Below are 144,179 nucleotides of genomic sequence, written 5' to 3'. Positions count from 1 at the left end.
ATTTTGTTTATTTGTATTAAATTAATGGAATATTAAGTAGAATGTGAAGTATAAAATTTATAAATATGACACGACATGAAAATAGAAGGAAATTAAGTATATCATTTATTTTTGTAGATAGGAAGTTTGATATTCTAGGAGATTCAGATCAATGTGAAAAAATATCACAATAGATTAAGATGTTATTTGATTAGACGTATCAAACTACTGAAACCTGAAGATTCCCCTAAGCTACTACTAGTAATTGGAAATATTGTACAATTGTATGTATATTGTAAAAATCCTTGCTGTTTTAACAATTTATATATATATTGTTTATAAGATTAGTAAATATCTAATATTTAATTTAATATTGAAATACTGAAATTTTAATACTGAATCTATAGAGAAGAGAATCCTTGGCCTCGATAGAGATAAATTTTAAAAAGAAGATTAAAATTTAAATATCAATTCAAAGAAACATTTGACATTTTTTTTTATAACCTTTAAAAGTTTTATAGAAGAAACTATAATGCAAGGATAATTTCTTCTATAAAGAAATTTAATTACAATAAATTTTTATTAAATTTATGAATATTAATCGAATTAATTTTAAAAGATAAAGAAATAGAAATGTAAAGAGATAAATAATTTTAGAGGAAATTCCACTTGTCTTCTAATCTCTGGATGAAAATACACCTCAAAGTGTAAACGAACAAGAAGAGGCTCTTTGCCGCTCTCGTTTACAAGCGTGACTGACGCCCATCGTGGATTTGCGTGTCGTCATTTAGATCAAGTGTTTCCATAAATTTCACGAATCTAAATGTTTCTGATAGAAGAAGCTAAACATGCAATGGTCTGAACAATGTAATAAATGATCCAGAAACACGTCACATAATTTCTGGTTAATAACAAATTTGAAATCAAATATATATTAATTATGAAATTCTGGACTGACAATTATTGAAAGATAATTTCTTAATTTAAAACACATAGATAACAAGATAAGAAATAAGAATTTACTTACATTCAATTCTTATTACTACAATTTTATTGATGAATAATTTAATTAATTATTAAATTTTAGAAACATTTTGATATACTCAAAACTATTACTTTTACAATTTTAATACATTCTTTTACCCATCAAAATTTCAATTGCAAACATTTGAATATTTTTCGAAGCGCGAATAATTTTTTCATAAAGAATAGATTTAACTTCCATCGAAAGAATGAACTACTTTTCCCAAGACTCACAATTATCTCTTAATTTCATCGATACAATATTAAAATTTATCATCCGTCTCAATTCGTAATTTTAACATAAACATTCTTTTATTTATGAAAATTTCGAAATATTTCCCCGAATCATCGTTATATTTACATATATCCAGCTTTCTCTCTACAGCTATCTCTCTCATACCAACCGCGATTCTCGGAATACGTAGAATTCCTCGCCCGATGTAACACGTGTCATCGATTGCTCGCATTATATTTACCCTTTTGATAAAACCGTCAAGCGAAACACTTCAGAAACGGTCGACATCGATTTAACGCGACCGGGAATCATTTTCAGGCCGGGCAGGGGGCGTGAATACAGTCCGATATAATACTTTGATTAATAATCTGTAAACAGAGTCCTTAATGCCTCTTGGTCCCGGCCAGAATGTGTTCCACGGCGAGGATGACAGAGCCATGGATCTGTCCAACTGAACATCGAAATCCGCGAACGCGACATAAAGATATTAGTAGGGGAAACGGGGGGACCACGAGCGGATTACACGCGTGATCTAGTGTTGAGTTTGGCAGCAATCGCAGTTTGCCCAGCTGCCCTCGAAAGACAAAAGGCAATCGGATAGAAGGTGGGTCGACACGATCGAATTGATCATCGATCCTTTATTATTCGACCGGATGATGTCGGATTTATGTACTGGAGTGGCGAATTATGGATGAGAAATGGCGTGGATCGGTTTCAATGCCTTACGTGGAGTTGATACGACTTAAGAGTCTTGCTCTAGTTACTTTTAATTATTTAGGTGAATGAAAATATCTTGTTATCATTCGTTAATAAAGATCATCATTTTACGCTTTTTACGAAGTTATATAGTTGTGTTTATTTTTATTATTTCAAGACGATTATGTTTGATTTAAAACACTGAAAAAAATCTGATAGTTTAAAAATTAAATATAAATAGTTTAAAAAATTTTAATACTGGAAAAATAATAAACAAAAATTTAATACTAATAAATTTTACATACTACCCAATACTATTTTGCTAATTAATTTAATCTTGGGATTTCCTTTTCTCTTCTCTTTTATAATTTTAATTGTTCCTTCTTGTTGTATATTACATAGAATTGTTACACTATATAACATACAATTATAAAAATAGAGCTACAAAATAAAGACTTCAGCAACAAAATCAGAATGAATATTTTCATTGAATATATTATAATCTAAGAATTTATATTCATTAGATCACTGTAAATAAGCCTTTTCATTCCACATATTTCTTTAACCATATGAACTTTTTTAATTAGGCAATACATACAATTGATCAATTCAATATTTCTCTGTCACTGTAAGACAGGTATCGATTCTTTATCGATCTGTACAAATCCTTCATACATTATTCACAAGCCACTCGACATACCATTTTCCGAAGTTCTATTTTAATACAGTCGTAACAAAACGTCTATGAAAAGTGACACACGTAGAAGCGTAAATAATGAAGTTCTCACAGCTGTCTTCGCTACATCGTGACCAATTCACGGGACGATTCTACACATTGGTGGAATGACTTTCGACGATGAACCAGACGTGACAAGAAGTTAACCACTCAAGTAAAATCCTCGACGTTTGATTGGCAAGACAAACACTCGACATCGCACATCGTCGATGGAAACGTTGAAATTCCTATTCTCTATACGGTGGAAATCACGTTCCAGACCATGATTGAACGAAATTTTTCAATATAATTTATTCACCAATTATTAACTGATGATCAATGAAAGCTTTCAATTCATTTTCTTCTCATTTTTATTTTTATTTTCATTTTATTTTCACCAGAAACAGTTCAATCAATGAAAAATATCATGCTCGAGATTCTAAAATTCAAACGATAAATTTTTCCTTTAATGTCTTTTAATCTGTGAATCAAGATTTCTAAGAAGATTGCAAATTTTCTATTTACAATCATTTACAGGGAAAATTTCAACCGTTTTCCAATATAATTAATAATAATTATTATAAATAAAAATGATTTATGGTCTATTGCAACACTAAAAAGATTAAAGATTCGTTTATATTATATTTGAATATTTGCCATGACAGATGTCTAATATATATCAAATTTTAATCCACACCTCTAAAAATAAATTATTACATTTTATTATTAAAAGTGGGGAAGTAGAACCCGAAAAAATAATAGGAAAACACAAATATATTATATATAAATTTGCAATAAAAGAAAAACATAAATGCTTTTCGCTAATACAATCGAACAATAAAATAGTTTTATTTTATTTTAACCAGAAGAAACAGAAAAAGAAACGAAAAACTTAAAATAGAATGTACTATCGAACCGTTAAAGTCTTACCGTTAATTAAGAAACCCTTCTGTTCCCCAAAAAGATGATAATTCTCCTTTATGCTTCCAGACCGTTAGTTATTGCGAGAATTGTCGATTTGGACGGTGGCTTGTCGCTCTCGTGGATATCTCTGAGGACAGATTTTGCTCGTTATCCGCGCGGGAAAGGGACGGGCAAGACACCCTCGTCTGACATAGACCGATGTCTATGCAAAGCATTTTGCTTCTCCCTGCGTTGCCCGTCACTCACTTTCACTCTTCCTATCCGTGTTTCTCCTAGTCGTAAATTATATACGCCATCTCTATACACAAAGGGAATAAGTCGTTAAGTCGTGGCCAGAATCGAGTCGCCCGAGAGAATAGAAAGAGAGAGAGAAAGAGAGAGAAAAAAAGGAGGATCGAAACCGGATGTCGTTAGACGTCTATATGAAATTTCGAAAAAGCACATCTAGGATCACGATGCGATTGTGCAAACACGATCGTTAAACGACCACGTGTTTGGCATGAGGGCCTCCTGGCATGGAATCGCGTGCCATGTGCAATTTGCAACCACTAAAATTAGACGTTTCACCCACCCCTGGTATGGGGAGGTCAAACTGATTTTCGATATTTGATTGGTCGCTGTTCATTAAAGAAGCCAAACGTTTATTAAATTTTGTGTAGGATATTTAGAAGCTTTGATCTTTAATTTTCTTTTTTTTTTATATATTTTTTGATAATATATAAAATTTTGATTTATTTCATTAATAACTGTTGTTTGGATATATTATTCTCAGAATTCTCTCATATTCAGAATTCTGAAGATTTATTAACGAATAAGAAAATGACGAATAAGAAAATTGAAAAGTTTTAATTCTAAAACATATTGTAAGATAATTGATTTCATCAATGATGTATGGAAAATTGAAAAATAAATGTATATAATTAATTTAAAAGTGAAAGGAAATTAGAGGCACAGAAACAATTTCTATAACAAGAAAATAACTTATTATTATAAATATTTCCAAACTTTCCACCCTAATATCTCTATTAAAAATTACAATACAATAATCTACATAAATTATCTCAAAAAAAAATTCCAAATAAAATATCACATTAACACAATATTATTCCCTAAACCAATCAAACAATATAAAATTACTTCATTATTTATTTATATAATCTCAAAAATCACATTATTCTCCAAAGATTTTTATTCAATAAGCTTAGAAACCTTAGAAATAATATGTCTAGACGCTGATTCACACATGATTTACTTTCTTTACTGCTTTTCTTGATACACGCCTCGATGTTGTTAATGGGGTATTCATTCCTTTCGGGACAATCTCATAGCCAAGAGACCGCATCGTTTTCAACCCTCTCAGCGTGAACGCATATCTAGTGTTTCACAGACTAGCTCTATAAAGCAGATCGTAAACTTGTCGAATATGGTATGCAGACGTTTATGTGCCATCATGAAAAGGACATTTGAAGAGAACCATTTCGAAAGTCAGAGAAATGAAACAAACGTTCGTCTGTTATCATTCACTATTGAAGTTGACTCATTATAATGCCTTGTAAGAACATAATTAATTTATTATTTGCTCGTTTTAAGAAGCAACTTTTATGTCACACTATAAATACATCAACGATTGTAACATGTCTTGTGATTATGCAAGCAGAAAACAAAGGATGCTTGGACTGATATTTGCAGTTTGCATGATAATTCATGCTCGTTTCCCCCTTTTTTTTATCACAATTATATCACGCTGACAAATAACAGCAGCTGCGAACATTTATCTTTTTCCGATAATACACCGGTATATGAAGAATATCATGCGTAATACCATTTAGAAACTGAATAACTCCCGCGAAATGTTAAAAAATTTCTCGAATTATCTCGAAAATAGATATAATAATAGAATAGAGGATAACATAAAATATTCGTTGAATACAATAAAATGAAAATCAAAGAGAAGAAATTTCGTAGGTTTATTTCCAAAAATGTTTATAAAATATGAGATGAAAGAAATGTTATTAATATAAATATTAATATTCTAACTAAAAACATTGATTTTTTAAATTATTAAAAAAGAAGAAATAAGATATATTAATAAATAAATATTAACTATTCCTAAAATCGATAACAAATTTACCTGAAAAATTTTAATTTTGAAATAATAATATTTTTTTCTAACACCAAATGATATATTCCTATACTAACAATATAAAATTCTTAAATATCATTAATTTTTCGACTTAACCGAAAGAAATTCCATATTACCAATTCTAAATCCTATTTTCTTCATCTCTAACAACAAGTCCCATAACAATAATACACATTACAATTTTTTTATTACTCAAATATAACTAATTAAAGAAGACTAATTTTTTTACTACTCAAATATAACTAATTAAGAACAAATATTGTATATTATCAGCCTCAGATTTAATTTCTTCCACCAGAAAGTTCCATTACGGTTTATTCAAAAACCGCAGAGCGATGCGGTACGAATTTTACGTCGCAGGATTCTCGAGTACGCGGATCAAACTAAAATACCGCTCTGGCTCGTGATGGTGGCCCCCCACTCCAGGGGCGCTCCGCAGTTGTGTCAGTGAAGGCCGCGGGACCGTCTTCGGCACGGGTGGGGGCCCGTGTCGGCACGAGTGGGGGGCCCGTGTCGGCACGAGTGGGGGGTCCGTGTCGGCATGGATGGGGGGCCCGTGTCGGCACGAAAGACGGTGGCGGCGCTGGTGTGGCCCTGGAAGGTCACCGTGGGGGTTTTAGTCGGTAAAAGTCCGACACTACCCCGGTCTCCCTCCCCCCAGGGGACCGGGGTGTCCTATGAGGATTTCCCCCACGTTAAAAAAAAAAAAAAAAAAAATGGTTCCATTACGGTACAATGTTTCACATCGATATTTATCATATGCCATTAATTAATCGAATCTTTACACCCACAATGTTCGCATTTATTAATTCGCGTTAACAATTATTTTGAGTAATTAAAGAAGTCTCTCTGTTTTATTCCTTTACATCTCCATAAATGAAATTCATTTTGTTGCACGATTGATGAAGGGATACAATCATTGCGAAACAATGAAAAATATGATCGTGTTTTTACCTGTTTGTTGTTCATCAAAATAACAAATTTGTTTTATTATCTTTTTTTCGATTAAAAAAGATCACTAGGAAGAGAACTTTTTAAATTTCTAAATGAATTATTGTTAATTCTTGTAACAACATCGTTCTCTTGACAATAATTTTACATATGTCTTTTATTCGTATTGATAAAAGTAGAAGGATATTATTTTTTATTTTGATTGAATAGTGTAAATAAATTGAATAATTTTCTTTTGAATAAAAATTCGTATTATAATTAATAGTAGAATATTGAAATCTAGAATAAATAATCTATTAAAACGAACCATAAATACAATTATATTTAAAAGAAATATAGAATTTCAATAAAAATATGAAATAAATTCCCCATACTATTATCCTTAAAATAGTCTTTAATTTAAAAGCAAGTTTACTATTCCAGAAATAATAAATCACAAAACCAGCTGCAACCGCAATGTAGCTAGACATTTCCTCGGTATAAATTTTTCTCCAATTTTTTCTGAGACCGATGAAGGGTCGGCTATGCTTTAAATTGCGCTTGCACTTCAACACATTCCGTAATGTCGTTTCGTCAATGGATGTTTTTAATTGCTGTCTAGTAACTCGTGAATTAAAGCTTCTTCAAACCACGGCATGTGTGATTTATGAGCCTTAAACGTCCTTTAGTCTGTTGGACAGACATTAGGCTATCATATGCGGTGACGGGACGAATTGACCATGCTTTGTTCCTTTCATTTTTTTCTCCCTTTTTCGTGTTACACGGATGATTTACACATCTCAAACTACCTTTATAAGCACGTCTGTCCTTCTCTCTTCTATTCTCGAGCTGCTTTCAATATTCCATTCTTCTCAATGGTCACAAATATCCCCAGAATTTTGTTTCTTGTTTGAAATATAATCATGATTTATTCATGTTTTGTCCAATATAATTGCAAATAATTTGTGATTTTATGATTGTCATGAAGTTTTTATTTTCTTTAGTCTTCTATTTGCAATTTTTTAATTCTCTGGATTTTCCTAATATTTCTGTATTTTATAAAATTTCTAGTTTTTAATTTTTAATGTAAATTTTATAGCTTCTAATTTTCAACCTAACAAATGAATAACTATTTATTCATTATATATCACATCTTACCACGTTTTAAATCAAATTCAAGCATACAATACATTTCGACAAAATGTTATCCTCTTGCAGATTGTTCAGCGCTCGTAAAATATTATTAACAATAAGTTAACCAGTCATTGTACCGCAATATAAATGTGAAAATGTAAACTGTATGACCATTATTAATTTAACTTGCAAACAACGCACGAATTTCTCAGTAGCGGTATGTTGGATACCGACCAACTACCTTGATCCGGCATTTCTTCCTCATCAGATACAATTATTGTTAAGCAACACCATGGTCTCGAATAACAGGAAGATATGCGAAAAGAATTCGAGAAAATGTCGGGTATCATTTTTTATTTTTACTCATCACCGACTTCGATGTAATCTTGTGGGCGTCCTGCTCGAATAAAAATCTGTGATTGGTGGTCATCAAATCTAATTTTACTTCGATCCTTGAGCTGTTACCATTCTTTTTCCTCTTCTCCAACGATACACTTGTAATCCTACGTTTTTTTACGTTAAATTTGTCACAATTTATTATATCTATTATATTTTTCTTCGATTCGATGAAAGTGTAGAAATATTTATAAGAAATTTTTGTAAGCCTTTGATCAGTAAGAAATATTTTTCCTTTCCATGTACGTTGTTTCATTTTTTTTTTTTTTTTTAATTTTCGATTCTAGGTAAAAGTTTAATTTATTCGTTGATCAGATTCTATTTTTCATCGGTCGATTGAAATCCAAACACGAAAGTTAGTTGGCTCCTACTATCTAAGCCTCACTTTGTTTCCAGACAAATGAATCGTTTGTTTGAGCAATTCCTCCAGACTATCTGTGCGTTAAGCATAGATTCTTGTTCCACAAAAATAGGTTCAGTTGTTTTGAGAAACGCTTGAAACATTGTATAGATTGGATATCTATATTCTTGTATTCTCTAATTTCCTTTTTTAGTGTGTATCCTTTCTATGCTTCATTTGAAATAGTTTGTTGTTTTTTATTTTCAACGTTTCAATTTTGTATTTTTAAATTGCTTTAACTGTTTTGAAAAATTCTTTAAATTGCATATAAGTATTTTTCAATTGTAATATGATTTTAAATGATATCTAAATGTTTGAAATTCTATTATACGATTAATTAATCCTACATATTTGTTTGTAAATTAAATAGAAATTGAACAAACATTTAATTTAAATGTAAGCATTAAAAATATATGCATATAACTAAAATTCATAATTTACATCAAATCTTGAAATTGTATTATAAAGAATCTTAGAATTTTTTAATAAGAACCAAAAAACTGTAAGATTAGTTCTTATGATCAACTTATGATCATTTTTCACAGGGAATTATTACTTCTTCTCTATTAAATCCTATACAAATTTAATTTACACAATAATTACATATTTTTAAAATCATTTAATTTTCAGATTCTTCAAAACCAGAATAACTGATCAAATACAAAATGTGCAAGCAAATCTCTTGTCATTTTACTTATAACACACGATTCATGTGCTTTAGAAATGTGTCTGCTTTCATACTATAAATCTAGGCAAAGCGTTACACAAAGATCCGATTGTCCTGGAAAGTGAAGTATCGCAAAAACAGCGGAAAGGAGGTGAAGCGAATAAATCACAGAAGAGATTTACGATGCAAAAAGCAAACACGCGAAGGGACGACGAAACCGATGTAACCGCGTTTCAAATTGACGCGCGCATTAATAGCTATTCTTCAACATGGCTGATACACATGATATCACTTGCGCCATCTGGAACAAACGTATATAAAAATGGTGGAGAGATAATAAGTCTTAAAGAGATAATAAATCTTATTTCTATTGCAATTATCATAAATTATATTATCAATTTAGATTGTTTATCATATATTAAGTATAATATACTTACGTGCATCTCCAATATTTATAAGTATTTTTATTTAGACACAAAATATCATAAAAATCAGAGAATCAACAAAAATGAATTTATCATGTTTTTCTTCTATAATGTTGGTACACCGACATGAATGGAATCGACGTTTCTGTCAACATGAATTCCAATACCCATAAAATATACCCGAAATCAAAAGAAGAGATGATTTACGAAGTCTAAAATTATAGAAAACACTGCACTCTCAGTTAGAGCCGTACATACATTTATGTACAACCATCTGTTCGAACTAAATACTGTAAAGAGTATCCTATATCGAAGGAACAATATTACCGGGTGAAATTGTCAACTATTTTTTTATATCTGAAGTATCTCGTATATCTTCAATTTCATTACGTTTTAATAGACAGCAGGTGTCGTTGATTGCCAGCCAAGAAATCGTACATAGTTGAATTATAAAATGTCATCAACTTGATATAACAATTTACTTTACTTTGAATTGTTCTTTTTTTTTTTCAGTGATTACTTGATTGTGAAACACTGAGATTTACAAAAAAAAAATGTATTGTGATATAATAATTCAAAAAGAAATGTGATAAAATATTAGAACAAAAAATATATTCTATTTTCTATTGATCTAATAGAACCATCTTTTATAAATTTAAAAACTCTCAAATTAATTGTCTTAATTAAATAATAATTTATAATGTCTTCAAAAAATTATTGTCATATTGTAATATAAAAATATAAATTACGATAAATATACCTATACATAGATGACAATAAAATTACTGATATTTTCCTAAATATATGTATTTACATGTAATATGTGTATTGTGTGTACATATTCTACGTACATAATTTGATATATTTAATATAATATGATATCCATAATCTAATGATTATTGTTTTATGATTATTTTTTATGTAATAATGGTAAATAGTTTTATTCTTTCCATATTAATTTTTTATTTTCTTTTTTCTTCATTATAATATAATGACCCTACTTCCAGACATGAAATAAATAAAGAAATATTTTTCTTCATCAAAGTAGAATTTATGAACGATCTCGTGTCACTCGTAGACACGGCAAAGTGACTGTAATTTATAATTTATTTTCGCGAATTGCAAATTTTAAGAGGTATTTTCGTGCCAAACACGTGGCGCTTGGACGAGATACGTTATCCGTATAAACGTTTATATTCGCAGTGTGCAACAACTGCTAATCTCGGTTCAAAAAATATACAACGAACGTGAAATATTTTTTGAATTTTCAATGTTGGACAGGAATCTGTACGAATGAATATAGATTTCATCTCTATTATAGCAAAATTAACTAAAGAATTTTCGTTTTTAATCAAGAAGAAAATTAATAAATATTGAATAAAAATTATGAAAAATATGGAAGTATAAAAGAATAAAATGTAAATGTAAATATATTGAAAATTTTCTGGTTTCTCTTATATAATTATTTAATAATTTTAAAATTACAAGATATAAATTATAAATTTTTACAATTATTCAAATAATATAATTTACTTATAAATCTTTATTTGTTTTATTATCAAATTTGTTATGCAAATTTATTAAAAACTATAACTTTATAAAATTTCACTACGAATGTTTATGTATTCATGAGAAATTTAAATATAGAAAAGTATCTATACAAATTGTACATAACATGTACATGTAAAAAGATATACATGTAGTGTACCATTCATAACATTGATAAAATAAATCTATATTTAAATTCCATTCGATTACTCACATTCATAAAAATATTAATCTATCATTTCTTTAGTCACGTTTATAAATATTAATCTTTTACTTCTTTAGTCACGTTCATCAAAATATTATTACGATTTCGTTTCATTAGTCACGTTCATTTACAAATATCTATTATATCTATTATATTAATAATATAAAATAATAAAAGTAATAATTCTATTTTATTAAATTCTTCTGTACTTCCATATTTTTCATAATTCTCATTCAATTTCTTAAGTTTCCTCTTAATTAAAAAAAATACATCAAAAAAATATATTTACATCAAAAAAAAATAAAAAAAAATATTAAAAAAACAAAATATATCCATCCAATCCAAGATTCAATACATATTTCTAAAATTTTCAGGAGTGTTATACAAACGAGAACGGTTTTAGAGGACTTCCAGCAAATTACGCGGAAGTGGCCAGGAGAATGTGTCGAAAGTGCGTGTCATTCCACCAAGAAATCCCTGCGCCCAGCTATTTCCGTCGTGGTCGTAGCGACATCCCCAACACACCCCCACTGAAGTTATCCGACATGCGTTCCAGCATAAGGACTCTCATAAATATCACTCGATGCCTTTGGCCGCGGTTCTCGACGTTGCGTGATGGCCAGGCCTCCTTCGTTTCCTAGGTGGAACCGCAACCGCGATGGAAACGCGCCATTAAGCCGATTGGAGTATCAGAAAGTGAGGAGGGGAGTTACTCGTGGATAAATCATCGAGATGCATAATATAACTCCTGCAGTTGGACCAATGAAAATTACCGGGGAATGATTGGATTTGCCAAAATGTTTTCGCGTTTTCATCGGTAGCTGATGTCAAGCCATTGAAGACCGATATTATTATATTATATATTTATTATATGTAATTTTATATGTAATTTTTTTTAATAAATATAATTTTATTGAATCTTATTTGTAATTTTATTTATTTCAATTATTCTTTTTAATAAATATATATAAATGTATTTAAGTATTATTATAATATCTTTTTTAATATTTAAATATCCCAAATTCTTGAAATTCTCTTCCACAAATACAATATTAAAAAAGATATTATAATAATATTTAAATATTCCAAATCCTTAAAATTCTCTTCCATAAATACAATATTATTATAAACATTTCTAATATTTTTTTTGTCATTGTTTCTTGTTCGAAATAAGTTTGGAATTTCATTAAATTTAAATTTAATAGTTAATAAATTAATAAATTCATTCAAAATAAAATGTAGCAAATATATAAACTTTAACAATAGATGCTACTTATTTTTTCATTTAACAACCAAATCAACTAAATCTCCTGAAAAAAATGTTTCCTAAAACTATATTTTTTCAAATATATGATACAATAATATCCTCCTACATCGAGACTCGAATTTTAAAACAAAAATATATGAAACTTTATTTCAAAAAAAAAATGGATTCAAAATGTGAGCTACAAAGTTACATTTTACGAGCTGTGTATATACACTGTCTGCTCTCAGTTTGACGGTTTACAGTGTTGTGAAGTAGCAGACAGAAATGATCTTTGCATTCCGTTTTAGATGCAACGACGGTGCCAGTTTTACCATAAAAAAACAGTAAGGTTTATCATCTAAGATTAGGTTTGTTAAATATGTATCCGAGATGCATAATTTTGTTGTATTCAAATGTATCAGAATCCTATTTTATTAAAATGATCTACTTTTATATACCGTAAAGAAGTGCATAGAATAAACATAATTTAATAAATAAAGTTAATTGATTAAATTTAACTTGAATTGAAGACATCAAATGTTTCGTATACATATTAACGATAGCTTAAAATACTTGCAGGATATTGTATGTGGGTCAAAAGAATATGTAATGAGAAAGAACTGACTCGGTTTAGAATCTTTATATTCGTCTTCCGCTACGGTAATCAATAGGCATTTAGATATTAATACTATGTAAACGGATCTTGAGATATCTTTTTCTTTGTTTCTCTTAGCTTAAAACTGGAGCAAACTATGACATATGATAAGTTTCAACTTTTTGAGATATATTGAGATATTCAATATTTAATTATAAATTTGAATCTTTATGAATTTATAGAATTATACAAATTTAGAAAATGGCTATCTCAAAAATGTTTTAAAAGATTATATCACAAAGTGAAGAATGATGTAAAAAAAATATACCTATCTAAATCTAAAAAAAATTTCTAATTTATTAGATACCTGAAAAAAATAATTAACACGAATCAAATATAACAAAGAGAATATATTACATTGACAAATTAAAAATAAAAATATCCTATGTACACATATACTCTCAAAGTTAAAATAGTATCATATAAGTTAATTATATTATAGATCTATAAGTTGAAATAAAAGAAAAATAATCTTTGTAATTTATAGTAATCTATAACTTAATTAATTCATAAATCATTATTTTTTTATTAGTTAATAAATTTTACAAAAGAACTAAATGAATACTAAAAGAAAAGAGGAAATATATGAATTCTTAAAAAGTCAAAAGAAAATGAACAAACTAGAATGAATAATATATTATGTATAAAAAAAAAATTTTTAGAACAACCTAATATTTTACTAAATAGATATACAAATATTCTGTAGATCTCCTCGCTTACACTTTAAAGAAAAATCCCTATCTATTATGCTCTATAAAACTGTTTTACATCAAATCATTTCAATTACTGAAACTACATACAAAACTCTGCACAATCATTAATAACACGTTTACCAAATTTTTGCTCAAATATATACATCAACACATTGAAAATCAAATTCCTTCTATCATGTTTATAAATATTCCAAAACAAGTGTCGACGGGTCGTGTACAATGTATCAACCCACTGTTAATTTAACTTTGATGATTTCTCTCGCGCCATTTTGTCGGTATTCGTCGCGTATCTTAAGAAGAGGATTTGTCGGTTATTGCCTTGAATCAGGGATAGTTATTGTCAAGGAAATGTCTTTTCTATCGTAAAAAGATCATTCTGCTCGACCGATCTTGAAATATAAATTCCAGCGTATCTCGCGTGCCATACCACGGCCTTTTCTAACCCGTGTGCAAATCCGCAGGAAGTGAACGCGGCCGAGGAACGTGGGTGTGACTTGTACGTGTGCCACGATCTTGGCAAAATTCCAACCCACGTTTCTACCCGCTTAAGCGAGAAAATGAGACAAACGGGATACGCCTTCGAATGATCTTATAGGGATCATCAATTTGTAGAATCGAAATTTTTTTGATATTTTTTGGTTTTTTGGAAATTGAAAATCTATCTTTATCAGAATTATTTTTTGATAAAAACAAAGTAATTTTTATTATGATTTATGATTTACATAGCTATCCGTTTATGTTACTAATAAAGTTTATTTATATTCATGTCAATACGATTCAAAATAATCTTTATTATAATTTATGTCAATAATAAAGTTTATTTAGATATATTCATCTCAATATACATTGAAATTTCAATTTTAAACATGTTAAAATATATTAAAACATGTTTGTATCAAATATACATATTTTATAGATCTCTTCATTTACAATAAAATATCCTAAATATAATAAATATCCTAAAAATATCTATTTTTATTCCATGTGTTTGTCTTATGATAAATCAATATAATTAAAAACACTAAGTGCAGATCTCTATAATTATTAATATTAGAAATGATTTATTTAATAGAAATAATAGTTACTAAAGTATTATTGTTACTGATGTAAAATTATTATTATTTTATAAAATAATAGAAAAAAAAATAAAAAAAATGTATAGTAATAAAATTTTCTCCATAAGAAAGGTGAAAGTTTTCTAAATTTTCATTTTTATTAAAAGAAATTCTGAAAGTTTATTTTAATGAATCATTGTATAATGTAATAAAAAGGTTGCTAAATATCTTAGAATTTTTTTAAATTTATCAAAAGCTAGAATTAGATATAAACAACCTATTTTATCTATTAATTATACTACATAATAAAGTATATTTTTGTAAATATAATATTTACATATTAAAGATTAAAAATTCTATTCCCTTATTATTTAATAATTTTCTTTTTTTTGAAATTATACAATCTATTTTCTTTTAAATATTAATAAGAAAAATATGCAAGAAATGATAAACTTATTTCTTTTTCAAATAATTTTCAATTTTTTACAGAAAAATAAGAATATCATTGAATATATTAACATAGTATATTATACTACTATCAAATAAACAAAGAATTAATCATAGTATTGATTAGAAATATTAATGATATATCTAGAATAATATTATTGTAGAAAGTGCAAAGGCTTTGAGTATAAGATTTAGAAAGTGACTATTTTGAAATATATGGAGTTATTCCTTTCCATGTGTATATATATGTATATATATATGGAATTCTATTTTTCTTGCCTAATTCTTTTTACTTTTTCAGTATTATGAAACACGAAGATTACTTAATCGAAAGGAGAAATATGGCATTCCAATTTCCAAGGATGGACAAGGAGATTAATGAAGTGAAGAAATATGAGAATATCTTTGAAAAGATTCACATTCGATGTACCAAGACTCTTGAGTGCTTTTCGGCACGAGGAATTCGTAAATATTTCGCTCATATGCTAAAATAAAGCGTTTCGTAGAGTGCGTCAGGTTTCCTGAGTCTCGTTGGCTGATTCATTATAGTTATATAGGAAATCGAACATTTTATGCGATAAAATAATTCTTACTGTATATATATATTCATAATTTTCTTTAAAATTGTCCAGATATTTTATGTAAATTCATAATATATACTATATATGTAACACATTGAGTCATGCTTAAAATTTGAATGCTTCAAAATTGAATAAAAAAAAAATAATGTTATATTTAAATTTCATGAATGTGTTTCATTTTATAATAAAATATTATAATCTAAAGATGATCATATTAATTTTTACTTAATTTATATAATTAATTTTTACTTATACTTAAATTTACTATAAATAAAATATTGATTTTCCATTTCTTCTAATCTTATCTATACATCGAATTCTCTATAAAATATAAAGATCCAACTTATTGATAAAATAGATTAGAATCGTATAAAATATATTAAAATTTTTGAAATACTTACAATTTTTATCATAATATAATAATAATTAAAACGCAATAAATATTAAAGATATCTATGTTCTATTTTTTATTTCTTATTCTTTAAAGAAATAAATTGAATTTTTTATATTTTATATCATACAATAAGTTTACTATATTATGTTGAAATAGTATTAAAAATAAAAATTGCTTTTTTTATACAACTATTCTTTCTTATTCTAATTATTATCTGTAAAAAAATTTTATTTATCCTATATTAAAAAGAAAAAAAATTTTTGTATCAAAAATAAGAATATTTATTTATAATTATCTACTTCAAAAATCTATTTTTTTTGATTTGGAAAATATCTTACTAATGCAGAAGTATTTCATCAGATATTCAAAATTCACATTAAAGAAAGAAAATAAAGCACTACACGGGATATGATAAGAATGATTTCCATAAATTATGACAATAAATTTTCTTTCGATTTTATCTCAAGATTTACACAACAAGTCACAATAAGTAAGTACACGCAAGCTATTCAACAGGGACTTCGAGATCGAAACAAGAAACAGATTAAACCTATTACATTTCACAATATTATGCTTCTAGTCGCAGCTTAGATCGATCCCATGAGGGTTTCTAACAAGCTTCCACGGAAATCACGACATCCTTAATGACGCAAAGATATGTTTGATCAATATTATAACCCGTATTTTCGTTCTACTTAAATCTTGATAGTTTATACAATGATCATAAATATAGTAATAGAAATCTATCAAAATAGAATGTCACGTGTGATTAAGTTATAATCGGTTCGTTGCTTTAGAATACATATATTTTTATTTAGAAATTTTAATTAGAATTTTGATTACGTTAAACTTATTTTATAATAATCTTATCTATACATCGAATTCTTTATAAAATATAAAGATCCAACCTATTGATAAAATAGATTAGAATCGTATAAAATATATTAAAATTTTTGAAATACTTACAATTTTTATCATAATATAATAATAAATGTTGTAAATAAAATGTTGTAATTATAAAATGAAGATTTCAATAAATCTAAAATTTTGATAAATATTATGTATGATAAAATGTGTATAAAAGTTACAATTGTCACAATTTATGAACGAAAATATTTACTTACTAACATGAAATATTATAGCTTATCTATAAAAAAGTATATATCATAAAGCAAATCATTCGAATAATTTCGTAACAACATTTTTATAAATTAATTCGAATTAATATTATATGAATCAAAAGAAATTACAATTGTTTAATTTTAAAAAAATTTAAGGTTATCTTCAATTTATCTTTAGTCACAAGATATTTTCATTATAAAAGTTATAAATAATATCAAAATAAATTGATATTAAATTGATATATAATTAATTAACATCATTAAAATGGATATTAAACGAATTTTAAGGAAATTTTATGAATAAATGTAAATTCATTTTAACTAATTTTATCTAATCTTATTATTCATAATGATGCTGCATTTATATGTCAAAAAATTAATAAGTTTTATCTATTATTTACCTGTTTGCTAATGATATATTGAATTCCGTAAAAGATAAAGATAAATGTAAATCCACATATATATATCTCTATGTAGATTCTTCATTTAAACATCGATAAAAGTTTCGAAAGTTTAAATGGCGTCGGGCGGGCAATGGATGCACTCGAAGCGCCATCTGCAGTTGTTACTTCCGGTATTGAGCAGCAATAGAATGGCAGTTGCGCGCAAAAGTCTGTTTATTTACGTGCTGTCGATGATTAATTGATCGCGAAGTCGCATCTATAGGCAATATCCTATGAGTGAATTCAGTAATAACGGAAACGAGATGTTGCACACGTGAAACGCATTAAATTTAATCGCGGAGTTAAAGAGAAACGCGGTGAATGTCGTTGTTGTGGAATTCAGACTATCGTCATCGTTCTAACCTATTTCCCGAAACATTGTATTCTTCATTCTGGAATTTTCCGACGCGCTGTCAACGTTTGTTTGCCAACAGTGATTCGGCATGATGCCATGTTCTCACAAACGTTGAGCACAGATCTGTGCAAAATTGTTAGCATGGCTGACGAAGTATTGCCGGCGAGTTTGGAGAAGCTCGAAATTGATCGTCTCTCCTCGAGCTGTCCACAGTAAGCATTTACCGCCGAAAGCTCATTTAAAGCGCCTGCTCCTCACAACTATCCCATTCCAGTACCTCGAACATTCTGAATCCGTGTATCTGTTCGATGTATCGGATCGTGGCGGTTTTGCGACTCAATCCATTTTCACACACGGTCAAGGTCTTTAGTTAACGTTACTTCATTTTGCAAATTACGTGACGATTTCTATTTACGCTATTGTGTTTTTGATTTATTAATGATGCAAGCGCTTGTGAATATGTATTTTAATGATCGTCATTTCTTGTTCTCGATGGTGCGAAATAACAACATTGACTGTGATTTGTAAGCAAATCGAAATGTTTACATATTTTGAGCAAGTTTAAAAGATCTCACACACAGAGTCATCTACATACGAAATGTTCTTGCATAATTTATTTATGAACGTAATTAAGAGAATTAAAATAGACTATAAATGAAATGGGGAATATTATTGTTATTAATTGAAATATGTTAATATAAATTATATATTTTCGAATGATTTAATCAGATGTTATACTTTTTACGGTTTTAATATGAATTCACGTAGTTTGACAGTATTGCATAAGCAACGAAAGAATACGTTTAGAATATTTAATTCAAGGTTATGTACTATGAATGATGAATTATCAAAGTGATTTTAAATAATTCTTAAAAATTTCAATATTATTTCTAAATCTTTTTTTCAATCAAATTTTATTCAATTTTGTTTATAAATTTATTTATTTTTAATGATTATTAATGATATTAATAATAATATAATTCATTAATAATATTTAATATTACTAACTTTAATAATATAATAACTAATATAATTCATTAATAATATTAAATTAATATTATTTTTTGTTGTTTCAGTATATCACCTACCGACAAAATAAAATCATCAAACCCGTTCAGAACAACAAATAAAACTGTCAGTTCTGATTGCAGTCATTTATTTCAAAAAAGATTGATGCCTATTAGGCCAACTTTAACTACAATCAGTCCTAGAGGAGTAAAAAGTACAACGAATTTTAAACCATCAAAAAATGAAAGAGTACTTGATAAAAATAAGAATTCGATCATTAAGGAGGCTGTTTTAAAATTAAATGATACTGGCACTAATTGTCTTAGTGATAATCTAACGAATACATTGCTTAAAGAAACATGTAAATTTAGTATGTGTGGAAAAAATTCAAAAATTTTTGGCCATGGTATGGTCGCAAAGGACTTTAAAGCATTAAATATTAACCAAGAATCTAGGCAAGTTAAGGATGATACCAGCATTCAAGATAACTATCAAGCTAGTAGTTTTCAACGAGCACGTAGTAATACAATGCCAAGTTTAAAAAGAGGACCTGGTCCAGGTGGAGGCAATAATGGTCAATCAGAAACTACTACTTCAACTGGTCAACCTTCAAGTTCAAATACATGTTCAGTGCAAGCAAGAATATCTTCGTGTGATGTTACTATTGATGAGCTTGCCAGTTACTTCGAGGAGTTTGTTCATATTCCAAAGAAGATGTCACATATGGCAGAAATGATGTATATTTAATTATAATATATTAAATTGTAATAGACAGATTTCTTATACAGTTTTTCAAAGACCAGCATGCAAGGTTGATGCATGATTGCAAGTCTAAATACTGTATGTTTGCTACGAATCCAATTTAATTTGGTACCTAAATTATATATAATATACAATAAAAACAAAAAAAAAAAACAAAAAATGAAAAAAAACCTGCGTTTTTGTAGAGAAAAAGAGTATTAAAGATGAAATTTAATTTTAGTAAAAATGATAAAACAAAAAGTAAAAATCTTGAAAATAATAAAACAAAGTATATATTTCTTTTTTAAAATCATTTGTGTCAAACTACTTCATTTAATTATTTATGGAAAAGATTTAATATCTTTGTTTATAAAATTTTTGTATTACGAAAAAAAACATTGATACTAGAATAAATTTCTTGCAATGAACATATTGTATTATTAAAATTCCCAATCTATGTGTTTGTTGACAAAAAATAATATTGAGTTACATGGATAAAATATATGAATATCATTTAACACTTTTCTGTTAATATGATACATAATATATTTATCTGCATAGGCTTATAGTACTTAATACAATGATATAAAGTAACTATTAAATTACTTAATGATAATAAGCTTTGGTACGTAAACAATGACGATATATTGATCCATTTTTACTTTAGGTACGAGTGAACCATGTTGACGCGCGGTGTATTGTGAAAATCTTGACAAAAGCCTAAATGCATTAAAAAATATCCATCTATTTGGTGTGCGCATCACGTGACTGTTTTCATTTTTAACATTTACAAAGATATTATTAAGTAATTTGACATGTTAATTTCGTTGGTAGCTCCGCGCAATAATCAAACTCTGTATCAAAACATGAGGTCTGTCACTATATCACAGATTTATTAAAATTTCATTTGAACGGAGCCACAACGAAACAAATTTTTAAAATAGAAAGCTTGAAAAAGATGCAAATTTCAAACATACTTTACAAATTAAGGAAGGAAACTTGTCTCCAAGTCGAGAGACGCAGTGTTAAAAAATATATATAAATTACAATATTATAATTCATATTTTAAAATTAAAAGTAATTTTATGATTTTATGATACTTAAGCAGTGATACTAAAAATAGCTATTAGATAAAAATAGTAAAAATAGAACTAGTGTTATGAAGTACTACTCGATTTATAATTATCGATAATTATCTCGATTGATTATGAGGACAAATATTTATATATATATATATATATATATATATATATATATGTTACAAAAATTTAGTGAAAAATTCTAAATCTACAATCTTAATATTCTATATTTATATGTAGTAACGAATACTCCAGAAATATTAAAAAATTAATAGCTCTAAATCAACTAGCATATCGACTACAATATACTTTGCTTTGATCAAAAGCATAATAATGATAACATTATTGCTTTTATGATAATTTCATTATGAACTGTAGTATTTATCATATGTTACAATTGATTGAAAACACGCAGCGTCTCCCGACCAGAATTCGATTTCGATATATTGTTACAATTGTTATTTTTGTTTTATTTAAAAATCTTGAAGTTTATTATCTCAAGAGATAATATTTTCTCTCTACAATATTTTCTTGAATTTCTAATTTGAACATGATAAAGAATTATCATAATCTTGCAGATATATAATTGATATAAAATCTGAATTATTACCAAAATTGAATTATTACTAATTATTAGTAATTAGTATTACTGAATTATTACTAATGCCATAAGAAAATTTGAAATTTCAAATTTATTTATAATTCGATATTCACGTGAAAAATTTCTTCGAGTGTAATCATCAAATATAGATTCAAATGTAATTAAACTGTTTTTTTTTTTTTGTCTAAATAATATCAGTCTCTAAATCCAATGGAAAGGCCACATGATGCCCTTACCAGTATTTAACATTTATATATATTATTCTCTTCGTCTTGCTTGGATAAAATGATATAAATGCGACAGTGAGACATGTTCAAGATAAAGAAATCAAACGTATATACTTTCTATACGAATGATGGATATATTCCATCGCTCGACGAATCGAATTCGTGCATGATTTGTATTTCATATGTCTACGATTTATGGCGACAACATGATCTTTAGCGAAAAATCTTAAATGACCATTCTCCATGAGAAACACAACAACATTTTGATCGGTATAAAACGCTCATAGAAAAAGTTTACTGGACGTAATACAACTACCTTTCTAACTCTACATAAACATGATGCTTTTTCACGTGCATTCATCGCATCATACTATATAGAATAAATTAGTCAACTCACACAACGAAGGTATGTGGTGTTTGCCTCGCTAATTATAGTAAAAAACATTATATTTATTGGTATACTATATAATATGTGGCAATATAATGTCGAGTTCGCGACGAATCCCAAAAAAAACATAAGTCACAAAAGTATTCGAATGTATCGGTATCCGTGTTAAACATGAAGTTTGTCACTAGACAACCAACAAACACTGATTTGTCAGACATTTGTTATTTTTCTTTTCACGAAAATGTTCATTTGCAAAAATGATAATTTTTTTCTATTGAGCAATAGTTACGGGCCATACAAGAAGCACGACATTTTATTGCTCGTTTCTTAATGTCACGGCAAGATGCGCGTGAAAAAAATACCACACATTCACGGGTGTAACAATTCACTACACTCACACATGTAATCCTATCGTCATTCGTACTTTCATATATTCATATACTCTATCATTTTTTTCCCGATATTTTTATCCACTCATTCGCTTCCATCTTTTTTTTTTTTGTTCTTATTTGTTTAAATGTTTTAATATCTAAAGTGTCATAATGGCTCATCTTGTTTATCGTGAAATAATTCAATGTACTCCTAGGGACTTATGTCTAACAATACGTTCCGCGAAGAACGATCATGACGAGACAACGATATCGAAACTTTCCTCGAGATCGAAACTTTTATCCGAGAAAGATCTTGTATAACGGAATTATGAAAAAAAAAAAAAAAAGGATATTTGGTGTTTCACATCTCGAGGAGATTTATAACTACCTCACGGTTCTATCGCCTAAATTCTACCCTAATCTGTCATTTGTATATTTAGTAGAAAATTTACAATTTTTTTTCAAACACTTTGTACGAGCAACATCGATGACTTAATTTTTACCTTCAAGTATCTCTAATTTTTTATTTTTTTATTTTGTTTTATCTTTTTTTTTCTTTTCTTAATAGATTTACATAGTTCGAAATTTTTTTCGAATATTTTCAAAAAAATGTCACCCCTTGTGGCGACATGCAGTCGTATAACGTACGTTTATTTTTATTATCAATAATTTCTTATTCTCATATTGAATTATAAAAAAAAAACTTAAATAATTAATATTATAAAATATTATTGATTTTTTATAGAACAAATAGTTCTTAGTTTCTTTTTAATAGATTATGATCACAGTAAAAAAAAGAAAAAAAAAAGTTTGTATATATCGGAGAAACGAATGTATGGTTCGAATCGTATATTTGGGATATACTGTTCACGGAACAAAAATACATCGAAAAAATTTTCTTCATTTACGTATATAAAACGTATTAATTTCTCGTATAAAATATTGTCCTACTCGACGTATCGTTCGAAATCAAAATTTGCATACAGCTAAGTACACATTAATAGAATGTGATTGTATTTCGATACAGACTCGTGCATTCAATAATCGATATGATGCACAAAATTGTGTAATTTGTATTGAAATTTTCAAGGATCAAATCCAAAAAAAAAAAAAAAAAAAATTATTTGGATCTTAGGAAAAATCAGTCGCGATTGATTCGAGATCAATAAAGAAGCAATCGCTTAGATTATATGTTATAAATGTCGCGACACTTCCATTTATCGGCGTTATAATCATACATTGACGGATTAATATAATCGGTTATATCGTCTACTATTTAAAATTCTACTTTTAAATTCTCAACTGGTTCCGTTCTACCCTCTNTTTTTTTTTTTTTTTTTTTTTTTTTTTTTAGTAAGATATCTTTGTCAAATATTTTTAATATATTCTCCAAATTGTGAAAATGCTTAATAAATAGCTCGAACGTTGAGAATGATTCCGTTTTTTAAATTCTATAATATATACTGGATACGCAGCGGGTAGAGACATTCTAGAGAATTTTTATTTTCAGTCGCAACGTTTTACTCGTTATTATTAATCGGCAGTTATCCATGGTTGGTCACAAAAGTTCACAAGATCTTGAAAATACCTCTTCACAGTATTGAATAAGATTTTTTTTATTTTTCTTTTTTTTCTCATAAAGTTCAATGGCACACAAGATCATTGTTCTTGAGATGTTCTTTCGATGACAATAATTTTTTTTTAAATTTCGATCATCGTAGAATTATTTTCTTTTCTTTTTTCTTTTTCTTTTTGGCAGCTTTTAACAATGATTGCTTCGAGAAATTCTGGTAACGTTTACAAAATTCTTCGCCACCAATATATAATTTATAAAATTTCTGTACCATTTCTTTCGTTTCTTGGTCTTTTTTTTCTTTCTTGTTTCTCCACTTTTTTTTTGAAATTCACGCAGAAAACCCGCGAATTATTCAATATAAAAAAGAACACGGTAACAGAATCTCCAAATGATTGCTAAAAATTTAGCAATAAATACCATAAAACTCCATGGCACAATTGATGTGCGCTGGATGAAAATGACCGTGCGGTACCAGGTGACTCTGCATGTGAGCTGTGTATCAGTCCGTTGGTGGTTCCAGATACGGTATTTCGCTAGTTACGTTGAATGACTCGAAATAGTGATTAAGGAACTCGAAAGTGGGTCGCTTCTCGGGGCTAGCATCCCAGCATTGCAACATTAATCGGTAAATGCTGTCCGGCAGCGGGTGATTCAATGGTTTAGGCATTCGGTAGCCTTTATTGATCTGCTCAATTACTTCGCGACCCTGCATACCTGTAAAACGAACGATAGAAAATATCTATATCACGATAAAATTACAAATTTTCGAATAATTACAAATTAAATTAATTAAAAATATATTATAATAATTATTAATTAAATAAACGAATCAATGAATTATTGATTATCTACTAATTAAAAATATACGGCACAACATTAACAAATTAATTAAAATAAGAAAATAACATTTAATACAGAAATAATGAACATATGATTGCATTGAATAAATGAAACATAGCAGGTAGACAAAAAGAAAGATTGAAACATACCAGGATAAGGAACTTGGCCATAAGTGAATAGCTCCATTAGCAAGACACCGTAAGACCAAACGTCGCTCTTAATGCTGAATCTGCCATAGACAATGGCTTCCGGCGCTGTCCACCTAACGGGGAATCTGCTTCCCTGTTTGGGACAATACTCGTCGTCCTCGATCGCCCTTGCCAGCCCGAAGTCGCATATCTTCGCCTTGTTCTTCTCGCCTATCAGCACGTTCCTCGCTGCTAGATCTCTGTGTATCAACTGTTTGCTCTCGAGGTGCTCCATACCGGACGCCACTTGGGCGGCGATATAAATCAGATCCTCGAACTGCATGTACTTGCCGTCACCCGTCCTGAGAAAGTCCAACAAGCTACCGTTGCACATGTACTCCTGCACGATGTAAATCGGCTCCTCCTTCGAGCAGATCGCGTACAACGCGACCAGGTGTCTGTGCCGGAACTGTTTCATGATCGCCGCCTCTTGCAGGAATGCCTCCGTCGACATGGTCCCTGGTCGCAACGTCTTCACAGCCACTTCGATTTTGTTCCTCCATTTGCCGTAATACACCTCGCCGAAATTCCCATGACCCAATTTCCGTATTAGCTGTATCTCGTTCCTATTGATCTCCCATTTGTCTCGTAGCTCGGGTCCGAGATCCCACATATCCGGCTGCGGTTTCGGGCATGGTTTCGAGAGCACGTGACACAGACCCAACGCGTTCTCTGGAATATTCGAGAGTTTGTGACAAAGAGGTTACAAAAGAGGTTTATAGAAATTTCAAGGGGAATAGTTGATTATACAATGTGGAACAATGTTTTGTTTCCAAGCTTGTTTCCAACTTACTGCTGTACGCCATAACAAGAGCAGGAAGAGTTGGGAATGTCTGGTTGGTGGCGATAAAGAAGCCCCCATTGTCGAGAGGCTTAATTTTATAGTGTTTTACATGATGACCTCTTCCCTCCTCCCAATCTTTCACGGATAAACTGTATCCCCTTGGATTGTGCTCGCTGGGTCGGACCAAGAATGTTCCCCGAGGATTTTCATCCACCAGAAGAAGCTTACCGGCTTCTTTGCGCGAGACATTTTCGAAAAACCAACTGGGGAAAATGGAAAATGAATGTTGATGATGATAAACGTTAAGTAAAATAAAATCGACGAAGGTAATAGAAAATGAAATACGAGACACCAAAGATTATTATATTGCAATAAAGTGAGATTCGTTAACAACGATTAAAAATTAATTAGAATAAAGATCACGATGATTAACTTTTTTACAACAGTTATTGTTCTTCGTTCAATTCTTTTCCCTGTCTTTTTCTCAGAAAAGTTTTCGCATATTTAAATTGAGTTTATTCTTTCTTCTTTTAATTTATTGTACTTTTTTAATTTTATAATTGAGATCTCTTAGATCACGAAATAAAAAAAGATCTTGTCTCATGTTTCTCCTCTGCTAATAAAAAAATTATAAGCTTTTAATTGGACAACTCACTCCTCGCTCTCGACCGAACGTTCCACGGCCACAAAGTTCCACGGGATGAGACCTTCTTGCAAAGTTGTCAAGTGTAAAACTTTCCACCAGTCGGGCTCGGAGTCGTCCAATACTTCCATTCGATCACCCTTTACGAAACTGACATCGGTACTCTCGCGCGCAGTATAATTGTACAGAGCCACCACGATCTTGTTCGACCTCTGTGAATGCGCTGTTTCGAGAACAAACCAATTTACAAGTCCGAGAAATAGAGGCTTATTTGAGAGAGAATTGTAATTTTATCGTGAATCCTAAGTAAGCGTTCACGATTGATCTATTTAGGGTCGCAGGTGAAATTGATAGAACATTGATTGATTAAGCTATCACGCGTCGATGAGACATTGGAATCATTCTTTATACAAAAAAATATTATCGATGATCTCGTTTCGATATTAATTCTCTGTACGAAAATTAAATGGTTGGAGATCTAAGAGAAATTTTATCCTTAAATTTTTTATTTTTATTAAAAAAAAAAGTTTCAGACCTTTAAATAATTTTATAATGAAGTAGAGATAATGAAAGAGGTTAAATTTTGAATATAAATGATCCACTTTGCTTAATACGTAAAATATTGAAATTTTGAATTTGATAATTATCGATTTATACTTCGATAAAATTTGAATAATTCTCACTTGCAGATTTCTGCTTAAATAAATTCGAAGAAGAGGATATTAAAAGAAACTTCTTTTTCACATAATATCAATTTCCCTGAGACCGCAAAAATTTTCTCCATTAAATTGCAAATTTCTTTTGGATTAAACATTTTCTTAAACTTAATCCACACAAAAATAATTGCTCACAAATTTACTCTAAGTATATCGTATAATTTGTGATAAATATAACAACTTGATCTGGTTCGAAGATTAAGCAAAATAAATCGTAGGCTTATAAATTAGAATCTTAAAGCTAAAGCTTAAAATTAAAATCGCTTAGCTAAAAAATGAAATAAAAGAACATAAATATACACACATGCAGGCTTAACGACAGGCGAGCTTGTTTTACGTGACTGGTGAGGAATTTGTAGCTTACAAGGTGTCGGCCTCGGTCGAATGATGTCTGCCCTAGCCTGTACACCCCTTTGATTTGGGTCAGCAGTGTACCGATCCAAGGAACCTCCATTACTGTGTTTCGAGCTTAGTCCTGTATCTGCTTTTTTATAACCTAGATAACCAAATCCACATTTGTAACACGAAAGTATGGCCTTATATGCGATATGTTTATTTCAGATCTAGATAAAAGTTCATGGATATGAATAGAACATATATAATCTTGAGAATGAATAAATTATATTTTTAAAAAAATTTCCATATGAATTAGAAAAATAATTTTTTATCCATTTTCATATAATTATACTATCTACTTTTTTTTTTCTTTTTTTACATCACGTAGAGAAGATTCCAACGTGATATGAATAGAAATGATAGAAAAGCTGAAGAGAAATCTATCGGTCGATAATTAAAAAAAACAAGGACAATGATAAAGTTATCTAGACCTCGAATAATTCTATCACTTTAAATCGATCAAGAAAAGCAATTAGACTAGGATTAACAAGCCCATCGAGTTAACAAAGCCCATCCTTTTAACGCTTTAATTAAATTGCATCAAAGAGATTTAATTCTAATTAAAACTCCCCTATCTTACCACGCAACGTTAAAATACTTTTAACAAATCGTATCTCTCGCCGACTTATTCCCACGAGAAGAACGTATAGTTTCACTATACTCGGTTAAACAACTTTTCTCCAACCCCCTCCCCCCTCCTCGATCCCCATTCCCAAAATTTCACTCACAGTTTCATTTCGTTATAGCCAATCTCCATTCAAGGATTTCAAAGAAAAGTAAATGCAGGAGAAAAATAGGGATGGAAGGGAATAGAGAACGTGAAAAAGGAGGGGGGAAAGGAAAAACGTAGGCGGAAGTAGGAAAAGAAAAACTCATGGCGAAACCGCCGACGAGGATAAAAGGAGATAAAACGAGAGAGGGTTACTCACCAAGGGGTTGAGGCTCTTGCCGTTTGCTGCAACACTTGCCCATCTTGGATCCCGTGCTCGATGCTCCCCTTTCGATCCTGATTCTACGCGCCTTCTATACTGATGCGTGCCCCGAGGAAAGTCTCCATCTCGTGAACTCGGGCTGGTACGGCGGCGGTGACGGCTTCCGTTTCGATTTTTATCATCACTTTCTTCTCTCCATCGCGTGTTTATTGAATATCGCGCACCTGCAAGGTGAACCAGAAATATCGGCCATGATTACTCCTCGCCGCTATAATGCGCCGCGACTTTTTTTTTTTTAAGGGTGGCAAAATGCTTTGTCATAACTCGTTATTGGAGGGCCCATTAAGGAACGAGGTTGCATCAACGCAAATGTTTTGTTTGCGATTCTTTCCCCCTCCCTCCTTTTTCAATCTACATTATTGAATTCGATTTATTGTTTTTTTTTTTTTTTAACAACACAGAGGTTATGAAAGGAGCATGTTACTAGCCATGCATTTTCCAAAGATGCATTGTACTTTCTTTAAGAATTTTTCTCTCGATTTGCACGATGTTTCGTAGAATTTGAAGAAATATTAGATATAATATTGTAATACGATAAATTATAATAAAAAGTTAAACGATATCGTTGCAATATATATTTCTATTGCAACGTAGATAAGGAAAACTGACTGAAATAAAGTCATTAACATGTAACAATTCAAGATTTAATTAATATATAATATATTGTAAAGGATTTAGAAAAAAATATGAATTAATAAGACATGTTAAAAATAAAAGAAAAAAATATCCATAAGCGTAAAATCTTTAAATATTACCAAAATGCGTAAATAATCAACATAAGAAGAAAAAAAAAAATAAATTAACGAAGCGAGTGCAAACGATCAAGATTAAAATAGTCATATTTTACGATCCTGCTGTCCAACTGTCACCAGGAACAATTCAATTTCCTGACAGACTTAATATTTCGAAAGACTTTATGAAATTGCTTTCTTGCCGCACCCTACATCCATCGGTGGATCATCGATCACGTTGTATTTAAAGAAGACTTGGAAGACGTCCGCGTTTTCTCCCTTTTTTCTACGTCGTGCATCTTCTTTAGAGAATAGGGGGGCTGGCTCGCGTGTTTCCTTTTCCGCGCGACACAAATCAAGCACGCAGACCGTGTTTCCGAGTAACACGTTAAATTAGAACGAGCGTAACGAGGGGGGCGCAGGGAATGCTAACTAGTCGATTGTTCTCATTCATAGAAATGGTGAACGCCACCGGAGAGAGAGAGAGAAAAAAAAAAATGTTCCCTTTCGTCCGTTTGAACGGCTTTAATACATTAATTAACACGCTGACGTCCAGTGATAAATGTTAATTCCTCTGCTAGATATTTATGAGTCATTAACCGAGCCATTTTGCTCTTCGTGCGTTTCAAATGTCCACTGCGTTTCGTTGTGGATTGTTCGAGCAATGGTAGAGATTTTTTTTCGTGAATTTGGTAATGTAAAGATCGTGTTCAATGCCATGTTAAACGCGTTAAAATTTTTAGGAAATTAAAATTACAATTGTACGTAAACGCGAAATTACTTGTAAAATTCGATTTAATTTGATTTCTATTCTCATTTCCAATGTTTTAATAATAAAGATCATAAGTTCTAAATTTATTTTCAAGAATTAATTGCCGATACTTGCGAAATAAACTAATCAATGTTGAAACCAGAAATATATATTTGTATTATATATTTATATACCAAAATTGTAATATAATTTAAAAAAGAATGATTTCTTGTGATCAATAATTATAATAATCAAGTTTAAAAATGATGTTAAAAAAAAATATATTAACTCCAACAAAGATAAAGAATCTATTATTTAATATACGAAATTAACAACTCAATTGATCTATTAATATAAAGTTCTAAGAATAAAGAAGTTCACGAACTACATAAATCTTTTATTAATCCTTATCTTTTATCATCTGTCCATTCTGTTCCATTTTTCATGACCTATTTTTTCCACAACGAACTTTTTTTCAATCGTATCACAATTCCAGAATCAGCCTGCATAAACTTTCATACAACAATAAAAAAAAATAAAAAAATAAAAAAAAACTGGAAGAATGAAAGGTTTTTCCACGTTCTGTTCCCAATCCTCAATATTCCCCTAGAGACTTCCCCGAAAACAAAAGAGCACAACACGAAGTCACGCAGAAACTTTTTTCCCTCTATTCGAATCTTTTCTTCGATGAGATTGTTTCAGCATTGCATACACGATGCGCGTGTAAAAGCAACAAGAAACAACTAAACTTGGAAATAAACTTCTGGATGGCAGGATGTGACGATATCCTCCTATCGTCTGTTAAACATCATTACATCACGCGTAATTACAAAGTTGTGAATTTCAAGTTTCGAAGGGGAGCTTATTGCACGTAAAGTAATGGGAATTTTGAGCGAATCAACTTTCCAACTTTTCTTCCTGGGCCAGGTTGTCGGCAAATTCTTCGCCTATCCTAATTCTAGCGGAGTTAAATTACACGTGATAAAAATTTCGCTCATTGAGAGGCTATGTACGCGTGCGAAATATTAATCGTGGAATCTGTGTCAGGCATTTTTAAATTGAAATTTAACCTGATGTGATTTTAAACACTTCAGTGTTTATCGAGGGCAGGAAATTATTTATTTATTTGTTTATTTTTACTATTAAATTTGACAATTTTCAAATTTCAATTTTCTCAAATTAATTATAATAATATTTTAATTTAAAAAAACTAAATTGTACGATTAATTTTATAAAATTGTCGATTTAAGTGTAATTTATCGTTAAACAAAAATTTTCGATATTTATTTTTGAAATTTGATGATGTTTTTCGACGATTTTAAATCTAAAATCCCATAAATTTGACTAATTATTATTATTATTCTGTTTAACGATTAGTTTGATACATTTATCATAGTTTTTAATTGATTACATTTGATCGATTTTTTTTTTCAATTTAACAATAACAACGAAGCTAGACTTTGGAACGAAAATATAATTTAATTTTTACAGTCTAATAAGGACGTAGAAAAAAGAACTACCGCTTCGTAACCCACTTTCGAAAATCTTGGCTAACATAAGAGTGATTTATAAGTAACAGGCAACTTTAATATCCTCTTTTGGATAAATATAATAAACCAGTTTATTATCGAGTAAAATATAAAAATATATAAATTTAAAAATATTGTTCCCTTTCGAAAAATATATTTTATAATAAGGAATCATAAACGGATTAAAGGAAAAATATTATCGTGTCGAAATTTTAAAATAAGAAATCGTGTTATTAAATGGAAAAATATAAATATGCCTAAAGATATTATATTCCTTTTGATTTCTTTTATTAATGCATCCTGGAAATTCTTAAAAGAGAAAACTAATAATGTAATAACTGGAACGACTTCAAAGACGTAAAATTTCCTCTCGAAACTCTTTATAATTTGATCAGAGACTACATCATTTCAAGAGTTGTAAATATATACAATTTTTATAACGCTATTTCTTTCAATTTCTTTTAAAATATTTTCATATATATATATATTATTACTGATATTTATAATTCTTAATAATTTTTTCAAACGTGAAATAGAAAAATATGACGTATACAAAATAGATCATAATTTGTTGCATAATTATAATTTTCTGAGGATGCAACACAAGGATATAGGGAATACAAAACGAACCAAATATTTAATTATATAATACATCAAATATTTAATTAGAATGCATCATACTATTGCGAAAAGCTGATTATCCTCATAATACCTTGGATATAAATTTATAAAAGGTATATCGTATTAATAGCTATATATATTTATTACATTAACATTTCTGCTTTACTAACAAATAACGAAAAAGAACTTTGTTACGATGATACCTTCGTAAAAATTATATCGTTTAATTGGACATCGAAATCCTTTGACTTGAGTAAATTTCAAATACAAAAACAAGGATGACAACATCCCCGTGCAAATCGCTACGAAGGAATACGAGAATTTCATTATACGAGAAAGTAGAAAATGACAAAAGGCGTGCCCTTTACCGATTCGCACAACGACTTCCGGAATTCGAGAGCGGCGGCTTCCTTTCCCGGCTTCGATCGGCGTCGAACTAAATATTTACGATCTCGTTTTCCACCGCTGCGAGGCTGGAGTTGACAGCGTTTCGAGATTCGACGTGTGTGTTTAATATCCCGTCTGGAACGAAGAAGTTCCTCGTGTGTACACAGCACACGTATCCCGATTTCCAGCGCACGTGTCGGACCTCGAAACGGAAATGCAGGTCGTTCGCGATGGCACGTCGCTTTCGATGGCCGATAAACAAATTACGCGGCCGCGGCAGAAGCGGAGACGAATGAAATCATCGCTTTAAAAGGAACGTTTGAGGATAATAACACGTAACACGTCGAAACGAAATTTCGTTTCAACCGGTTTGGGCCAGCTGTGAACGAGAGAAGAGCGTGAAGAGGGCCACTTGAACGAGTGTGAAACGAGTGTGCACAGTGGGAAAGATTTCTTGTGAATTTGGATTTTTAACTCGATGCTTGAGATCTGGTTTGATCAACGGGGATATTGTACGTTCCGTTTGTCCCGTTTATAACGAAAGACACTTTACGCGAGCAGTGTGCGAGTTAAAGTAAAAAATCTTAAAAGTCGGATGTGCGTTATGCAAATATTAGAACAATTGTATCTGTTTAATGGAAAAAATAAATTTCTATTTTTATCACGAAGAATATTATTCCCATTTCTAAATCACTTATATATAATTTTCATTTGAAAAGATTTTAATAATTCAATTCCGTAATTGATCTGAAAAATAGATTACACCATCAATGTTGAATAAGTCGAAGGAAATTTAGAAAATATTAAGAAGCAAAGAGTTATTTGTCGTAATTTCAAGCGAGAATGGGACAGATCGAGTTCAAAATCGACGTCAATGAATTTAAGACGGAATATTCGCAACCAGGGACACTTAATATTGGCTAGGCACTTAATCTTGGTGTACGCTAGACCGCGCAATTTCTCGCGCTGTAATTCAGGATGTGGTCCTCTTCGATATTTCTCGATAATTCATAGGACCGTGGTAATTGCTTTCCATCCTAAATTTAGTTGGAGGAAAGTTACGGTATTTGTGCCTGCCATTTATTATTAACTCTATCATGATCCATATAACGTGTACTCAGATTGCGTTTTACATAGTTATTAACTAATATATATATATATATATAATTAGATAAATATAATTTAATGTTATCAGTGTATTGAAAAATTATGTATAATAAACTGTATATTATAACACAATAATTTCAATAATTAGGAGAAAAAAGGGATAACTTTTTACAATGATATTATATGAATTAAATTAAAAGTGGATTGTATACAGTAAATTACTTATAATCCCCAATCAAAAATTTATTCATTATAAAAAAAATTAATTTTTCCTTCTCACAAGGAAATGAAATTCTATTGAGAATAAATTGAATTAAAAATAGATTAATTTCTGTATTTATTTTATCCTAATTAATTTAAAATAGAAAAATCTTTTATTGATCTTTAACATAGAATAAAATGATAAAGTTATCATTTCTCAACTAAAAACACGAATATTATTTATTTAAAAAGAGAAAAATCCCAAAAATAAAGCTCCAAAAAAGGCATTCGTACCAACTACCGATTCTCCGCTAAGCAAACATCACGTTTCAAAGCTCTCTTTTCACAGGAGTCCAGAATCTCCACAACAAACCCCATACCTCCAACCCACCCACCAACCTCGATGAACCATCTAAAAAACCCGATCGACGACGACGACGACGACGACGAGACGAGAAAACCTTCGTATAAACCACGCGTTTTTCCTCGTTCGTGACCACTTGAGCAGACAATGGCCATCCCGCCATGTGTAAAGATCTCTGTTCTAACCGGGTACCGGATTGGAAAAGAAAAACTTTATGCGCCATGCATTTCTGCAAATCGGAAGACGCCACAAAACACGGCGCATACCCGCCCCACGACGAAAGTTTTTAATTAAACGAGGGTAGAGATGGTTTCTCGGAGGTGTATTCGAAGGGAATAACATCGGTGGACAGGGAAAGCGCGAGGCGGTCGATTTGGCCTGACCCACCCCTTGTCGCGAACCCCATGGAAACACCATGGGTTACGTTGAGGACTATCACAGAGACAAGTATATCATCGTTCAAAAGTATACGAATGATTGTTTAACAAAAGGTATCTCTAATTATTAATTAAATTCGTTGAAACGTGACATCATAAGATTAATTTTTAAAATATATTTAAAATTTCCAATTGTTATTTAAACAAAATCTTTCTTAAGTAATATATTATGTATTAGATTTTGAACGTATCCAAGTTTTAAAAAGATAATAAAATACCGATTGATTTAATCATCGTTAGCCAAGGATCGATTAAGTAATCCAAGTTACGACAAATCGACTATAAGTTTCGTATACTTATGAACGACAGTGTATATATATATATATATATATATATATCCTCCTTTCTGTCTCTGCCCTCTATCCGTATATCCATCCCTTGCCAGGTCTGGGCGCACACGCACGCTACCAAAAACACACGCAGGGGTAGAGACGGTCGATATCCCACGGTGTATACTCGGTATCTGATGGGGCTTTTATGTGACGAACAATGGCGCCGTTTTGTGGCGGGGTGGGCAAAGACGAATTAAAATTTTCGTCCTGACGCACTTTAAGACTGTGAGGCCCGCGATGCGCGGGGATTAAGCGAGAGGGTGGATGAAAGGAAAGGATAGAGGAAAAGTAAGTTGCGTGTGGGAGGGAGTTTTTCCTAACCAGTTGATGGAAATTCGAACAATGGGCGAGTATTAAAACTCGACGAGGTTGATTAACTTTTACGGGGTAATCAGATGGTGTATGGGTTACCATGTCATTGGGAGTAATGTTACTTACTTATGTTGTAGGTGTGCTGAGGACGAGGGTGATTGATCGTTGAGGATGACGGATAGAGGAGAGGGAGAATTATGAGGGATTTTCTCAATCCTTGTAATCTAAATTTTGCATAAAAAGTGCAAGTACAATGGAAGAAACGATGATAGAGAGAGAGAGAGAGAGAGAGAGAGAGAGAGAGAGAGAGAGAGAGNAGAGAGAGAGAGAGAGAGACAGAGACAGAGACAGAGACAGAGAGAGAGAGAGAGCTCTTTGAAATTGAGAATACGATAAATATTGTAAATTTGAATTATTGAAAGAATTAAAAGGATGATAATTATTTAAATATTATAAAAATGAAGAATCTAGTTTGGTGTTGTAATTTCCACATAAAAAAAAAATAAATGTATAATGTAAAATTAAATAAATAAATGTAAAATTTCTATTTATTTAATTATATTATTATGTATAAAAGTAGAAAAGATTCATGTATAAATTAAATACAATAAATACAATTTAACAAACGCAAAGACTTTTCTTTTTCCTTTTAACATCCTTAATATCCTTTCTCTCCCATAAAAAAATTTCATATTTAAACTAGAAATTCTCATTATATTCGATCATTGGTTCGTTCTGATAATCGTTTTTTCTGGTTTTGGATACCAGAATTTGTATTTATTGATATTTAATTTTAGTTAATTAGCTATTCCAATGTTTAGAATTATGTGAATATTAGATTCTACGGTATATGTATTCACGGAAACGCTTGAATTACATCTGTTTAAATTAATATCCGTCGTTAATTAGCAATGGTTGTTACGGTTGCGAAAATTGAATATGCATGACGAGCTATCGCTCTGGGAAAGTGTGCACAATAATGTTTGCAAGAGATAAAAGTTGGAAACTAAGAATATTATTTTATCGATAAATTATTTTGTATAAATGCATTCGTGCATATATAGAAGCAATATGTAAATGAATGAATGAATGAATGAATAAAATGAATGAAATAAAAGAAGTGGAGAAAAATATTGTTAACTTTCAATGGTATTATTTATGTGTGAAAGAGCAATAATTTCTATTCGATAAATTGGTCAAATATATTTTCGTAAATCTATACGATTATTTAATAGAAAAATGAATTGTTGATATTTAAAGTATGAATATAAAAAGAACATGAATGAAGTGCAAATAAAAATAAACATATTAATAAAATGAATAGCAATTTATATTGACTATTATATATATATAAACAAAATAAACGATATTATGCCACAAAATCGAAATTCATAAAAATATACGACACAAAAATCGATATTTTAAATATGCTGAAAAATGTATTAAATATAGAGAACATTGTTTCGATTTTGCAATGATATCAATAAAAATTCGAAGGATTTGAAAATTTTGGAAGGATTTGAACATCTTGGAAGGATTGGAAATATAAAATATTTAAAAAGCCAGCAGAAAAGAGATATATATTTATATAAAAAGAATAATGATTTAAATGAATTTTATGGATTTAGAGACAATAGAATTCAGAATAACGAGATTCTAATTAGAAAGAAGTTACATTAACGAGATATTTAAATGACAATGTGTTATTAAAAGAAGAAAAAAGGAATTTTTTCAATGTCTTTATCTGTGAATACAATTGTCATCTACATATTAATATTGATTAGATACATCCTGCAAGTGTTCCTTCTTATTTAACACATAATATCTACTATTTTGTATTAATTCTTAAGTACCATGGAGTTTTTGAGTACACCAGACATTATATGCAATCATTATCATAATTTTCATTTCAAGCAACACATGAGACTAATTGTCAATTAGGTTCAATGTCATTATTATATAACGAGCTATAATATTATCGTAATAAATTATTAATATTAATATATTCTAATTTTGCAATTATAATTTATAATACAACTATTATATTTTATGTAACAATATTAAATCTCACTATTTTATTAAAAATTTTATTAAAAACACGGAACCATATCAAAATAATAAAATAACTCCAAAAGAAAATAAAAACGAGGAAGTAATTACTACAATTACTATTTATGAATCAAACATTTTTTCTTATCTTCAACCATTGTACAAAATCCCATGCAATTTATCCTATATATAAAAAGAAAAATAAATCCCAAACAATTTCCATTGAAAAAAAAAAAAAAAAAAAAAAAAGTAACAAACATACTCCTCCTCCTCCATCATGAACCAACCATTTTCAAGACTAACTAAAAATTCCTTACCTTACAAACAAAACCATTCTTCCTTACCAATTATCAATCACAGAAACATAAAAAGCCAAATAAAATTAATTAAACTCGCTCCATCATATGATATAACATTTAACTAACAAAAGGATTAATAAAAATCAACTCGTTAAAAACTTTTTTCCATTAACAATCCACGCGATCGTGCACGCGACTATCATTATCGTCGGGCCACGATTATTTTTATTTATCGCAGGCCACCAAGGTTCCATAACTGGGTTTCCGTTAAGCGCGGTCGACATTCTAATGGACATATACGAGCGCATTATTTGCCCAGCACGATTCATCATCGCGTAATCGTGTTTCGTGCGCGGGGCGCGGGGAATTCATTTGTGTATCGGGCAGAGGGAAATTCACTGTGAACACGATGCACTACGTCTATGCGTAGTACATCGCCCCTGCAACGCAATAACGTCCGATCGGCCACCCCCGCGACGCTCCTAGCGGATGGATAGATAGGGAGGGGGGAGGGGGAGAGAAGGTTGGAAGGGCGTAGTCGCCGAAATCACGAGCCTTATATATCCGTTCGGGAAGACGATATTCGAGGAGGGATGAAAACGACACAAACCTGAGGGGGTGGCTCGCGACGAGACGCGGAGGAAACGTTCGGGGGTTGTGATAAAACTGGCTGGATTATGCGGATGTGGATAGAAGGGTGTGTGGATGCTGTTTTGTATTGAGAATCGTTGATGGATGGTCGTTTCTTTAACCGTGGGACAAACGAGGGAGTTTGTTTCGGGGAGATGTTGAAGGATGGAAGTGATGGTGAATTTTGGGATGATTGGAATGTACTTGGGTAGTGGATAATATGGAAATTTGATATTTTGGAGTTAGTATAATAAATTTTGTACGAATTTGTGTACAGAAAGATTTGACACGCGATTCGTTGGATTGGAAATTCTAATAGTTGACAAGAATTAAGAAAAAGATTAATATTATCAATTGTTAAAAGTAAATAAAAATTCTGTTAAGTGAACAAACTTGAAAATTCTGAAAATTGAAAATATAAAGTAATATTTTTTGATAATATGGGGTTTTCAGAGAGAATCAAATTATGCTAATTAACAATTATGCTTTAACAATATATGGATAAAGCAAGTTTTAATTTTATTACCGATAATTAAATTATGGACAGTTCAAAAGAATATCTATTTGCCCAAAACGATTTTTGTTTAAGTGTACTTTTTCACGACGTTACAAGAAAAATTCTGTGAAGCATTAATTGCTTCATAGAATGTTATAAACTAGAAAAAGAGTAATCTTTCAATATGTAACGTAAATATTGATCTTTGAAAGGATGAAGTACTAATAATACATCATGAACAATCGTTGACAAGAACTCTTGTACATCTCCTCTTGATAATTTCGCGAAACAGTTTCGTTTCAAGCGTGGAAAAATAAATTCAGGTTAATATCTCACTCGTGAATTAAATGGAGACAATCGTAGCCTACATCTGGGTTAACAGTGTCTAAAGTAATATCAAAATGTAGTCCATCGATTTCTTTCTCATTTATATTCTTTGAATTAAACGAAAGATACTTTGATGAAACAGAAACAGATGTGTATATGTATGAAGTGTGTATACGAAGAACGTTTAATTGGAAGATTCCTTTTTTTTTTCTTTTTATTATTATTACTATTATTATTATTATTATTATTATTATTATTATTATTATTATTATTATTATTATTTTATTTCAAAGTGGATAGTATGAAATTTTAATGTTATAATTTCACTTGAAATTTTAAACGAGTCGTCAAACTTGAATCTTAAAAAATATATAGAAAACTTTAATAATTTCCGTAAAATGTTCGTAAGAATACTTCTCGAAGTAACTTCCTGAATATCCAATTTCTTACAAAACTTTTACCTTATTTAATTTTCTTATTTTTATTCATTTTAAATTGTGTGTGATTCTTTTAAGTTGAAAAATGAAAAGAGAGAAAAAAATGAAATAATTTTTAATATTTCCTTCCTTCTTAATACAGATTCAAATGTCTAAGACATTTATTTACTTTATAAAATGTTAATAAATCAACGATTCCACTCAAAGATATATTCACCCAATTCATCAAAAATTCACGTATCTATATCACGAATTTTTATTAAATAAATATCCCAATATTTTCAAGCTTTATAATTCTCCTGTCCATTTATGTTTTAAATCTCTCATTATAAAATGTTTAATCAAACTCTTTCGAGACATTGAACTCGTATTAAATTAACAGAGATATTAAAATAATAATAATAATAATAATAATAATAATAATAATAATAATAATAATTTCACGAATTATACGATTCAACGATACCAAACGAGAGTTAAAAGACGTCGATACTCGATACTGAAAGTAATCTGAATTTATAAGCTCTGTCCTTCTCGGATATCGAACCGAATACAGGTTCTGCACACGCATAACCGTTTCCCTCGCGAAAGTGACTCATCCCACGAACTAGGGAAGCACACGGATTTCCATGCACTATCGATCGAGTCTAGAACATAAAAGAGACAGATATTATGCGAAGACACATGATCCACACGACCGTTTCGTTAACCAAGACGAAAACGTTTCGAGGACAAAGGGGGAGGCGAAGGCGTTGCAAATTACGTTTTCTACGTCCCCTCCCGAGTTGGCCGAGTCGAGGGGTGGCAGCCATTTCTGTCTTGCAACCCCTAATTTTCGACCAAGCATCTCCGGATTCGAAGCAACCCTAACATTCGCCATTTTTTCCGTTCAATCTCCAGGCGAAAGATATGAAAATTTTTTTTCCCTTCCCAGTATATTGATTGAAAAGATGAATCTTAGAAATTGATTTTTGTTAATATAGTTGAATAACACGAGTAAAGTTTAAATACTGTAGATACGAATGATAATAATAATTATTATTATATTAATATAGTAATAATTATATTTCAATGAGTTGCAAATTGGAAATTTAGTATAAATATATGTATATATAGTATGTTGGATAAATCTTCTTGTGAAATTGAGTATATATTTATACATGACATGTAAAATTAATTTAGTTATCGATTAAACACATTGTTAATAAATAATCACAGTTATCCATATCCTGCTAATATTCACATTAATATGTTAATATTGTTTTATTTCATTTTAGATAACATAAAATGATCCCAAAGATGACAAATTCAATGAAAAGCATTAAACTCTCTGATTTAAAAAAGTGAGTTTCAGTATTGTACATAATTTAATTCGTAAAATTTGGTGCTGTGATTGAAAAAAAAAAAGACTCAAAACATAAAATATTTCAAATATTTTTTAACTATAAAAAAAAAAAAAAAAAATTGGTGATTCAATAATATCCATTGAAACCAGCTGTATTCTGTACAGCACAGTCTATTTTATTTGATTCTTTTCTAATCAATCGCCAATAGATTGACATTTTTCTACAACACTTTTTTTTTTATATACGATATTAATCTAACGTAATTATTTTACCTACTATTAGCTTAATCGTTTGATCGATCTGTATTTATAAAAATCTAAATGTAAAAAAATATCCATATACAAAAAAATCCAAAATAAACTCACATAATTCAACAGATATCTATTCAACTTTTCTAATTGATCCCAAAAACAATCCTCCAAAATCTAGCAATTAAGGAAAAGAGATAGAAAAATGCAATAAACAATTATAAAAATATTCTCTTCCCGATATAACAATTTCTAACTACCGTCTCGCCCAATCACAAGCAGATCTTAGAATAGAAATGAAACGGTCGTTCGCTTCGAGCAACAGTATCTGGAGGACATTTACGGAATTAGACGAGGATCCAACGTCTGCGGGATCGTTTCCAGCGGCTCAAAGATAGCGCAATACGCAACTTCGATGGAAATGCAAATGCGTCATAGCTGAAACGCTGACCGAGAAATTGCCACTCCTCCGCCCCGATTTTCCACCGTCCCTTCGGGCTACGCAACGGTTGGCGAACGACCCTTCTTCCTTCCACTTCTCCGGGGAGTTTCTGGCTCCGAGCTCGATTCCGGATGAAAAACGCGAGCCAACTTTTATGCAGAGACAGAGAAGGAGACCACGAAAATTTCCGCGAACCGAGAGACTTCTTAGTCACTGGCAAACCGAGAGTGATTAATTATCCGCGACAGGAAACCCGCGATCGTTGTGAACCAGTGTATCTTTCCTTCAGTGCCAGCCTGTCTAATGAATCGTCTTCCACCATCTGCCATCTTGATGTCGTGACAGTGTTTTCGTTCGGGCGAAAATTGTATTGTAACTAGATTTTCTGGTTTTCCTTCGTATAATCCTATTGTAAATATGTGTATTGTACAATTGTATAAAGGGGATGAGAAAAAATAGGGGAGATAAATAAATAAAGGAAATGGTAATTTGTTAGGGTTTCGTATTATCTGGGAAAAGTATCGTTTAATGTTTTATTTTTGGCTGTAATCGTATTGTAAATATATGATTAGGGATATAGGGATCCCTAGAAAGGAGTCTAGGAAAAATAAAGAAAAGGAAAAAGGGTCCGTTGGACAGTGTTTCATGATAATACTGGATGAAAGTATTTTGTTTGTAATTGTGATTGGGGTATATTTGGAAAAGAAGTTTTCCCCTATCTAAGGGAAATAAAGAGAAAGGAGAAAGGTCTGAAGTGGAATATTAATTCAATTGAGAATAATGGAACATCTCACGAAAAGTTGAAAATACGAAAAAGATTTTGTGATAAAAAGTGATAATGCGAGAATGCTTGTAATAGTTGGGAAAATTTAAAGAGAGAGATTTATGTCTCAAAGATTAACTCGACTTTCTTCCAGAAAGATCTCCATAAATGATTAATAAAACATTGGAGCGCAAAATCAATTTACCAGAACAAAAATGAAATTAATTTCGTAGAAACTAGAATAGAAAAACAGCACTTGAATTCATATATAATAGATCATGTACAACCATCAAAGTTACATTGTAGAATAATGATAGTAATAAAGTTTTATCTCCAAATTATTCATTCAACAATTCCATATCATCCATTATCTATATTTACCTACAATTTTTCTCCACTTTTCAACTATCAATATTTCACATCATCTAATATTAAAAAAAAAAAAAAAAAAAAACAAATCAGAATATCAGAATATCAGAATATTAATAGAAAATTGTTTCCCCTTTCAAAAAAATTCATTTAAAAAAACTGCAATCAATATGTTAAATCTTTTTAATAGAAAATCCAATCAACTCCAATGCAATTTCATTATTTAGCAAAGCTTATCAATCTCCGACTTAATAACAAAATTAATAAAAAATTCAATCTACAATTTGTACTTAGCAAAGTGACTCCAAACTTTTGCCCAAAATTTATAACGTTCCTTTTGAACAGACCCTCCTTGAATAGCCAGTTCAACACGTGAATCCCGTGGATGACGTCAGCCGATCATCTCGACAGGGTCAAAGATCTCCGGCCGACTGATGACTGGTCCTCTGAAACCATTCCTCGCCATTTTCACACTTCTTCGGCGGATTTATCTTCGTGTTTCTCTGGTTTCGCGCGAGCGGAAACACGAGAAGAAATTATTTCACGCCTCGTTCCATAACGACTACTTGAGTCGCTCGAGCGAATCCTCACGCTGCCTCTTCTCTGTCCCCGTTCTGGGTCGAGGGAGGCGGACAAGAAGTCCCCTGGCTGGCTCTATGGCTTCGATTATTAGGTTGTAACGTAGAAAACGCCTCTTTCCTTGGACGCTTTCGATGCTTTATCGCCGTCTCGAAATTTTAATCGATCAAGATAATTTGAATTTCGAGCGATTTACGAGCGAACTTCTCCCGATTCTCGAACGAAGATTTTCTTGATTTTTCAGGCCGTTCGATGTTTTCGCGCGCGGCCATTGGAAAATTAGTTCTACTCCAAATAAGTAAGTAGTTTAATTGCTTCTGGATACACGACTATTATATTACGACTTTCACCAAATTAACTGTGGATCAGTCTTCTCGTTTGGCAAGTCGCATCTTTTTATTAGACTTTTATTAGTAGTTGCGAAATTGGGTTATCTCGATTAATTATTTAATTCCCGAGAGGTTGCTCCAATTGCACGCTCATATTTGCTGACTCGTATTCTTGTCAATTACACGGTTAAGGTATGGTAAAAACTTCTTTAACAATAAATTATTTCAAATCTATTCATCAGAGTCAAATTTTTGTGAACAAGATGTTTTAATTTTAGATAATCCGTTTCTAAAATTATCTGATTTCTTATCATCAGTGATATCTGCTTTGAAACAAGAATTGCTTCTTTCAATGAAACATTCAATTTAAAATTTCATCAGAATTCTCATTCCTTTTTAAACAAAATTATATAAACGTGCGTGTCTGTCGTAAAAGTAGGTAAGGTCACATGTTTCTGATGACCGATAAACTGGAAGAAACGTGGATTTTGGCCAACGACGTGGAACAAACAGACTCGAAGAGGCAAGGAGGAAGAGAGACTTTGCTCAGCTGGCCTTCCGTCTCGTTCTTGGGTGAATCACCTTCTTCGAAATAGTGGAGTTCACTGTGTCAGAAACGTGTTGAATTTTGTTTCACGTGTGCAACGATCAAAACATTTTCTTCCACTCGGAACAATGGCCAATTATTAGCCACTCAGATTATTATTTATTTTCACATTATTGAATATAAGAAATCCATTCAACAATTTGATAAGAATATTGTAAATCATGATCAATTTTAACCACGTTTTCAAATCATTAGAAAATTAAATCAATTCAAATCAAACTTTGATCAATGCTATGTATTATTATCTTTAATAAAGTATATAATTATTTACGTGTAACATATACAACAATTGTTTATATTATTAACAATAATTAATTCATTGAATCAATTGAAAACGATAATAATGATTAAAGTTTCTACTGAAATGTCAAGCGTAAAACGATGCTGCTCGTAATTAAGAGATCTTACGCCAGATCATCATCTTGAGCATAACACGGTTTAAGAGACGCCGAGTGGACACACGCGGGAAAATTCACTCGGGCGATTTCACTGTTTCGCACTTCAGTTAGATGCAATTAATCCCGCGCGAGGAAACGACCTCACTGAATGGATTCTGGTTAATTTTATCGGTAATTTTCGCGTGGGAAAACGAAAAGAAAAAAGGAGAGATTTCCCTCGTGTCAATTAGTATTCCAATGGACTCCCCTTCCACCCTCGGAATTTAGTTTTATTTTATAATTAATCCCGCAGGAAGGCAAGGATTCCTCCGTGGAATTTCGAAAATTGCTTCGTTAATTTAATCATTTTCTGAGGATTTGGATTTTGTAAAATGTTGTAAAATTTCAATGTTTGTTAATTGTAAAAATAAGAATGGGAGAATTCGCGAGAATTGGAATATAAAAATGAGATAATTGTCAATTTCTTTTATGATTTCGTCTTAAAATTTAATACTTTTTTTTCATCATTTAAATAATCTTTCTATAGAAGATGATTATTATTATGAAACGTGAAATATACGGATGCACTATTAAATAATCGTTATTTTCATCGTGTATCTCTGAATATATTTAACAAAAACGGAACGAGAAGTGTACAAGTTTCCCAGAACTCTGGTTTGAGGAGGAAAGCCGAGATGAATTTTAAATAATACAGAGATTAACTACAGAGTATCAAAAGAACGTTCTTGTCCTCATGAAAGTTCCTCTTCGAAGAACATTTTATTATTTATATTATTTAAATTTATTATATGCCACAATTTTTTCTCTTTAAAATATCTATAAAAAGAAATACGAGCATCCAAATTTGTAAATTTACTTATATATAATTACTATATTATATTCAGTATATATATATATATATTTTTTTCAAATTATAAATTAGATGATTGTCTCGTTTCCTCGAAAATTAACTTGTAACAACTTGTAACACTTCAAAATTCTGCATGCTTTGACAAATCATTTGATACAACGTTTCTTTCTCTTCGATTACTAATATATAATAAGTTTCTGAGAAATCTGAGACGCAATTAATTCCAACTTTGTAACGTTAAAAGCGATAACTTGATTATATAACTTCTAACACGATGATCAAATCTGCTAGATAGAATTTAATATCGAAAAATTAATCGTAAGTTTATGATATTCAATATCCTTGTTCATATCTTTTTTATCCATTTTGTTAAACTTTGCAACTATGAAACTAACTTCAAGTTTGTTACGTTAAAAGTAATTCTACATTCTTCAAATTAGCAAAGAATTTAATATTGTGAATATTAAAGTTTATCATCTATCGTTACATACTTTTCTTCAAATAGTTATCAAAAATATTTTTATTTTTAATAATAATTTATGTTCCAAATTATTGTCTATTCGCAACGCGTTAAGCTATATTCCCAGTGAAGCAACAGCGAGAAACTTTTTAATAACGTATTATGTTTCTTAAAAAAAGTTTCTTCACGTTTCTGTGTTTCGTTTTCATAATGATGTAACAATAAATGTGAAAGAACACTTTTATATCTAAGATCAGAATGTAATTCTTTTTTTTTTTCATTAACAATATTCTATATCCAAACAAGTTGCAACATATAAATAAATGTTTCCTCAGCTTCCAAATGTGCATCGAAAAATTTTGAAACAAAATCTACGATAAATGTGAAAAAAAAAAAACAGAACACTTTTATATCTAGATCAGAATGTAATTCTTTTTTTTTTTTTTCAAACATTATCCAAACAAGTTGCAACATATAAATAAATGTTTCCTCAGCTTCCAAAAGTGTATCGAAAAATTTTGAAACAAAATCTACATGCAAGTATCTCTTACTACTACGTTTTACCACGGTCGAAAATGTTTTCAAAATGCTGTGAAAATACGTAACGACAAGAAAAATCTCTTCGCAGTTGCCTCGCCAGAGGATGCATAGGTTTTATAAATACAAGGAATACACCGAGATCCCTTATATCGATTATGAAATAGAGGGGCTTCGCCCCCTGAGGTTGAAAACACCTCTAGCAGCCATTCGTGAAGAGTTATACTCGTCGAGGAAAAGTCAATAGAAACTCGAGACACTCGCAGTCGACTGCATAAAATCAATAAAATCAGTTTTTCAGTTTCCTTTATGCTCTCGCCAAGCATTCCGGCCGCAACACTTTTATGCGTTTGATATGGAAATTAGCTTGACATTATGTTGATTATGCTAATAGAGAAAGAAAAAGAGAAGGAATGAAAATAACGAAAGATATATATATATATATATACATATATACAGTTTTTAGATTTCTATTTTCAGGGCTAAAATACTAGTACTGTATTTAACAGTGTAATAACTCGATTGAATGTATAATTTAGCTTTCAGACGTGCGAAATAGAGAGATTCGTTTGTGTAAGTTTGATGAGAGATAGATCACGTTTAATTCTGGAATATTAAATGTGCTGGCTAATATTGTTACTGTTGTTTGTGTAATTGGTGTATTGTTATTGCGATGAGATATGAATTATGCATTGAATTTAGGGTTTGATGTTGAAAGGGAAATCGTAATACTAATTCGAAAGATTCTCGGTTTCAAAGACAAAATAATGAACGTGCCTTTCTCCATTTTATGTTCTACGTTCCATTTCGTATTATATTAAACGATTTATCGACATCTTTTAAATATTCGATGTTTCAAGTTCTCAAATAAGATAAAACAGATTTTAACGATTATTATGTTAATGCAGAAAGATATTAATCGATAATCTATAATCCATCGTTGTAAATTAATAATTAATATCGTTTTGCAGCGAATGACAAGTAACTTTTATCTCATCTCGAAACGATAATCCTCGATGCAGATGCAATTCTTGTTTCTGATGAGTTTAGATCTATAGTCAAATAAAATTTCATATTTTTCTAAAATACTTAACACTAAAACATCATTATGTAAACGTTGAAACAGAATGTATTCCACTTCACTCCTCCAATTTCTTATTTCAAAAAATTTATCCTCTTTTTGCAATAAAATCCTCTACTCATCCCCAAAAACTATTACTCCTTACATCCACTTTTACCACTCTCCAACGTTAAAAAAAAACATCTCACAGATCCAGACAAGATCCAACGACTACTATCATCGCCATTCCACCGATTCACACCAAATGTTTCTAATGATACTGACCGCCACTCACAATTAACATTCCTCGACAGGAGGAAGAGGAATACGATATCTGGCGAACGAGGAACACGGAAGATCCATCGTGGGAGATAACCAGCCCACGGGGATCGATCGATAGTCGATCAGATCGCGAGACAGAACGATCCTCTCGCCCGATTTCTGCGTTTCCAAGCCGGGCGCGTCGACCCCTTGTTTAACCTCGTGACTCGGTGACGAGCAGGTATAACCGGTGGAGAGAAAGAGGATGGCTTCATGACTAAGTCACGGAACATCCGTGAGTCACGAGAACGAGCCAGGTCAGCGTAGACCATCGCCTTCTCCCGACGCCCGAAGAATAGACGTCGTTAGCCGCGGCTCGAGCACTCGACCCGCGGCTTTCGAGCGTCACTTAACCCTCGCCGTGTCGCGTTACGCGCCCTTGCACTCGTGCAAGCCTTTGCATCGAGCCGAAACTGGCTGTTTGAGAACCGGCCGAATCGAAGGATGGATATATTTCCCATTTTTTCGCTGTTTCGATGGATATTTAGCGTTTGGAATTTTTTGTTAGAATTAGGAAACGATCGCGAAGATGGATGATTTTCGAACGAAGATTTTCATTTTTAGTGAAAGATATATCGTTCAATTTTTTTAATTCTGTTTATATTTTGTTAAGTACTGTATTTAAGTTGGATTTTGGAGTATAGCTTGGGATAAATGATAAATGATCAAATATTTATCAATGAATTATTTCTTGTCTTGAATAAAAAATAGATCTCCTTGGATTGCACTGTACTCCTTATATTTTATTAAATATCTTGATTTTTCCTATTTGTATGAAATACAAATGTAATGAACATGTAAATATTTGTTTTGATAGATATCGTATGTAATTTAGAATTTTTAAGTGTAAATTTAAAACTAAATGTTAATTAAGATTAGTTATATAGTTAGATATGACTTCAACTCGTTAACAAACCATTATTCTATCACCTAATAACCGAATTATCTTTTAACTGTCTCTGCAATGAGTTTGTATCGTTAAATTAGAAAGTGCTTACTCATTACAATTTCTATTAGTTTTCGTTTATTTTAACAATCATCGCTTTTAAGATCTCACATTAGATGTAATCTCATTCGCACTCAATGAAGAGGATACTTGAGGTTTCTTTAGAAATGCAGTAAAACCTCTTCTATTCTCGATTGTTTGTGTTCTAAAAAATTAAATACATGTCCCACAAATTCCTCAACTTCCACTAGATCGCACGAATTAAACTTATCCAAAGCAAATGATCTCTCTGACCAATAAATGTTGAAGAAAAATTCTTATATATTTCAATATTTCTTTGATTATTTAATTAAAAAATTAAAAACTATTCTAATATAATAATATTTTAATATTAGATATGAATTTTATATTAATGAAGTATTATTGTATATTTCAGCCATTTAAGATTATCTTTTAATATCTTTTCTATCTATTAATCTTTTCAATCTTTAGAATCTATACTTTCCTTAGTCCTTCTGCTAAAAAATCGTTGAACATAATTCTGAGATTAAGATTTTACCCGTTAATAGGTATTAATTTTCCTGACCTTAATGGAACCTCCATGGTTGCATGTTATATTTCACTGTCCTGATTCTCCACATCCGCTTACATTTGAGATGAGCATTCTCGATTCTGTTTAACACGGTGAACAGTAAAGCTCTTCACGATACCACGTCAGAATTAGTTTTCAACGTATATAGGTCGCTTTGTGATTTTACAATTATCCTTGATTATTATCATCACTTAATCTACGAAAGGAATAATAATTTATGGTGAAATAATCTTGTGATGAAAGTGAAAATATCCCAAATCTGGATTTCGAAAGAATTTCTTATCTGAAACGTTATGTTAACGATCCAAATTGCGATTCTATTAAAAAAACTTTGAAAATTGACCGTGATCTCTTGAATTTTCTTCTCTTCATTCAACCAATTAACCTTAAAATTATCTATTATTCAAAAACGTGTCATCCATCTTTGATAATCATCACATTAAACTTCAATTACCAATAAATCAAGATAAGAAAAACATTGAATGATAAATTAACCACTCCAATTTATTCAATTAATCAATCTTTAAAGTTTCTACGTAAAATCTTTGAAGTTAATCTGCTTAAAACTTTAGATTGAAGCGTTACATCAAACAGAAAAAATAAAAAAAAAACGAATCGAGAAAGAAGTTTAACTCAAAAACACTTCAACTTTTAAATATATATTTTCGAAACACCGTGACACCCTCATTTCCTTTAATCTCGAAAGCGAACCTTGCATCCTCGAAAAATAAATCGCGACGAGAATCCAGAGAGTTCTTCTCGCCCATCGACACAACAAGTTTTCAATCGAATCGAGGGGGACTTCCCTTCCGACTTCTTACTTCCCGTTCGAACCTTTCCAACTTCCGTTCTAAACAGTCCTCCAAGGATGATGGAAAAATCACGGCACGGAAAAGTTGAGGAGAAAACGGTGTTCGCAGGGCAAAACGTTATTCCGCACTTTCGAGAGATCAGATTCGACGATTTTCGAGTTCCTCGATGACACGTGAGGGGACACGTGTGCCATTGAGCAGGCTCGTGATATTTGAATGGTATTGTCTTTCTTCCATCTGATCCATGATAAAATGTCGAAGATGAACCAGTTTTGGATTAGTTACAATTTGAGTTTGCAAATTTTAATAGTATTATAATGAAATTATTAATTTAAAATCGAACTTTGGTAAGCCAAGAATCTCAATTCTTGAGGAAGAATTAAAATTTTTAATTATGGAATTACTTATAGAAACGAATAAAAGAAAAAATTTAATTATACGATGTGAAATATTATATATCTGATAAATTATCAATTAACTTAATTCACATCACTATATTTATTAAAAATTAGTGTTATAAATATAGTGAAATAATATATTTTCAAGATTAAAATAAACGAAATATCGAAAACGATATTTCCTTTCGTGAAGAAATTTTCTGTAAAAATAATTTCTACTAAGAATAATGTCGACGAAACTTCCCGGCGTCGACTTCCCGGAAAACACTTCGTGACCCTCTTGAGGATCACGACCTACATGTTAGAAATCCAGGACAGAGATGAATAAATCCCTTACAAGTCGAAAACAAATAATTCTTGGAGTCTTACTTGAATTTATTAATACATTTCCTAATTTTTCAACAAAATCATAAAAAATATTCATTCTTTACCTCTATTTCACCTATATTATTATATTTTCATTAATATATTTATTAGTATATTTATTATTAGTTTGATATTTCCCAAACCAAAAATTAACCCTATTAATATCAAGATATCTTTTTACTTAACATTTACTTACAAAACTTGACTTATAATTTTAACGAATCATAAATTTTCCTTTTCATAAACAAGCAAAATTTTAATTCGTCAATTAATCTTTTTCTCTCATCGATTATTTTCCATAAAAAATATAAATCCATAAAATTATTTTTATCGGTAAACCGAAAGAATTTTCCAATGATTAAAGCACGAATACTCTTTCCGCAAACCAAATTCCTTTCAGAGACACCGAACGTATATAATACGTAACTAAATTTCTGAAACCGAAAAATAATTAAGCTCCTGTCAGGAAGGCGGAGACAAGCGGCGAGGAAACTGGCGGGACAAGCACTCGAGACCTCTCTCGTGTCGGGAATATTCCCGTGTCATCTCCTCGAGGGGGTCGCGATTAAGTTTAATTTGGCTTTCCACGAGGCCCAACCACCGATTTCGTTCTCAATAAGGCGAATATAACGTGGCGCAACGGTCCACAACGTAGCGACTGTGTTCCCACGGGACGGTCTATTAATCCCCAAAGAGCGGAAAGCTGAAAGCAGAACCGCGGAAAGCTCTTGACCTCGTTCCGCGGTTAAATGGCCCGACGTTTTCTTTTCTTTCTCTTCTTTCTCTTTCTCTTTTTCCTTTTCCTTCTCCTCCTTCTTCCACTTCTATTTTTTTTTGGCCCTCTCCTTTCCACTTCCTCCTCCTCCTCCTCCTCCTTCTCCTCCTCCTCTTCTGTTTGCCAACCGAGAGAAAGGAATTTGCGGGGTTGGAAAAACGAGGGGACGCTTTTCACGGAAATCGATTCCTCCGACTGGTCATCCGTGTACCCCTATCTCGAAGGAATTGACCGAAGGTCACGAGCAATCTCGTAACGAGGCTCGAGAGGGGGTGGGCACCCCTTTAATCAGCTGGCTCGCAGCTTCGACTTCAATTTTCCGCCGTTCGAACAATGGGTGCAATGTACCGTTGAAGATTCATTTGGTCATCGGGGGTGTAGTGGTAGTAGTACTCTCTCTTCTTTTTCCCCCCTCCCCTCTTCCCTTTTTCTCTGCTTTTTTTTTGAGTGCAGTTGAAATGATTGCTCTCCGACTATTGGGGGCGATGGTATAAGTGATATTGATTTTACTTCGTGGGAGGGTAGTTAAGAACCAACCTGGGTAGTTTTTAAATAATTTTTGGTTTGTTCGAGATCGTTTTTTTTTTTTAAATTGTTATTTCTTCGGTAATAATATACCTACTTTGATGTATTTTTAGATTAGGATATAAAATGTGATATATATATTTTGATTGAAAATTATTGATTAATATGATAAAAGAAAATGAAGGTAAGAACAAAGTGTTTAAGTGGTTTTGTTTTATATCGTTTTTAGTATGCTTAAAATGTTGTTAATTATTTGTGCAGTATTAATATAATATAATAATGCAAAGTACGTCATGAAATACATTATCAAACTTGTAAGGATGTGAACTTAACTAACCCTCATCACCCTAAACTTCTCGGTTGGAGTAAAACACTGGTCTGCGTTTGACAGCATTGCTCGTTCCAGTGATAAGGGTTAAGAGTCTTCGAAAACACTTGAGACGTCAATTTCTTATTCGATATTCTGAATACTTGAATAACTACTTTTTATTTAATTTTCACTATGAAAATTATTCCAATATAAACTATCGTACTGATATTAAATAAATTAACAATATTTCAATAAAAACAGATAAATACCATTAAAATCTAATGCTAATAAATCCTATAATTCTATCAAAAAAGAGGGGATGAATCAATTCAAATGTAAAATGTTGTGAAATAATAATAATTATAAAATCTAATAAATTCTTTAACTCTAGCAAAAAAACTTATCAGATTAAATGATGGTTTAATCACTAAATTCACCAAAAATAGATAAAACTTCTTCTATTGAAATTTGTTACCCTCTATTTCATCATCGATCGTCGATCTCTGTTCGCCATCTATCCTCTTATTCTGTTTTCCACTCGTTTCCTTCGATAAGGTTTCGTTGGATTCGAGAATTAAGCACATCCGGTGCACGGAACTCGCCTCCAGCCATTCAACGAGTTATATCCTCAGAGAATTATAACCTATAAGGGAGAACTCCTCATAGGATATTAGTATCCAAACCAGTTTCGCTTCTTGCTCCTTGTTGTACAGATATAGTACCGAAAGTGTCAAGTGGTCTTTCTTTTTCTTTTTTCGTAGCATCGAACGAAAGTGTCCAACGAATTATTGGCTTTCGTTTCAGAAACAGAGTTAAACTAGTATTTTATACCAGCTACACATATGTAGAATGAACGAAATAACTTTATCGAGCATTAGATTTAAGTTTAACGATACAAAAAAATTATTTTATTATCGTTTTTAATATTTTTTATTTACATTTTTGTTAGTAGAACTTAATTTTGTTCTTCTAAGTAATTTTTTTTAAGAAATTATTGAATGAACACGATAAAAACAATATCATATTTAAGAATTATAAAAGATGAGATTATTGAAGTTGTTTGAAAAAGTTTGAAAAATAACTCATGAATTTCACAAACTACATTGATGGATTACTCTCCAACAAATGGAACATGATGGAATTCTTAAATAGCCAATTGGTAAACATTAAAAGGACTACGCTACTGAAGAATTCAATCCATGATTAAGCGATCAATCTGTCTCTGCATTTGTTGCATAATTCATATTCAGGAGAATTATTTATTTATTGCTTCTTAAGCTAAATTGCTTGTTTATCTCGATTTCTTTAAGCAAGTATTGAAAATCGCTTAGAACAGAAACAATTGGAATACCGTAAAGGCTCATTGAAAATTCTAATCCATGCTTAAGTGTTCTTGCAAAAACATCTTTCAGCTAGAAAGTAACAAAGATTTTATTTTCGAGAAATACCACAGAGACTTTGTGCATCTCTATGCAATATTAAAGTTTTTATTTCCTTTTTATGTTACTTAAAGCTCCATGGATTGAGAACAGAAGAAGCAGACCACAAACAGCTGTTTGTGGAAATATTCAAATAATATTGAAATCAGTGCACAGTTTATAGAAAGATGTGATTCTTAATCTTTTTAAATTCATTCTAATTCCATTTTAAATATTCTTTGATATGAATCCTTTATTACTCAATTATTTATTATCAAACTTTAATTTAATAAAACTAAATATTTCAATTTATCCAACAATTTTTGCAAATATGCATCAAAGAAAAAGTATCATTTTATAAAAATTAAATATTTTTAGTAGAATACAATCCTTTAACGATTCAGGATATACGTTACAGACGTTGCTAACTTATCCAGATATCTTGGCAAAAGCGCAAGGCAACTAAGGATCCTTTTGGTTCTCTCCAATTTAACCGAGTTAGAGAGAATCTAACTGGTATTGTACGATTCAGAGCTGATCGCTCAAAGGATGCGTGTCTGTCTCTCATAATAGGAGATTTAAGAGTATTCATCGTCCTTTTCCACTTAACAACGTATCGTTGGTTCAAATTGGAGAAAAATAATGTTGAAGATAATGCTTGCCAGGCAGCTATATAAATTTATATAAAAGATATTCTCGAGAGTAACTTTCATATCCTCAAACGTTATTATTTTATCACATTATACATAACTTATGATTCGTTTTTTCTTTTGATTGGAGATAAAATCTGATGATCAAAATATCTATTTAATATTTTAGTATATTCAATGGCCTGCATTTTTGAACAATGCACTATATTTTGAACATATATTATATCGTATTTTACTTGTATTTCACTTGAATTACATATGTCTGAATGTTTATTGCGAAAATGGCAAGACTTGACAGTGATATGAGACTTAGATACGATCCAATAATAAATTTCAATATTAAAAATCTTTTTCTTCGACGAGATATCGTTCGTAATAATCTTTAACAAATCCATGAACTTAATCAATCATGAACATTAATCTTTGTAACAGAAACTGTATATAAAACCTGTATGGAATAAAAATTTAAATAACAATAAAACCCTTCCCAAGATGAAAATTTTCAAATGCTCAATCCCTCTGAAATAAATTTATCAGAAACATCTGTAAAATCGTAATCGTAAAAAAAAAAAACGATCAAACTTCAAACATGTATAAAAGATTACACGTTTGTTCCCTGCTACACGTGCATAACAAATACGATTATTCACCGATAATTCACTTCGATCAAAATGATATAACGAAAATCGGAATAATTCCACGGCCACGTCCAATTGATCGCCAACAAAAACGACACAGAAACGATTCAGACGCGTTTTTCCATTTTCTAAATAAAGCCGCATTACAGCCGTACGGCGGTGTACACAAAAGGGGCGCAAAAATGAATACAACCGAGCAATGCGATTACAGGCAACGGACCATACCTTTTCCCAACGGTTTGACAAAGCGTCCACGCGTAGAGAACTTCAGGATGTCGCGATGGGATTGCAGCGAAATCGAGAGAGAGAGAGAGAGAGAGAGAGAAATAATAAAAAAGATAGATAGGCAGAGAAAGAGAGAAAAAGGTATGGAGAACGAATCAGCTTAACTTTTCCAACATTACGATTCAGTGGACAACGAACGCGGCTTTTGGAAAAAAAGCATCGATCCTGGCTCACCTTACTGTTCTCCTCTCCCCTGTTTGCCTATTCTTTTTCCCCCTACGTGTGTATCGTTGGTTGGTTGATCGGGTATGCGAGCCGCGTCCATAAGGGACTTCCTTCGTGCACTGACAATCATCGCGTGGAACGTAGTCATCGTCTGCAGACGGTCGAAGACGACGGTGTCCATGTACGTGACGATTTACGTGAACACCGGAAGCTGGTCGAACGTGAGATCGAAGCGAGGTGGAACGATACGTGGAGCGTTATCGATGTATCGATCCTGGAGGACGTTACCTTGAGATGGATTACGGGTTTACTGACGATGATTACTAGGGGCGAGATTTTTATTTTTATATTTTTTTTTTTTAATCTTGCTCTTTGATTTAATAGATGGAAAGGGAAGTGTTCTAATATTAGCGTTAGTGAAGATAGAGGGATTGGAATTTTGATTCGAAGGTTTATGAGGGAATGTATGTTATATATACTTCATAAGATAATATGATATATATAAAATAAATTATTTAAATCATTAAAAAAAAAAAGAATTGATCAGATCAAATAGAAGTTGAAAGTTATTATATAATTTAATGATTTTTATCTAGAACTAGCTTGAAATTTATTTCTAATATTTATTGCTTTATTGTTATTGAATGAAAGAATTATATGTTGAAGAGAGTGCATAAGATATTTAAGTGGTAGGTATTTTAAAATAAATTCAGATCTATCTAAATAAATATTGAAGATTAAATGAATATAATCGTTTCTCTTCCTCGAAATAAATTTCATAGAAGATATCGATTCTAATCAACTAAACGACGACACGAGATAGAAAGCTACTCGCTTTCACATTCTCATAGAAAGCTCCCCCATCGCGCACGATTATCTTATATTTCTTATTTTTAACGAGATTCCAATATTCGTTTTTAGCCGATCGGTCTGATAAAAACTCATTAAAGTTTCAAATTGATCAGAGCGTGCAGTTCTTTGAAGTCTCCATTGGATAACATCATCTAGGAGGATGGAGGAGTCTGCAAGCACCGCACGAAATTCACCGCAATGAAAATACCGTGTTAAATACAAGTTAAGTTTCCATTGTCGATCGTTTCGAAATGTGGCGACCACGGTGTCTGTTTGAAATGCGATCGTCAATATCCTCGGTTAAATTGAATGGAGTTGTTAAACGCAGAGACCGAAGGAAATGAAGATCGATGGATCTTTGTTTTCCGGGTATTTCAATTGGAAATTTGAAGTTTGACATATTTAATAAATCCTTCGATTCGTTTTGACGTCCCCAATAGAAGTTATGCGTAAAAGATTTAGAAGATTATCGATCAGCTAGTGGAATGGATAGTCGAAAGGATTTTTATATTTTTTAAAAAGTTTAAGACTGATTTTGATTGATTTTGACGAATTTTCTATTTCTCTTTTTTATTATTATTTTTTTAATATAGAGATGCGCAAGAGTTTATTGATGAATAATTAATGAGATCGATTTATTTTGTAATTCGAGATAACGAGGAATTTTGAAATATTATTTTAATAATAATTCACTTATCAATTTTAATTTACCATATAAATTTGATGATTAATTAAATGATGAATATAATTTCGTTATATTAATAATATAATTTATCATTATATCATTGAAATTTTATTTAAATCCTAAAATATCTGTTTCCAATTTAATAAAAAAATCGAATTTAAGATACTATTTTAATGACGATCAAATTGTGATATTATATAAACTACTTACAAACCTAAGATTTTAAAATTAAAAAATTTTCTCCTATTTCATTTTTATTTCCATAGATCCCAAACTAAAAATTTTCCTTTCTCACAAGTAATAATTCATCGCCAATTTCTTAATTCAATCCTACCTTATTTTTCTCCATATCTCCTTATCAAATCGCTGCAATCTCGAAGCAAAGAAATGAAAATAAATAAATAAAAATAAAAATAAAAAAACCTAAGAAAGAACAGAGTATCAAGAAAGAGATTCTGTAAAAACGCTATCCTTAGGGATGATCGAACAATACTCGCCACAGATAGTATCAATTTAACGGGTTGAGGAAAAACAAAGGGCATATCTGAAGCGCGAATTTTCTTCCGCCTATCCTAAGAATATATATATATATCGAGCTTGGAGAGGAGGAGAGGGTTGGCTCTCGCGCAAGAGTCGCGTGGCTTCGTGTGTATGCCCCCCGAGGAGATCGATAGCCTCTCTCCCTCCCTCCCTCCCTCCCTCGATAAGGGTGGAACGATTAACGTGGTAATGACGTAGTCGAGGAGTGCAAAGGCCCTCGAGGAAGACTCGACGGCGCCTGGAAAAGGGAAAGGTAGGATTCGACCGACTGCGAGAACACGAGGGGGTGGCGAGCAACGTCGTCTCCACCTCCATTCCTCCATCGGGCCGTGCTAATTTCGAATCTGCTCGTTGTTCCGGCCAACGCGCCGACAAAGCTTTGATGCCTCGGTACAGTGCAAAAAAAAGAAAGCGCGAGATAAAAAAAGGAGGGAAGAAAAAAGATGACAGGTGTGAGGGGGAGAGAGAGAGAGGGAGAGAGGAAGAGAGAGATGGAAGAAGGAAGAAGGAAGAAGGAAATTGAGATGGTATAGGCTCGAGTGGAAAAATGAAACTATGGAAGTGAAATATAAATGAGAAGGGAAGGGAGGAAGGGAAGGGAAAAAAGAAGAGGAAGGGTGAGAGAGATGTATCGGAGAGATTTTTTTTTTTAATGAAATTTTCCCCGGTTAATTCACCGTCACTTTGATTTTCGTTTGGCAGAGTGTTACATCTTTTTTTTTTTTTTTTTTGTCTCCTGTTAAATCTCTTTCGATGAAATGTTTTTTTTTTCCTTTTTTTATTTTCTGCAATACCAGTAATATTTTTGGAAGCAATTGGATCTTTCTGTCAGGACCGTTTGTTTCGTTTTCGAAATATTGTGAGGAGTGGATGGGTAGGGATGGGTTTGAAACACATCGATCTGTAAAAATTCGCGAGCAAAATGTTTATCGTTGCCGAGTATTGCGAGTAGTACCAGTAGACCGGTCTAATAAATGAAATTAAATTTTTATTCGATATGTATGCAATTATTTTATGCATTCCACGTATGTAATAAAAATATGATTAAACTTTCTATTAATGCATCTCCCTCCTGCATATCTTCCATACCTTATCCTGTGTATGTGTGTTAAGCTCAGAATATAGATAAATACAATAGATAAGAAACACAATGGATAAATGGTGTTCTTGTTTTAGCTTGCATAGAATCCATTAACATATTTCACTGGGAATAAAAACTACGGATACAGAGCGCAATGTTCGAATTTTAAGTAGCAAGAGTTTCACGTGTAAATGAAGAAAATTATATTCTTGAATTATACATGTATCTATATATACTCCGTGGAATAACAAACTCATAATTTTTAAGATTGATAAAATTTTCATTCGTTAAAAGTATGGTTGATTATTTTCATATTTATTATATTAATAAATTTGAATTAAATTTTATGTAAAGATTAAAAGAATTTTAGAAAATTTAAAATCTATTATTGGTGAATTTGGTTATCCTATATTTGATGTTATATTTTATTAGCAATACAATAACGCTATCAGCATTGGCAAAGTCTTCAATCATCGCGCATTTAGTTTGTGCAATGAATTCTATATGTTCTAACAACATTACAATGCTCTATGAACGCTTGCATTGCTAGATTCATACTAAATCGAGCACATTATATTGCACTATAATACTTCATCGTATATAACGCGATAGAACTCATGGTAAAATAATACATTTTACCATTTCAGTTTCACAAGGATAGAAGAGAAATATTTCAGTTCGAAAGGGATATAATTTCATACGATTCGTAGAATATACTATAATTAAAAAATACAATGTTAACTATAATTAAAAAATACACATACGAAATATCAAAATGTTGAAAGGATTAAAACGGAAAATTCGTTTCAACAATTATTCGAGCAAAAGTTTATTTATCGATACCTTTGTCGCGATATATAATTTTTATGTCATCTTTCCATTCTTCAAATTTACGACACGTTCACCTGTCATTAAATCGAGGTATAATAGAAATTCCAAAAAAAATTCCAAACGATAAAAATTCAATTTCCCTCACACCAGGATGCACTCCCCCACCATCATCAAACGCAGGCCGACTACCAAATGAATTTCTCAAACTCGAAGACATTCGTGCTCATAAATGTTGCCAACAACAAGGTACAGAACAGTCGTTAACTTGTCGGCGAAGACGTAACGAGCAACTGCACACGTACCAGTTACGCACGTATTGCGTGATAATTAGAACGTGATTCCTTGGAACAATTCGAATCGATACTTATCGCCAATAGAATCATAATTATTATTAATCGAGAGGCAATTAACGCTGAAAATTATTTTCGACGTACGAATTTTATTTATTGTACAATTTATTTTGTTATTTGAAAATCGATCGTGATATCTTTTATTAGCCGAATAATAAATATTAAGCAACGTTGAATTTATGTATGGATATGTGTGGATGAATAATGAAGAATATCGATATTTATTTTTTTATTTAATTTTTTGTTTCATTTAATGGAGTGATGAGATGAAGTTTTGTTTGAATTATGAACTTTGCAGTGCGAAAAGATAAATAGAAGATGGATTGTATCACTGTTTCTGCAAGAGCAATGATTTACGACTGTAAAGAAAATAATTAATCGAAAGATAAAAGAAAGATTATTTACGACCGTAAAGAAAATAATTAATCGAAAGATAAAAGAAAGATTATTTACAAGTTTATTTAATCGTGTTTGTAATTATTTCATTTATTCCATCTCATTTTACCTAATGAAATAAATTAAACGTTAAAAATAAAACAATTGTTAATTCGAAATATTTAAGATATTTTAATTATATTTTAAAATATTATAAAATATTTCTCTGAAATGAAACTATGTATATATACACATATATAAACAACAAATAAAATAAATCTTCTCCAACAACAAAGAGAAAAGAATCGAACGAATAAACACTTAACAAAATCGAAAATGAACGATAAAAGATATCAATTTATCAAAAACGAATAAAATTAATTCTCGAACAAGGAACAAAAAAAAAGAAAAAAAATACAGTCTAATGAATGAACGACAAACAAAAATCGAATCCATGATGCACGATTAACGTTCAACGCATAACCGCGCACACCGATGATCACACGATGTAGCAAAATACATACGATCAATCGTCGGCCGATCTACAAATTTCCATTCAATCTCGACCTACATACACGGTCGACTTTCGTGCGGTTGCACCATAAGGAAAGTTGGCGGAGAACCGAGAAAATTGCCAATAAATTTTCGCACGCGCCGCTTCCTCGCGTTACGTGGCCCGTTGCTGTCGTTATTAATTCGGTCGTTGTACTCGCGTTCACCAACCGACGATCGATCCGAGAAGAGAACGAATCGGTCGCCGTGATCCGTGCGACTGAGCGTCGCGAGCGAATTCGTTTCGTCCTTTTGAATACGGATCGATCGAAATACGACGCGCGTTTACGTTTACGTACGCTACTTAAGAGAGGTTATTGAAGGTTGAAATATGTCCAATGGATCGATTCGAGCGATGGGTTTGAGCGAATTTTCGCACGAAGTTTATTTATAGCGATGTAATCAACATCGTGAGAGTTATTATTTTTTTTTAAGGGGACCTATAGATATTGAAACATGTATAGATTGATTTATAATAAGCTATTAAAATATTAGTGACAGAGAAAGACCGTTGCAATGGTTTATAAATTGTTTACAAAATGTATTCTCCGAGTTAAAATTTAAAATTTATTTAAAGTAGAAAATATCGAATAAGGAAAAGAATCAAATAAACGTTTTAATTTTTCATCGTTTAAATCTCAAATTTAAAAAAATTTAAAGGAAAAAACTCGTATTATTTTATTCACGCAACTTCGGTTGAACAAAGTTGAAACAAAAAATATTGCATAAAGTTTCTCACGGGGAGCTTAAAGTTACGAAGGTTGGAAAGGTTTAAAAACTCGTGAAAAATATTGATTCAGGAAGTCTTGTTGCTTCGAGTCATTTTAACCGTGATTGCAAGGGCTACTTCCGGCATTAACTTCGCTAATCTCTTCCTCAAAGCTTTTTAATCTCCAGCTAAAACCCTTTATCTGGTATCGACAGTTTGTTGCACAATGCCTTTGTAATCGCCGCTCTCCATCATATTATCGTTCGCGATTTACTTTTAACGGCTGTGAAATTACTGTTAACAGCCCTTTCATGATGCAGGAAGCGGAAGGAGTAAGATTGAACTTAGGTCAGCGATACGGCATACCGTAAGACTAACTAGATTCAACTTCCCACATGAAAATTTATCATTGTTTAATGCTAGTAAGTTTGTTATTAATGCTTATACCAGAATCTGTTCCAAATTGCTCACGAAATTTCGTGATTCCATCTCCAATCTGATAACAATCAGTAAGAAATTATTCATCCAAATATGTGAATAATGAATTGATTTATATTTTCTTCTCTTATTTTATATAATGAATATACGATTTAGAAAAGTCGAAATAGAAAGAAAACTCGAGATTAATTTTTTACATACGTATATTATATTATTCATTCTAAAATAATGCTTCAATTATTAAAAAAAAAAAATCATACGTTAAAAATCAAATATGACGAAAACTTTCTTTACTAACAATTGTAAGTATTCCATGCATATATTTTTAAATGTTCTAATTAATTTTATATTGAATCAATTATGTATTCTATATATGAATACAATCGAATTGTTTTTCATTCAATTTTTGCACAATGCTTAATATACAAAATCGTCGTCGAGAGATAGAGATTGAAGATTTAACGATGATTTTCGCAAGCCATTGAGATCTGTTGTGCAGAAAGTGTCGCGCGATTTGCATACTGAAAAGACGTTTTCACACGGCACATTCAACATTGTGCGATTCCGTTTGAGGGTGAACGTCTACAAGAATGACTGGGATTAAAATAGATCCAACGCGAGTGAGGAATTGCTTCTGTGCATGCAGTTGTTTGCCGGTACGTTTGAGACGTGAAACGATTGAAATAGCGAGTGGCTCGTTTGAAATATCGTTTATATTCTTACGAAGAATATCAAATGCTGATGATTAGAAATATACATACGTATTCAGTGGGTGCAATGTGATCAATCTTATTTGCATTCAAAAGAAATCTCTCCAGAGAATTTCTCTAAGGTCGTGTGAAAATTCCAAGCATTTTTTCATGAGTAGCATCACTTGTGAAATTTACATTTTACAAGAATTGGAAAATTGTTAAGAAACGAGAAACTTTTTAAACATATCGATTAAATCAATCAATTGTATTAAAAACTAATTATATTTTGAAATATTAAATTTTAATCTAATATTAAAATATTTTTACAAATATGGTATTCGTATATTTCCATTCCAATAATATTAATTTTAATGAATTAATATTTGTAAATGTTGAAGAATTTTTAAATAAAAAATTTTGATGATAGAGTCACGACACGATTATCGATGATCTCAATGACTTTGATTACAGAGGAAGAAGTATCTATAATCATCCTAAAAGATAGGTTAAAAAGTTCTAAAGTCATTCGATATATATATAGGTATGTACAAGCTATAAACGAAATAGCTAACTTCGACTAAAAGCCCTATTATTAGAACTAATTAATCACCAACTACTACTCTCTTCGCTGACATTGACTAGTTGCTGACAACCAACTCCTGATAAATAAATTCTTATTCCAAATTCTGATATTTTAAGATTCTTGGACATCTTCTCTGAACAAACAATTCTTGTGCTAATATTTACCAATAAATCCAAACTTAATTCATATAATATCCGTTAAAAATTAATTTATATTTCCAATCGAAAATTCGACTCTCAAACAAAATTAGAATTTAGAATTAAAAACAATAATGGAAATAAAAATTGTTTCTTATTACTGAATTATTAAATAACGCCTGAACAACAACGATAAAAATATTTACACTTTCCCTAAATATTTATCAAAAAAATAACAACTGATATTATTATTATTCGAATAACAAGTAAAATAAAATAAAGCAATAAATATATCACTCGAACAACGCCTAGACACAACTCTGTAATTCCAGGCGATCCCTTATTCCCCGCGAGCCGACGTAAGAATGAATACCGGAAGGGGTAAACTCTATCGATCGCCGCCAGTTTACCCCGGAAACTCTTTCCCAAAATAAATACACAGAGGAGAACGGTATAAAGCGACCGTTCGTACGGAAGAATGGAATTCGATCGATAGAAATAACGGATCGATCTCCCGTTTAATTCGCAAGTTTCCCTCGATTCCGAGATTTCCGGTTCGGCCTGCAACGAAAGGTCACTCCGCTTTTGCGGAGGAATCGTGGGATGAAATAACGAAAATTCAACGGAGTGTGTTGGAACACCTGGTGGATTCGCAGCCGGAAGGGAAGGTGCACGAAATTTAATTCTTTCGGCCGAATTTCATTTCCAACCCGTTCCACCATCCCCAATGTAATCGGCGATCCGGCCTACCTGGAAGTGTATCGCCTCCATGTGATGCGATACACTGATGGGAATAATTGTTCATGAGATGAGCTATCTGATTTTGGATCGCGAAGAGATATATTTACCTTTCCATTTAACGAAAGAAATTCTTCTAGGAAGAATTCTGAGAGAAGTTATTGATGAGATAATACGCGTAATACGGAAAATTTGAAAGTTATATCGATTGGTGATTGGTGAAATAGATCCATGGAAATTGCGATATGTATTTTATTTTAATCACGAATAGTGTTATTGTTATGAAATAAAATCTATTACGCGAGGTACAGTTCGTGTAATGAAAATATATTGATTTTTTCCTCCTTCCCCCCACTATACACTGACTTTTTGTTCTCGAACAATAGAATAATAATTTTTATATCATATATTGGTAAATCATGATAAAAATAATTTTGAAATTATTCCTAAATACTATATCGTTACAGCAAAAAAAGTCGTATTATTACATTCCATGAGCCATTCGCAACACGCACAAGTAGTATTAAACTTGACTATACCAACATATACAGTTCATAGCGTACTCTTATAAGCCACAAAATGTAATCATATACGTTCCAACAAGTTCCATAGTTACACACTGCAGGATACAATCTAATAACAAATATCCCCAGAGCATCATATATTTCCAAAGCAAAAATAATGAACATACGAAAATAATTAATAATCATAGTCTCTAAAAATCTTAATCCAAAAAAAAAAAAACTATTTCACGACTCTTAGATCTCGTAAATCTTTTTTAAACACCTATATCTTCTAAAAAAAGAAAAAGAGAGAAAAGTCGATTATCCCTAGAGCATCACATATTTCCAAAAATAATGAATATGCGAAAATAATTAATAATCATAGTCTCTAAAAATCTTAATCCAAAAAAAAAAAAAAACTATTCCACTACTCTTAGATCTNNATATTTCCAAAAATAATGAATATGCGAAAATAATTAATAATCATAGTCTCTAAAAATCTTAATCCAAAAAAAAAAAAAAACTATTCCACTACTCTTAGATCTCGTAAATCTTTCTTAAACACTTACCCTATATTTTCCAAAAAAAGAAAAAGAGAGAAAAATCGATTATCCCTAGAGCATCATATATTTCCAAAAATAATGAATATGCGAAAATAATTAATAATTATAGTCTCTAAAAATCTTAATCCAAAAAAAAAAAAAAACTATTCCACTACTCTTAGATCTCGTAAATCTTTCTTAAACACTTACCCTATATCTTTCAAAAAAAAAAAAAGAGAGAAAAGTCGATTATCCCCAGAGCATCACATATTTCCAAAGCAAAAATAATGAATATGCGAAAATAATTAATAATCATAGTTTCTAAAAATCTTAATCCAAAAAAAAAAAAAAAACTATTCCACTACTTTTAGATCTCGTAAATATTTTTTAAACGCTTAAACCACTTACCCTATATTCTCAAAAAAGAAAAAGAAGAAAAAGAAAGAAAAGTCGATTTCTCACAATCAAAGATCTGCGATAAACTATCCTCTTCAAAAATTCCGACTAAACACTCCATCGAGCCCGTACCAAGCCACCAGCTTGAAAAGATAGTCGTATCTATCGACGACAAAAGCAAGGTAAGCTGTTCCTCTTAAAATAGTCTCACGGTAGAAGGACGAAGAAGCCCGATCGAAAAATAATCCCCTTTGGATTTCGGGTTTCTAGATCACTCGGACACCGTTTTAAAGGTCGACGACTTTTTCCCACCCTCGTGTCATTCGAGTTACGCGCTCGATATCGCTAAAATGTTATTAGGTCAACCTTTCAAAACGATTTCCTACCACCGAGTTTTTGGCCATCGACCTCTTTCAACTTCGTTCTCCATCTGCTTGCTTCTTCGCACGGTTTCGAGAGAAAAATTTACGACACTTCCTAGGCAAACTCGCCCATCCCCACGGATAGTATGGAAGAGAAAGGGGAGGAAGAAATAAAATAGCTGTGAAGTTTCGACGCGAAAAACAGTTGGTTCCACGTCTATGTCGTTTGTCCTCCAGCGACTGATTTTTCATCCGGGGAGAACCATAGCTTTGCACTCGATTTCGCTTGATAAACGATTGTAAGTTTGACCGGTCGTAAATAAAGGGTAATTCCATTTGATCGTACCTTGTCCTCTGGCAATCTTGGATAATGATTTGTGTATTAAACTAATGATTTTGACTGTTGGAGAAATTGAATTTCGTTTCTTTCAATTGTATTTTTTAAAAAAGACTTTCGATATTTAAAAATTGTATAACATAGATGTTAATAAGTATCTAGAATTGTTCTTTTATTAATCGTGTGCTTCTCGAAATTGGAGAAATCCATAAAAGACTTGATATTAATTTAAAAAAAGAAAAAGGAAAGTTTCGGTTATCAAAAAGATAAGTAAAATAAAAAATAAAACTTTGCACAGCAAGTTTAAACTTAAGTATTCTTAAAAGAGTTCTCTTCTTAAATAACAATTTCAATTTCAAAAAAGAGAGCATCCGTCCCATTTCTTTCCATCCAATATATATTCAACAACACCATGTGACATTACATTCCCCGAACAACACGAAGAAGCCTTCCTTCAGGTGTTTCGATCTTCCTCAACTTTTTTTTTTTTTTCGAGCGGGCAACAAAGACACACTCCCACTTCACACGGAGTTTCGGTCCCTTTTGTTTGAACATCGACATTTATGGCTGACCCTGCTTCTACCTACGCCACTGTGCAAAAGGTTGGAGGGTAAAGTAGGCACTTCACCGAACTATTGATAGCACTACCCAACGTGGCCTTTCAAAGATTCGTCTCGCTCTCTTCTCCGCCCGGACCCGGTTTCACGCTCCTCCATTCCGCGCGTGTGTTCACGCAGACAGAATTAACAGGCGTTCACAGAAGCCTTAACTGTATAACGGTCGTGTTATTTTCATTGCTACCTAACTAGACAATACCCTCGGCTTTTATTTCATTCGTATAATGCCTGCGCGCTCGATATCGCGCGCGGGAGAGATCTCGCTCGATTGTACATAGTACGAATATCAGCCTCGCTCGCGTGGTTTTCTTCGCTTATTGTTGATGGGTAACGTATGAATTTTTTAGAACGCTCCTCCATTGGCGTGTTTCCAAGACAAAAGTGTTCGGTTGTTGCTGCCTTATCGAGGAGGGTTGTATCGGTTGGATTCTTGGTGATCTATTCTCTTTTTTTCTTTTTTTATGGTAGATTTGTAATCTTTCTTTTGCGCGAAGTAATATAATATTGATAGGATGATTCTCATGGGGAAACAAAGCTGATTGATTCTCTGTTAATCGATTGATAAAATTAGATTTATCGATTTTATAGATGATGAATTGTTTGATTTTAGTTGGAATGTATGAATTTGTGAATGAATAGTATATATTGGTATAGAAATTTTAGAACGTGGAGAATTTTTATTCTTTGCAAGATATTTTACTTTTTTTCTGCTTTTTGTAGTTAATTATAAAACAAATTTCTATTTTGATCTTATTTTTATATGTATCTATATATATATATATATATATTCGCGAAAGATAGTAAAAAATTTAAAAGATTCTTATTTTGTTTATTAGATATTTCAAGATAATTAAAAAATAATTAATTTTTTTTTAAAGTTTTCATTAAGAATGGAAATTTTCAATTTACCTGTAAGCAAATGCTTTCAAGTTTCTTAAAGGGAAGAAATTGAAGTACTTCTCTTTACTTCGTTTTACTTCGTTTAACTTTTTTTCACGTCGCTGTTTCACACTTATCAAACGAAATATTTATTAAAGAAGAAGAAAAAGTTTCTTAAATATACGGAAAATTGAAATGTTTCTATTACTCTACGCTGATTTATTTCCTATATATATATTTCCATAAAATACGATATATTACGTAAAAAAAATCTTGTCTCGTCTTTCAAACAAGAAAAATTGTATCTCCATCTCGTTTAAAATTTTCGACAAACGATTCCTGTGCATCATTATACCAATAGCGTATATACAATGTACACATGATGGGAGTATACAGGTCGCAAACCGCATGTTCGATAACGAATAACCTGCCATATGCAGGATATTCGCGCGTATTCGAAGCGAACGCGTACGCGTTTCGCCGTAATTACGATTCTCGATATTGTTTTCGGTCGCATTATTAGTTCGAATTCCGGCGAAAACCGCCGAGCATCACGAGAACGATAAATCGATGCGATCCGGACGTAATAGGACTCGATTGGCGGCTATGCAATATGCACCAGTGTTCGAATTAATATTTAAGATTTGAAGAAAAGATGGATTTCGAAACGAAAAGATTCTGAAGAAATTAACTGTATATAATTCTATGGGTTTAAATACGAATCGTTCTTTATTTTCGCATATTTTTTCTATATTTATAATCCGCATAGTTTATTTTTTTAAATATGAATATTTTGTTTTAAGTTACTATCAAAAGACTTGCAATTTTTATCTGATTCTTTTTTAATCATTTAAAAATATCAAAACCACGAAGTCAATAAAATAATTTCTACGTGGTTCAGTAATATTTATTTTTAATTCCTCTAAATGTTGTTCGATTAAAACTCGAAAATTTATGATTATTTAAATGTAATATCGAATGTAATATAAAAATCAAATCAAAATGTTTAATCGAATAGCACAATCCTCCATTTTATCTTCTAAATATATAAAATAATTCCTTAATGGAATAATCAATACCAGTTTCACAAACGATCTATCAAGAAGCCATTCGAAACAGGGAAAAAATTAAGAATAATCAAATTTATATCACTTCCTTGGGCAGATTATGTCAAATCGGTAACATTTCGAAACACGAGAAATAGGTTCAGAGAGAAGCTCGATCGAAATACATAAACGCATCACGTCACGTTTTATGCATGTCTGAGAAGAGATTCCATAAAGGAAATACGGATTTAAAAATATTCAATAGGATAGGAAAAATCGAAATGGATCTCTGGGAATAGATATCGATTTTTTGATACGTATAAAAAAAAAAAACTATAAAGTAACTATAAAATGCATGAATGGATATAGCAGTAATAATGCAACAATGAAACACGATTGAAAAATGTATGCAAAAGAAAAATCGAATATAGAAGTAAAATTCTGTTTTATCCTCTAGATTCTTTGAAAAAGAATCCATGGCATTGGCTGCACATAAAGAAGTATCATCAATAATATTCATCATCATCCATGAGAACTGACAATAATAATATTAATCGTAAATGCAATTTCAAAATGATTGAGGCAGATTGAACGTAGACATTATATTCTCATGACGTTCTCACATATTTTATCAATAGAAATATATTTCGAATAAATAGAATACAGATATAAAAATAGAAACTATATCTTCGAATCTTCAATTAGATAGCAAAACCAGATATACGCGTTATTCAGAAAAATACACGTGTGTTTCTCTATCTAACTAGAAGATATGATTCACTCATTGAGGAACGATACTTTCCATTTTGCAAAGTGAGAATTTTTATAACAATTTTAAATTACATTACTCTCTTATGAGGCATACACATTAGTATATATTGAAATAGAAATAATCGATTCGATCGTATGGGGGGTGAAAGAGAAGAGGAAACTAGCCGTGTAATACAAACCAGACACGGAACCCATATGCTCGATTTCCGTGAACACTAACTCCGGAAAAGGAAACAAAACTAACAGCGCGCGATTAAAAACGGATAGGTATAACCCTCGTGTTTAATTTCCCACCCTTGCCAAGCTGTAGTTGGTTCCAGGATAGAAGCGATTCGCCAACGATTCGACCAGTCGAATCGAATCGAATGAAACTTCATTTCTTCGTTTCCCACGAGAGATGGATGAAGGGGGCACGGGGTAAAACTGATAAATTCGTGAGCGAAAAGTTCGAGATATACATTTATAACAGTGTTTCGTAATCTTTTTCGAAGTGTTACTTCTTTTCTTTTTTTAATCATTTCAATTACCTTTCAAGTATAAGTTAAAGAAAATTAAAAAAAAAAAAAAAAAGTATTGGTTTCATTATCGCGAAATGAATGATGATACTGTCTTTGATTAGTGATAGAATGGCTTGTAATTGATGATATACAAAATAAATAAATTCCAAAAATCATTAACTAAAAATAACAGCAGCAACCTTAGAACTTGATGACTTATAAAGGAATGGCAAATCATGGATTGGGAACCATTGATTTATAGTTTCGAATTAAACGTGATAACTGACCCAGATTGTCAGGGAAATTATGGATCCATTAGAAGTTTATATTAATGATTACGATAAATTTATAAATTTATACGAATTATTTGCAAGAATTAAAGAGAAATAACGATTGCGTGATAACTGATCCGGAAATAAAATAATAATACGATGTTTAAAAATTAATATTTAAAATAATAAAATAATTCTCCAACCATTCATAATATTATTTATAGTTTTGTTGTTTGAAAAGTTTTTTATCCTCTGGAGAGGAAACATTCTGCAGTTGAACTGGGCTATTTATATCAAAATTTAATTTGTACACTGTCAGCTTTTCAAAAAGATCTCCTAGATAAATTTCATGATATATATAAATTCTATTTTCTATTTCATCATACAATCGATTCCAAATCAAATTTTTCAAATTTCTTCTAACAGAGATAAAAATCGAAAGGAAAAACATTCAAGGATGAATTTTCATTTTGCTCATTCGACCAATTTCCTTGCTGTCCCATTTAATTTCTAAACTATAAATTAAAAAAAAGTTTTGTTCTTTTTCTTTACATCCAATATTAATTTTGAATAGATTATAATCTATTCAAAAAACAAATTGGATAATCCATATTAAATTTAAACTAAATTACGATCGAATTGTATTGCATATTCCGCCAAAATTTCTATACCATTATCAATCGATCAATTAGCCCAGTACAGCATAAAAATATGTCTTCTAAATAAAATCGTCTGAATCCGATTTAAAAGGCGTAAAGAGTGTTACCACGGTGCCAGTGTCTATTAATGTCGCGGGCCTATTTCCTCCGGATATATCTTGTTGCCGTGCGAAAATTCACCTTCCCCCCTCGAGGGGGAATGGATATCGATCGATCGTGTGTCCCAGAGTCGAAAGCTGCGGGACAGACGAAGAACGACCTAGGGGAGGACGGGCGGGCGTGCGCCGAAAAGAGACAGAGACAGGTCCTCCGCTTTCACCGTGGTAACAGAGGGGTGGGAACGAGGCGAAGAAAGAAAAGAGGGGAACGAACGGGTGGATGGCTCGTTTATTAAAGTTTTCGAGCACGAAAACCCTTCTGAACGGCAACCAGTTGAATACACGTAAAAAAATGTTAAACACGATATCACCAGGGAACAGGGAGGAAAAAGAGGGAGGAAAAGAAAAAAAAAAANAAAAAAAAAAAAGAAAGAAAGAAGAAGAAAAGGAGATAAAGGCGAAGGAAGATGGAATACGCGGGTAGGCCGGATAATAAAACGAGAAGACGGAAACTCGGCCGTCCTCCCCGGCTTTTTACCGCGCCATTTTTCGCGTCCTTTCAAACAACTTTCCTCTCGGTACACGCGTGCATGCATCGCGGAGGAACTTTGAGCCGCCGGCCAGAAAATAGGGAGCAAATAGGCGAGGGGACGGGATAAACTATAGGGAAGTGTGCTTCGTGCTTGTTGGAAACTGGATCTCTTTCTCCCGCTCGACACGCACCCCCGCGTCGCGTGTGCATTCGCTCTGATGCTTGTTTACGAAAAACAGAGAACGACTTGTGTGCACGCATATGCAGGTATGGAGCATATGGAGTTTCGAAGGAATGGAACAAGTTTTCCACCAGATCTATTGGGATCTTTGAATTTGTTGTGCGCGGTGAAAATTTGAGTGAGCGATACGATACATCGTGGTGACGAATCATTAGTTATTATGGTTCAAAGGATTCTTTAAGTTTTCGAGTTGACGACTCTGGATAGTCTTATTGTCAAATGATTAATGAAATGATTAATCTTTGAATTGAGTAGCGAGATATATTAGGATTATTCTATTTTAGATGTCAGATAAAAATGACAGAAATCATTTGAATAAAAAAATATTTGAATTGCGATTTTCTACATGTAATGAAAGATTTAAATTTAAATAGAAAATCTTTTCAAAAAAAGAGTATAAAATAAAGGATGAATTGTATTTTTGAAAATTTGAATTCTTTTTAAATATATTTTAAATGTAATAGAAAATATAAATGTAATATAATATGATGATTGGGTTTTTTTTTTAAAATGAATTATTGAAACTCAAAAATCTAAAATTGAAAAATTTAAATTGAAATATGTAAAAAAATATATATTTTTTTTTCTTGTTATTTTTTTTTTTAATTAAACATCATATAATATAATAAAAAATAATTAAATTTCACAAATTAAATATATATTCTCTTCAGCTTTACGAAAGCTGTTTTAATAATTTAATTTTATATACAAAACTTTAGATTTATGAGTTTGATTAATTAATATCTAAAAAAAAAAAAATGTTTTTCGTGATGAATAATATCTAATGTGAAAATGTGGACATAATTTTCGTATGTCTATTTGGGAGAAATATCCTTTAATCTGTTTTTCCTTTTATTCGAAAGTCTTACAAGACTAGAGAGGAGAGAAGAAAAGAAGAACGAAGGGATATTTTTAAATGGTCGCAGCTGGAGCATGCTCCAAGATTAGATAACAAACTCTTCGTGCTCTGTTTCATCTAAATTCTATGAACTCTATTTAATGTGCTTTTTGACTGTGGAAAATAATAAACGAATAATAAAAAACAAAATGTCAAAACAATTTTTTTTGTATTCAATAGATAGAAATTTTTAAAATTCTTCAAGAGAATTTATGAACAAATTATAGATTATAAATTATAAACGATTCTTTCAATTTATAATCTATTTTGAAATTTATCTTCAATCACGATGAAAATTTCTCAATGAAAAAGTATTAAAAAATAAAATTTTCACCGTGAAATAATTTTCTTTGTATTTTCAGATAAAAATCGTACTTTCAAAAATCCTATCGCTCTTTTGCAATGCCAGTTTCCCATATTCTATTCGTTAAATAATATAATTACGCAAGGTGTGTATTATTTCCTTGTTCTATTACAGAAATTAATTAAATTTAATTGAAACATCATGTAATATATAAAAGTTAAAATTTCCGAATCTTCGATAAAAGCATCAAAACACACGATTAATTTATAAATATCGATAGCATACAAAGTAATTGTAAAAATGAAGAATAAATGGTAGTTAAAAATATTTTATTTGATTATGTAATAATTTAATAATAATTTTATTATTAATTTAATAATAAAATACTTTTCAGTTTATTAACTGATAATGTTAGATAAACAGGAAACGCATTAAATCAATTTTCGCCTCCTTAATGCTTTTAACGAGGAAAGGGTTTTAAGTGTTTCCTTCCTATATTATTTCTTTTACAAGATGATGTACTATACACATCTATTTGCTCTTTAATATCGCGTATAAAATATTGACTGTTGAATAATTTTATAATATATGCTGTTACTGTAACTAATCTAGACATCTTTTACAAAATATATTGTGCATATATTTTTTTTAAATATAGAATATAATAATGAATATAAATAATAATAATTAAAATTACTAGAAAAAAATAATTAACTATAATTATATTTTTTTTTTAAGTGAAGTATCAATTTTGGAAAAATTATTGATGGAAAAAATACGATAAATTTAAGCATATTTAGTTGCAATAATACAGAGATGTAAATTTTATGAAAATATATATATTTGTATTTTTAATCCTCTGTAAATTGGGACGTTGACGATTCAAGCGAAATTTTATCCACGAATTTCTTTCGCCCGAATTTTTATTTTTAAAAATATTCAACATTTAACTTAATGAACAGTTGTATAATAAAGTACACAATTTTTTATAAATTTAATTAAATTTCGTTATAAATAACCCAATTTTATAAAACGTAAAAAAATATTTTTCTACGGTATATAAATAATATTTTAATAAAAAGAAAATATTATTATATTATTATTATTTATATTATTTATATAAAAAAATTTCTTTATAAAACTATAACAAATCCCTTAAATCTTTTATACAAATTGAAACAACTTCAAAACTCATTCTAAAACATAAAACAGTCTGTATGTAGTAATGTTTATAAAAACTTACATTACTTTCCGAAAAACCCATATTAAAAATCTCATATTAAATCACACTAAACCTTTGAATATATAAAATCAAAATATCTTTTCATCTTTTCAAAAACATCATCTCCAATGTTACTTTATCACTTAAAGAAGGAATTATTAAATAATTCCTAATTCAAATCCAAAATTTCATCGTAAAATTTAACCTAAAAACCATATCAAAAAAAAAAAAAAAAAAAAAACTCATAATCTCATACTTGATTAAACCTCCTCTTCTCGAATGGGTAACGATAACAAAAGATCATTTTTCGCTTAAAATATCTCCAATGCAATTTCACCAAATCCCTACAATTGGTTGTAATCTCGTCTCCTCTCGAACTTCTCTCTAAGCGACACGTATCCGATAAACTTCTCTTCCGACGACCAGCCGGGTTTGGGAGCAATGTATTAAAGAGGATCAGCAAATTCGAGGCACGTTTCGTCCAATGGCCCCGATAAACACGTGCTGGCTGGTTCAGAAAAGGAAGAAAACTCTGTACATTGTTCTGGACACGGATATACGACCGCCCATTAACGAAACGGCCCCTATCCTACCCGAAAGAATTCGCTATTCGGACAAGGGTGAAGTTGGCGGAGCACGTGGTGGCCAGATGCGATCCCGTTGGTCCCAGAAATTAATATTAGGCCCCGTATCTTCCTATTAGTAGCTACATTCCTTGTTCCCCTCAACGTGTGCGTGTGTGCTGTTTACCGTTCGCATGAATAATCCATCGGGCCACCCGGTGTATGTACGCCGTTGGCCTCCTCACCTTACAATAGAATCGACTCTCGATCAGGATCGTAGCTGGGTTTCTGGGAGCCCGAGCTTTGGTGGACATGTGGTTTCGCGCGTGGAATTCATTAGGGGGATTTGTCCACGCTAACGAGGATGTTTTTCGGGTAAAAGTGGATGGTGATTCATTGCTGTGACGAGAAATGGATGTCGTAAATTAATCCTTGCCTCATTAGACGCATACTTTCTGATCCGATCTGGTAAATTTAATTTTTCTTTCTTGATATTTACATCGAATATTTAATGTTTTTGATATTGTTGAATTTCTCATTGAATTCACGGTGAAATTCTAAGTTTGATAAATCAATATCTATTGAAAAATATTAGATATATTATTGGATATATTATTGTGATATTGTTATATATTGAGTAGTCATTTCTCTGTTGAATGATGATAAATTTTAAGTTTTATATTAAACGAAAGGATAGTTATTAATATAAGAATTAAAATTGAGGATCGATGGTGCATTAATGATCTCAATCCTTGATTGTAAATCTATCTTATTAGTCATTGTTCTGGTATGGATTATAGTTTTGATTTGATGTGGACAGATTGTAATTTAATTTAAATTTTAAATTCATTATTACGTGTTATTAATAATCTCTTTTTTAAGCTTAAAACTTTGAACAACTTTGATATTTTCAATATTTTATTTATTAAAATATCATGTTTTAAGATACTCTATTTATTATTAAAAATATTTGTGATAAAGAATCACCGTAGAATTCCAGCATGACACCTTCGAGTTAAAATTTAATCATTTCTTACTTCTATTTTTTCTTTTACATTTTCAAATTAAGATTTCCGTTTCTATTTCATTCATTTTGTTCGTATCGAAAAATAATGATGTAATATTTTTTAATCGTTCAATTAAATTCCACCTGATATATCAACAATAATGTGGAACACGAGCACTTGTAAATTATCTCTATATAAATAACACGTTATCAAACATGCACCGATATCAGTATGTCACTTGAACGCTGATGCAGTTACTTGCAATATTGACGCAATATCGAAACGAAATTTTCCTCAAAAACGTGACTCACATCCGAAAGATCTTGATTCTCAAAACTGTACACAACATTATTCAAATCTCTTATCAAAGAATCTTTGACAAGAATCTCACACCGAGATGCGACTATAATCACAATATCTTTTTATCGTTTTAATTTTTATTGAGATAAAATTTCAAAAATTTCTTTGAAAAATTGTCAAATTAATTAATATCCCTAGATTCAATAATGAATCTCTATTGCAAGATCCGTCGGTCCATTAGATACGTAAAGTCGACGTAGAAATTGAGGTATTGAATGATAGACATCTTCATAAAAGTTGAGAAAGTACTGGTCGAGTTTAGAGATGAGTAGGGTGGTTGAACTGATTGGTGGAATTGAGAGGCACTTTGTCGATTACTGGTGAAATTGACAATGGTGCGAAGGGTTTGTCATTGTGGCTCGTTTGCCTGATAATAGAATTGATTTGTTGAGTCGGATTCATAGCTGGCATAGTGTGTCCAGGACCCTAACCGTGCCCTCGAGGATTTATTGTTTCGTGTGGTGAATGAATTAAAGGGATTTATCGATGAGGTAATAATTGCGGTATCCTTGACTAGCAATCGTGGAAGGAATATTGGCAAGCTAAATCGTTAAATGGGATTAAAGGACGTTTTATTGATGTTGAATAAAATTAACGATCTCGTAAAAATATAATGATCTACAATTTTTATCCGATCTTTATATACTATTATTACATTGAAATATTATATTTTTTTTATCGAAAAATTATCATGCAAACTCAAATTCTTTTTTGCTGTTTTCTTTTTTCAGAAAACAAGTTGAAATAAATAAATAAAAACAAAAATTTTACACAAAGCAGACATTTATATTATTTATATTATATTAATCGGATAAAATTTATTGAATTATTATATTCACTATAACAATTCAAGATTAAATTCGCAAAAATTTGTACGAACCCAATTGAATTTGTTTATAAGTTGAAATTAAATAGAAATCGAATTATCAAAATAAAACGGATCTTTCATAATGAAAAATATGATAAAAAGGATTCTTTTCCATAAATTTTTCCATAAATTGAACTCGTATAAATCAGAAATAATCCACGGCGAAGATAAATGCAAATTGAAATCGTGTCATCGACACGTGTTGCACGGCTCCTCGTAAAATCAAGTAGCATCCCTGTGGAAATTCATGAAAATGATCCTTTTCGCGAACGATCGATCTTTAAAGGCAGATTGAAACCACGAAACGTTTAACTCGATATTAATTACATATTAAATATTAATAGCATAACTATGTGATAAGAAACGATTATATGATTTCCTGCATAAATTCGTAAAAAATTCAATACGAAATTCAAGGATTTTATAACAATACTTTATTTTTCGGCAATTTTTTATTAATTTTGTGGAACTTTTATGCAAACCCGAAGAAAAATAAAATACATACAAACTTTAAAGAAAAAAAATAAAAAATAGATATCCTACGAGATTTTATTGATATGTTTCAAAATAAAATAAAAAAAAAATTAATATCCCATCGAATATTGATTTCAAAAAACATTTTATACGCAGTTCATTAGTTTTATTTGATAATAATATCAAAGAAGGAAATTATTATACTTTCTTTCTCGTAAAGGAGAGATATTATTCAATCTTATGGGTACCATAATCTGAATGTTCGCCACAAAGGTCTATTTCCGCTTTCCATGCATAAAAGGAACGATGAAACTAGTTCTCTTCGTTTCTTTTTCTGTCTTAAATATACTACTTAACAAGAAGTTTCATAGTTTTGCACTTTAAAGCGCGAACAGTTTAAAACTTTTAATAGTCCTATTTAACGGTGCGACGACGTAAAAGAGAGAAAAAAAATTGATTAAAAAAATGAGAGCAGAAATCTTTGCGCCTCGAAATAAAAGATGTTACAAGAAATTCAACGATTCCTAACTTTATGCATTAAATTTTGCAATATGGATTTTTCCAATTCAAGTATCCATCATATGCACAATTCCTTATTCATATGAAAATCCTATCTAATATATTTTTTTCTATTATTTATCCTTTATTGTACGATCCTTTTAAGAAAAAATATATTTCTTTCTAACAACTAACAGTAAAAATAAAAATTTATTTCTATACAATACTATCTGCTCTTTTCAAATTCCAATATAGCAATATCAAAAAAGTTTCAACAAAAATAGCAATAGCATCAAACATTCTATATTTCTCAAAAAATATTAATTCTTTAAAATTCCTATTCTTCTTCATCACTATATATATATACATATAATACCATCAATTCCAACACGAAGCCAAGCAAATAACAGAAAAGCACCTGTACGTAGTAATATTTTCCCATTTCTCTCATCGAAAAATCACTTACAGTATTGAAAATATCAATTCCTTAAGATTTCTCTCCCTCATATTTGTCGAGTAGTTCCCCCCTTTTCCTTTATCATCCCGCATACAATACCATTAATAAACTTCCAACGTGAGCCAGCAAAGAATACAAAAGTGGCAATATCATTTTACACTTCTCATCCTCTCAATAGAAGGAGGAGGTGGTAACCTTTAACGCCTGTCCCTTCGAAAATACTTCATGTTTTATTTATTTCCCTCGTTCTTCCGGTGACGCTTTACCTTTCTCCCTCTCCCTCTTCGTCTATTCCGGTCACTTTAGATTGTCGTCACATCGTCGTGAATGTCAACCGCGCGTTGCCAGGAAAACCACGATCATCGTATAACATCGTGGAATGGCCCCCAACCAATGGCCACGTTCCCACCTACCGAGGAAGAGGAGGAAGAGGAGAAGGAGGAGGTAATTAGGGCAAAGAGGTTAATTAACTCGCATGCATTTCGCAAGCTATTTCCTTCACCCTTTGTCCACCCATTTCGCAATTTGTTCGCAACATCGATTCCATTACGCGATATTGCAGTCTGCAAATACCACGTGCTACACCCTTTTTTTTTCTCTCTCTCCTTTCGACCCTGTTTCTTTCAACCCTTCCTTCCTGTCTCCTCGTCAACCACGCGAATAGATACCCCCAACGTATTCGGTTTCCTCGTTCGAATCGCGGAACTGGGTCGCGGATCTTGCGCCCAGAGAGAGAGAGAGAGAGAGAGAGAGAGAGAGAGAGAGAGAGAGAGAGAGAGAGAGATAATTATCGCGTTTCATGGAAAAATATGCAAATTCGTATGCCGATACGCGACCTCGTAACGATCGTGATTTTTCATCGGGCTTATCTCGACCGTTTTTAACTCGAACCTTTCCATCCGTTCACCGTGACGTCAGACAGGGAAATCACTTTGACGTGATTCATTCGTTCGTTTGTATTGGATAATGAGCGCGTCACTGCGCCTATGAAACGATTAACCAACGATTAATTCATTACTTCGTTACTTTGAGATAAAATATGGTATTCGGGTTGTGCGCGGATTATATTTTATGCGGTTATAACGCTCGTTGCCGATTTTAAGCTTGAATTAACGGCCTGTTGGGGATTTCTATATGACATAATGTGCCCTTTTAAATTGTTCAGTGATTTTGGGCTCCGAAATATTAACAGTGTATAAAAGAATCCTTAAATGAATAAAAAAAAAATTTCATAAAGAAATGAAGCCAATCTTTAAAAAACGACAAACAACATCCAACAATCACTGAACAATCTTGTATTCTTTTCGAACAAGTAAATCACATTGAAAATTTTCGACGATCGTTTATTTTACGAAAAATAGAAAAATAAGAAGAAACGTTCAACATCATTGCAGAAAATTTTTCTCATAATGATCTAAGTAGTATCAACGATATACGAAATATCGAAAAAGCGGCTCCAAAGAGTTGGACTGGGAATAATTTCCGCGTAATGGATACCAAGAACGAAGCGAAGAATGGAACGTGCCGATCCATCGAAAAAATCTCTCGTGTCCAGACGGACATACGATCAAAAAGTCCTTCGTTTGCTCGTCCGTCACCCGGTGTGCGGCACGAGAACAGCCACGACACGAGACAATGGGACACACTCCATGCAACATGTGTTACCAGTCGTGTATAAAGAGAGGGAGAGGGACATGGTATAGCATTCTTCGTGTCTCTATATCCCTGTAGCCTGTAATATGGACCGGGTATGCTGGAAGGTGGCAAACAAGCGGTAAAAATCGGAGGGGGGCCAGCTGGGCCTCTGTACACCGAGCAGGCCCATTGTCAACGCGTTTATTACAATGGTGAAATTGCTGTTATATGCCCTATCCTCTCGATACAGCTTGCACAGAGGAGACGTAATGGCCGACGAATACGATTGGTTTGGTCAGAACACAAACCCTTTATAAATTGAATTGTTTGGTGGTTGAGAAATAATATATGGTTAATTCTGGATAGTATTTTCCTTCGATCATGAAATTTCACTATTTTCAATAATTGATATTTTTAGATTGAATCGAATAATAGTTAGATATAGTTTTCTTTGATAGAAGAGTTAAGAAGAGATTAAAGGATACGAATATCATCAGCAAAATATCATTTTTTAGATATCTAATCTTAAAAGTGAGTTTTTGATGGATAAAATGAATCCCATTGTAGAGATAAAAAAATCTGATCGTTCAAGAAAACGATCATCTTTTCACAAAACTTCGGAAGATTTTCATATACGTAGAAGGAATTTTTATCGATACAAAAAATAAATATCTATATTTAATATAATTATTTATGGTGTAATATATATAAAAAAAAAAATGAAAGTAATTCTACACGAGTAATAAATAAATTATTTCTAAATGAGTAATAATTGACTACGCTTAAAGAACACGGACTATATAAATCTCGTTTGAAGTTATTCATCAGTTAAATCAATATGACTAAATTTTTTCTTTAAATATCAAAGAATATACAACCTGTTTTTTTAAATAACAAGGTTATGATATTTTACAAGAAGGTTATTTTATTTTCCTGCAACAATAAGGTTATGGTATTTTACAAGGTTATTATATTTTTTTCTTCACTCATGATATTTTAAACCTGATATGGACGCATCTACTTTAAAGCTCGATAAAATTCCAATTAACCATTCCTCTTAGATACGTGTCCTATTTTATATACAAGATACATTCATGCACACATCTTTGAAAGATCTCTTTTGTACAGAAACAAAATTGATGACAGAAAAATAAATCTAATTTAGAAGTTACGTTCGACAATTCCCTTCACGAAGATTATTTCCTAACAAAAAAAAAAAAAAAAAATAACGAAAATAAGAACTTTCGAGACAAATTTCCGCTACAAGATTCAAATCGATCATTTAAAATTGAGCGTGCGAGCCGATGGTATGCAAGTATCGAAACATTCCGCGTGTTCGAACGATCAGACATGCGGTTCTAGAATGCCAGAAATCGGACGGCAACACGATCGTGCATCCAGCAAAGGGTTAAGGAACGCGTATGATTTCGAGCATATGTTTAGCGCGAAGATTGATAGCCAGGGAACGCCGACAGAATCGAGGCACGTGCGTGAACGGGTGAAAGAGAACGGATCGCGTGATGAGGTGTCATCAGCTTGGCGATGCTCGCCGGCTAATGCCTGGTGTGTGCCTTCATCGCCATCGTGGGTTTCATCGTCGGCTCGTCCTCTATGGTATTTAACGCGCCCCGGTGCCGGTGACGCTTTCAACGGGAAAAACGGAGCTTTGAAAATGGGAGAGGGGGGGAAATATGAATGGGTGCCGGAGGAATGAATCGTGGAACGAGGAAATTTGGAGTGGCGGGCATTTACGTTCGAGTAGACGGGCAAATTTTTGTGATATGGACGAGGAGAGCGTCGAGGAACGTACAATTTCCTTTTTTTTTTTTCCTTCTTTCTTTTCTTCTTAGATACGTGTCCTATTTTTAATTTTTTTCCAAAATTCTTCGGTTCTTGAGGATTTTTAGAGGAGGATATATTTGTGTTATCGTGTTATTAGAGATATAATGTATCTTTGTTTGAAAATGATGAATTCGATCGAGATCAATCATTTGATTGAGTGAAAGATTTAAACACTGATTTTAGAGGCAAAATCTTAAAAGTTTTCCCAGGTATAATAGAAAAATTTCATCTAATCTATTCTAGATTACCCGTAAACTCGTACAATTTAATTTAATTTCTCCATTAGTAATAACATTAACGTAAATTAGGATGATAATATCAGATGACCCAGCCTGTATTAATTAATTACGAACGCTCGACTCATTAAGCCAACATTAAACCAAAATGTAACAACCCGATAAAATCTCCACACCTTGCAAAGTTTCGAGGGACCAACCCGCAGATGTACGAAACAAGCTACCGTTTTCCTTTATAATCTTAATGGAAGCTGGACGACGGTCGATGGTTTTAAAATTATAATTAATCGTCGTCCCCGCCGTATTTTAGTTTAATCATGCCTCGTTTAAGTCCTTTCCCATCCACCAACATATCCCCCCGATACAATATTGTTCATGCAAAAATCTAGCTGAGAAAAAATTATTTTATCTCGACTTCAAATCCAAAGAATTGAAAAGCATTAAATTTCGAGTATTTTCTTTTTTTCACGCAATCGATATACTTAAAAAAAAAATAATAATAATAATTCGATTAATTCCATCGAAAATATCACGATAATGAAATCAATCAGGGATAATAACTCCATTCGCAACTCGACGCAACCTTTTCCATTTCTTGCTAATCGAATAAAACGCCCGATCGAAGAGAAGAGAAAGAGAGAAAGAGGGAGAGGAAAAGGGAGAGACAGAGAAAGAGAAGAAATCGTTATCGTGTAAGCGACGTGTATTATCGAAATCTTTCTAGCCACGGTCAATTGTGCTCGAGAAGGATCGTTTGGAAACGGTTTGAAAGCACACATCGAGCCGGCACCGGGTCTGTCGTAGCCGAGTCGAGGACGGATCGAAGATGCCAGCTGACTCGTTCCTGACTACGGTGCGGCCGCATTGTCGGCGAGATTATTGCCCGAGACGTCGATGAAATTGTACCGTTCACTCCACCCTGTCGAGCACCCACTCGTCGAGCGCGGGATCGCGGCTCGACCCTAGCCCCCCTCCGAGCTCACCACCCCTTTCCGAGATTTCCAAGTTGTTGTGACGGTGATCGCCGACGTGCTCTTGGAAAAATGCATTTAGAATATCGACCACGAATCCTTCAGACAGACGAATAATAAAGGAGAGGCGCTTAATGTAAACACGAAACGGGGGGAGGGGGGGTTTCATTAAAAACTCGGACGGGGATTGGATATGCGATGAGAGGGATGTCGGGAAAAATTCGAACGAGAAACTCAATGATGATTATTATTATTAATTTGAAGTGTTCGATGATGGAAGGTTATGATATAATTAAATTATATATATTATGTATTTAATTAATTTTTCCTTTTCCCTCGATTAATTTATGATTTTTGAAGTCTAAATCTTTTTTTATAATATCGTAGTTGTTGAAAGAAAATGAAGTATTTAATTCTGACGTCTTAAATTGTAAATTGTAAACATGTTTGATACATGAAAAATGTATCGAAGATATATAGGTGGCATTAAGGGGGCGTATCATATGATAATTAGTTTTTTTTGTTATCGAGATACGAAGGTCATCTTAAGTGAAACCTTTTCTATAATATAGATACGTTTTTTGTTTAAATATATACAAATATAAAGAAAATGAAAAGATAGTTAGAAACAATATAACTACAACAATTTTTCTTAAGTGATTTAAGATTTAATAATTTTTGTAATATATAAATTAAACGAGAGAAGAGAAAGGAAATAAACTCTATTCAAAATTGATCGTTCGATCGATCGATTTCTCTAATCTAAATTTGAATTATACATGAGAAACGTATATACATAATATACCGTCTCAATATCTACATTTCAATTACTAAAAAAACCTTCCATTACATTCGACGCACAGTTAGCCGAGCACAATACAATTTGCATTGAATATAGTTTCAATGCTCCTCTATCTAACCACATACCAGTCCACAAAGAAACCAACGTGTTCCCCAACCCGATCAAGCGAATACCCTTCTCGCATATACAAATTTCATTCGACATTAGCAATACCCAGAAATCTAACAGTCGCAACAATCGACAAATCGAGCTTCGATGTTAAATTCAATTATTTGAAATTGTATTAAATTATTTCAAATAAAAATGATGACGAATCTCTAAGAATTTTAAGATCCAGAAGAATTTTATTCAAAATAATACCAATACGAAGAGAGAAATGACAAGATTAAAATTATTACTAGAAGCGTATAATATCCAATTTATCTTTTTACTTTAATAAAAGAAAGAAAAAAACAATCACAAAACTAGTCGTTCAGCACAAGAAACGAGTACAATTCCCTTCTTGCCGTGCCACGACTACCTACGATTCTTCGTGGCTCAAAAGCCGCATAACACTCGACAGACAACGCCGCAGAAGAGAAAAGAGAACGCAGAGAACGGGAGTGAAAAAAAAAAAAGGGCAGGTGAGAAATGCCATACGCTATACGTGGCCGACTCGCTCGATTAATCTAACGCAGCGCTACACCTCCGCCTGTTATTACGATTAAACTGCATCCTGGGCTCGATGTAATACCATACACGCAACAACAGTGGCTGTGAAGCAATGAGGACAAGAGGTACGGTGCGTCCTCGTCTCGACAGATACGAGAACCAAAGAGCACGACGTTCCTCCTCGTTACACTTGACAAGACACATCCTCCCCGCTCTCTCTCTCTCTCTCTCTCTTTCTCTCATTCACGAAGCAACAATTACACCTAATATCTCGGTCGAATTATTATTTCTCGCGTTTCCGATACAGAGACCCCCCCCCTTCGGCGACTCGGCTCTCTCGCGTCGACGATTTCACAGAGAGTGCCGCGACAGCTCTCAATCAATAATCGTAATTGGTACCGTCGTCGACGGTGGAAAATGCCGGTGAATATTCGTTAATTTTCCGCGTAAGCTCGCGCCACTCGATCGAGTCGACAGTCTAATTGGAAGTATCGCGTCGGAACTATTATGAAACGGATCGAGTGTAAATGAAAGCTCGGGGTCCTTCCCCCCTCCCTCCGAATACGGGAGGGGTGGGGGGATTTTTTTATATTTTATAAAATTCTAAAAGCGCGACACACCGCGTTCTTTCTTTCGAATCGAGAGATACGCGTGCAAAGGGGAAGAGGGGGGGGGGGGGTTTCAAAGTTGTGCGAGGTAAAGGTAAAATCGTGCGAGGGATGTTATCGCGGATCACGGGGTCCTTTATCGGGGCCCCTCCTTAACACGCATGATTCCAGCTTGGTTGTGTTGCGCTAGGACGGCACAATGTGCCAGCAGGATCGCCCGCACGAGAGGAGGACTCTCGATAATTCTACAGGGACAGGGCGAAAAAAATCAATAGTACAACCACCCCGATAGGGGGTCCCCTAACTCTAACGTGCATATATGGAAGGCCACGAACGGTTTTTCTACCTCGTACACTTAATGAGCACGGCAACCTATTTGCGCAACGCGCACGGTTTAACACTCGACTATACAAGGAGCCGTAGGTCAAGCGATCTTGCGTTTTTTTCTCCTTTTTTTTTTTTTTTTTTGATTTGTTTTTTACTCGTTGCTGGTATTTTTTTTTTTTGCGGATATAAATAAATTTTGAAAAGTAATGTGGGATCAATGCGTCGAAGACAAATGTTGGGGTTGTACGTTGTTTTATTCTTCGATTTATACTCGTGTCGTTAAATTCTATTTTTTTTTTTTTCTTACTACATAATTGTGAAATTTGAAGGATTATTTTAATTTACTGCTGTAACTAGATTCTATAATTTTATAAAGATTGGAAAGAAATTGAAAGATTTATATGATAAATCCTTTTGTTAAATATATTTAATTTCAAATTTCAAAAATATAATAGATGAAAGAAGAAATAACAAAGAGGAAAACTATGTTAAACTATTATTTTTAATCTCAGATGAAATGATAATAATAATTCTTTTCTTTCACAAACTCGTAATTATCAGCAATCTTAGCTCTCTAATTACGCGATTACTTTAATTCTCATCACAAATCTTATCTCCTTAATTATCCAATATCTCGCTCGTAAAATCTCATACCTAATATCAATCATCTAAACCGACGTGACGTAAACGTATTGTCCCAGATTCGCGAAACTTTCAAGCACCATCGGTGTCGACGCGAACCATCGCACCGGAACAAAGAAAACAATAATGTTCGCTTGGAAAAGTTTTGGAAAAACGGCGCGGAAACATCGACCGCCGCCTCTCGTCAAAGGGCTTTTCATCGAATTTTCCCCGAGATAAACACCGAACCCGTAAAATCAAGCGGGATTCTTAACGTTGGAACACGGAAAACGAATATCAAGCAACGAGATCGACCGAACGAGAGGCCGACCGAGAGAAAGACGAGTGAGCAGCCCTGTCGTACCTTCTCTTTCGATAAAACGCTCAAAGGAATTCCCCTCGGTGCACCTTGTTTCTCGCTAGGAAAAGCGGAACTCGCGAGATTCGCGTCAAAGAACATTATTTCCCGTCGTGTAGAAAAGAGAGAGAGAGAGAGAGAGAGAGAGAGAGAAGGGGGGAGGAGAAAAAGAAGAAAATGCGATAAGAGGCCTCGACGCTTTTTGTGCCAGCTTAACACACGAGAGACGAGAAGAGACGAGAGACGAGAGAAGAGAGAAGAGAGAAGAGAGAAGAGAGAAGAGAGAAGAGAGAAGAGAGAAGAGAGAGAGGGGGGGAGGGGGAAATTCAGAGATTAGCAACGATATGGAATGAGACGAAACGGAACGGAAGCATTTTCTACGCGTGACGCGCGTGTAAAAGTGCGTATCGATTTGTGAAAGCGAGAGTAATACTTGAGAGTAAAATTTACGAGATTTAATCTCGAGAATTATTTTTAACACAAGATTCACTAGCGAGAAATCGAGAATAAATTCTCGAGAATTATTTTTGAGAGTGTTTCTTGCAACACTATGTTGAAAGTGATTGTCCAATAGATTTGATCAAATATGGATTCGCATTCTAATTCTATGCTGTGAGTTTAGAAAATGTATTTTTTCTTTTTTTTTTTTTTTTCTTATATTGTTACAAAAAACCACTGGTTGGTTCGTCACGATGAATCTCGTTAACTATTTCGAGGGTGAACGGGACTAAAATAAGGATGGTCTCGAAGGACGCTTCAGAGGGTTCTCTGAATCAACCCCTGGAGACAGGAGTTAGGGAGAGAACATGGGACGACGATCGATTTTTCTGAAGGTTTTTCATCGGTGATCGTCCTAAAGTCTAGGACCTAGACCATGGATTCCCAACCTCTGGGTCGCGACCCACAAAGGGGTTGCAATAGTTATTTTTACTTGGAATTCATTTATATAGAAAATGTAGTAATAAAAATTTTTAATACTTATTTACTTTACTTATTTTATACTTTGATATAATTACATGGAAAAAATAAATAGAAATAAATTAGCAATGATAATTTTTAAATTATTAATATTTAAATTTTTAAAGAAATACATTAAAAGGAAAAGAATATTCGTTTATTATAAAAGGGGTCGTATCTCGAAAAAAGATTGGGAAACACTGTCTTAGATATTGTTCTCTTTCCCTCCATTTCATGTTGTATCCAGAAAACGATTTAATCTTGGAACAAAGTACATCTGTCGTGTTGCTAAACACGTATACATTGATAATTCTCCCCCCATTGAATTATCTCCATGAATTCTATATTATTAACATACACGTAATGTATACAGTGTGTTAATATATTCATGGCATAGAATCTACAAACAAACATAAAATTTGGTAAAAACGTCAATTAAGACTTATTTATAAAGTTATGAACAATTTAAATTAGATAAAACGAGACTTACATAGAATAAGAACAGTTCCATCTTTATCACATCACGTGTCACTCTACTTTTTTCTCAACTTAAATTGTTTCTAACTTAATAAATAAGGCTTAACCAATATTTTTGTACATCAATTTTCATATTTATTTTGACGTCTAGAATCTATTTATTATTTTTATTTTATTATTTTGAACGTCTAGAATCCTTCAATGGTGTGTCTCATAAAATTTAACACCCTATACTGCTTACACATATTAATATGAATCTAGAAATTCATCGAGATAGCCCAACGAGGGGGAAAATTATCAACGGTGTGGGATATTATTTTACGTGGAACTATTTCGATTCAAAGCTCGATAAATCGATTCTCAACGTTTCGGTGTCTCCATTGGACGAGAGAATAATTGAAAAGCTGGACGGATTCTGTCGCGTCAATAACGCGAGGAATGATATTCGCGGTTCATAGAGAACATCCGTCTATCTACGAAAATTGTTCGAAGATAGAATATTGGTGGAGAGAAGAAACGATGTTTTGTCTTGTGATTGCTGCACGAGGCTTTTGTACACGGTCGGTGTTGCGTTCGACAAACACAACGAGCACACGGAACGGGGCAAATATGGGAGGGTGCAAACGAGAGAACAGGACGAGAGGAAAATAAAAATTATGGGTGAGACACGTGTAGATGGTACGTCTACGTAGTATTATTTTTACACTGTCTCTTTATTCGTCCTTTTATTATTCATGGTAGCGTTTGCTATGGGAATTGCGTTTGTTTTCATAAATTGAAAAACTTTTTGTATATGTTATATGGAAATATTAGGGATCGATAGACGATGAAAATTTATACAATTATCCAATTGAACTAATCTAAAAATTTTGTTACAATTTATTTATGCTGTGGTATTTTTGCTTCCTTTATTTAAGGAATTTATCATATTTTCTATTTATGTTATGGTTATATCGTTTTTAGAAATCTATAAAAGAAAAATATTTCCAAAAAAAATCGAATGGAGATTTATTTTTTTAAAAAATTAATTTTTTATAAAGACTAGAAACGATATAACTTTGATTTATAATATTTTTACATTATTTTTTGACCATAAATAAATTTCAACCATCCATTTATCATTTTAACTATTTAAGAAAGTAATCTTTAATATATTTTATCAAATAATAATAATAATAATAATAATAATAATAAAATTTTTATATATAATATAAATTTTTTAATATAAAATTTAATATAAATTTATTATATATTTATTATATATATTATATTTTAATATAAAATTATTTTAATATTTAATTTATAATATATTCAAATTTAAAATTATTTTCTTAAAAATATTAATGGGCATACATTATGATATTCTTTCATGACTAATCTTCATTTTTCTTGCCACTCCCTTATATATTTTATCCAAGGAATGGAAATTAAATTTTCATTTCACAAATGAAAGGAAGCTACGTACCATCAGCTAAAAGTATAAAACCATTTGAACTTGTTTTATTTCTTTTTATAGTAAAATAGTATAATCAGATTAGATCGGCGATGATGTGCCATACTAATATCTGTTAATATGTGGAAAGTAGATTTTAGAATATCAAAGTGATATGTATTTTTATAAAAATATTTACTACCATATAATTATTCTATGTGACCCTATATGAAACTAATACGCAAAACGAACAAATAGCAATTATAAGATAAAAATGAAGAAATATTCTAAAAAAAATGATATAAAGACGAAATTAATCGAGAATTTTTCTCCTTATCGACAATTTTAAGATTCTTGAAAGAAGATCTAGCAACAATCTAATATATATCCATAAAAAAATAAAATAAAAATAAATTCTAAAACTCTTCTTTTCCTTAAATCGTTTTAGATTGATATCAAGATTAACAAATGGAGTGAAGAATAAAAAAGAAAGAAATAAAGAAATTTTAAACCAAAACTCAGTGTTATTATTTGAGAATGTGACTATAGGATGCTCAACAAGGCAAACATGTCGAATTGCCTACTTCCGGGACACGAATGCCGCTGTAACCGAGTCGATGAGGTCCCCAAGGGCACAAAGGACTGTTCGCAGAAAGGAAAACTCGAGGCCATGTCCCCGCCCTCTAAATCGCGACTTTCGACGGATAACTGGCATGAATCCAACGGAAGCGTTTGCTCGATTCGCGCAACCGGAGGTGCTACGTGGCTTAGATTTACACGCAGTTCCGTCTAGCGATGCAACTGGCCATAAATAAGCCACCGAGCAACAAAAATTGTATTTATAACGAGGAACGATGATATACGATGCTTAAGCTCCAAAAGTTTTGGAGCGTGAGTAATTTTGTTATCTTCGAAATTTATGAAACGAGCTTTTATTATTTATTTCTTATGTTATTATTTATACATCTGCTTTAATAAATGTTGGATCTCGTGCAAAATATGATAATCCATCGAATTTTTATATTATATTATGCAAAATAACAATCTTTAACATGGAAAAGATTTGTAAAGATTATTTATGAAAACAATTACCTCACTTAATGAAGTTCGTTAAAGAAATTTGGAATGAAATATCATTTATTACAAGAAAATTTGAAAGATAAAAGGAAAAAATGAAGAATTTTTGTGATTTTCCTCTTTGCAAAATTGCAATTATTTTAAAACAATTATTATTTCATTAATCATTCCTTTTGAAATATCTAATTAAAATATCATATAATTCTTCATTTTATTGAAATTGAAAAACTTATAATTTTCCTTCTTTTTTTTCTTTAATTTTATTAAATTTTCTTTTTTATATTTTCCTCATAATAGAAACTTGTAAAAAAAGTACTTGTTTTTAACAGATTATCTTTAAGGGAAAAATAATGACTTTATTAACGAATAAATTAATAAGTAACGACACCTACAATGTCTCCTAAAATGAAACTGATTCCTTGGTATTCAAAAGGAAGAATAAAGTAAATGCTTCCTTGATTTCCAAAAGTTAGTGTAATCACTGGTTCACGACAATGAAAGACAGAAAAAGATCTCCCCCCTTTAATGAGCGTGTTTCAACGCTAAATGGCGTTGCTCGTGAAAAGCGATGTTTTGCATTTAAAACACGCCCGAATGGGACGAGACGTGAAGAGGGTAGTATTTCGAGAAATCGTAATAAAGAAATTCTTCCCGGACTATTCCACGACTCTTCTTTTTATCTGAGAACTTCCACTACCCCCGTCGTCTTACGACTTGGGGAACGTAGACACCGGAGAACAGGAAGACTTTTTAAGTGGCTCGAGATAATCTCAAAGAACCTACCTACAAATTCGCATGTAGCGGTCTCGAAATATATCGTCACATTAATACAATGCCTTTTTCCTTTCTCTTTCTTTCTTTCTTTCTTTTTTTTTCGTAAACTGTATAAGAGAATATATCAAATATAATTTTTCAAATTATCATGACTTAATTCCTTGGAGAAAATCACTTGTGCCCTGATTATATAAAAAGTAAATAAAACTTGAAGTTATATCTTTTGATTGTAGATTTGAGATAAAATGAAATTAGAAAATTGCTTGTGAAAACGAGTATAGATCTACGATCATAAATATTAAAGTATTAATCGATTCGAAATTATCGAAAAAATTATTTATCAATTCTTTTTTATGCAGGATAACGATTTTTATTTATGCAAGATAATTATCCCAGACGCAGCAAAAATCTGTAAAAATTATTTAAAATTATTTAAAGAAACTATAACAACTAAAAAATAAATATTTAAAAATTTAAAATTTAAAAATAGAATTTCATTTAGATAATTCATTAAAATAAAGATATACAAATTATATATATATAAAAAAAAAAAAAAAAAAAATTATTAAAATTTCTATGGAAATCATGTACGATTTATGCGCATTGTACAAATATATAATTTGAAAATGTAATATTCTATATATATAATATTCTATCTTAATAATATTAATATAATAAAACAATATAATAAACAAGAGTTACCTGTAATGTAATTAATAATTATATTTTGATTTCTACAATTAATAAAGAGACAAAACTTGAAAGAAAAAAAGTTTGTCTAATATTTGATCCATGTCATGTAAGTTGTCTAATCCAAATCTAAAAAAAGAGAATTATTCAACTTTTAATAATAAAATTATTAAATATACAATTTTAAGTTTAAAAGTTTCAAAGTTAACTATGTAACTATGTATGTAATATTGTATGATATTATAATTTATTTTAGTTTCTAAAAGTTTAATGCTGTTTTCGACATAAGATTATTGAGAACATCGACATAGATTCGTCTTGTCGTATTTAAAGATACATTGACGCACATAGTTTCGTATCTTTTAAATGTCGTTGGTGGGCGTAGAATGCTAAATGTTCGCAAGACCAAGATGATTTTGAATATATCTACATTTAGTACATTAACATTTTTTTCTTTTTTGTTTTTTTCATTTCAATTCATATTCACTTAAATTCATATATATATACATTAAAATTTCTTAAAATCTTCAAAAATATATTATTACCTGTTTCTTACGATGTAATACACGAACTGTTCAATATATCCGGAAAAGATAAAGCCTCTTGAATGAACATTCTATTCTATCATCCAAAGATATTTTAACACACGTGGTTATAAGTGACGTCATCTTAATTTTTAACTTAACAGTTTCAACACCAATTTTAAAAACTAAAAAAAAAGAAAGAATTTGAAATGTATGATGTTATTTTAATTATTGGAAAATTATAAAATAATTATAATTGCTCTCTATGGCATCCATGTTTCTTTACACAATCACGTGACTTTATAAAACAATATGATTGGTGAAATTTTGAAATTCAAAAAAACTGAATATTTCTTGTTTTCTAAATTGAATTTCTATTATTACATGGAGAATGTTAATTCATTAAATTTTTTTACAAAATAAAAAATAAGTTAAAACTATTAAAAACTAGAATAACAACATGTATTTGTTTCTTTATTCCATTTTTATTCCATAAAAAAAAGTAAAAAATCCGTAATTTCTAGTAATAAAAAACTAACATAAAATTCTCTATTGTCAGAAATATACTATATGTAGCTCCGATGACTTTAATCGCAAACAATGGCAAAACAATGATTATTCTGAGATGAAAAATGCTGCTTGTATCCTCATACTCGCTCTCCTATATTTTTATTAACCATGATGTTTTCATATCGTTTCAATTATAATAGAATAATAATAAATTATAGAGTTATAAAGTTTACTTCATAGAACTTAAAAATATAATAAAGAACTTTAAAAATTGATTTTTTCGAAAATAAAACCTTATTTAAAACATTTTTATCTTTTTTTAAATATAAAGAATTAAATTCTATTCAATAATGTTATTCTTTATGAATAAAAAAACATATAAATAAAAACAAAATTCTATTACACAATTAAATTAATTTTGGTGAAATTTTATAAGTTACTAGCTATAAATTACTAATAAATTATTGAATTATTAAATTAATAAATTAATAAATTTATAAACATGCAAAAGTATTTATATATATTATTGAAATATATTTATATATTTCAATAATTAATTGAAATATAACTAAATACAAAATTTTAAAAATATATAACCTTATTTCATCATATGACTAATCAATATAATATAATTGAAACGATTTTAATTCATAAAAATAGTAAAAAAATAAAAAAGTTAAATATTAATAAAAATTTATAAATTGTATTCTGTGATATTTCGTATGATCAGAAATTTGTAACATTAGCATTTAGTAACAATGTTATCGAGTGAACGATAACGGTCAATCCACATTGCAAAGTGGGCGCGTGCGGTGAAAGCTCGCATTGCTGTATGTGCATGCCGGTGACGCCATGTAACGATAGATTTACAATTAAAGAAAATTCATGGTGACAGCATATATCATATGGTTGATATGATTTCTATCTGTATCATTTCTATGCGTCGAGAAATAGATTTAACAGAATATTGTCGAAATTAATCGCATTTATAACGGTACATACCTAACGAATGAACAACAAATCGAAAAGGATACATTTATTAACTGTCTTACTTTCATTCTTGTCATTACTTGTTCCCATTTTCACGGTTCACTGCGAGATCACTCAATGACAATAATGCTCAATGATCGTGAATGGAAAATAGACTAGATTTGATAGAAGAAAAATAATCATATTAATAGATAATGTAAAACTATTGAAACTTGACTGTAGCTATGATGATGATTATCATTTTATTCGATTCCTGTGAATATTTACCATTTTAAAATAATTAAACACGATTACAGTAATTCCCGTTTAAAATATTATATATAAATCCATTGAGATAGAATAAACACATTTAAATACTTACATTATGTGCTGTTTACATATACAATAAAAATCAAGCAAGTATACTATTTTATACATATTAATAATATATATAAGTCAAATAATAAACCTTGTATTTATATATTTATGGTTAAAAAAAGTAATTATAAAAGAATGTTAAAATAGAATAAAAAAAAAATTATATATATTTTATACTATATACTATATTTTAGAATACACAGTCATGTAATATCAAAAATTGAATTGCAGTCAATCATAAAATCAATTTTTATTATAATTTTTTTATTACAAAAATTAACGAGATTGAAATATTGAAACTAAAAATTATTATAAAATTTAAAATTATTCGTTATATTATGTATCATCGTGAAAGCCACTTTGTAAGTATTTTTGATATCTACTATTTACTGTTTTTAAAAGAATTCTTTTAATTATGAAACAAATATTATTTAGATTAAAAAATAATTTAAATAACGTAATGTAACAATGTAAGAACTTAAGAAACTATTATTAATTTATTAAAAATAATAATTCTTTTAAATATTTAGAAATTAGCAACAATGTGCCAAAGGTCAATGGCGTTCGTTTGTTTATTATGGTGAGCACTTCAATAGATATATCTATAGGTATGTCAAACAGCACACACTGATATTAGAATAAACTCTTAACGCAAAAAATTCAAATTATTTTCTTCTACATACCTGTCTTATGGCAGGATTTTCGGCGTTCTTCGAGTAATCCGCGTTCAATGGAATATTCAATTAATCATATAGCACATTTTAACACACGCCGGGACGCACTATGCACAGAAAGAGTCAACGAATGCACCACGAGCAGACTGACAGTTACCACGGGTTGTTCATTATTGGAAAATCTGTCTTGCAGGCTGCTCTTGCGCAGCCGGCGCGATACTACTGACTTCCTCCCCTCTACAAGTCGACGCCATTTGTACCAACCTTCTTTCCTTTTCATAACCGTATCGAAAAAAAATGGAACCCTGACTTTGTATATATTAAATTCGATATTTATTAACAATATGCAAAATTGAATTTAAATTAAAACTTACGTTTATCTCTTAATTTATATTTTGATTAATATTTATGAAATTTGATAATAAACTTTTATTAAACAAATTGTATATAACTTTTCTATAAAAATCATTATTGTTAATATTTTGTGTTTTAATCATTATTATTTTTTTGATTATATATATGTATATATATGTATATATATGTATATGTATATATATATACATATATATGTTGTCTTTTATATTTATTATATAAAATAATTTATATTTATTAAGAAAAAAATATTCATTTATAAAAATATTAAAATATTAAATTTTTTCAATAATATTTGCCATTATAAATATAAAAGTATAAATATTTTTAAAGAAATAATAAATTTATAAGCATAAAATTTATAAAAATGCTGGGATAATTAAAGGTCTGAAATCTATAATATAGTAATTCCATCTAGAAAGTGAATAGTCTGTGGAAACAGACAACCTCACGGAGGTTGGCTGAATTTTCGCAAAGTGAATTTCACTTGATTATAAGATATTATTTTCTTCATCTTAGCTTCGGGTAATGAAAGATTTATACTATAATTAAAACGCATATTCTAAAGTGATTTGGTTTGGAGCATATTATTGGGTGTTAATTTCGTATTCTTTAGAAAAATATACAGCGTTTCACAAAAATAAGATATCATGGCGGTACCCACTACCGGTGTAGGTAAGTATCTTATATCTGTTTTTTACAGGCTAAAAAATGCAAACAACAAACAGGTTTCATATCATTTGAAAATTAAAGAGTTCAAATTAAAGAATCATATATAAAATATCATTATGAAAATTATACTTCTAAAATCTTGATAAAATAGAAAAGTAGACATATAATATAGAAAGATATCACGCACAGTAAATGTATATATAAAACTAATTAATAGTATATCGGAGTTTTGAAAATATCATTATTATTTTATTTTTTTTATATAAATAAAATTATATATATTATAAAAAATATTTGAAAATATTAACGAGAAGATTACATCGTGCAAAATTACAGACTCATAACCTATACTTATGTTTTAATGGTTTTAATTAATAATATTTTATTGATACCTTTAAAAAATAATTTAAATTTTATGTTTTTAGTTGTGCCTCGAAACTTTCGTTTATTAGAGGAATTAGAACAAGGTCAAAAAGGTGTAGGTGATGGTACAATCAGTTGGGGCTTAGAAAACGATGATGATATGACTCTCACACATTGGACTGGAATGATAATTGGACCACCTAGAGTAATTTTTTCTAAATTTTTATAAAATTCTATTTGATATATTAATTTAAAATTTAAATTCCTATGTATTGTATAAATATATTATATATAAATATTTGCTTATAATATTATGTTAAATATAAATTTGTATTGCTTAAAAATTATAATAATAATAGCAAATTAAAATTAATTGTATTAAAAAAGGAAATGAGTTTACCATTATTAATAAGAAAAATAATATTAAATGTATATAAATATTATTGATTAAATATATTATAATTATATAATATAAATTAAAAATTTTATAATATAAATTAAATTTATAAATATATTACAAATATATCGATTAAATATATTATAACTACATATTATATAATATTTTTTAGACACCATACGAAAATAGAATGTATAGTTTGAAAATTGATTGTGGTCAAAGATATCCAGATGATGCACCCAATGTAAGATTTTTAAGCAGGATCAACATGAATTGTATTAACAGTACTACTGGTGCAGTAAGTATTTTTTTTTAATTTCAATAAGTAATATAAATAAAAGTAAATATTTAATGTATTAAATTTCATAGGTTGATAACCGCAGTGTACCAGTGCTTGCAAAATGGCAACGAGAATACACAATTAAGACAGTTCTTCAAGAACTTCGTCGTTTAATGACATTGAAGGAAAATATGAAATTATCTCAGCCTCCAGAGGGTAGCACTTTTTAGCCTAACCACATATAAACATCTCTTCCTTTCTGCAGTAGCATGGGGTGAGATTCAATGAAGGTACCAAATATTAAATCGGTACCAAGTAAAGACATACTACTAAGAAATAACATCTGTATAAAAAAAGAAAAAAGAAAGGAAATGATGACTATAAAAGTTGATTCAGTGTTTTCAATTTACTAAGATATTTACTTACAAAATTCATAAATCATTTATTATTACTTACTATTTCTTAAACTTATAGCATATTTCATATATATATATATATATATATATACACATATATATATATATAAAACTATTTTATTTTTAATATTTTATTTTAAAAACATGCACACGTATTTAATTTAAGAAAATGCTGTTTCAGCTTTTTAAGTTAATACGATCTAAAATAAAATATTTTGATTCTTAAAACTGGAAACACAGACTGTGTAATAAAAGTAATAATCAATAAGAATAACTTATGCCTTCAAAGTTTTTTAAGTAAAACAAAATAGCCTGAATAACATTTCAGTTTGAGCATAAGTGCCATTTCATAATTTGTGGAGGTGTCTCAGTAATTATTATTGTAGACAATTCTAAATTTTAATAATTTATATTTTTGTGTGCTCATTTTTATCAAGTTTTATTTTACTTTTTCTCTGTTAATTGTTATTCAAATATTAGCAAATAGCAGGTTGTTAAGATCAATATTTGATATAATAATGTGCCTTTTTGTGCAAGTAGCATAAAAATGAGCATATATTGAACATATTTGGTTGAGACATCATCCAAGAACGGCCTCTTATTCTATATAGAGAAAAGTGTTTCTTAACTAATAAACAATTTATGTTATAATTAAAACATATAAAATAATTTGATTATTTGATATAATAATATGTGGATAATGGTATAGTATTTTGCATCAGTGTATGAAAACATTTACATCAATGTATGAAGCATTAGATTAAAAATATATAATTTTTCTCTTCCATTCCATTATTTATATATTAGAAATATATTTTAAGTTTTTTTGGTCATTATAATGCAGATATATAATACATATGTATTATTTAGTCTTTGATCAAAGCTTCATAATTGATGTATTTATAAAATCATACTTAATTTTTAATAAAAATCCAAAGTATCATAAATAAATTTCTAATCATTAGAGAATCAGGTTTGAATGCTAGTGCAGTTCTATTATAAATTGCTACAAACTATACCGTTCCCATGAAGTTGTATACAGAGCGGAAAAAAAGTTTTCCATAATTATGTTACATTTTAGAAAAAGAAATATAATCATAAATTATTTCAAACATAATATAATTTTTTGAAATTTTATTATCCAAATTATAGTAATATCTATCCTTAATTAAAATAAATCCAAACCAAAGTACCAGATTTTTAATACAAGTTCACATTTATTGAATAATATTATAAAATTTTCAATTACCTGAAACATTATACATACCTTTTCATCAGCTTTGCATTTTAATATTACACTATAAATGATGTAATAGTGTAATCTAATTCATATTAATGAAAATATTAAGTAATATCACTTCATGTTGATGAAATCATGCTTAAGAATAAACAAATTTCTTTAGAAATTATTTAAAATCAATTTTTTTATTCCTTACATTCAGGGAATTTTTGTTTAGGCAATAAATATATGATTAAATAAGTTTTACAGTTTATTTAAATCTGACGATGATATTATTAATTGTAGTTATATGTACAAGGCGATTGACGCGTTAAATAAACGTCTATCATTTGAGTGCAATTATGTTGTTGTAAATATCGCAACATTCAAACAAAGTAAAAAACTACATTCCAATATGGGAACCTAACATCGTCGGATCATTTTCCTTGAGCTAATATAGCTTTATTACTGTAGTTATATTACTGTTGTGGAGGTTTATGTCTTGGAGTGAAAAGTATTTTAGTATTTTTCACAGTTGTCCACTTATGTCTCTTCCAATATACTAATAATGGTACTACTATTGAACTAATACCCAAAAGCTGCAAAATAATTATATAATTTTTAAAATAATAATAATTACATATATTTCTTGAAGTATAAGTAAGAATATATTAATATCAAATATTACCTTAATAGTAAGTCTCTTTCTTTCATCATGTTCTGAATTTGATGTCCACATAAGAAATTCTACAATATCTTTTGCTAATTGAGAAGCTGATGCAGGAGTGCCATCTTCATACTCTATTACTTCATCATAAAGAATCTGAAATATGATAGAAAAAAAATTAATTTAGAAATCAATTTCATATATATCTCAAATAATTACATAAACTTACTTGTGGCATACCAACAGCTCCACCAACAAAGTAAGGATTGAAATATTGACCCTCTCTTATTGGAATACCAGCTGGTGGATCACAGTACCCAGTTAATAATGAAAATACATAGTTCTAAAATGTAAAATATATGAATAATATATTGAATTTAAGAATATTTTTATAGAAAAAAATTTTTGAATAATTTGAGAATAATTTGTTCTAAATAAAATTAATAAATAATATATAAAGTTCAATATATAAAAAAATAAATAAACCAAATTTATTAATTATTTTACCTCTCCATGCTCAGTTGCATTAATAATAAATGTTAAATCTGGCGGATAAGCACCATTATTTGCTGCTCTAGCTGCTTCTTCATTTGGATATGGAGGTGGTATATAATCAGATAATTTACCAGGACGCATAAAGTAATTTCCTTGGTCATCAGGACCATCTTGAACCTACATTATTTTTTTTTTTAATGAAATAAGTTATATTTTTAAAATAGTATACTAATATCACTATTTTTTTAAATAAAATTGTTTTAACTTTTAGTTACACAATTATATATTTATTATTATTATACTTTCATTATATCATTCAATTCTACTTTAAAAATATTTACCTGAACTTCTGCTGCAATAGCTTTCACTTCTTCTTCAGTATGTGTAACACCCACAAGATGACGATAAGCCATATATTGTAAACTATGACAAGCTGAACACACATTTTTATATACTTCCCAACCACGTCGAAGACTAAATAATATAAAAAATATGTATTTTATTATTAAAATTATGTTCCTTACTTCTCATAATGCTTTTATTACCTTTTATGATCAAGTGCACTAAACATTCCATAAAAACCCCATTTATAGGTTGGTGGATGTGCTACCATATCAAAAGCTTTTACAGATTGATCCAAAGCATAAATTAATGCGCTGATACCTCCAGCTGTTACTCCTAAACATGCTAAGAGCTGTAATTATTTTTATTATATAAATATATTAAAAGTCTCTTTGTATATAAATATATATATATATATTCATTATGACATAACTGAAACTTACTATAAATATATGTTCAATATATAAGAACATACATATATAACACATATATATTCATGTATTTAATGAGTTTAAATGTTATTGGTTGTACATTAGGAATGTGGGAATAAGGAAGGCATCTTCAATTCATTACAGAAATACACATACCACTTTTCTGCCTCTAGACCATTGCTTGGCAGTAGAAAAATTATGTACCTGCTAAATTAAAATTTAAATATTAGATAAACTTTTAATTTATAATATAATTTTTTTATTTTAATTTTATTCAATAATCTTATTCAATAAAATTTATAACATTACATTTTAAAATTCTAAATATTTACATGAATTTTAATGTTATCTTTTTTAATCCATTATGCAAGTTGTATAATTATTAAAATAATCCAAAGTTATAAATATTTTCAGTTATAAATTTGATTTTTAAACTATCCATATAAATCAGATTTGTTTGGCTATGGCAACATCATAATTTTGTATGCTGATAACTATTACATAACATCAAATAAAATGTCTTCAAAATCCTGTTGAAATTATTATCCTGTTATAAAATATGTTTCATTAGAATTGATAAAGTGACATTAAGTACAAAATTAATATATTTTTCAAGAAAAATGTCATAGCAGCCGACAACTTGTATAGTTCATCAAAAGATCTACATTAAGTTCGATACATTAATTTTATAAGATAACATTTAAATAATAAATGATATTTTTAAAGTAAATAAGTTAATACATCTAAAAGCAAGTTATATTTAAATTACATACCTGATTGAATAATGTTCCATAATTTGATTTCAAAAGACCGATTTTATAAACTCGTCCTAATGAAGCCGCCATGTTGGCCAAAGGTACAATGTATAAAGATTCTTAGTCAATTAAATATCTATAAAATAAACATACATATAGTGGTAAAATAGTAATTATGTATGTTTCATAAAATTTTGTTATCAATATATGCATATTTTTATATGCAATCACAAACCTTTTACAAAGTAGACAAAAAGCAAAAGGTACTTACACAACTTTTGGTATGTAAGACGACTATAATCAAGCATACCAATATCATAAGGTCAACATTTAAATGATAAAATTATTAATAAATGTTTATTTTGATTACATGCAACATTTTTATTCATGTAAATATTAATAAACATAGTGTATTTTTTTAAATTTAAAGATTGCATTATTCACAATTTATAGTACAATATTTAAAACGTATTTCAATTTAATAGAAGTATACAACATTCTATTAAAAAATATAATTTATATTATTATATTCTTTATCATAATGATTTATTACTTTCGATTTGTATCATTTTATTTTTGTTCAATTTTGTTACATTTGAAATTTGTAAATCATTTCTAAATATATGGGGGGTGTGGCGCATGCGCAATTTCTGTTGGTAGACTTGGCAGTTCGCTGTCGACCATTGGTGTCAGCTGGTGGTTTCGTCAGATGGTATCGTGAATCCTGTAATATCACATCGATCATCGTACAGAAGAAAGAGATTCAAGATGAGCGGAGGAATGCCAGAATTGGGCTCGAAGATTAGTTTAATATCGAAAGCAGATATTCGTTATGAGGGCCGACTCTTTACTGTTGATCCTCAAGAATGTACGATTGCTCTAGCTAATGGTGAGTCTCAAATCAAGATGGATACCGAAATTAGTTTTGCCGCTGCTTTATTTCCCGGTTATTTTGTTTTAATATTCGTTACTTTTTATTCATCGATTACGTTTATATTTTTGCTTCTATCACTTTTTTTATATATTGTTTATGGAAATTTAATGATTTTTATGTATTTGTTATATTCGAAAATGCTTTTAGAACAATCGGTACTTGATTCGTCCGGTAAAGCTTCGATACAAAACAACCGGGGTCACCCGTCATTTATAACGGGTGTTTTATGTATTATTTGTAATTTAAATATATATATTTTAAAATTAATCTCATTGTTTAACATATTTTTAGTTTTAATAAATATGTTAAATATTTATATAGTATTCTCAAATTTATAGCAATCTATATTCAACATAAAGAGGTAATAAAGACAGAAATATATCAGATAATATTGTTCAAAATTATATATTTTTATTTTCGTTTTAGATCAATAATTTTAGTTTATGAAAACTGTATATCATAATTATGTATTTAATTATATAATATTTTCTCATTTAATGTTCATTTTTTTTGTACAATGTTAAATTGAAGTGAAATAACAAAATTTAAAAATTATATATTTAATCAAAATACAATATTTTTTTTAATATAATAGTTATTATTATGTAAAATTATATTAAAAACCGTTACATCCATTATTGTATAGAATGTTTGTGTTTTGTACTTGTCCTGTTTATGTCTTTCGTCCTTTTTTTTTTTTAGTCATATTACAGTTATTCTTATAAGTCGTTACATTTAAATTTCATAATATAGATTTCAAATTATTTGTATTATTAAATTTTAAATATTATTTATATTACATGAGATATTATATATTTTTATTTTATATATAGTTTTATAATCTATATTAATATATTGATAATAATAGCAAATTATAGAACAACTCTTATATTTAGTTTCAAAATTAATCTTAATCTTAAAAATGTGATTATTTTATCAAAATATTAAACATTCCTTTCTTTATAATATAGTACGTTCTTTTGGGACTGAGGATAGAGAAACACAACTTCCAGTGGCACCACAGAATCAAGTATATGAATACATTTTATTCCGTGGTTCAGATATTAAAGATATTAGAGTTGTCAACAATGTCAGTTCTATTCCAAATGATCCAGCTATTGTGCAGGTAATTATAATTTATATATATATATATTTTATTTATATTATATATATATATACATATTTATTATTATTACATATATATTTCTTATTATTATAAGATTAATATTTTTTAAATTAAATTATTATAATAAATAATATTAATATTAAATAATAAAATCAATATAATTTCGTATGATTGCTTAATAATTCTAATTATTTATAGATGACGGTACAACCGTCTATGAGTCAGCAATCATACCAACCACAACCTAGTTATGCTCATCCAATGATGGGTCCAATGGGTGGACAATATGGAACACCTTATGGCATGACAATGGGCACCATGGGACCTGTAATGGGAATGCCAACTTCTAGAGATCCTCGTGGACCAATAAATAAACAGCCAAGTGAGTTGAGCTTGGGCTCTGCTGAACCCAATGCCATCTCTATCCCAAACTCACTACCGACGGCCAATGTCGACCCATTACCAAAAGACCAATCTCTGGAAGATGGTAAACTGTTTTTGCTATGAACTATCCCTTGCCAATGGCATGCTTGCTGCTTCTTCTCTGGTAATGCTTGCTAACTTTACTTGTGAATCAAAATCAAAAAATTTCCTTTATTAATTTTTAACTGTATATGATACACTTGAAAATACTTGCTTTCATTTATTTTTTTCTTTTAACTGCTTATGAATTTTTGCTTGTAATGTGAATTATATTTTTATTATGATTTATTTAATTTGCTTCTCAATTTTATATTATAAATTTAAATGAAAAATTTAATATTGAATGCTTGAGTATTCTATATGATATATTTGTATATATTTAAAAATATGTATATAGTATAGTATATACATGATTTTTATTAACAAATCTTTAATATTGCTTTAATATGATTTGCTTTCATGATTGTATTATTTATGCTTTTATATTGATATGTGCCTTTTTAATACTTCATAATATTAATTTTAAAGTTCTTTAAATAAATTTCAAATAGCATAATAAGTGATTTAATATTGACATTAATGTATGTGATTTTTTAAAATAAATGTTTAATGCTATATTGGCAATAAATATTTAAAATAATAATATTATAATAATGTAGTAATTTCAATTTGTTATGATTTGCTTATGTTATATATATTTTATATAATATATTTATGCAAATTTGTTTTTAATAGTTTTTGTATTTTATTAAAAGAATATGCATGAAATTTTTTTATATATATCGCGTTTATAATTTATAATTTTATTTTAAATATGCATTTAAAACTTCATTTTAATAGTGTTAGAAGCATTATGCACTAGCAAGTAACATAATAGCAAGAACAGTTGAAATTTCAGGTAGAAATTGTTTTTTACTTTCTTAAGCAACGTATATTTAATGTAGTTTTGTAATCATATTTTGATTTAAGTTCTAGAATTAAAAATTTCTAATACACTTTTTTAAATATTTCCTATATTATATTTTATTTTAGAATTATATTTTTTAAATATTAAGTTTTCATAGAATTATAACATGCATATTTGCTTATTTTCTTTTAATTTATTTTCATAGGTGTATTAGATCTTATTAGTGGAGGTTCACGATCAACAACTCCAACTTCATCTTTATTGACACGAAAAAGTCCAACTATGGATCAAAGTATTCAGGTGGGCCATCAACAACAGCAACAACAACAGCAGAGTGGAAATGTTGGCAAGCTTGGTGAAAAGACGAATATAAGAACTATTCAACCTGCTCGACGTGATCACGATAGGTATAATATATATTATTTTCAAAATACTTAACTAAATTTAATGTTTAAAAAGTACAATTTTTTAATTAAATATTAATGATGTTCTTATAATATATATAATATAATATAATATAATTTTATATATTATTTTCAGCCATAGTGGTAATAAAACAGGAGGTACTGTATCGCAATATAATGATGGAAAACGTGATACAATGAAACAAGATGGTCAACTTCAAGGTCAAGGTACACATGCTCAAGGTGGTCGCGGAAATCGTGGAGGATGGATGAATCGTGGAAATATGCGTGGCAGAGGAAGAGGTCGTGGTGGTTTTAGAAATCAACCCGGTAATGCTGGTGCCAAACCCAAGAATACGCTGAAATTCGATAATGATTATGATTTTGAGCAAGCTAATACTGAGTTCGAAGAATTAAGGTATATATTTTTTTTTGCAAATATATATATATATATATATATATATATATATATATATAGCATGGTTAAACCAAGTTTATTTCAAGTAAATATGAAATGACAAATGTGAATACCATGCAAAATTAATGTTATGTGTCTTTAAAGCAACATGTATTCACATTATACATGCTTTGTTTACGCAATGCATCGACATATGCATTATTTTATCACATCAAATTATATATTTAAAAAATATTTGAAAATTACAAAGTAAATTTTTATATTATGCATTTTAGATCTCAATTAGCAAAAACAAAAATTGATTCTGGTGCTGATAATGAAAAGAAGGATGATAGTGGTAATGAAACTGGAGCAGGTGAAGGTGAACCAGAAGAAGAACCAGAGATAGTTCATTATGACAAATCAAAATCGTTCTTTGATAACATCAGTTGCGAAGCAGTGGAAAGAAGTAAAGGGTAAGTAACTTGTGTTACAATAATCGTTATAAATTTTATAATTAAAATATTTTATTTAAAAAAAATCATTCTTTTATTATTATTATTATTATTATTATTATAGACGATTCCAACGTACAGACTGGAGGACAGAGCGCAAATTGAACTCTGAAACATTTGGTGTAGCGTCAACGAGACGCGGTGGTTTTCGTGGACGCGGTTATTATAATCGTGGGATGGGAGGCATGTATCGAGGTGGTGGTGCTGGTGGTTCTGGTTTCCGAGGTGGTTATAGAGGTTCCAGAGGTGGAAATCGTAAACCTGCTAATCAACAACAGCAAAATAATCCTGGCAGTCAAAATCGCACGACCAACGAACAATCTGCTACTCAATCACAGCAGAATAGTCGCGTTGTATCTTTTTGAATGAACAACGCACTACTATATATATAAGTATTCACTTTAGATTAAGATTTTTACGATACGTGCTCTGCCCTTGTGGACTGATTTGAATTCGAGTTTCAAAAAGAAAGATTGAAAGAAAGAAATTAAGAGGAAAAATAAAAAAATAAAAAATAAAAAAAAAAAAAAAAAAAAAAAACAGAAAAAGTTCTTTGAGAGAACTTTATTGTGAGTTTTTTGTATTATCACGCAGGAATATAGGAAACTAATCAGTGCTTTGCAGATCCTGCGTTTAGAATTTCTGGACAAATAAAAATGAATCTTATTGCTATAAGTAGTTAATTTTCGAAAACTCGATATTCAAAACCATCATGTCCTACAAATTAAGGAATCGTCAAATGCTTCTGAATGTAATTAAGTACAATACACGCCGGACGGTAGAAACAAACATATATTTGCAAACAAACATATATGAAAAAGCAAGTTTTAAATTTTCAGTTGAGCTTTTGTTTGTATACTATTAATTAATTCGACAAGCATGCAACTCCGATTAAGTGAAAGAGAATCTCAAAGAAATTTTTGTAACACAACGTAAGAGAATAGAACGTGAAGATGAGAGGGAAAAAAACAAGAAAAACTGACTAAATAATTTTTCGCGTTGCATGTATTATGATTTTGTGGAATCGAGAGATAAAGCAGTAATTATTCTTTTCTTTCGCGAATAAAAATCGAACAAAGAAAAATTAGAAAAACAAAAATAATAAAACATGCGTAAATCGCAAAATAGAGTAGGACAATATTATGGTTATTTGGAACAGTCAAAACTTTATTTATTTATGATGACCGTGTATGCGAATTAAGCTGAAATAATTATTTTACTCACGTATTTACCAGGGGGTTTTGATTTTCGAACAGGAACGTTAAATTGTTCCTTATATAAAGAAAAAAAAGATAAAAAAATAAAAAAAAAAAAGATTGATTTTGTATGATTCATAGAGATACGCGTGCGCACGCGAGGCCGAATCGTACATCGATTGTATTGACTATTAATTTTTGAAATATTGAACGTGGTATGCTAGTGAAAGAGAAAATGGGAGTGCGAATGCCTTCTTGTAGTTCGACTGCGTTTAATATCTTCGAGTCTCGAAGAAATCGTTTGATGTACGAGAACGTTGTGCGCCAATCGCGAGTAGCGTTGCGAGAGTAAGACTCTAAAAGCATGATAATGTCCTTAAAAATATAAGACGTAAAAAAGAAAGGCAGAATAAGTATATTATTTGCGACTGTTATTTTCTTATGGCTCGTATGGAGTCCCAAACGTATACAGATATATACATACATAACATGAGATTTAGTTGCATATAAATTGAAAACCTCCATAAGCTATCAGTAAAGTTGCAAAGTAAGGTAAAACTACAAAAAAAAAAAATATAAATCATATATGAATAAAGATAAGTAAAATAGGAAGGAATATGGGGAAAGAAGAAATATAACTTTTAAGTTTTATGCATTACTCGTGTAAAGAAATGCACGGTATATGTGGTTTTCCGATGATGAATTTTTGTTTTGTACAGCGGATATTGTGATTCCCAATGCTGAATAATACTGAAGTAATAAAATAATGTTTGTTGTACTCTTTAAGCCCACTAATTACTTCGAGAGACATTTATTCGGGTAATATTTGTCAATTATTCTTGCGTTTTTCGTACATGTGAATAAATTGCTTGGCAGAAATAATAATAATAATAATAATAATAAAAAAAAAAAAAAAAAAAAAAAGTAAAAACACTTGTAAATTGATATTTACTGAACAAAGATTTAAAAAATAAAAAAAGACTTGATCGTATAAGGAAACAAGTCATACTATTATTCATCAACAATTTAATTAATTAAGAAACTTCTTAAATATGATGGCGATTGATTTATATATAAAACATCATGTGTATACGCGTGCATTATCTGTATAAATACTTAACATTGTATCAATGACTAACAAATACCAAGTAGCTTGAACCTCTTTTCCTCAATTACTTTCAAGTGATCGAAGAAAATTCGATTTGATCATTCACTTCAACTTTCTATTTGTAATTCCTAAGCTTTATCGTACTAGGGAATTATTCAAACGAAAGGATAGAAAGTCATTGCGACTTCAACCTTTAGAACTTCTTGGAGAACGCAGATCATCATGGCCATTTATGTTCCAGCGTTATGTCAAGCGCAACTCATCAGACCTGTCAGTGTATTATCGCAAACTTCTCTTATAGAACCATCTCTTGTCCCTACTTTGGTTTCAATCACTGTAAAATTATTTTTATATGTACGTCGTAAACTACGTGGATTTGGTACATAAACTTCGTATGGAGTCCGACCATTTTCAATCACCCATATACTACCAGATTCCGCGATTCTCAAGATCGACATTAGACCTTGAGCTACCACATATGGACTATAAAGGAAAGACTTGATTAAAATTGGTTTTCTTTTTGATTTAATTTTTTTTTTTTTTTTAATAAAAATTGAAAAAAAAAGAAAAACTTACGTTTGTATTGATAGTTGTTCGAGAGTTTTTACGAAATCTGCCTTCATAACACGAGAAAGTAATTTATTTGGACTATCCACTGTAAGCGCAGTTTCTGTCAAGCCAGGACATAACGTTATTACACGAATACCAGTCTTTTCAATTTGGTAAGATTCCTAAAATAGATTCAAATTTATCTTTAAATTATTTTCTTATTATTTGACATTTATTATATATGTTTTGCAGATTGTTTCTAAACTTCAAAGAAAAAGAACCAGTATTCATGGTAGTATTATTTATAAATTATCATGAGATTTTATTTAAAATTAGAATAAAAAACGAAATATTTGAAATAATTAATATTTAGTATCTTCTTAAAACATTTAATGAAAATGATATTAATATTTTTATCTTTTTGTAGAATATAGAATACTTATTATTAATATTAAACTCAGAAAACCATATATAATTTAAAACAATAAATATTACCGCGAGAGATTGTGAGAGTCCAATCATGGCATGTTTGGTGGCTGTGTAAATTGGAAGTTGAGCAGTGCTTTTAATATCTATGTGTTGACTAATATTCACTAAAGTTCCTCCATGTCCAAGTTGATTTTTGCTTAAATATTTTATAGCCAATAATGCGGTACGAATCATTCCTCCCTAAGATATCAAATATAAGAATATTATGATTTCTCATTAAAAAAAAAAGACACATACACACACAAATAGACAATAAAACAATCTCTTTATCACTTACAATATTAACTGCTATTTCTTTTTCCCATCTTCGTTCGTCCAAAATACCAGCATTATTTATGACAATGTCAATATCATCCATAAAATTCAAAGCTTCCTCAAAAGCCGCTATAATATGTACAAAAATATTAAATTGAAACCCAGACATCAGAACAAGTTTATGATAAATTAATATTAAATAATAAATTTATTATATTATTATATTATATTATTATTAATTATTATATTATTTCTTTTCTATCAAAAATTTATTTTGTTTTTAGATCAAGCTCCAGTCAACGTCTTCGTCATTATCGATTATTTAATGACGATTTATGAGTCAAAAAATTATCAATGCGTTATCTACACATTGATTTCTACATATAATACTATATTTAACACTCACCAGTCATAAGTTCGTGATTGGAAACATCAGCATGAATGAAATGCACTTTTTTTTCTTCGCAGGATTTCTCTACACTCAGTTCTATTCGCTTACCGATTTCCTTGTCAATATCTAATATAGTTATTTTCTAAAAATTTATTCAAATTGATAAGTTGAAATTTTAGTATATTTTCGGAATTAATTTAAGAAAACACTTACATTCGCACCGTGTTTCAAAAAATGATTCATAAATGCATTTCCTAAACCCGCAGCTCCACCAGTTATGAGCACGTTTTTACCAGAAACGAGACCGTATATTGCCTCTATTTCTTTCGCTTTCTCGGATGCGGAAGATTGTCTTCTTTTATTATTCTCGTTCTCTGCAAAATTTACATGGTATTCAATATCATCTTACGTGATAAACTTGCAAAAATTCTTATATAAATTCTAATATAAATTAGAAAATATCTAAATCAAATTATATCATCACTTCAATACTATAATATTTTACATGTATTATAATTAATGTTATTTTCTAATTAACAATATTTGTTTTTATTACAGATATACTCTATATTTATGAAAATAACAATAAGTTATTTGAATAAGTTGAAAAATTCTACGTAAAACGACAGGTTATTTTTATTGAAATAAACTGAAATCATTCGATTGAACGGTTTTCTGAAAATTTTGTTTATTTCATTGTTTCTAGGAGTACGCAGAGAAACGTACCCATTTTTATTCGAAGGAAATCGCAACTGAATCGAATATACGAGATAGTGTTCACCAGAATTGGAGAGCACAAGACAGGGTCAACGTATGTCGTTCTACTGAAGTTTGATCGGTTCTCGTCGATCGTATTTATAGACACAACGAGCTGTCATGATGATTTCTACAAACGTCACAATATGTATGTATAAATGAGACATGAATTTTTATCGTTAAGAATGTCTCGTAGATAGATGATGAGAGGGGATCAATCATTTCTCTCCTCGCTTTATTTTTTTTTTTTTTTATGATGGATAATGAATCTCGAACAGTTGATAGTATATAATACATAATAGAATCTCTAATTAACCCTTGACATAGAAAGTAATTAATTCAGTTGCGGACTCGTATCGCGCGCTCCTTTGAAAAAAGTTTCAACGTTAAAGCGGCGTCTGCCCTCGCGATAAACGCAATTACATCGTATTTGAATAATGGTAGTCCGTCGATAAACTTATTCCTGATTGTATGCGCATTTTTAAATATATACAGGTGAGAAATATTAGTAAAAGTATATATCAATGAGGATTTTTGATTTAAATTTGAAGATAAAATTTAATTTGAACTTGAATTTCTTTTTTTTTTTTATATATATATCATCGTTCAATTTTTGAATATATAAATAGATAAAATGATCAAGTTCTTAATAAAACATTTTAATATTTGTAGCTTTATTAGAAATAATATTAATTTTAATAAAAATTTTTTATTGAAAAGCAAGGTTAAAATTACTACAATTAAAATGTTTCATTGATTTTACATCTTTTTTTTTCAAAAGGAAATATATTGCATATTTATTATTAAATTCAATATTTTTCTATTATATCATAATTCATAATTTTCTAATAAATTTTTCAGAATTAAAAGTAATCAATTCTTTGGGAAAATTATTTTAATATCATAATATTACGTGATATTAATTATTCAATGATTTTACGTGATTTTAATTCTAAGAATTATATATATAGTGCAACGACTTTACGAAAAAAATTCTATATTCAATAGGATTTTATTCTATTTATTTTATTTTTTAAATATTATTTATATGATTTTTATAAATGAGAATTAAAAAATGTCTAAAATTAAAAGATCTAAGTATTTTCCTTGATTCATCTTTTTTTTATCTTTGAGGTTGAAACATGGTGAGAAACATGTTAAAAAAATCTTAATATGTTAGTAGTTAATTCATTTTTTTATTAGATAGAAATAATAATTATCTTATCAATGATTTTTATTTAATTTTTATATAAGAAAATATATAATACTTATCAAAATCAGCATATTTTCTTCATTTTCTATATATTTTCCTTTCTTTTTTTTATCATCTTTTCTTCTTTTATTTTATCTTCTTTTTCGGCAATTTTCAGCTTTGCTCTTCTTATTTCTTCTTCTTATTTCCTAATTTTCTCTTTTTTCTTATTCTTTTCATCTTTATTCTTCTTTTTCTTTATTTTCTCTGCTTCTTTTTTTCTTTTCTCTTTTTCCTTTTCTTTTATCTTCTCTCTTTTCATTTTCTCTCTTTCTTTTTTCTGTTGTTCTTTTTTTTTTATGAATTCCTTTCTTTTCTTTTCTGCTTCTTTTCTTTTTTCTTCTTTCTTTGCTTCTTTTTGCTTCTTTCTTCTTTCTTTTTCTTTTTGTATCATTTTCTCTTTCATTATTTTCTCTTTTTCTTCTTTCTTCATCTCTCCTTCTATCTTGTTTTCTTCTTCTTCTTTCAGTATTTTCTCTCTTAATCTAATTTTTCACGATCCTCTTTTTATTTTTTCTGTTTTTTTTTTTTTTTGTAAACTACATCCACTATATACAATCACAAATCGTGTTGGAAAACGTAGTTTCCGCGCGTGTCGTGTGGCGTGCAGTTGCGATAAACTGTCGACGTATGCGCAGCTTATGCTTTCCGACCTGTTATCGAAAAAAAGAGCATTTAATCTATCATGAATTCATGATAAATTGAGGCGAATCCACGCGTTCTAAAAGGCACACCCTGAATCCAGTAAGAATCGGTTTTTGCACTGAATTTCATTCCGTTTGATAAGCTGGAAATAACACGAATTCAATTCTTTTTCTTTTTTTTATATTATTCTCTTTTTTTATATTATTTTCTTTTGTTTTAGTTTATATTTTCATTTTCGCTCATTTATCTTTTACTCTTTTTCTTGTCTATCTCTCTTTCTTTCTTGTCTGTTTTTTAATTTTTTTTTGTTTGTCTTTCTTTTGAATTTATTTTTCTTTCATTTCATCTTTTTTTTCCTTTTTTCACTTTTTTTCTTCTATTAAATCGTAGATGATGTACCATCTTACATCATAATATTGTATTTTTAATTTTTTATCACGATAAAAAAACACTAAAGAATGATTTTACAAATATTTGAAAATAACTTTCTTAAAATATGGACACATGTTTAATAAATTTTGTGTATTATAAAAAGATGAAAAAGAGAGATAATTATAATGATTATTCGAAATATTGTTATTTCTTATCTCTTGTTTCATACTTTATACTTGTTCTGATATAATGATGCGCTATATATGTGCATTGTTGATAATTATGGCACCATATTTAGTGTAATTTACATTTAAAATAATAATAATAATTCAACGTTCGATAAAGATTTATAAATTCAAAGAATAGAGATAATAAATCAAGACACAACAAACAATCAAAATTAACATTCACTTTTATTTATTTCAATTGAAAATATTTCGGAAAATATTTATAAATAGATAAATATAAATTATTTATTTGTTTCATTTGTTGTTTATTATTATAGGATAATGAAAAAAATGTTTTATGTCAATTTTAGATTTTAAAATAGATTTTAGAATCAAATTTCCTTTTAAAAATAATTTTCGTAAATTATTCATTACATTTTTTTATTTTTACAATAATTTCATCATTATTCTGCAATTTTATTTTTATTTTTATTTTTAATCATCTATATTTAAAAAAAATAATATAAAATTATATAAAGGAAATCCATTAGATCTAGTCTCTTCAAAAAATTTTTATTATTTAAATTTCATATCGATGACAAATTCAATTAATATCAAACTCTCATAAGCTTTTATACCAAAAAATATTTTTCAAAATTATTTTTCAATTAGTATTTATTATTCTGTAACGATAAGTGTTCATTCTTTCGAGATAAATATTATTGACTAGTGTTATACTTATTTCTTGATATCTTTGTAGATTTTAAATGGTAAAAAAATGTTATGTATGTTATTGGGTTATCGTTTATTCGACCTAACAAATTTTTTTTTTTCATCTTTCATGACCAATAATATAACAATTTTATTTCGTATCAAACGTGTAACTACGTATATATTAAATATATATATGTATACAAAGTAATCACTTTTTCAAATGAGGCTACGTCAAATCTTTTATAAATATCTTATTATTGGTTTCTTGGTTAATATCATAAATATAAATATAATTTTATTGATAATTTTATTTGCTTCGATAGATTTTACATAAAAAAATTTTTTTAATTAAAATTATAATTTTTGTGAATGATAGATTTTTTTTAGAAGATATTAGTACAAAGAATTTTAATGTGCGAACCAATAAATATTTTTTAGGGAATTGCTGTTAATAAATTATCATTTTTTATTGATAATTTATTTATTTTAATATAAATACATTATCATATTTTTCATTATCATATTAAATTATTTCTTGTTCCATATGAAGAATATTACAAAAGAGAGACAAAATTCAAATAAAAATTGGAAAACACTGCTAGTGACTTTAAATTTTTAGTGAATTTATAGTTAAGTACCTTGTACAATTGATAGATGTCGCCAGAAGTATTAGAAGAAATGAATTTAACTATTTCTTAGTTCAAATGCTTGTTCCTTTTTTTCTTTTCTTTTTTTTTTTTTTTTTTATATGATAAGATTCAAATTAAAGTTCAAATGAATCAAAGTGATATTTCGGTAATCAAGTTTATAATAGTCTTTCGTAAGATAATACTGCGGTGTTGGTAAAATATTTTTTTGCATCACGAAAAGTATATCCCATACAATGATAAATATTTAATAATCTTTTCGCGATTAAATTTTTTTGTACATTACATAGTACATTACAATTTCTTTGAAAAAATATGAAGAAATGTATTTAATTATTTAAACATTATTCGAAATTCGTGGTATGTCTTTGTATTAATCTTTAATAGAAATTTATTATAATTGAATTTATAGGAACAATTTGATATAAATCTTTATTTGATAAACAGAGAATTTTATAAAATAAATTTAACAACATATCCATACATATTTTGCATTAATCTACGCACTTTTATTTTAAATTTTTATATATCACTTACATATTTAATTTTTTGATAAAAAATTTGTGGAATTATTTCAAGATTTGAACAAATAATTATTGTATCCCATTATATTGCTAAATGCTTATGTTCTGAAGAATATCGATAGAAAAGTGGGCGTTCTTTTTGTTGAATTTTTTTCTAAATATTGATTCATTTCGAATATGTTTGCGATGTACAGAGAGAATTCGATAATTCAATATAATTACTTTGATAGATGTTTTCTTATCTATGTTTACCGGATGCGTTCTTAACTTATTAAATAGAAAAATCAAATAATTTATGAGAAATTTCACCTTCAATTATTATTAAGATAATATAAGTAAGACAAATCTCTTTATATCTTTTTTGAATAGATAAATAAATATATATGTATATTCTATATTTTATGAATATCCAAAAATTAAAAAATAATTTTTCAAATCAAAATTAAAAGTTTTGTTTTCAATTTTATTTTCTAATTATTATCAATTCAAAATATTCTTAGACATAATCAAATTTTCTTATACGAACGAATTAAGTAGAATAGCTCAAGCAGTAAGACGTACAATAATTCTCAAATCCAATAGCAGTATTCTATATTATTCTAAGTTATAGAAAAGAAGATTACAATATATGATTTGACAATCATTATATTTCTCGCTATTTAAAGAACTTTCATTCATATATGAAAGTTTACTCAGGGATATTTTTTGATAATCTTTAATTATCAATAAATAAAAAAATAATATCAAAAATATACATTATATAATATACATATATAATATATATTATGTACAAAACATATATCTTTATTTACAATATAACCGACAGTTTAATTTATTTGCAATTTAGATTCATTTTCATCCAATATGAAATCATCGTTTTTTTGTGGTAAACTATCGAATAGTAGTATTTCGTACACAGGTTTTCCATCTTCACTGATCCAAATACTTCCATTCTGGGCGCATCTCAGCACATAAACTAATCCGTGTGCGATACTAAGCATTCTAATATAAAAAAATATTTTAATTGATTATATACTATAATATTTTAATAAAAAAAATAAAAGGGTTTCTAAATTTCTTCATTTTTTGAAACACTTTTAGAGAGATAGATTCTAAATATCAAGAAAATGAAAAAGTTTAAATGCAAAAATGAAATTAAAAATTTTTGCATTAGAATATCAATAAATGGAAATTTATTCTACTTAAAATATGTGCCTAATATTTTTTTTATATTAAAATACCTTCTAAAATATTTCTGTATCACATCATCATGTGGGACGTTGTTCTCTAAATTTTTCACATCAATAATTTGAGGAAGTTCAGGGCACATGACTAATATTTTTACTCCAGTTCTTTTATAATGATATGGTTGCTGCAAAATCAAACTTATATTAAAATTATCAATATAAAAATTTCATAGAATTTGATTGCATCAAATCTTTGCAACAAATAAATATAATTATTAATTAACTGAATCAATAAAGTATTGATATAGATATATATAAAATTGAATCAGGAATAATTTAACAGGCGTCTGAGAGAAAATACATAATTATGCTTGTAAAATATTATTTAAAGTTTTATATAAAGTCTTGGAAAATTGAGAATAAAATTTTAGAAATTTGAGAATGATGTTTCTCTATGAAAAACTTACCGCAAAAGAACGACTGAAGCTAACCACAGCATGTTTTGTGGTTGAATATACTGGTAGTTGAGGTGCAGCATAGAGACCAGTCAAAGATGATATGTTTACTATAGCGCCTCCTTTGCCTCCGAGGTCCTTTTGCATTTGTTGGATTCCTAGAAGCGTTGCACGTATCACTGAAGTCTAAGCAAAATATTTTCAATTAATGAATTGCAATCATAAAGATATTTTTACAAGCATGTTCTACATTCTAAGAAAAATGAACATGTGCTTTATTTAATGTTTTTGTTATAATATTTTGGATTGCATCGTAGAAAATGTTGTATTCAAAAAATAACATTTTTGCTTACCACATTTACGTCAATAGTTTTCATGAAATCAGTTTCGTTCATTATATCAGCATTATTTACTAGAATTTCTAATCCACCAAGTGCCTTCACAGCTTTTTTAAACGTATCTATTAATAAAAAATTAGAAAAATTAGTATTTCAAATATATATAATATTAATGTTTGTATTATGTACAGAGATATAATAATATAATTATTTTATGAATAATGATATTTTACCTATTATTTATAAAAGTTTTCGTACATCTTATAAAAAGATTATTTTTACAAAAATAGATCATTATTGTACAATAAATATAATTACTTATTAAAATATAAAATATTAACTTTACAGTTAAATTTTGTAGGACTTTATTTTAATAAAGATAATCTTTAAATATGGCTTGCATAAAAATTCTTGGATTGGATTATTGTTAAATTTATAAATGGTGTCCTTTGATTAAGATATTAATTTTAAAAATAAGTGGCACCAATGTTAAATTTTGACATAGAATTTTTTTATTAATATTATAAATCCAATTATAAATTTTATTGTTTCTATAATTCTTATTTTTATTTATCTATCGTTTTTATTTCTTATCGTGGTAGGTCTTGAGTTTTTTAATTTATCTAATTTTAGATTTATAAAATTATATTTTATAAAAGATACCATCGAATTCAGAATTGTTTGCAATGTTACAATGATAGAATATAGTACGGTTGCGTCCGAATTCCTTATTTAATATATCCACTGTTTCCTTGCCTGATTCTTCGGTATCTATCATCGCTATTATCTAAAATCATTTTTCATAAATTAGCATATTCTTGTATTAAATTATTTAAATGTTTTATAAACATTTTTATTTATATGTTTTACATATGAAACATTTTATTCTAAATTCTAAATGTATTATTTTATGCAAATTGATCTATGAATTTAAAAATATTTTCTCATTTTATCAATTACTTACAGATGCTCCATTTCTCAGCAATTCTCTGCTAATAGTCAAACCTAACCCACTTGCCATTCCTGTTATGATAACTCTTTTATCTTTGATCTGCATTTTTTTTTATATCAGCTCTTTCCTTTTCTTAAAAAAAGTAGAAATCTTAATGATAAATAAACATAACAAATTTTTCGATACGTTTAATTTTTGTACACACTTCTTCTATTTGTTGTATACTTTCTCTTTTCTTTTAAAAGATACAATTACAACTTATACTTTATTAATTGTACACTTCAAATAATATAAATAACTTTTTTACAACTAAAAATATCTTTTATTTTTCCAATAGAAATGAATTGATCGATTTAATATTTGATATGTTAAATTTGGAACTTTCATGGAACAATTTCGTATAATTTTCACTATTTTGATTCCTTTACAAAAATAGAAATTAGAATTCTGGAAGAATAAAATTGTTAAAGAGAAACAAGAGTCAAAGAGTGAAACTGTTAGAATTTTAACAGTTGTTGGTCGCGATACATTATTGGAAGGTTTCTATCAAAGATGATAAGGAAGAAACTTGCTGCTTTCATGTCATGATCTTCGACCTATTTTGCGTCATGATGATTGGCGAGAATATGTTTTCCATTATCTGTGCAATTTTCATTGCAACATGTTTTGATCTGTTATTAAAAAATTTGAATTAGTGTTGTGTTAATTAACTTCTCTTTCCTTTTTTAAATAAATTAAATTAGTGAAATTATAATTTGATAGTAATTTCTCTCATTTTTGCTTCATATTAATTTAATATTTAATATTAAATCCTCTTTGTTATTCTTATTTTAACAATTTTTTTATAATTTTATATAAGTTAAAATTTAATATTTATTTTAAATTATTCTTGTTTTGTATCCTCGAGTTCGATTATATAAATAAAATATAATTGAATGCGCGTTGAAAGATTAAAAATTATCAAGCAATTTTGGCGAGAGTTTTATAAAAATAAAAGATTTAATGAAAATATAATAGGATTGATGTCTTGCAACAAAATTTTTGGATCTTGAACATTAAATGATCCTTTTCGATATTAAATTATATGCTAATATCGAAAAGAATTTTTTATTATTTCTTTATTATATCATTATCATAAATATCAATTATAAAATCGCATCATCGATCGACTTACGAAATTTTTTGAATATAATAATCAATTTCGGGATACGTATTTCAACGATTTTATTATAGTTAAAATATAAAAATAAAATATAAATAAACTATAACAGTTTAATAATAATTTTTAAGTAAAATATAATTTGATAATAAATTATTAGACAATAAATTCATTACAATTTTATTTTTTCGATTTAAAGAAAAATATATATAAATTGTTATTTTATCTTTGTTTTCTTTGTATGAGACAGTTGGTAACAAAATTTATTTTAATAAAAAAATAATAATACAAAGTGATTAACAATTAATAATTATATTTTTAATCTTTTTTTATTCTACATAAAATAATTTTTCTTTTATTATAATTATGGTTTTATAAGGAGACCTTTATAATTGAAGTTCTACTTTCTTCAATGGAGGAAATTCAACAGCATAGGGTTGTTTACCTTCTTTACAAACCCATACAGCTTCATTTTTGCCTTTCTCGATAAGTTTTACCATGGCATCTCCAACATGTTCCGGCCTAAAAAATAACATATAATGAATATGAAAAATATTAATATCATTTATATTATATTATATTTGTTCTAAAATAGTTTTATCAATCAATATTTATTTTCGTTATATTATATCTTTATCATTGTATCATATTTTATCTTATCATATCTTATATCTTTTTTTCCATAAAATTTTTTAGATTATTTTGTCTGTAAGAAATTTATTTATCTGTAAGAAAGTTTTCATAAATCTTTTAAAATCTCATCCATTCTTCCAATATAAATTATTTAAAAAAATTCTCAGGAAAAAATATAACAAGTAATTAAATAAGTTAGAAGAAGATTGTTAGAAGAAGTATATTATTATAATTAAAATACTAATATAATTCTATGTAATCTTTTTTTTTTTACACAAAAACTTTCAAATTGTTTATGTAATATTTAAAATTTCACTTACGTTTGCGGAATGTCTTTTCCTAAGCAGTTATTAAAATCATTTTGCGTAACAAAATCAAAAGATTTAGAAATAGGATTTTCAAGTAAAGTCGTAATTGTGACACCAGGGCACATTATGAGAATGCGAATTCCAGTATTATTGTAGTATCTCTGAAATGATTGAAATAAATGTATGAGTTAATAGGAAAACATTAAATTAAAATAAATATTCAAATTAAAATAATTTGATTTCTTATATTTTCGAGAGAAATCTTATATAATTGTATATCTTATATAATATTATCTTTATATAATTAACTTTTGGAATATCTAATCGATTATCAATATAATTCACTAACCTAATGATTATATTTATTGTTTTTAATTTTGCATCATTACAGAAAAATATTGGATTAATTGAATTCTTTCCTTTTCTTATTATAATCTCTACATTTAAAAAATAAGAATATAAAATATAATAAAAATAGATGGTTAATCTAATATTTCTCTTTGAAAATCCTTGCAAAATTGAAAAATCGAAATTTTTGAAAATATTTGTAAAATATTAAATATTATAACATCTAATTAATAAAATTTAGATCAATAGATAGATATTAATCAATTAAAGAAGAAAATTTCAAATCAAGTTAATTGATTAGACAATTAGTTAAACAAATATTAGAAAATTGAATGTTTTCATAAACAGATATTATTTCATTTAATATCTAAATCATGGACAAATTGTAATCAATCCATTAAATTAAAAATTTTCGATCTTATCTTTCGATTATTAATATTTCTAAAATAATTAAGATTATTTAAATATATCTACCGCCAAGCAACGACTGAATGCCAATACATAGTGTTTGCTAGCACAGTAAACGGGACTACTGTATATAATATCTAGAGCCACGATCGACGCAATATTTACTATAGTGCCACCTTTACCACCTTTGAGTTTGCTCATATGATCAAAAGCGAGCAATGATCCTTGGATTACACCACCCTAAAATTAAAAAAAAAAAAAAAATTAGGAAATAATTTCGTTAGGAGACTATATTGATATTCATCAACATTATATAAATATCAAATTTATAAAAATGATAGGTCGATTAGGCTCATTTCTTTTAAAAAGCAAATATGTATATTTAAATCAAACTTCTGTATTACGTGAAAATTTATAAAAGAAATTAAAATAATCTTTTTTGAATCTCTGTTTCTTTCTAAAAAGTACAGATATTTTACTTACGACATTTATACACATAGTTTGCTCCCATTTTTTGTCGTTGTATATACCAGCATTGTTAATAACAATATCTAAGCCATTCAAATCGCTCACAACTTTTTTGAACACCGCTACAAAAATATAATTTTTAATGAATTAAATATTCAATAAAATATATTTTTTCATCGATGATCATTTCATATTACTTTTAATCATTTTATATTACTTTTATTTATATTAAGAACTCTTGAGAATATGAAACAGCAGTTGAATATATTAATACTTTAAAATCATAATACTATGTTATTCGTAATACTATATAATTATTTTATATATTAGGTCTATTCTATTAAATGAATCTCACTTTATTACTTTCATCTTCATTGCAAAGTTAAATCGTTTATAATTCGATAAAACAAATTTTAATGTATATTTTTACATATAAATTTTTTTATTTATTTCAAAAATGAAAAATTTAAAGTAAATATATAGTATAATTTCTTTCTTGAAAAAAGAAAAAATTGAAATAATATATTTTATGAAATTAGAATTAATTAAAACATAAAATACCTTCGAATTCATTAATCTTGGTCACGTCACAAACATAGAATATCGCCTTTCCCTTTCCAAATTCTTTTTCCAAATTATTTGCCGATTGTTGACCAGGAGAAGAACTCAAATCGAGAAGAGCAACGCACTAAAAATTACACCAATAAATGGTTTTAACATTTAATAATTAGTGAAACATAATTTATTTGTAAAAAGTATATTTTCTGATATAATTTTTTTGAAAATAATTAACCTTTGCTCCATTTTCTAACAATCTTTTAGCATAGATGAAACCAAGTCCAACGGTTCCACCGGTGATCAAAGCTGTTTTGTTCTTGATATTGTCTGTCATGATCTATAAAAAAAATTTTTGTTATAGTAAAATTTTATATCTGAATAAATTTTAATTTTTATATCATTTTGTTAATCAAAATTCGTTAATCAAATTTCGTTAATCACATTTTCTTCTATTAAAATTATTATTATTATTGTGTGTTATCAAACGATCGTATAAAATCTAATCAAAATCTTTAGAAATTAACATTTTAATCTTTGAATTAGAAAAAAAAAATGATTCAAAGTTCAAAAAAAAAAAATAATAATTATTTTATCCACTCACCAAGTTTGAATTTAAAACTTATGGAGTTTTTTATGAATTTATTTCAAACAATTGATAGATGTGAACAGTGTCGTTCCTGACTAAGAAATGAATCGTCGCGTACATTAAATTAAATATATATTTATGGCAGACATCTATATCTGTACATATACATGAGTACGTATCATTGACATGTGATACAAAATAAGATTTTTTTTTTAAATAGTTTTAGCGATGGAAAAAATTTATATCTATAACATATCTATAAATATACATAATTTGCTAAAATCAAATATATCAAATAATTGATAAATAAATAAATAATAAAACAAATTATTAAAAATACAGTTTTCATATTCATATATTTTATAATTTTTTTTCTTCATCTTTTTAATGCTATGTTACATTTTATGTTTAATACATTGTTTAATACATTTCATTTATTAATACTTTTGTAATTATTTTTTTTGCAATCATTAGATATAAAAAAAAATTATCAAAATTATCAATATTATAAAATATGAATTAAATATAAACAAATTATATATTAAATATAAATTATATTTTACTTATTTTATTTATTTTGCTAAATAGGTTATATCATGATTATAAATACATTTTGTAATTTTTTGAAAATTCAGCTTGAGTTTAATAATATATTAGATCGATCATCAATATTTTTTCAATATTTTTAAAAATATTAAATTAATAAAGGATTGAAAGATTGAAGGAAAAATTAATATTTCAATCCTTTTGAGACTAATAGAATAATAGATTTTCAAAGATTATATATTGTTATATATAATAATTATAATACAATCTTTGTAAAATTATAATATATATATAAAACTATTATTATATTCTAATATTATATTACATTTATGTATAACTATATCACATGTAAATGTTATTTATCATATTTATAATTTTCGTTATATAATGAATACCATTATTTTTAAAATTACTAAATTATTTATGCAAAGAAACTAATTATATTTATCTTTATTTATGTAAATAAAATTTTACATGTGCATATATTCCAATAGAATGATTCAATTATCGATAAATATATATATTAAATATATATATTAATAATAATATACTAATGTTAAATATAAATCACATTACATATTATTATTATATAAATTATATTTTTTAATTAAATATATTAATTAATTGAATTAATTAAATATAATTTTACTTTTTATACTTAGTTCAATATAATTGTAATGATGTTCAATATAATTGCAAGGATGAAGAAATTTTAGAAAACGATGAAGAAAAGTTCAGAATAATAAAATGTTAAGAGAAAGATGACAAAAATGAATTCAATAAGAAATAACAAAAATAATGAGTAAAATATTTATTTTTTCAAATTTTAATAAAGGAATAAAATATAAAATATAAAATATACTGATAACATCGTATAATGTGAATGTTTTTGATATGATCTCTAAAAATAAATTAATTTTTATTGATAAATGTTATCAATTTAATAATTAATATAATGTATTGTAAATTATTATAATACAATACACATATTAAATAGTAATTGTTATTTAATATTTTTTGACATTTAATATTACATTTAATATTTAATATGTAATTGTTATTGTTATTGTTAATAATTATTGTATTGTATTATATATTAATATATTTATATGTTTAATTTTATATATTAGAAAAATTTTCAAAACATAATTATATATATTTTATATATTTTTCATATTCATTTTCATTTTCATTGTATATCATGTGATTTTTATATTATTTATTTTGCAACATCAGCAGTATAATTATCTTATCATAAATTAAAAATTCAATTGAAATTTCTAATCGAAAACAATTTGTTATTTTGAAGCATTTGATTGACGTTCTGAAAATATTTTTTTTAAATTCGATAAAATAAAGCAATTCAATCGATTTATTTTATTTTATTATGATAGAATAAATTTTCAGTGATATAGAAATAAAATATTGAATATAAAATATTTTCAATCGTAAAAATCTCAATACTCTTTTGAGAAGATTCTGCATTAATTATCAATTCAGGTATAATTTTCATTAAAAAAGAATAGTTTATTATGAATTTTTAATAAACATTAAATAACCATTTAATATTAATTCGAATCTTTCACAAATAATAAATTAATAAATGTATAATATGTAAGTTATAAATTTATATCAATTAAATTAATAACAAATTGATAATTGTTTAGACCAAATTTATCTCTGGTTTCATTTATATAGAGACTTTTAAAGTGGTATAACTAGGAAATTCGACTGCATAAGGAGGTTGATTATTTTCGATAACGAATATTGCGCCATTCGCCCCCTGCTCGATTAATTGGATAATGGCACTTGCTACGTGTTCCGGCCTGTTAACAAATATTATTATATTTAAATAAAATTAGTAATTTATTAACATTTATGAATTATTAATTGATATATATTATTAGAAATTTATTGCGAACATTAATTCAATATGCAATTTTTAATATTAATATCTTTGAATTATAATATTTTTTATTTTTTTTTTTTTACATTTCAATTATTTTGAAAATATGATTATATATATAATATAATTATCATATTTTAAATGAAATTGTAATTAATAATTAACATAAATACATTTTAATATTTTTTTTTTTAAATTTCGTTTTTTAATTCTAATGGAAAAATTTATTTACGGTTGTTTTTGCATAGTGACCATCGCCATAGCCGCTGTTTCTTCGTCGAGAAGATCCATAGCATGTTCTTTGGTGGACATGAATCTGGCAGCCATAGCTGTGGTTGTCAATCCAGGACATATCGTCAACATGCGGATGCCAGTTTTTTCATAATAATGCTTTGGTTTTTTTTTAAAAAAAAAAACTATTTTAATATTTCAAGGTAAAAATTTTAAATTTATATAAAGTACTTTAAAAATAGATAGCTAAAATTTAATGTCATGTTTTTTTTTCTCTGAAAAATATTTATATCTTAAAAAAATATTTATTTTTTTTTATTTTTTTCAAGATTAAATTTTAATTATTTAATTCTGAAAATATTTTTCCATTCTATTAAGAAAATATCTAAAATTTTAGTGTCTACAGAAATTTGTATTTTTTAAATATTTTTTCTTAATTTTTATATAATTATATTTCTAAGATAAATTGGATATATTAAATTCTTATTGTCTTAATTTAAAACTCAAAATTTTAATTTTTCTCAAGAATTGTTTTCATACAAAGTTTATATATACGCGAATTTTCAAAAATTTATTTTGATACGAATAGATAGAATTTTCATTCCATTTTTTACCTTCAATGATTGAGTGAATCCAACAATGGCGTACTGTGTTCCGCCATAAATAGGCGCTATAGGGATACCTTCGAGACCAGCTACAGAAGACATGTTCACGATAATACCACCATTGCCACCCTTATATTTTCCCATTGTGTGCAACCCTAAGATAGTTCCATAAACGATACCTTTCTACCAATAGAAAACAATTGGTACATTTTTCACATTTTTTTGAATAAATAATATAATAATTTTGAATAATGTAAAGTACAATAATGATAGGTTTACTATTCTAAAATATTAATGTGTAATGAGTCATATTATTACAAATTCATAAATTGACAGTTTTTTGATTTTTCTCGGTAAAAATAAAGAATTCGTAATTTTTTTAAGATTTACAATAATTTTTAATTGATGTATAAAAATTTATAATGATTTATAAAAACATGCAATTCTTTAATATTATTTATTTTCATTTTTGTTTTAACTATTTCGATACAGGTATCTTATATTTATATTTTATTATAATATTATTATAATATTATGATAAAGAAATATGGGATTACTTACGTAGTTAATATCGACCATAATTTCCCAATCTGCATCATCCATAATACCCGCGATATTTACAAGAATGTTTAAAGTTTCATACGTGTCAATAACCTTCTTGAACGATTCTGTATACAATATTTTTATTATACGTATCATTATAGTTGATATTTAATTAAATAATATTAAATTAATTAATTAATTAATTAATTAAATTATTTGAAATAATAAAATAAAAATAGTTATTAAAGCGTTAGGAGATAAATACAAGTTGATATTTGATTAGTACAATTTTCAAACATTAGATATAATACTTAAAAAAATATTAATTATATAATATTATTATTATATTTTGAAAAAACATAAAATAAACATTTTTAAATATTTGTTATGTAACAAACAAATATTCCATATATAATACACAATATACAGTATGCAATAAAATATTGTAATATATATATATATATATTTTTATTATATAGCATATAGCAATATGTATTTTAACATAAACATTATATTAAACAAAAAAGATAAGAAAATTTGTTGATCAATCTATATATATAAAATATAATATATAAATTATATAAAGTAAAAATTAAACAAGAATAATATTTATGATATATGAACATGAGATAATAGTGATATGAAATAATATGACAAATGAAATATTACTATCATTTGAGTAAGATGAACAAGAAAAACAAATTAGAAGGATATTAACTTATAAATAATTTATCATAATTTATAAATAATTTATTTAATCAAACTAAATTATTTTATGCTGCTGTAATATGATGCAAACAAATAGATCGTTGTATAAATAAAAAATAATAATACATACTAAAAGAAAAAAAGAAAAAAAAGAAAATTGATCCAAAGTAGGAATGAAATAAAGTATCATTAATAAAAAATAATTTTTAATGGCTTAAACTGTTTAAAACATTATGTTATAGATCCAAGAAGATATCAAAATTTAATTTTTATAAAAAATTTTTATTTTAATTATAATTTAGCTATTTTAGTTTAGCTTACATTAATAGAAATTAAAATATTTGTCAAAAAATCTAGTATATTTAGAATATTAAAACAATAGAAAAATAAAAAAGATTTATTACAATAATTTAAGTCAAAACTTTCAGCCAATATTATCTATTTGCATTTATCTTAAATAAATAAATCTTTTTTCTTCTCTCTTTAATTGATACAAAAAGATCAATAGATCAAGAAAACATTATACATAACGCGATCTTTTCATATTTTCATTTATTTATTTAATAATCTTTAATTACCTTGAAATTGCTCGTTCTTTGATACATCACAGGCAATAAAAATGGCTCTGTCCTTTCCAAATTCGTTGTTTAAATCTGCAGCTGCGCTCTCACCACCAGAATCGCTTAAATCCAACAGAGCCACCGCCTGAATCACATAAATGAAAGAAGAAGATAGAGATATATATATAATAATTGGATAGCAAAGGATACATTGAGAAAAATATTTATTCAACTATACAATATTTTTCTATCACAACAAATAATCATAAATGCTTATATTTCATCCAACTTTGAGATGAACATAAAATATTTTTTCTTATTACAAAGAATTATCACATGAAATTCGTAATGTTAGATTTGAAATGAATATGAATATACGAATCCAGCACAAGATCAAAATTTAATATTCAAATTAATATTCCAAATTTGTACCTTCGCCCCATTTCGAAGTAGCTTACGAGCGGTGCAGAAGCCGATTCCGTTCGCTCCACCGGTTACGATCGCGATCTTACCCTCGATGCTCATTATCGATCGCAGAAAAAGAAATGGACGGCGGCCCTGTTTTTATTTCTTTCAGCTGGATAACAACGGTGGTTTTCGTGGCGTGCACGCGCGAAGCCTCGCCTTGCGAATATATCCCACGACCGAGGGCCTCCACGGCGACACGGAGGCGAAGGTGAAACACGAGAAATCGGGAATCAATCGTACGAGATTGAATGTCTCCCGAGGATAATCCGATGGGATAACGTGACCGCCGTAAACAGGATCGAATTTACGCCGATCGATGGAAAGTTGGGCGCGAGGTGGCACGGTATCGTGGTATTGATGTTTATATGGATTTATTGAGTTACCGTGCAACGTTTCAGATCTCTGCTGTCCACATGGCGATAGACAATAATTTTATATGGTTGGAACAAAGATGAAAGAACGGAGGAGGATGGAGGCGAGAGGAATGGAATTGCAAAGGAAACGGGTTGATCGTTGATTTAATTAACACGTTAGTTGTGTCGGGTATATTGTAGAAATGATAATTTTTTGTATCGTGACTCGAAATATTATACTCATCATCTTTTCGTTCTTTTTACGATTTAGATGAACATTTTTAAAATAGGGAGTATTTTAAATGGATTAACAATTTATATATAATAATTCGTATTTGAATATCTATACAGATTGCAAAAATTAAATGTAAAATTAAAAAAAAAAATGTAAAATATCATTTAAAATTTTAGTTATAAAATGTTTAGTTTATGAAACTAAATTTAGTTTAAACTAAATTTAGTTAGTTAGTTTATGAAACTAATTATAAAAATTTCATAAAACTAGTTTATGAAATCTTTATAATTAATATTGCTATTTATAACATAAATATCTAATAAGTTACTTTATTATATACATTTAATTACATTTAAGAATTTAATAGTCATGCTTACTATGTATCTATTAAACGATTTCATCATTTCTACTATTTTTACTATGATAGTTTTATGATAATTGATATTTTAATATATACATATTATCGCGATTATTTGTTTACTATTTATGAAAATATATAACTAATCGGTGGAAATTACAAAAAATTAATCTTTTATCTAAAAGATTGGAAATAAATCCGAAATGGGATAGAAATAAAAAATGATAGAATGTTTAGAAATAAAAAAAAAAATGTTGAAATTATTTCATTATATTCAGAAAATAGTTATCTTTATTATACAAAAAAATTTTATAAAATTTATGTAAAAATTATGCTAAAATTAATTTGAAATTTTTAAATTGATATGATCAATCAAATTTGATGCAAATTTGAAAGTTTAAAAGATAATTGATCTATTTTTATATTTTGTGATAAAGATATATTATAATTTGTGATAAAGATTGAAAAACCAGCGCCATCTTTAAAATGCCTTAAATGAAACCAATAGTAAAAGAAAAATACGAACTGATTATTAGCGCCATCTCTTAAGTATTTTTAAAAACATATTTGGTATTAAAGATGATTATTTATTCTTTCTTTTATCCTTTTCTAATTATTTACTTTCCTTATTTTTATTTCTTTAAGTATTCCAGAGATGGCGCTAGTTGTTCAATTTTTATTTATTTTTCTTATATTTATTTCTTTAAGCATTCCAGAGATGGCGCTAGTTGTTCAATTTTTATTTATTTTCCTTATATTTATTTCTTTAAGTATTCCAGAGATGGCGCTAGTTGTACAATTTTTACTTATTTTCATTATATTTATTTCTTTAAGCATTCTAGAGATGGCGCTACTTGTTCAATTTTTATTTATTTTCATTATATTTATTTCTTTAAGTATTCCAGAGATGGCGCTAGTTGTACAATTTTTATTTATTTTTCTTATATTTATTTCTTTAGGCATTCCAGAGATGGCGCTAGTTGTTCAATTTTTATCGAATTTCTGTCCTTTACTCACTATTTGCTCTCTTTGTCTCTATTTAATTTTGATACACAACAATAGATAAATATAATATAAACTGAATAATATGACATTTAACATTTAACACATTTAAATAATATAATATATCTCTTTTTACGTTAAAAAATTAATATTTCATTAAATTTCTAAATAATTGAATATATATTATTTATTCCTTTTTATTTCTATTGAAGTATTTACAATTATAAACATATACATGTATGATTATAGAATGTTGACAAAAAATATTTTTATACATACATTTATATATAAAAATATTTATATATAAAACGTTATAATATATCATTATAATTAACAAGACATGTTTGATTTCTGCAATTGATTTGATAAATTAACAAATTACATAATTCTACGTTGTAAAAAAAAGGATGATTCATTTCTTTTCTTTCTTTTTCTTTTTTTTTTTATCGTTTTTTTCTTTCTTTATGCACATTTCTTCTTTCGTAGGTGTACATACTTTAGCTTTGGCACAGGGTGGATCAATCTTCACAGTACAATACTAAAATTGTTATAAAAATTCTTTTATATTATTTTCATAATTTTTTATATTTCCTTAAATAAGAAAAATACTAGTCAATATTTTAAATTTGATTAAAAATTCTTTTTTGTTGATTAAAATCATGATAATAATATTATATGATATATTTAAAACAAATATTTTGGCAATATATGTATATGTATAAAATGTTTTTTAAAAAAACTAACACTTTATACTTTATAAGATCTAAATCTATTAATTTTCTAATCTATTAATTTTACTTGTGTTTCGTAGACTTTGGGGTCAACTTGTTCGCCTTCCTTCTCCGGAAAATGAAGTAATTGAGGAATTTGATTGACGCTGATTGCAGGTTCGACCAACCACGCACTTCCGTTCTTTGCCCACGCTAATAAATGATTTAAAGCTGTTCCTATGTGATATTTCCTGCACACAGATACAAGTTAAGTTAATTTAATTTTCTTTCCTATTTTAAAGGTTAAGAATCATAAAATAAGTTAAATTTTTTCAAATTGACAGAATTTTTTATTTGATTATTTAATTAATGAATTTATCATATAAATCAGCTATTTTTTCATTTTTCTTTCTCTGTTTAAACAATCATCAATAATATATTGTATATAATTATTTTTACATTTTCATTATACTTTACAATTTTTGTAAAGTATAATGATAAACATTTATTAAAAATGTTAAAAGTTTAACAATTAAATTTGCATAAATTGGATATATTATATAAAAGCTGGGTGTTTGTATAATTTTGTGACAACCATATTATTAATGCCAGTTAGTTACTTTTTCTTAAATTTATTATGTGCATAACTTATAAATATAACTTAAAAATTAAATTATAAGTTAATAAAGAATGACTTACGAATGCGGAATACAAGTTGGTAATTCACACATAGTTTTGTTTGGAAAAGGATCTGGAAAAATTGGCAATCCTATGTCGCGAAAGTGTTTATTCGTTGGACAAAGTGCCACTAAACGAACTCCAGTTGTTTCTACATTATACTTTTTCTTTATCAACGAATAAATTTTTATTATTTAATATTTAACGTTCAAATAATAATTTAATTTATACGATTAATTTAAATAATATACCGCAAAATATCGGGTGACTTCTATAGCAGGTTCTTTGTTGCAATAAATTGGGAATGGATCTTGAGGCCATCCCAAGAAACCGAAAATACTCGCACAGTTTATTATTATTCCGCCAGAACCACCATTATCCTTCCCTAAAAGTTCCAAGCCTATTCGAATCGTTTTGTGTACAGTGTTCTGTAAATTTTTATAATTAAATTATTTTATCTTTATGAAATTTGATGACAGTTTCAGCAACTAATTATCCAGAAAAAATTACATTAACATTATGATTTAATAATAATATATCATATAATTTTTTTTTATAAATAACGAATTATATTATATTATAAAAAATTTAAATATATAATATATATTAATATATAATTTGTAATTAATTATCTCATTTATTACTTCTTCGATCTTCGGATTCGATGTCTTTTCTTTATCAATATTATTAAAAATAATATGAATCACTTTGAGTTTGCAAAGAGCATCGTGTAAACTACCTAAAAATTCAATACATCAAATAGAAGCAATTTTATTATGTTTTAAATATATGAAATGAAAAACCAATAGAAAAAAAAATTTTTTTTTATTAATTTAGTACAAATCTCTATTTATTCGAACATGTTAATGTTATAAAATAATTTTATGATATTTTCTGATATTAATAATACTATTATGATAATAGTATATGTATATTCTTCGTTATCCTCTTTTTAAAGAATGTTTTTTAAAGAATTTATGATTTCAATAGATTTATTAAATTTAAATTTAATCTTTTCTTTTTTCGAGATAACAAAATAATAAAATGGAAGTGTGTTCAAATTTCGAAAATCAAATTTTATTATTTCTTTTTCTTTTAAAATTTAAAAGATTTCATCTCGAAATTTGAATACGATCATTAACTTGTTCGTATAAATCAATTTCTATTATTCTATTAACTCACTGTGACTATGACAATCACTCATTATATTATAATGAGCGTAGTATGAGCGATTTTTTCCATGAAAACTGCACAGTCTTTCGACTGCCATTTTCCCTTCTTTAGGATCATGGTCAGCTATTACAACAGTCTATATCGATCGAAAGATTATATCAATTTCTTGTTTTATATTATTAATAGAGTGCCAATATATTCGTGAGATATCTTTTTTAAAATATATATCAAAATAAAAGTTGATGTATAAAAATCTTATTTATTATTTATTGAATTATAAGCAATTTGCATTGAATGAAAAAACGGATAATTCTATCTCTGTCACATTGTTGATTTACTCTATCTTCATCTTACTTCATGTAACGCAAATTTAAATTATTTATAACTTAATAAATAAGCCAAAATTTTTATATATCAACTTTTACGTTTGGTTAGCACTCTAGAATTGATTTTTCAAAAGTGTGAATATATTAACACTCTATACATGAAACTCGTAATATTTCTTCTTCATTTATTAAATTAATTCAACTATTTAATTCATTTAAATGAATTAAATTTAATTCATTTAATTGTATTCAGTAATTTAAATTCATTCATAATTTTACCATATAATTATTTTATGTAAATAATTGTAATCAAATCATTCTAAAATAAGATAATTTATATTAACAGAAAACACCAACACGTGCTCCTTTGAGCAAGAGATGATCAGCCGCTGCAAAACCAAAGCCATCAGATCCTCCAAGCACTATAGCGTTTTTACACATAGGCTCGAGAATTGGTTTGGACAACTCAGCACTAAAATTGAAATTTAAATGAAAAAAAAATTATACAAAAGTAAGTGATACAAGTTTCGTTTATTTTTTGATCATAGTTTTAAGACGTTATAATTTTAGATAAAAAATATTTTATTCTCAATAAATAATAAATAATAAATTTAAATTGAAAATATTTTAAAAATTATACTATTATATTTTTAAAGATAATTTGAAAATGATGTTTTTATAAAAAAATATCACTTTTTTTTTAATTTAATTAATTTTAAAAATTAATATTATCTATTTAACATTAAACATTAATAATATTTTTTATCAAAAGAATAATTTATCTTTTTAATATAGAAAATATAGATTCACCAGTTGCCAGGTATTATTATCTTCGGACCATCATCACCTTTGCTTTTTTTCTTTTTCTGACGCGCCACACTAACATGAAATTGACACCGTTTGCATTTCCACAAGCTACTGAAATGACAGAACAGAACAAAACTTTTATGATTAAATGGAAAACTAATATAGAATTAAATACGTTCTTCGGAAAATAAAAAAGGATGCAACGAAAATATCATATTACCTTGGATTTTTATTGAGGAGTTTGAAGGAAAATGAGGTTAAATATCGTGATAGCATGTTGTTTGAAAATATAATATTTCCTTGTGATTAATACTATGAATTTTTGAATATAAAGTAATAAAGCATGTACATAAGAAAGAAAAAAAGTAATAGTAAACGAAAATGAACGGCAAATGCAACATTAAATGAATAAACAGGGAATTTAGAAATAATTTTGACCGAAAGTTGGATAGTTACATTTTGCATTTGTCAACGTCACGTGTTGACATTCGTTTTTCTCTCAATTCATAAAGAATATATTCGCTTGTTCATAACATTACATGCGAATTGGTTGATTTTCAATAATAATATGCTAATATTAATAAAACATGTAAATTAATAATTAAAAGCAATATTAATCCCTCTTTTACGATTATAGATTCAGATCACATTTATTAAAAAAAAAAAAAAATATATTAACATTAAAAATAAAAATCAGAGATTAAATTTATTTTAATTTCAAAATCATTTTTTATATTAATATTATATTATATTAATATATTAATATTATAACGATAATAAAATAAAAAAACATTAAATATTTAGCAAGACATTTTAATAAATAATTCAGTATCCTAATTAAAAAGATCCTTCACATGGAATGAATGAAAATGTCAAAAGAATAATATTAATTAAGGTAATACACTTTTCTTAATTTTTTTTTCTCAATTTTTTGTAAAAAAAGCTATGCATTTTATTGGCTAGGCTTGCAACATACATTCCGAGCAAATCATAACAAAACCAACAATTTCCACTAGCTATCGACCGTGCTGTCGATTAAGATTACGCAATGTTATATTCGAATGTGCGATTGTTCTTCGATTCGGAAGTTCTTTAAATCCTCTCTGTTTAGATCGTAACATTATTCGAGGAACGATTATAATCCTTCGAAAAATCTATCAACTATTACACTTAATTCACATTAAAACTAGAGACCTTTTATTTGTATCTAAATATTTCATATTGCAAAACATCGAAATTAATATAGTATGATGAAAATGGATAAATATACATATTTTTATTTAAATAAAGGCTAATAATATTCATTTAAAAATTTGCCATTTTGACTAGTTTGTTAACTCTATGAGTCTAATTATAATTTTATTAAAAGGTATCAATACCTAAGTTTATGATGTATATTTTCATCATATTATTTTAATTGTAATAAATATTAATTTACATATAATATATTGATTCATAGTTCCTATAATTCTTAATTTCTGCTCCAAAAAAGAAACAGATTTGAGAGATTAAAGAACATTCGATCGAAGAATGGACGATTAAAATGTATAATAATTATAACTCGTGCATCGAAGAGTTTTAGGCCTCGATTTCGCATATCTAAATCTATGTTTTTTTCATTTTTCTCCCATTGGTCATTCTCAAGTTTAAAAGTTCGTATAAAAATTACGATTATTACTTGTGACCTTGTGAACAAACTGTTTCGATCTTCAACTTCGATAATTCTTTTGATTTTCTTTCTTCAATCATTTTTCCTTCCTTTTTCGTTGTATATTCGATTTGAAAATGAAAGAATGTCCTTTTTTTCAGTGTCTTTACGAACGATCACGAAACAATTTGTGCATTTATATTTTGATTCATGGATGTTTCATTTGTATACGTCGAACGATGAACGAAGTCATCATAATGAATTGGATCAATTCGTTCTCGAGTAAAATACTCGTTCTCTTATGATTATCGATTTGTTTCTGTAAATATGTAGAAAACTTTTATCTTATGGATGGAATGCATTTTTTTCCAGTTTTTTTTTTTTTTTGATATATTTTCGGAACAATTAAGATATTTATTTGTTTTATTAACGGACTGAATGTCGTTTCCAAATATCTTACGCATTGATTGTATTATAGTTAAAAAAGAGTATAGAAAATTTACAAAAGTGTTTAGAGATTTAATTTTGAAATTGATATCTAATCAATATTCATTACTAATATATATGTATATATATATATATCCAAATGTATGATTGCTTGCATCCATATTGCGAATTGGACAGTCTAAGTCGAGGTAAATCTTTTTATAGATTTTAATAATCGTATAAAAAAAATCTTACGTTTTAAATCGCGTTACAAATTGTTGGATCGCTATAGAGGATTAATTATTTGCTTGGAATCTTATCATTTTTTTTTTTTTTTTTTTTTTTGTCTTATTACAACACTACAAGCCTAATTGAAGAATGCTCATACATTTTGAACGAACGCTTTCGTTAACCGAGAACTTTTTGAATTTTTCCAGAGATCAAAACCTTGTTCGATTTTCATTGAAATCCTTTCATAGATTAAATTACGTATTTTGTACACAATTTTAAACTTCATTTTTTCTATTAATGATTGATTAATAATCGTCAATAGAATACAACTGATTGATCAATTTTACAATTTTATTCGAACAAAGTTCAATCCGAAACATTCGGTGAAATTGAAAGTAAAATATCTAACGTACTAATTTTACAAATAAAAATAAAATCGTGTATTAATAAAAAAAAATTAAAAACAGGAGACCACTTTATTTCGAAGGTTCAGAAAATGCGTGAAAAATTCACCATTTTCTTCCTTATCGCTACCATTGTACAAGATCTATCTAAGCCTTCGATTTTACAATTATTTAAAAAAGATCCCTTACAAATCTGTTCCGTGCAAAATCACTTGTTATTAACAAATGTAAAGTGTAAGTGTAAGTGTCATGGAAATATTTTACACGAAGTGTCGATTCTTTCAATCCTGAAATCGAGAACGATTTTCGATTTTTTTACGATATTCCAATTATCCCAAACGATTTACGATTTTATCTCCATTGATTTTTCAACTCACCAATTTCCATCGAGTATTTTCTCTCCCTCTCTCTCTTTCACTCATTACTTAATCATATATAAGCGCCACTTATCGAGAACTCCCCTTTCGAGATCGTTTCAACCACTCGATGGAAAATAGGAACGATCGCTCCGTTAAATCCATTAATTAAATTATCATGTTATAAGAACGAGCGCTATTCTTTCTAAATCTAACACGAACGGATAACAACATACAAAGAAACGCTTTCACCATACAAACTGCCTTTCGTAATCTTTGGTAATGCGATTTATGTTCCCTTACATCTATATTCGCGTTCTTGATCCCGCATAGTTTTGCACGCCTCAGATACCGATCCATCCCTTCCTTCAAGGGCATGTTCGATGCAATTTCAAGATAAGATTTTGAAAATGATTGGAATTTTTCGAAATTCGATTAAGAAGATCGAGAAGGAGAGAGAGCGTGATCTTTCAGATTTTTATATTAATAATCTCGTTACGGCGTCGTGATTATAGTACGGTTATTCGTATTGAAGCGAGAAGAGGATCCACGCGAATGATGGCAGTTAAGGTTTTTAGATCTTTGGGAATGTGATTTCGTGAGGTGGTTGGCTTTTTTCAACCAGCCAAACGCTTCCACTTTTGTCTGTATTCAGGATTTGGATCAACGCCTTGGCCACGTGTTCCGCTCTGGAAAATTGTGAAAATGAATAATTGAAATATTCGATTGGAATATTAATATTAAATAAGAAACTTCTGTTAGAATATTTATCTCTAACACTGTGATGAAGAGTTTGAAGTTAAATAATTTTTATTTAGAGAAAAAATTTGAATATTAGAAAAGTAAAATAATGGAGATAATTATATTATTAATGAAATAGTTAATAATTTAATATATTATGCATTTAAATATACTAATAGTTGCCATAATGATAATGGAATAGTATAATTAATAATAAGTGCGAATATAAAAATTCAATTGAAGCTTATTTATTAAGTAATAAACAATTTAATTTTGTGTTAAATAAAGCGAAAAGAGATAAGATATTAAATCTTAGTAAAATTCAATTGTTTATAATTTAATAAATAAATTTTAACTGAAATTTTTATATATCAACTTTTGCATTTGCTTTTCTCGAATCCTCCATTGAAGGTGTTCCACAAATACAATTTACACCCTGTATGTATATTTTAATATTATATAAATATAACAATAGTGAATAAAATAATTTAATATCATTATGTATGAGCCTAAGAGAGTGAATATTATATCGATCGTATATATATTTATAGTCTGCAACCTCTTTATGCATAATAAATATAAACATTTAATGACACGCGATATTATCATATTTAATAATAAATAATTCAATAATTAAAATTTTGAGAAACAAGTATGAAAATTATTAAACTTCTAATCATTATCATAAAAATATTTGTTTATTTCATAAAACAACAATAATAAATTGCATATATATAGACGTATAATAAAATATTCATTTATTAAAATAATAAAAATCATATAAAAGCTTGTAATTATTATTTAAAAATTAATTTCTTACCTTTGAGGAACAGAACTAGCTGTGTCACGAAGCCAGGCGTCTACATACCGAGGTGAGAGCAACTGTTTACTGACATCTCCTAATATTTTGCTATCTGTCGCACTTGGGCACAATGCCATCACCTTTACACCGGTTAAATCCACGTGATATTGGTGCTACGATAACAATATATATATATATGATTCTATATTTAATTCTATAATTATTATTTATATAAATAACAGTCTCGAAAAATGTTTTTCAAAATTAAATTGAAGAAATGTGCATTATTAAAATTAATTAAAAAATAAAAGATGAATTAAGAAATTATCATGAAAATTATATTATGAAATACATAAGTAAATTTATAATATAATTTCTTACATTTTTTTAATACACTATTAATCTTTCTATTTATTCATTTTTTTCTTTAATATTTATAAATGAAAATGTGTGAAAGAAAATTTTATTTTAAAAAATTGATTTACCCCAAACGCTCTGGTGAAGTGGACGATTGCCGCCTTGGTGGCAGAATAAATTGGAACACTGGTGTAAGGGTTGATGCTGATGCTGCTTCCAATATTAACCACTATTCCACCCTGGCCACCCCTATCCGTTCCCATAAATCGCTGAGCGAGCATAGTTCCACGAATCACGCCATTCTGCAATAATTTCAACAAAGACCTCGTGCAGATAAAACAGAAAATTAAAAGAAAAAGTAGTAGTAAAACGGTGAAGTCATAAGGGTGTTGGATATAAATACTCACAACGTTGATGTCGACTTCTAATTCCCAAAACCGATCGTTCATGATACCAGCGTTATTAACAACGATATCGATGTGGCCAAATGTCTCAAACGTCGTTTGAAACGATTCTACGAATTAGATTATTCGTATTATTAGAGATTTAATAAAAAAATTTAAAATTAAATTATAATAAAATTTATAATTTTTGTTATGCAGATACACTATATAATATTATAAATAGAAGTAGATAAAAGGAGAGAGAATGAAGTAAAATGAAATTTTAATATGCAATATTAGATTTGTTACAAAAGAAAGTCATTATCATTTAAAAATAAAGATGTTATATTTATATTTGAAATATTTCTAAATTTTGTGCAAGAAAATTCATAATTATATATAACAATGTATTTTATTATTCATATTTATATTAATATTAAATCAGTATTTTTACCCTCGAATTGCGCATAGTCTGTGACATCACATTGACAAAAGATTACACGATCTTTTCCGTACTCCGTGGACAATGTTTCCGCTAATTTTTCACCATCTTCTGCATTTATATCGCATATAGAAACCTATTTAAAAAAATAATTGTAAAATAATTAATATTCAATCGACCATTAAACGATAGAAACGGATAGAAATCAAAATTTGATAAAATATCGTAATAAATATCTCAAATAATTTCTTCAATTTTTTTTCTAACATTACAAAAATACAAATTTACTCGATGTCTCGATACAATGATTTGTGTATGCGTTTATGTACGATAAACGAGTAGTTATTAAAATAAAATTGTTATTCCGTGGAAGTCGGTCAGAAAGCAAGATAAAACTTCTTCTTCTCGGATGGGAAGGAAATCTAAATATAAGCGAGATATTTTTGAGCAAGAGAGTCTTGGAATATTCATGGAACGATATACATACTAAGTCAAGGTTATATCCTTAAGGAGATTTTGCGAAATGCATATAAGTAAACGCCTCTTGTGGCTCTCCTTAGTGTTCTATTAATATCGGCTTTTTATAGGTACTACGTACCCATGATGGGGTAAACCCATATCAACGTCACTTTCTTTAATGAAAATAGCACTATAAAGATTTTATTGCCTCTCATATTCCTATAAATGAATATCGATGCGTTATGAAAAGTAGCATGTTTCATTTTTTTTGCTAGAAGATCAATCTATTTATTCTGACTACGAAGAACAGAACATTTCGATTTTGATCTCGAAAGTAGTATATTTTCATTCATGACCACGAAGAATAAATAGCTTCTTCGAAATGAAAGATTGCACATTGTGCTGGGAAAAAAAGAACATATTTCATGGATTGCCTAGGATTTTGTAGCAAAAATAAAAAATAAAAAATAAAAATTTTTTTAATAAAATAAACGAAACTCAATGAATTTAACTGATAATCATTATAAAATTGAATATATTCTTCCTGTATAAGATTTTTAAATATTTTTTTAAATAATAATTGAATTTTTAATGTTGATATTTAGGAATATATCATTGCAAAATTTTTATTTCAAAATTGTTTTCACTTAAATCATATTTCACGCTAATTGAATTCATTAACGATATTTTATGATTAAACAGAAGTTAAGAAAATATTCCTTTTGCAAGAGTTTTAAATTGTTCTGTGAATTGAAGATTTTCCTTTTTCTTTTTCACTTACCATCGCGCCTTCATTCAATAATTCTATGGCACATGATTTACCAATACCGGAAGCGGCACCCGTCACCAAGGCAACTCGTCCTTTTATGTCCATCTTCTTCAGTCTCTTGTCAATTATCCGTCTGTAAATGCAAAAATATGATATCGTATTATCATCATATTTATTGTATAAAAACAAATTCATTATTTAAAGTTTATTTAAAAGTTACTAAAATTTAGAATTTTAAGAATTTTATTAAAGTTTTAAGTTATTAACTATTATTATTTTAGGTTATTAACTATTTAAAGTTATTAAAATTTAGAAATATTCAGAAAATATTTATTGAATTTGAAAACAAGTTTATTTTATTTTTTTTATTTATTTGAAATATTAATGCGTGAAACAATATTAATTTTATGCTTCATAAATCCATTTTATTTCATCTTTTTTGTTTATTTGATTATTCATTTATATTTTTTTTATATAAAAATATATATAATTTTATCATAAAATTCTGAAAAAGTTTTTTTGTAAAAGCTTTTTGCAAATGGAACAATATTAAACGAGAATTTTCACTATTTCACTGTTTTTGGTAAATTGATAATAATTTTTTTACTAATTATTAAAATAATTTTTATTATAATATAATACATAATAATTATGTTTTTTATTAATTATTTATTTACATTTAATTCATATCAATTATTCGATTTTTACATCAAACAAAACAAAAAAAATAAATCGTTAGAAAATAAATTTTTAATATCGAATCAATTAAATGAAATTTTTTTCCAAATTTTCTTCTCCTCAAAAATTGATTTAAATAGAATCACTTCGACAGCTCGATATTATTTCGAATTTGTGTTTGGAAACAGTGCGCGGTGCCGCGGCGTATAAACGACTTTCGATTTGTTGTGACTCGACGCTCGACGGTCGTATAGGTGAAATCGAATTACGTCGTTATAATCATTTTGTTCTCGACTTCTCGAGCGATAGGATGCTCGAAAATTAAGGCGTGTGACTTACTGAATCCGTTTCTCGTTGTGCTGTGTCTATAAAAAATACGTGTCATTAACGAATAGGCGTATCGTATCGTTAAGAAGGTATATATTTGCATATTCAAGTGTTTAAGTTAGTTAGAATAGTTTATTTATTATATTATATTATTATATTAACAATGTAAACAATTTGGATTAATTACAATTATTAGGATTAAAATATAATTCGTTTGTAGTGTGAATGAATCGATTGAGAATTAAAAAATTGGAAATTTTTATACACAAATATGAAATACTTTAATATAAGGAAAATTATTTAAAATAAAGAATAGAGATATATAATAATATAATATAGTATAGTATAGTAATAATAGTATAATAGATTGAAGTAAATTTTATTGTCTTTACGAGATGAATTTATAATAGATAATCATTGGTTTTAATGATTCTTTTACAAATTTTAAATTTATTACAAAATTTGTTCTTTCTTTGTGAAATATAGATTTTATCTTTGTTTAATTTACATAATGGAAATACGTTTCGTTGATCATAGATTTAGTGAGGCTACGTTATGACTGTGAAACACGAAAATTCATCTTTTACGGACTGTAAAAGAACATAAAAAAAATAGCATCCATTTTTCATTGTTTTATAGCATTAATTAGAGAAAAATACTGGTTATAAGAATAAATAATATCACGTAATTTTCTATATATGCATAAATCTTGATATTTTTCTAATTTTCTGATAAAATATACATTGAAAATATCCTCATGCAACCATTTTCTTTCTGTGTCCAGAATTTTTAAATAGGGAAGAGTCGTCTAGTATCGACCAGTTCTGACTACACTTCTTTTTTCACTTCTCTCTTCAGATATTAACATTTTTTTTATAGCTACTCTCCCTTGTATAATTTTCTTATTTTTAAGTTTATAATAATTTTTAGATGTTTAATATTTTTATTCGTAATATTTTATATATTTAAAAATTAATTTTATGAAATATATTTATTTACAAAATATAATATAGAAAATTACTGATTTATTAAAATAAGATTAGTGTATAGGATTGTTTATAAAAAATTATATACAATAGAAATTGCATTACGAAAGTTATTCGATCGATAGGGACAACATAAAAATGTTATCAAATATCTACAAACAACATAAATATCGAATAAAATTTCCTCACGAAAAATTCAAGAGCTTAGCTACCTATGTCAAATAAAATATTCATCACGTCCCATAGAGTTTCAATTCTAGAGTTCAACAAAATTATTTGTTATCACATTCGATCATCTAAGATAAAATAATATACAGCGAATACAAAGTAAAACAAAAATTTCATTTTAATAAGAATTATTTAAATCAGAATTTATTTTCATTATCAGAAGCAGGACGTGTTACGATTTATTTTTAGAAAATTAGTTTTATAACTAAAAAGATAATAACATGATTCATTTTTTTCCAAATCTATTTTCAAATATACTTTTTCTCGTGAATTTTTGAAAAATTAAACGCGACAAATCTGTTCTTTTTTTTATTCTATAAAGATAAATTCCATTCATCAAAACGCGCATCGAAATAATATTTAATATCACTTTTATCCTGCAAAACCATCAAACGATTGCAACATAATAATTTTATCCAATTAATTATCTTCGCACGAAACTTTCATCCCTCCAATCCACCGACGAAAAGGAAAAGATTCGCGTAAAAAGAAATG

At 28.8% G+C, this 144,179-nt stretch overlaps 8 protein-coding genes across 17 annotated transcripts in view; 3 read left to right on the top strand and 5 right to left on the bottom strand.

The window, feature by feature from the left end:
• Nucleotides 1-18,141: 18,141 nt before the first annotated feature.
• LOC122711096 (oxidative stress-responsive serine-rich protein 1) lies at nucleotides 18,142-20,398 on the top strand. 3 transcript variants are annotated; one of them, XM_043929533.1, is made up of 2 exons: nucleotides 18,142-18,642; nucleotides 19,507-20,398. In XM_043929533.1, exons 1-2 carry the CDS (start codon nucleotides 18,527-18,529, stop codon nucleotides 20,183-20,185), a joined length of 795 nt encoding a protein of 264 aa, XP_043785468.1. In that variant the 5' UTR covers nucleotides 18,142-18,526; the 3' UTR covers nucleotides 20,186-20,398. The 3 variants fall into 3 exon arrangements, with proteins under 3 accessions (XP_043785468.1, XP_043785476.1, XP_043785485.1); XM_043929541.1 differs by lacking the exon at nucleotides 18,142-18,642 and adding an exon at nucleotides 18,664-18,954; XM_043929550.1 differs by lacking the exon at nucleotides 18,142-18,642 and adding an exon at nucleotides 19,127-19,252.
• A 4,167-nt stretch (nucleotides 20,399-24,565) lies between these two features.
• Nucleotides 24,566-95,836, bottom strand: LOC122711070 (tyrosine-protein kinase Src64B). 4 transcript variants are annotated; one of them, XM_043929481.1, is made up of 9 exons: nucleotides 95,668-95,836; nucleotides 93,149-93,312; nucleotides 92,616-92,732; nucleotides 28,918-29,144; nucleotides 27,897-28,088; nucleotides 26,889-27,099; nucleotides 26,243-26,496; nucleotides 25,411-26,121; nucleotides 24,566-25,135 (listed from the first exon to the last, which is right to left on the bottom strand). In XM_043929481.1, the coding sequence occupies exons 4-9, from the start codon at nucleotides 28,958-28,960 to the stop codon at nucleotides 24,921-24,923; spliced, it is 1,626 nt and encodes a 541-aa protein (XP_043785416.1). In that variant the 5' UTR covers nucleotides 28,961-29,144; nucleotides 92,616-92,732; nucleotides 93,149-93,312; nucleotides 95,668-95,836; the 3' UTR covers nucleotides 24,566-24,920. The 4 variants fall into 4 exon arrangements, with proteins under 4 accessions (XP_043785416.1, XP_043785442.1, XP_043785425.1 ...); XM_043929507.1 differs by having other exon boundaries at nucleotides 27,957-28,088; XM_043929490.1 differs by lacking the exon at nucleotides 95,668-95,836 and adding an exon at nucleotides 94,640-94,687.
• Nucleotides 95,837-96,481: 645 nt separating this feature from the next.
• Nucleotides 96,482-99,275, top strand: LOC122711261 (ubiquitin-conjugating enzyme E2 variant 2). Its single transcript, XM_043929840.1, has 5 exons — nucleotides 96,482-96,555; nucleotides 96,647-96,705; nucleotides 97,128-97,270; nucleotides 97,635-97,760; nucleotides 97,832-99,275. Exons 2-5 carry the CDS (start codon nucleotides 96,681-96,683, stop codon nucleotides 97,970-97,972), a joined length of 435 nt encoding a protein of 144 aa, XP_043785775.1. The 5' UTR covers nucleotides 96,482-96,555; nucleotides 96,647-96,680; the 3' UTR covers nucleotides 97,973-99,275.
• A 360-nt stretch (nucleotides 99,276-99,635) lies between these two features.
• LOC122711245 (cytochrome c1, heme protein, mitochondrial) lies at nucleotides 99,636-102,354 on the bottom strand. 2 transcript variants are annotated; one of them, XM_043929820.1, is made up of 9 exons: nucleotides 102,339-102,354; nucleotides 102,086-102,203; nucleotides 101,469-101,519; nucleotides 101,085-101,233; nucleotides 100,881-101,013; nucleotides 100,552-100,716; nucleotides 100,274-100,387; nucleotides 100,066-100,200; nucleotides 99,636-99,976 (listed from the first exon to the last, which is right to left on the bottom strand). In XM_043929820.1, exons 2-9 carry the CDS (start codon nucleotides 102,155-102,157, stop codon nucleotides 99,857-99,859), a joined length of 939 nt encoding a protein of 312 aa, XP_043785755.1. In that variant the 5' UTR covers nucleotides 102,158-102,203; nucleotides 102,339-102,354; the 3' UTR covers nucleotides 99,636-99,856. The 2 variants fall into 2 exon arrangements, with proteins under 2 accessions (XP_043785755.1, XP_043785763.1); XM_043929828.1 differs by lacking the exon at nucleotides 102,339-102,354 and having other exon boundaries at nucleotides 101,469-101,516; nucleotides 102,086-102,188.
• A 405-nt stretch (nucleotides 102,355-102,759) lies between these two features.
• LOC122711194 (protein LSM14 homolog A) lies at nucleotides 102,760-108,736 on the top strand. Of its 2 annotated transcripts, none has more exons than XM_043929737.1 (7): nucleotides 102,760-102,956; nucleotides 103,973-104,127; nucleotides 104,326-104,509; nucleotides 105,663-105,864; nucleotides 105,998-106,279; nucleotides 106,555-106,734; nucleotides 106,838-108,736. In XM_043929737.1, exons 1-7 carry the CDS (start codon nucleotides 102,836-102,838, stop codon nucleotides 107,136-107,138), a joined length of 1,425 nt encoding a protein of 474 aa, XP_043785672.1. In that variant the 5' UTR covers nucleotides 102,760-102,835; the 3' UTR covers nucleotides 107,139-108,736. The 2 variants fall into 2 exon arrangements, with proteins under 2 accessions (XP_043785672.1, XP_043785664.1); XM_043929729.1 differs by having other exon boundaries at nucleotides 104,326-104,614.
• A 134-nt stretch (nucleotides 108,737-108,870) lies between these two features.
• On the bottom strand, nucleotides 108,871-123,371 carry LOC122711235. The gene is made up of 20 exons (XM_043929809.1): nucleotides 123,254-123,371; nucleotides 122,888-122,989; nucleotides 122,656-122,782; nucleotides 122,110-122,216; nucleotides 121,693-121,866; nucleotides 120,883-121,031; nucleotides 120,319-120,451; nucleotides 118,783-118,869; nucleotides 118,482-118,605; nucleotides 117,834-117,940; nucleotides 117,493-117,666; nucleotides 117,080-117,210; nucleotides 116,672-116,840; nucleotides 111,488-111,632; nucleotides 110,975-111,135; nucleotides 110,777-110,903; nucleotides 110,393-110,499; nucleotides 110,122-110,295; nucleotides 109,654-109,808; nucleotides 108,871-109,560 (listed from the first exon to the last, which is right to left on the bottom strand). The coding sequence occupies exons 2-20, from the start codon at nucleotides 122,984-122,986 to the stop codon at nucleotides 109,326-109,328; spliced, it is 2,685 nt and encodes an 894-aa protein (XP_043785744.1). The 5' UTR covers nucleotides 122,987-122,989; nucleotides 123,254-123,371; the 3' UTR covers nucleotides 108,871-109,325.
• A 1,826-nt stretch (nucleotides 123,372-125,197) lies between these two features.
• On the bottom strand, nucleotides 125,198-128,997 carry LOC122711224 (15-hydroxyprostaglandin dehydrogenase [NAD(+)]-like). Its single transcript, XM_043929796.1, has 6 exons — nucleotides 128,770-128,997; nucleotides 128,356-128,482; nucleotides 127,088-127,194; nucleotides 126,536-126,709; nucleotides 125,923-126,080; nucleotides 125,198-125,610 (listed from the first exon to the last, which is right to left on the bottom strand). Exons 1-6 carry the CDS (start codon nucleotides 128,860-128,862, stop codon nucleotides 125,475-125,477), a joined length of 795 nt encoding a protein of 264 aa, XP_043785731.1. The 5' UTR covers nucleotides 128,863-128,997; the 3' UTR covers nucleotides 125,198-125,474.
• Nucleotides 128,998-131,005: 2,008 nt separating this feature from the next.
• Nucleotides 131,006-144,179, bottom strand: part of LOC122711179 — a 15,764-nt gene continuing 2,590 nt past the window's right edge. The window contains exons 2-14 of one of the 3 annotated variants that reach the window (XM_043929697.1): nucleotides 141,478-141,598; nucleotides 140,250-140,373; nucleotides 139,820-139,926; nucleotides 139,541-139,714; nucleotides 139,074-139,228; nucleotides 134,451-134,558; nucleotides 133,998-134,112; nucleotides 133,324-133,450; nucleotides 132,786-132,880; nucleotides 132,393-132,569; nucleotides 132,163-132,308; nucleotides 131,552-131,714; nucleotides 131,006-131,291 (exon numbers count right to left, since the gene is read on the bottom strand). In XM_043929697.1, coding sequence (XP_043785632.1) covers nucleotides 131,166-131,291; nucleotides 131,552-131,714; nucleotides 132,163-132,308; nucleotides 132,393-132,569; nucleotides 132,786-132,880; nucleotides 133,324-133,450; nucleotides 133,998-134,112; nucleotides 134,451-134,558; nucleotides 139,074-139,228; nucleotides 139,541-139,714; nucleotides 139,820-139,926; nucleotides 140,250-140,373; nucleotides 141,478-141,570 — 1,710 coding nt within the window. In that variant the 5' untranslated portion in view covers nucleotides 141,571-141,598 and the 3' untranslated portion in view covers nucleotides 131,006-131,165. The remainder of the gene's footprint in view (nucleotides 131,292-131,551; nucleotides 131,715-132,162; nucleotides 132,309-132,392; nucleotides 132,570-132,785; nucleotides 132,881-133,323; nucleotides 133,451-133,997; nucleotides 134,113-134,450; nucleotides 134,559-139,073; nucleotides 139,229-139,540; nucleotides 139,715-139,819; nucleotides 139,927-140,249; nucleotides 140,374-141,477; nucleotides 141,599-144,179) is intronic. The other 2 variants (XM_043929706.1, XM_043929715.1) reach the window with 2 other exon arrangements.

The sequence above is a fragment of the Apis laboriosa genome, unplaced genomic scaffold (assembly GCF_014066325.1).
Source record: "Apis laboriosa isolate Shangri-la unplaced genomic scaffold, ASM1406632v1 scaffold111_cov153, whole genome shotgun sequence".
NCBI classification, from domain to species: Eukaryota; Metazoa; Arthropoda; class Insecta; order Hymenoptera; family Apidae; genus Apis; species Apis laboriosa.
The sequence above is the reverse complement of the archived record's forward strand: the minus strand, read 5'-3'. Positions and strand labels throughout refer to the sequence as shown.

What these genes read in the sequence shown, in the direction of transcription:
- LOC122711096 (XM_043929533.1), top strand. Translation starts at nt 18,527, where the DNA reads ATGTTCTCACAAACGTTGAGCACAGATCTGTGCAAAATTGTTAGCATG. An exon ending in CTCTCCTCGAGCTGTCCACA is followed by an intron (nt 18,643 to 19,506) that starts GTAAGCATTTAC and finishes TTGTTGTTTCAG; the next exon opens with TATATCACCTACCGACAAAA.
- LOC122711070 (XM_043929481.1), bottom strand. Translation starts at nt 28,960, where the DNA reads ATGGGCAAGTGTTGCAGCAAACGGCAAGAGCCTCAACCCCTTG. An exon ending in CGTTCGGTCGAGAGCGAGGA is followed by an intron (nt 26,497 to 26,888) that starts GTGAGTTGTCCA and finishes CATTTTCCCCAG; the next exon opens with TTGGTTTTTCGAAAATGTCT. An exon ending in TGGCCAAGTTCCTTATCCTG is followed by an intron (nt 25,136 to 25,410) that starts GTATGTTTCAAT and finishes TTCGTTTTACAG; the next exon opens with GTATGCAGGGTCGCGAAGTA.
- LOC122711261 (XM_043929840.1), top strand. Translation starts at nt 96,681, where the DNA reads ATGGCGGTACCCACTACCGGTGTAG. An exon ending in GGTACCCACTACCGGTGTAG is followed by an intron (nt 96,706 to 97,127) that starts GTAAGTATCTTA and finishes TTATGTTTTTAG; the next exon opens with TTGTGCCTCGAAACTTTCGT. An exon ending in TGATAATTGGACCACCTAGA is followed by an intron (nt 97,271 to 97,634) that starts GTAATTTTTTCT and finishes AATATTTTTTAG; the next exon opens with ACACCATACGAAAATAGAAT.
- LOC122711245 (XM_043929820.1), bottom strand. Translation starts at nt 102,157, where the DNA reads ATGGCGGCTTCATTAGGACGAGTTTATAAAATCGGTCTTTTGAAATCA. An exon ending in ATGCAACTGAGCATGGAGAG is followed by an intron (nt 100,388 to 100,551) that starts GTAAAATAATTA and finishes TTTACATTTTAG; the next exon opens with AACTATGTATTTTCATTATT. An exon ending in GAAAGAGACTTACTATTAAG is followed by an intron (nt 99,977 to 100,065) that starts GTAATATTTGAT and finishes ATTATTTTGCAG; the next exon opens with CTTTTGGGTATTAGTTCAAT.
- LOC122711194 (XM_043929729.1), top strand. Translation starts at nt 102,836, where the DNA reads ATGAGCGGAGGAATGCCAGAATTGGGCTCGAAGATTAGTTTAATATCG. An exon ending in ATGATCCAGCTATTGTGCAG is followed by an intron (nt 104,128 to 104,325) that starts GTAATTATAATT and finishes AATTATTTATAG; the next exon opens with ATGACGGTACAACCGTCTAT. An exon ending in AGACCAATCTCTGGAAGATG is followed by an intron (nt 104,615 to 105,662) that starts GTAAACTGTTTT and finishes TTATTTTCATAG; the next exon opens with GTGTATTAGATCTTATTAGT.
- LOC122711235 (XM_043929809.1), bottom strand. Translation starts at nt 122,986, where the DNA reads ATGACAGACAATATCAAGAACAAAACAGCTTTGATCACCGGTGGAACC. An exon ending in TTTCCTTCGAATAAAAATGG is followed by an intron (nt 111,136 to 111,487) that starts GTACGTTTCTCT and finishes TAAATTTTGCAG; the next exon opens with AGAACGAGAATAATAAAAGA. An exon ending in GACTCTCACAATCTCTCGCG is followed by an intron (nt 109,809 to 110,121) that starts GTAATATTTATT and finishes AATCTATTTTAG; the next exon opens with GAATCTTACCAAATTGAAAA.
- LOC122711224 (XM_043929796.1), bottom strand. Translation starts at nt 128,862, where the DNA reads ATGAGCATCGAGGGTAAGATCGCGATCGTAACCGGTGGAGCGAACGGA. An exon ending in AAAGAACGAGCAATTTCAAG is followed by an intron (nt 127,195 to 128,355) that starts GTAATTAAAGAT and finishes TATTGTATACAG; the next exon opens with AATCGTTCAAGAAGGTTATT. An exon ending in GATTCACTCAATCATTGAAG is followed by an intron (nt 126,081 to 126,535) that starts GTAAAAAATGGA and finishes AAAAAACCAAAG; the next exon opens with CATTATTATGAAAAAACTGG.